The following is a 144,179-nucleotide window of genomic DNA, read 5'->3' on the forward strand; positions in this document are numbered from 1 at the left end:
AATATAGAGGACAGGGGGAGAAGTAATATGTACAAACTATTTACAGAATAAGTAATGTGTCCAGGTTGTGCGCGTGATTAGTTCATTTTAGAGGAATTAAATCACACACGCGCACAGCACTGTGTAGGTTACAACTGGAGTGGGGCGTCCAGTTATTAATCGTTCAAGGTAGAACTCGCGGAGCGTTCGGTCACTGCGTGTAACTACCTGACGGAGAACAGACGGGACGTCAAGCCCGTGTGTTCGAGGAATGCACAGAGGCTCACCAAAGTTCGCTCACGAGTGCGCGCACTGCCCTGCGGCCACAATAGCGTCTTGATGGAGTCTGGTAGTATGCCCTGCGCCCTATAGGCCGCGAGCATATCGCGACGAGCATCGGCGAACGCGGAGCAGCGAAGGAGCAGATGTTCTAGTGTTTCCACTGCACCGCATCCGTCACACACATCACTCGTCGCGATTCCGTGACGCACCCGTCGTTCCCCGGGCCACACGCAGCCAATGCGCGCGGCGGAGGATCATTGCAAGTTGCGACCGTGTAAGTGCACGACAGCCGGTGACACTGTCGATGCGCTCACCTCCCGCGATGCGTGGGTCGGGGTGTGCTGCTTTCGGAGATGGTCGTGAATGGCCGCACGCACGTCCTCCAGCGCAAGGGGCAGATCGCTGGCAGGTAGTTGGTGTGCAGCGGTCGCGAGGTCGTCAGCTTCTTCGTTGCCGGGCGATGCCGCAGTGACCGGGCACCCACTGTGCACGCACGGCACAACCTCTCTGCGCGAGGCGCTCGATGCGCGAGCGAATTTCTCGCACTAGTGGGGTACCGCGGCCGTTAGATTGCAGGCGGCTGAGGGCGGCGCGGGAGTCGCACAGCAGAGGCACTCCTGGGCGGCGGAGGGCCGAGGGTGAGCAGCAGGTCCAGCCCGAGCCGGATCCCCATCAACTCCGCCGTGGTGGAGGAGCCCAGGAAGGTTGCGTGTTGCTGGCTGTGCAGTCGCAGGGCGGGGATGGTGGCCGCCGCAGCAAGGGAGCAGCTGTCGCGGGCCACTGAGCCGTCGGTGTACACGAGGAGATGGTCCTGGAGCTCCTCGTGTATGACGGCTCTGGCCAGCTGCTGCACAGCGCAGAGGGGGTGTGCTCCGCTTTCCCGCGATGCCGACGATCTCTCACTGTACCTCCGAGGCAGCAGGCCAGGGCGCGCAGGGAGCCGTAGGGGGGTGGGCCTTGGGTCAATTGCTCATACTCGAGCAGCGCCGCGCCCATTCGTGAGCGCGGGTGCGAGCGCATACGCTGCAGCAGCGAGCCGCCGTCCGGTGCGCGGTGAAGCCGGGCGATGTGATTCAGTGCCCTGCGCGCTGCTTGGAGCTCAAGGGGCCACGCTCCTGCCTCGGCCAACGTTGCGGCGCACTGCGAGTTTTTGCAGTGACCAGCCGAACTAATTTATTCGCGCGCCGCCGCGGGTTCGAAACCCCATCGCGGCAATGTTTATTTTATTTCTGCAGGCATCTGGAAGACTTCAGGAAGACATCAGCTTTTCCAGGATTGCTAGTGAAGTATTGCTTTTGAACCAAAAAAAAAAGAAATAGACGGTTTAGCACGGCTAAGCGCGGAATATCGTGCAGTATAGCGACAGTTAAGGTGGGCACTTAAGGTCCTTATATGATAAAGGTCTTTACCATGAAGGCCTTTGCTCAACCTAAACGCCTTTACCCGAAAGGCATTTACCATGAAGGCCTTCACTCTAAAAGTATTGGGGTAAATACCTGTGTGAAGGCCTCCACCGAGGTTGCCCACAACTCGGTGGGCAGGAGGGCCGCTTTCCACAAAGGGGACTTCAGGGACATACGTACGTGTGTACAGCCTCTGCCAAAAGTTTATAGCCCAGGGGGTTTGCTTCTAAACCATGCACTGGGGCTCCTGTAGCATTTTTGAACGTCTATAGCCGTTCAAGGGGGTAGAACGAAAAACTTCTTGCCTTCAGGATATTTTCTTCACTATGGAAACATTACCAGCCCCACGGTGGGGCTCAGAAGCAAACCCCCTGGACTCTAAAATTTTGACAAAGGGGGCTACGTATGCCCTAAATCGAAAAATGCGCCTAGTATTGCTACCGCGCTAAAAGCCGCAGGACGGTTACGAGTGTGTAACGCGAATATTGAAACGTTAGCTGTGGTGTGACAGCAACGAAAGAAGCCGAGCCGGGGAACGCTTGTAGCCTTCCGTGTCCGGCGATGGGTTCGAAGCAACCACCTGTCTCGGCCGGACTCGGACGGTCTAGGTACCCGTCGCCTTCCACCCTCTATCCCTCTTCCCTCTCCCACTTCCCTCTCCCCTAAAAGTGCAGAGGGGGTTTTCTTCTCTCCACTTTGCCACCTGCCAACCGAGGCAGGTGGGAGGGAGGTGGTGCTGCGGACGCCGACGGTGGCGCGAAACTTGGGAATGAGCTGATTAGAGCTAACAGTGTAAAATCACCGAGTGCGAAGGTGAGAAACCACCCACGTGCACGTATACGGGATGCGTGTGGGGCAGAAGCGCTTTACAGGGTGCGTCATATGCGTGGCCCTTTCTTTTATTGCTGTTGTTCTTTCTCGCGTTTCCAGTTTTCTTCTGCAAGGAAATTCTGTAAGCGTGCGCGAACATTCTATATTTCCGAATAGCAAATCCTATATCCTTGGGCGAATCGAATAGTGCATGTTCAAAATTATTCTAAACGAATCGAATACGTTCTAAAGATTTCTAATACGTTTCGAATAATTATCGTGAAGTTAGAATAATGCACGCCGCAGTTTACTCCGACTGTACCAAAACCAGAGCACAACGCAGCATATGCGGCCGCGATCGGCCGGGGTGAACGAGATGAAGGAGGGTTCAGCGCCGCGACGTGATTCTGATTGGACATAACATGATTGGACCACGAGGCAGGACTCAAGCAGGTTCAGATAACTGCGTCAGTTGTAGCTGGCATCGAGGCACCCTATGTATAGCTCCGTACCTCAACGCCGCCGCTAGCGCTACGCCGTTTGGCACGATTATTCGTTTTGTACAAATATTCGCAAAAGTATAGCGAATGTTTGTAAAAAACATATTCGATTCGTTTTCTATTCGGTTTTGAAAAAAGTACCATTTACATACCTCTAAAATTCCGACGGTAGCAAGCAGCCCTCTTTTTTTTTTTTTTTGCAGCGATAGCTACATTACGGTGGCATTTCGAGGCTTCAGCGTGGCGGCGACGCCACGCTGTCACGTGGTTAGTCACGTGGTGCGGCGCAGCTGCCGGCGGCGCGGCGCCGTGGCTGATCACGTGGTTTGTCACGTGGTTGGTCACGTGACCAAGTTCCACTCGGCCAGCTGTAGCTATCGCGTCACTCCAGGTTTAACCAGGGCTAAACCACCGCCAATTTTTTATTTTTGTTTGCCCTGCACCATTCTGAAAGGAGCAACAGCAGGTGGATATACGCAGAAACAGCGCCAATGTGGGCCCGCTGATCAGTTTGCCGGTTCTAGAATTGCCCCGGTGCCCGTGTAATCGGAGTGCGCATGAAGTATAGGTCAAGGCACCTACGAACCACACGATATTGTAGGGTTCCCCGCTGCTTCTATGTGTGTAAGCATTTATCAAGCAATACAAGCATCGCACGGTCAGCTCGAAATTCTCGCACCGAAATAGCAAATTGAAGCTTAATTATAACTGCAATGCTCAATAATGTAGACGGTATTAAACCGTGACCCGAACGTAAAAACCACTGAAAGGGAGGGTGACGGAGTATCGAAAAAATAAATAAAACGATTGGGCCCCGCAAATGTTAGTAAATGAGGATGGTGCGCGGCGTGTTTTAAAGGGGAGGTCGAGGAAGAAAAATATCGGCCTACTATAGTTAACGACGTAGTTTTCGGCCACTGCATAATACGACACCAGTGCCGTGTAACTCTCCCCTCCACCGCTGTTGCTTTGAAACTGAATGGCCTCCCTTGCAGCCTTCCGGGGTTTCCCTCCTTCGTCTGAGTCGTGCAAGCTCTCATCATCATCATCAGGCTGACTACGCCCACTGCATGTCAAAGGCATCTCCCATATCTCTCCAATCTCCCCAGCTGCCATATCTCCAATCAGTTCCCACATCTTCCATACCTCTTCAACCCAATTAAACGCGGCGCAAAAACGCCACTTCACAGCGCAAGTGTTTTTCGAGGCGCGCAACAGCAGTTTTGTGAGGCGTATACCTGTCGGAATAATATCTTTAAAAATTAAACAGATGGAGAGTGAACACGTTTCGTTCCTGTGATCATGCAAAATTCTGGACGACATTTAAACGCGACAGTTGAGGAAGGGAACTAGTACCCACTACCGCTATTTGTTAACACAAAGAAATGCACCCTGACTTTAACAGCAGCAATGCGCGAAGGCGAACACATCGTTTTCGTGCAATCGTTCGGAGAGAAAGCATTTCCGAAGACAGGAAATATATCAAACGACGTGCGTTTCGTGCAAGCGACGAAACGCGCGCTGACTTGCGCTGGACACAGAATAACACAGACCCAGCGTATAATTTTGCAGTTATGCACAATAAAGTACAAGAAATAAAACAGGCATGCACAGACCTTTCCGCTGACGTGTGGAAGGATCTGTGTATCACGACAGAGTGAGTTGTTAAAAAAAAAAGAAGTATAAGCCCATTTGCGGACGTTCTGTGAAGCCTGCTCCTGTACAAGCAAAGCTCACTAGCATTAGATTTCTTCTCACCATGCGGTGGCAGGAAAAATAGCGGCTAGATTCTATAGTAGAAAAGCACTGCTGATCTGTCGGTGATTCACAAACAGCTTTTTGAGGCAAAAAAAAATGCGCTTTCTTGACCGATTCGTCGGTAGCGTTCTTATTTTTGTCATTATTATGTCGTATTCTTTGTAAAACCACAATGCTGCTAAAGTAGCTCGCGTTTTCAGCGTAGTGCTCCCTTATTATGGGCGGGATAGAGAAAGACGTGGATTTGCATTGGTCGCGACTGCGAGCTCGTTTTGTTTTCTTGCGTAACCTGCCGCTCTTTTTACCCGTGAACGTGCACCGACTCGACCCGCGGTCAGAGATTACGAATCGCTCCAAAGCGCACGCAGCGCGCTGGAAACGAGGGGAGCTCGCGTGTTTTTCCACCGCCTTGACTCCGGTGAGGACAAATGGGCCTCGTACTGACCGACGCCCACTTTGCGCGGTCCGGTCGCGGCCTGTAACTTGTCTGCACTTCCTTTCCCTGGTCGCACACACACAGCGCCGAGTCGGGCGCGGCCTTGTTTGCAGTGCAAAGCAAGAGGGAGAGCAGTCGCGGGCGCGGAAGGCCATCCGTGTCAGGTTTTTCCCCGCCATTCATGCAGAAGATCGTATCGCTCTGCGGTGTCGAGCTGCCGCGACGAACAAAAAAAAAACGCTGAATCATTCTTACTCTAGTTTAGATGCTGTTGTAGACAGATTTCCGGAAAATTCCTGCTGGCAACAAGAGAAAAATTTCAAGTCATGCCCCGCGAATTCTGGACGAAACAACTGACAGCAGGAATGCGCGCGCATTTCCTTTGATCGTGACTTCCTACTCCCTCAGCTGAGCTGGAGTGCCAGAGTGCTGCTGTGCGTTTCCTCCTCCCGACCTCCACGAAAGTAGACGCGGAGTGCATCCCTGCATAAATAAATACCTACATGTCTATTGCAAAGGGAGATCCCCTAGAAGCACTTGTATATATCGTTGAAGGTACCTTTTTCTTCATATTACGGAGAGAGAGGGAGACGGAGTGATTTACTTTATAGAAGAGCGGAGAGGTCACCCTGAAAGATAATTATCTGACCTGCTAGTCAGCACTGCGGAAGAGGAGAAGGAGAAGAGAGAGGGGTACGATGAGTGACGACGTGGACTGAGGAGAGATGGAAACATACACACAGGCACACGAGGAAAGCGCCTAATCACAACCGCGAGTCGAGACCCGTGGCGCGCCACGAACGTAGATGCGCCTCCGTTGCCCGGAGAGCTTAATCTCCATCTCTCGGGCCAAGCGCCCTGTGCAAGGTCCTCCGAGAGTGGCATCCAAATACGCCGAGGAAGCGGCCAAGGCCACTCTTTCGAGCGCACATACAGGGCTTTCCGTAAGTACCGCATGCTCCACATCTCTGTGGCAACGCAAGAAGAACAGCTCGCGTGTCCAATTAAGTGAATGCAAGTATGTTACGACTCTACTTCCATCCCACCGCTGGCTGTGCTAGTAAAGTGTCTCGCCAGGCAACGGGTATAGGAACACCGCCGCTCAGTGCCGATAGAGGAAGGAACGTGGGCCGCAGACGAGGAGTAGGAGAAGCAAGAGAAAAACTGTATTTACATATTTACAACATGAGTTACGAACAAAAACAAACAAATTAAAAGCTGAGAAGACAGCTCAGGGAACTGCTGCCCGATGAAAGAGTCTCTAAGTAGCCTCTCCCGTCGTCTTCCCGCCTTTTTCGTCCAATCAAAGGGACTTCGTCTTGGGCGCCGCCTTTGGGTGTAGTGAACGACGCTCATTGGCTCGCTTTCCCAGCTGGCCGAAGTCGGGCATTCATTAACGGCGCTCCTCTCTCCATCTTCTTCCTCGGCTGGGGCACACGGATAATTGTCCCGCAAGTGTCCTTTTCCCTGGTCACCTCCTCGCCGACAAGTGGGCGCGCAGTTAACCAAACGCAGCTGGCCTTCAGTTAATCAGGAGCAGACGGTGCTACAGGAAGCCTACCAGGGTGGTGCTGCTGCTTGGTCCAAGGGCCGCCCGAAGGCGAACACCTGACACTGCGGCATCCGCCCAGTCGACAAAAGAGCTAAGCGCGGATGAATGGCAGCAACTCGTCTCCATGCGTAGCGGCAGGCGTTGAGCGATGCCTCCCTGGCAGTGGTGCCTTGCCGTTGAGTCGTCCGTACTGCCTTTGGGATTGGCTTAATTGAAGACTGCTGTGGCGGGAGCACGCGGGGGGGGGGGGGGGGGGGGTAGAGTCATAACAGTACATATGCGTTAAAGCGACGCCCAGTCTTACTCTATAGATATGAAGGAGACTTTCGTGGCATCTCGGAATTCCTCGCGGAATGGAAAAGGTCATGGTCAGATCTAGCCTTTTGGGCCGCATGTGTCGTGTCTCTGGTTGACCCCAGCGTCTCGCTGACGCACTCCTAATAAAAACCGAAAGATGGCAGGTGACGTCTTGTCCAGGAAACGGCACTAATGATCGGAGGCCATTGTTGAGGCTTCTGCGTCAGCATTCTCGTTTCAGTGAAGCCGGCACAATTAAGTCCAGCTTTCTAAGCCGTCACGTCTAATTGTGAAGCAATTGTGGAACATTGCAAGAAACTGTTATGAACATGCTGATGGGAATGATCTAACCTTACAGTGCGTAGCAAATTTTTTTTTAGTTTGTCCTGCGCTCTCACTGAGTATAGTTCAGACTGCCGTAGAAAACCAATGGGGTGCTTGTTTTTACAGTAAATCTCAGGAAATTACGAGCGTCCCGAGGAGGGATCTGCTGATACATTGATTGATTTGGTTCAATCTCAAGATAGGCGAAAAAAATTGGGTTCATAAACAAATTCCCGTTCAATCAATATGTTTTCCCAGAATTTTTGGGTATGTCCCAGGACACAATGAAACACAGTACAATGGCCTTGTTCTTGAGAAGATGATTGGGGTTCAGCGACGTCCACGGCTAAATACCGGTAAGTGATTTGCCGTAAAAAGCTTTCCACCATTTGAGCGGACACTTAGAGTCAGAGAATGCACGCCATCCTTAATGTGACCCTCCGCAGGTGTGGCGAACCGCTTCTCGCAATGCCACAAGCTCAGCAGTGGTTTACGTAGTTTCGTGATAAAGACTGTATCGGCGAAACGTCTACTGAGCGTATGTTACAGCAGCCGCCGTTGATGCGTTTCGCGTCACAGATCAGTCGTTGTAAACGCGGATATAGTATCTATATTCTATCTCATAAGTTCCTTGCAGCACTATGGAAGCTAGAGGCTTTCTCAGCCAATCAGGGGAGTGCGTTAAACGTGTTCCTCCGAGTCTCCTCGTCCGCTTGTCGTCTGCTCGTGCCGTATGCAGATATGGTCAGAAAAAGAGTATAGACGCTGTCTACGTACCGAGCACTGAAGGAACATTCGGCAGTTTTAAAATAACGTATGCACGCTTAACGTACGCTACACGCGAGCATTTTGCGGGAAGTTACGCTGTTTTCCAGATATGCAAACGGAGACGCAATGATTACTAAAGCATAGATGCGCCAACTGGTTTTCGGAACGGAAACCACTTTTGTGGTTTCTTAGGCCTAGGAGCGGCCGAATCTGCACTCGATATTAAAAATAAAGCAACTTTATCTCTCATGGATTTTGCTGTAGCTGAGGTGAGACAAAGCGAAAGCCTGACGCCCCAATTGTTACCAGTTAACGTAGTTAAAAACCCATTAACGACGAATCTTCTCCGAAGCGAGATGTCCTGCTTTGAAGCGCGCCACCATGTTGGAAAAGGCATTTTATCGTGCGCAAGAGTCGCTAGCGCTAAACTCGGGAAATAGGGTACGTAACGGAAGTGTACGGCGTACGTTAAGGGCTCCCGAAAACGGGCTCATCCCCCTCCCACCACGAGCCCTATTAGAAATTTCTTTTTGAGCATGCACCGCTAAGATCACGCCCCCCTCCCTCCCACCTCCCCCCTCGTGCAAAAAATTGTATTGGGCCCCTCCCGAAAAAAATGTCTGGCCTGGGACGTAAGTATGTGCAGTTAAACTCATAGGATTTCATCGTCATTTTTTGCCTTCCTGGTCACAGCGGCTTTGGGAGCTGCGAAACACACATTTCGGCCGTTCGAGACAAGTGTTTTGCCCTCTTACAAGAGACCGAAATTCACCCAACACACTTCACGTGCACCTCGTCACGCGATCTGACAACACCGTAGCTGCGAGCGGGTGCCTACGGCTGCGCAGCCGATCCGTCTTCGAGCACGAAAAGTGTTCCAAGGATGCTGTGAAGAGAAGCGCACTTGCAGGGGAGCGGCACGCAGTTCGATGTATCAAATGCTCCGCCGGTCGCGTATTTAATATACGCGAATAACAATGCTATACTTTTGCATGTGATTTTCAAGGGGATGTTCTGACTGTTCGATATAAACAGTAATTCGATATGTCCGGCCTCGACTATACCTGTGACGGAAATGTCGGCTGTGCCCTAATGAAGAATATTAAAGAAAATAAGAGCAACAGTGCAACATTATGGCTGTATTCTGTCTTTAATAAAGAGCTTCTCTACCTCTTGAGCGTGTGGCTTGGACGCTCCGCACTCGAGAGCGGAGCGTTGGCCGCTGGGTCCGAGACCATGCTGCACACGCGCTGCATTTGCGGCGGCTGACAATAGCGGGTGCCATGCAGCCACCCTAGCATGGCCTCGAACCCAGCGAACAAAGCTCTGTGGCGCTGGCGACAGTCCAAGCCGCACGCTCGAACTTTCGTGACACATTTGCTGTTGGCATGGCGGCACGTTGTGCATCAACCATGAGGGAAACACAGAAATCCGGCTTCACTGCTGCACAAGTTCTGCTGTAAAGCGCACCTGTAGTGTTTGTGATGAAGACCACGAACCCGTTAAAGAGCATATTCGCCCAACACGTGAACAGACAACAAGGGTGAGGAGAGGAAGCACTCTGTATTGAAAAGTGTTGATTCTAGGCTGGCATTATAACTGGCGGGCTACCCAAGGTGAGGATGATTAGAATAAGTGGTACACATCCACAGAAATATGACGCGCGCACACACACATAGCATTTCCAGAGTACAAGAGCATTTGGAGCACGCTTTCTAGCAGGCGCAAAGTTAATCTGGTGCCGTATTCTATAACAATCCATTTGTTCGTTATCCATTTCGGATCCATTTGGTCCTCTGGTATTGGTCCCTGTGGTTTGGTGACGTAGCGGCGGCTTTCAAGAGCCTGCGGGAAGTGACCGGTGGTCCGCTGGCTGATTGGCGACCGGACCTCGCCGTTGGCTGCATATCGGCGCGAATGGGGATCCGCTACCTTGCGATTTGTGTGCTGGGTCGCTTTCTGTTTTCGTCTGATGATGTCGTGACGCTGACGTCAATTGAAATGAAATGAAATGGAAAGTAGATAACCATTTCAAGTGGATCCTTTTTAAAATACGGCCCCCGGGCCCGTATTTTCTAGCGATACATTTTTTTTTTTCCGTTCCATTTGATCCTCCGCCATTGGTATCTGCTCCCATTGTCGTAGGCTTTCAGAGCAGATGTACGCTGGCCGGGACAGAAACATGCCCGCGATGCCACCTGCTTACGCAAACGCTTCACGAGTCCATGTTGCACTGGCCGACCGAGTGACAGAGCACGACGACACGTTTGATACGCCTGTCGAGCTTTATCGCCGCTAGTTCAGATTCAGGAAAAAAACAAAACAAAAGTGGCCGTCGTGTGTGCAGCGAATTGGCGCAGTGTGGTCGGTATGACTTAGCCGGACTGTATGAGGCGGCACAAGGCTAAAGCAGCTGTCTGCGATTAGCCGTTCGCTTTCCTACCTGCTACTGCTCTCGTCACATTAACGTCACAACCAAATGAAATAGAAAATGTAATGAAATGTTACAGAATACGGCCCCTGCAGCAGCTTCCTCGTGCTTTATAGCAGGATCCCGATATTTAGCAACAAAGAAAAAAAACGAATTTCAAAAAGATGCCTCTCGACAGGAACTACAAAGCGGAGTGCCTCTCAGCACGCAATTAGAAAGAAGAGAAATTCAAAAGAACAGAGGGAAACTGACAAAGAAATGAAATGGGATAATAAAGATAACTTCAGCCCTACACACCAGTTAATGCGATTATTTTTCCTTCTTCACAACGTATGACGGTACTTGAAGTCAAGGCTTTTTTTTTTAAGCTCTACATCCTTCAATATAGCAATTACTGTACCATCCATGGCACGCCTATTACCTTTACTACCTCCCCTTTGCAGGCGATAGCAGCTCTAGATGGATGGCGAAGAGGCGGAAAAGGAATAAATGAACAGAGGGTTCATGCCGGCGGGCCCGAACGCCCTCAGCCCAACTGCGACGATATGGAGCGGGAGAGAGAAATGTGGCGCTTTGGTAGCATTTTACGTCATGCATGCAGGAGACTGCGTCACCCTCGCGCGGCACAGGGAGACGCGGGACGCTGCAGAGGCGCGTAACTGATACGAAAATAGCCTGAGGTATAGTGGCCGAAACACGGCGGCAAGAGTCCCCGAAAGGCCGAGTACACGGGAGCGAGCAACCGGAAACGAAACGCAGCAGCGGCAACGAGAGAGTGGCTGCGTTCCAATACTCCCAAGTAGACGGCTACTTAGACGTCTAGCCGGACAGCCGCCATCTTGGGACGCGTTCCATTTCTCGGCGAAGCAGTCTCATAAGACTGCTTCGCCGAAGTCCACATCGATGCAGGCTAACTTGCTGTCTAAAGATGGCGGAGCTGATGTACGCGGATGAGGGAGTCGTGCTCTTGCGGACGTCGGACTGTACACGGAGTATAGGAAAGGAAAAATGTGAGTCATTCCATTATGTTATTTGGTACGCAAACTAGTGGCTAATCAATCTTCGTGGACGTGCGATTCCTAGCAGTGAATCACGCAGGAGAAAATCGTGCAGTTGAGAGCTTTGCTACAGCAGCGGACGCTGTAGGTCTGTTTACGTGATCCGGACGATGCCGGATCTTAATTAGCACTTGATTTTAGAGAATACTCGTCGCTGTCGTTGGTTGCCTCGACGGGTGTTAAGACGGCTGGCGTGACGGTTAACAAATGTGTTCTTCTGTTGCTGTATTAGTTGCATCAACTCTTTCGCGTGCATTCTTTTTTATCTCTACACTCTCAGAACAAATACACCGGCATGTTGCGAATTGATTTTAGTCGTTGCAGGATTAAAGATCGCTGCTGTATTTAGGTCTCTCGCTGTCTCCGAGTGCCACGTAGGGCAGACAGCGGGTTTAATATCACGTATGTGTTTTCCTGTTGCAGTGTATATTAGCCGTCTCGCATTTCGCGCATATTGATTACAGTCTTTCGTATTCTTATGTTTACAGGACCGTCTGGACGAGCACGCTCGAGGAGCATGTACAGTTGAGCATCAATAATAAAAGAATAATCGCATATCTCTTTAGCGTCGTCTTCGGAGAGCGGTCCCGTCTGCTACAAGTAGACTGACCGATAGGCACATCCACCAGTCCGGTTTACGCGCAAATTCATTCCAGAAGAAATGTGTAAACTTGTTGAAAACACGCTTTTAATTATCTTTATTGCTCAGTTTGTGAAAAATAGTAGTACAACTGTTCATAAGCTTTAGTTACATTATTATGCCGCGAGGCGGCGTGAGCACTAGACAAGTTCCAATACATGGACATGTAGACTGCTTCCTAGACGTCACACTAGACGTCTTGTTAGACGTCTAGAGTATTGGAACGCAGCCAGTGTCCACAGGGAAAAATAAATGCTTTTTCTTCCTCTATCCCTCTCTCCGGTTTAATCAAGCAAGACTCCATGGTACAAATAAACCAGCAGCATGGCTATTGGAGGCGGCACTGTGCTAAGCGCGAATCAAGTGAGGAAACTTGAGCGATAGACAAAAAAAAAAAAAAAAACTCATGTTTGTAAACAAATGTGGCGCTGCAGTCGGCAGTGATGTGGGGTTTAGGTTGAAACGCAGCATGCCTACACTGCGCCGACCGGCGCTGCCTTCGAAACCAACTCACGCATGCCAATATTTCAAAGCGTGCGTGCTCCTTGTACTTGAAAACATTTTTTTCAATGCCCGGAGGGTAGTTCTGCTCTTTTTCAGCCTGTTCGACAGACGGAAGTACCGGGCGAAACGTTGCATCGCTCCCTTCTCCGCTCCTGATTGGCAGCAAGCAGAGGTGGGCATTTGACCTCGAAAATCTGGACCTCTTTCAACCTCAAAAAGAATTTGCCGACTTCACTCAACCTCAACCTCATCAGTTGAGGTTGAGGTCTCCTTAGACGCCCTCACCTCACTTTTCCTGAGGCCACTGCTGACATCACTCAACCTCACCTCAATCTCAAATTGTGAGGTTGAGGTCGGCTGCTCAACCTCAGAAAACAAACGAAAAAGAAAACAAAAAGCGATTAAGAAGTTTTTCAGTTAAAAACAATTCTGAGAATACTGTGAGACTGGAAAGCCAAAATGATGATGGTACTATTTAATAAGGTGTGTACAGACACTATTGATGTGCACGCAGTAGGAGATGCAATTGACAAACGCAGCCCTTCTACACCGTCTACCAGAAATTTGGTGGAGGGGGGAGGTATTCACGATCCGTTTCGCAGGCTTGAGGATAGTTACCGAATATAAAGAAACTGTCCGTGGATGTACTTTCCAATGCGACGGTTATGCATACGCATATCAGTATATTTCGATTTTCTGGCTCTATCTGGCATAGCGAGAATGCTCTTTTCAGTCCTCTGTATGTTGCCTTCGAACACACTTAACAAGCTGCGACTGTAGTGCACCAACAGAGGCACGTTGTGCTTATGTCTGTGTAGAAGCGAGCGGCTTCTTTAATTAATGCGAAAGCTCACTTTCAAGGCCATATCCGCAAAAAAGTGTCCGCAAGAAACGGCGCCATGCGACGTCACTAGCCGACGAATCACACGACGAGGGTGATGACCTCGCATAATAAATATAATGATAATTAATATAATTAGGTAACGCTGACTAATTAGTATTATTAGTGATTGCATCATGTTAGTGTGACGTCATACCAGGGCACGTGACAGCGATGTAATGTGCCATCAAACCTAGTCACGTGACGACGCTGTAATATGACATCACACCTACTCACGTGACAACGATGTAATTTCTCGTCATACCAGGCCCCCATCCAACCCCCTTCCACCTCCATTTCAAGATCCATATGGATCCCACATTACTACAGATGCGCGTACGACGCATTACTAAGAGTGCCCACAACCCGGCCCACATTAATGAGATTCGGATTGTCCAGCAGGTAAATGCGCCAGTTCTCATGTATATCATACTGCAAAGATCATGTAACGACACATGCCTTTGACTCTCGAGATGATGGTGATGATGATGATGCTAAAAGAAAGATAGCGTGTAGTGCCTGGTCGTCTGCAAGGCAGGCCGCCAACCTAACTGATCCCATACGAGAAAAAAAAAAAAGAATGATTAGAAACATACAAACAAAAATCGCAAACTAAAAACAAAAGCGAACAGAGCGCCCCATTAAACATCATAGAAGGTTTGAAACAGCAACTCAGCAGCACAGCGTGAGCACTGAATCAGTTCTATTCACACATCTTCATTAAAAAAAAAAAGGAAAAGGAATCAGCAGCTACCACATCACCATACATTCATTATAGTCTTGCATTTTTTTTTCGCCGCTGTAACATCGCTATGCTGGTACGTTCGCCTCGTGTTGCGGTGTTCTGGCATAATAAGCGAATTTCCGAGAAGGAACAAGGAACCGGAGACCAAAGAGAGGTTATTCGGATAAAAGAGCGAAATTATATTTGCACTTGCTTGCATTACGGAACGGTAATATACAGAATTAGTGTGAGATTCGAGAGGGAAATCACCGATCAAAAGCTTTGACGGTGTTATACAGGTTTTTCTGGCTTCGTGCTTTTTTGATGAAATCAGCAGGTGTCCATGTTAGGAACCACCTGAATCACATTCTCTCGCCTGTGCCGACTACTCCAGTTTCTGTTAAGTCAGCTTGTAATGTACAGCAGGATCCCCTTTATTCGACTGCAAGGCAAGATCCATGACGTCAGTTCCGGCAACGAGCATGAACACGAAGCAGTCTTGCTTGGGGCCATCCTCGCTGGAAGGAATTTATGGCGTGCTTGTTGGACTGAGCTTATTTGTGTGCGGCATCAAACTAAGCTACCGCGGGTCAACGCGAGTTCCGTGCTTTGCGCGCTCCATGGAGTTTGAGCCGACCGGCAGCAGCTACGGGTGCTATGCCAGCGGGGCAAGGGGGAGGGAGAGTGGCGTGCTGTGACAGTAACACTCCTTCCGGGAAGACCGTAGGAGTGCGTCTTCCTGTAGGCTCAGACTGAACGGACATTACGGCGCAGCACCGAAAGCTAAGAGGGAACTGTGGCATCCGGTTGTCCAAATAGGGGAAACCGAACGCCAAGCGTCATTGCATGAACACTGCGGTGATGCGCTGCAACTCCGCTTCGGAAGCGGCACTCGTCGGAGTAAGTCTGGCAACTGCAAAAGGTCTAGACCTCAAAATTTCGACCTCACTGAATGCCGACCTCACTCAACCTCAAACTCACGCGTGAGGTTGAGGTCTAATTTGCTGACCTCACTCACAAAATTTCGAGCCGTCGCCGACCTCACCTCAACCTCACCTCACGACGTGAGGTTGAGGTCATTTTGAGTCTGTGGTCGACCACATGAGGTCAAAACCTCATGAGGTTGCCCACCTCTGGCAGCAAGTAACAGCGCGGCTACGGCCGGCGAACACGTTGACTGATTAAATGAAACCGACGAAACACGAGGTATAGAGGGGAACTAATAGTTTGCTCTATATACTTTTGGCCCGATGCAGCATTCCCGATTGTTAAGTGAAAGGAATAGGACGACGCGCAGCTGTTTTTTCACATGACGAACCTTGCGATGTGCTTCCTGTTTTCTCCGAGCCACTTCACTCCGGACAGCGTGGGAAATACTGGACATTTGTCATACAGTCCCTTTGAATAGGGAAAATGCGATCTCTCTATCCTATAGAACTTTGCCGAACGCGCGAAGAACTTAAATGCTTCTTCTGTTGATGTAACAGACATTTGTGGCAGGAGTCGAAGTCATGCTTCATCGGTAATGTCCGCAAGAATGCACTGTTTTTGCTCTATTTGCTTTAGGAGAGTAGCACAAGAGCATAAGTAGACGTTTTCCGCGAGCTCTGAACGCAACTAACGTTCACCCTGCTGAGCTAAAGTCATTCTGCTTCTTATTTTAAAACTGTCAGTCGTGTGCTCGCATTCTGCTTGACCAGAGTGGCTTTTGGTGCGCTATTTGCTCTGTTCGCCAGGTACTGAAAGATTCGGCATGATGAAAGTTCAGATAATCTGGGAAATAGCACTGGGTGGCTTTGCCGCGATCCTAGCGTCGTTTAATCCCTTTCTAAGAGGGATGTTCAAAGAGATGCTCGGCACGTAGTCCGTGTGACTGGCATCTGAAAACGGACCCCTGAGTTTAACTGCTACGATACCACACGCACACGGAATATCGCGTCTGAACTTCCCATCCTGACAGCACGACAGAACGCGAACGAGTTGTAGGCGCTGACTTTTGCACTGTTCGCCGCGCGACCGAAGAGCCACCATGCGGATTAAGAGACGCGAACTGATCAGATTTCAATACAGAAATGAAATGCTAGCGGCAAAGCTGACCCGCCGCCGAACTTTTCCTGCTTCACTGCAGGTTGCCGTCACTTTTGCCCCCATCTGACCGCAATAAACTTGTGGAAAATTTTGCCCCTTCCTTTCTTCTGCCTTGAAGCTCAACCAACCGCACCAGAATATGTCGGCATGCTGCCCGCCTCTTGCCTACACGACGAAAGTCCCTCACTACTGACGCCAGCCCCGCCGCATCTCCGTGACGTCACGGCCTGACCCTTGTCTATATCAGCCGAGACGTGTCCGAACAACGTACAGGTATTGTCAATGTATACCCGCGAATGGGGTCGTGGTTATGCAATAACCCTACGAGTCGCGTGACTACGCCGCCAAAAGTTCTACAAAGTGGGCATATATGTACGACATTCAACAGTAGTTGATTACGAGCTTCTGAGAGCATTCTGTTTTGGTAAACGGCACGACAGCAAAATGGGATTGGATTTCGCCGTCATAAAGAAAGGTTACAAAAACTATATGGGAAATTACCTTCCCGTATCAATACGTCCGGTCTTATCTAAATATTTAGGAAAAGGCTATTTTAAAACGCGTGACAACTTTTTAAGAAAAAAATAAGTTGCTAGCTTACTTGCCATTCGGTTTCCGCAAAGGGTTTAGCACGGAACTTGCACTCTTAACACAAAAAAAAATACATTGGAAAAAGGGAAGCTCGTCTTGGGTCTTTTCGTCGACTTCTAAAAAGCTTTCGACACTATCAACCGCGCAGTATTGATTAGGAAGCAGGAATATTACGGCATTCGTGGAAAAACCGGGGCTCTCATGAAATGTTACCTAAAACATCGTACCCAAACTGTAGCCACAGACGATTCCTTGTCCGACCCACTTCATGTTTCCCATGGTGTGCCACAAGGCAGCATCCTGGGCCCCTTTCTTTTCAGTTGGCAAGTAAACGATGTGTGCAGTATTGCTCCATCTGCTGCATTTGGTAACTATGCTGATGATATGAGTATATTTTTTTTTACGGTAGAGTCAAGTGATCACTTCATAGGTGCAGAAAATACAGCACTGGTTAAACTGGATGAATGAACACAGAAAAATAGCCTGAGGATAAATGCTGAGAAAACAAAAGCGGTTTTGTTTCATACTAAAAACCAGAACATCCACACGCAAAATAAAATATTGCTACGGTCAACTGCAGTAGAGATTGTGGCTAGCTTTAAAACATTGGGCGTCATTTTTCAAAATACATTGTCGTTGGATGCCCACATAATTTTTGTTATGAAAAGTTATCCCAAATAGTAGGTATAGTTTCTCGTAATCGCCATGCATTGCCTCGCCATAATATGACGTTGATTTACTATAGTAATTTCTCTTCCAGACTTTACTGCTACTTGGTATGGACATCAACTACCAAATCTAATATAGACAGACCGCTCATCCTGAAAAAAAGTTTTCAAGAGCTGTTTAGAACGTTGCAATGCTCTGCAACACACGTGAATTATTCGCAAAGTACAACGTTGTTCCAGCCGCAAAATGTTACGACTACATCGGGGGCAAAAGGGCAGAATTAACAGAGCCTCCCCTCCAAGTTCCGACCCGTGCCACTCTTTGCGGGGGCGCCACCTGACAAAACACTTCTGGTGTCGAGACCAGCGCAGTGAGCGCGTTTCGACATTATCAGGTGGTGCCCCTATATACGGAGAGTCGCACGGGTCGGAACTTGGAGAGAGAGAGGGGGGGGGGGGGGGGGGGGGGGGTCTGTTACTTTTGCCCTCTATGTTACGTTGCAGGCGCGCCTACGTCGCATTTACTTCAACGGAGTAAGCCGGGGGTTACTGTTTCTCCACGCGAAGGACAAAAGGAAAAAAATACAACTCGAAAGAACCACGGCCCACTTGTCTGCGTCGTTGTTCTTCTGCCTATATTCGGACACGAGGCAGGTGGCGGACAGGAATTGGCGCCGCAATTGCAGGCGTCCTCCTCTTTCGTCCTTTCTCGCTCGACGCTCGGCGACGTGGCGACGTCGCGAAAGTTGGTCTGCGCATTTCTCCGTCTGCTGCGGAGACGAAAGCAGGGGCGCACGTAAACAGACAGGAGAGACGCGCGAGTCGGCGCGCTGCCTCCCACGGGCTCGCGGTTACCGCTGCGCTCTTCCCACCGGCGGAGGAGGGGGCCTGCACGGCGTCAGTCAGGCGCTGCGGACCCGAAATGCGAGCCCCCTTATCGGAGTCCGCTGCCGAGGAGGGAGGGGAGGGACGCTCCGTCCGTCAACAACCGAGAGGAGCGTGATCGATGGCGTAAATCGCGTGCTCCAGCCAGCCGTGCGGTGGCCACGTGGGAACTGGACACAGCTTTGTTTCCTGCGGTCTGTGAAGAGCGGAATTAAGGCGTAAGCAAGAGAGGGGAACTGGCTGCACCGTATCGCTCGCAACGCGATACGGTGTAAAGCTGGGGGCCGGAAAAGTGATACTCGTTCGCTCTTGAGCTGCGCTGGCCCTTGGGAACGGTGCTGGGAGACGCATTCACCACCACTGATGATGGCTTGGCCCCGCACAGGTTCTCGCTCGCTAAATCCGCGCAGTTTGGTCCAGCTAATGTCCGGCGCCTCGTCCACGAGGCCACTCACTCGCAAGAGGGCTCTGTGGATTGGCCGGGGTCTCGTGGTTGTCGTCACTGGCCAGTGCATGGGCTCCGACCTTTATTGCGTTGAACTGGATCGGATCCGGGCCCTGTCACCTTAAAACGGGCGGACACTAAATAGTCAAGTCCTAAACGCTGCGGCAGAATCTGTCCCGCCGTGTCGTCTACTAATCGGTGATGCTGGCGATGATTTGGCTTTTAATGCCTCGAGCAGCGTGGCCAAAGAACGCCTTGGCTAACCTGTTTGGTCTGCTAGGGGCGATGTCAATGACCCCAAGCACTTCAGCTTAGAGAATCCGATCACCGGGCAGGGAAAAGCTTCTACCCGTGTGAACCGGCGGGTATCATGCAGCACGGGGATCGAGCCTCGCACCTACTGCACCCGAGGCGGACGCTTGTGACTGATCGATAAGCGCTCCAAGGTTAACGAACTGTCGTTACTCGATCGACGCCTTTACTCCTTTGCCATGTTATCTGTCCGACACCTTTGGCGTCAGGGCTGATATAGCTGGCAAGCTATTGCGGCAGCCTGCACTTGTATTAAAACACGCTGCCAACAAGTGGCAAACAGGCAAATTAATGAATAAGAAGGGAGGGATCGTTACGGTTGATACGGCCTCGAGGTTTTCCAGCCGCCAATTCCAGCTAGACAAAGCTGTGGACGCTTTTAGTATGAGCGAGCGTGGGAAGGGTTCGTGCGAACTCTAGGAGACGTGAGTGAGTGCGGATTCTCATCGCCTGTCTGAGTATGTTCGTTTATGGTGCATGATGGCCCGAGCAGCATCATGTGCAGTTCTGCTAATATCCTTGAGCTCAACAGTTTGTCTGGTGGCCGGCTTCTCAGAGTATGGGATGTCCATTGCGGCTCACTGACCTTCCCGTAGACTCATGCGCACAGCCGAACCCAAGTGGGTCAGCCTAGCCGAGGCTTCAGCAGGCAGATCTTCTTTCTGTTCTTTGTTTTATTGCCTTACTTTTTTCCCAGAGCTGCCTGGCTGTCGAGAAGGAGTGCTACCGGTCTGCAGTCCCTTTAATCAAGAAGGACGGAATAAACAAATAATAACGTCGCGAGGGGGCGTGTGCAGCTGACGTTATACAACGCGCGAGTACGCGCTGAATCAGTGTTCGCACCATGTACGCGAAAAGACACTTTTCCCGCCGTTCTGCTGTGACACCGGCGTGTTATTTTCAGTTAATAACCGGCATATCTCGGCGCCCGAGCAGCCAGGTTTCTATTTCCGCCACTCGTTTTTACTTCGTTTTGGGAGGCTGCCAAACGGGGCACAGTGGAAGAGAAAGAGCGGGCAGGCGCTGTTCAGCGAGAGAAATTTTTACTCCTCTAGCTTTCACCTTTCCGCCAATTCCCGGCTGCAGGTGACACAATGCCGCCCCATCGACGTGCAGGCAAGCGAACGCGCCAGGAATGAAGAGCGCGCGGCCCAGCTCGAAGCAGCGCGCTCGGAGACAATCACACGAGCCGCGGATCCCGAAACGGTGGGGAGGAAATAAGCGACCGGCGCAGAAAACAGAGCAAAAACTAAAAAAAAAATAAAGGAGAGAAAGGACCCCCGAACCAGACGAGTTGACAGGGGCGCCCTCCTGCGCGCCCCCAGAGAGCGGTGCCGGGCGCGACGATCGAGGGAAGCGGGCCTGATTAGTTCTTTAATATCCGCGTGGACCGCTCCACCTGACAGAGCCTGTCCCGGATGCGCCTTTTGTCGCGCTGTTAGCCCCGCGGCTTGACCAAAATGGGCCCGTTAACTCTCGTGGCGCCGCGAGAAGCACTCGGCCATCGTTCCGGATTGACGGTGCCACTCCTGGCTCCGCCTTTTTGTCGCCGAGGTACCCGGTCTTCGCTCAGTTCGGCGCGTCGTCAGTTTTCGGTGTCTCTGCGTCGCTTGGTGTGAGAGCCGACTCAGCGGTACCCGTTGAAGGCGCGTTTCCGCCGAGCGCCGTGAGGGAAGACGCAGCCATGCGAATGACTCCGGGAAGGACGCGGCGTTAAGTGGCGCGGCCTCTGGCTTTCTTCGCGGTCGCCGCTGCTGCTTGTGTCGTTGCGAGAGGCACGGCCTTGGATCGGATTGCGCACCGTCGGTGGGTCAGCGGGTGCCGATAATGGCCGCCCCTGATGCCTGCCTATTTGCGTGCGCTCTCGCCACGGCGCCTTAGCGCTTCCTCGCCGAGGCTCCTCGGTCCCTTGGCGGGGGGTGGAAACGCGCCTGGAGTTCACTCCGCCTTTGCAGCAATCAGAGGCATCATCGGGCGCGTGCGTCGCGGCTCCGCTAAATGCTTCCTTCGATCTCAAGATACGGGGGGAGTAAACCGCTCTGACCGTGGCCAGGGCCAGCTCGACTTTGCTCCACTCTGGCTCTGTTCGCGTATGGTCCATAAATGCTCCGCAGATTAACTGCACGAACCTCAGTGCAGTGGTTCTGCCAAGAGGGCGAGGTGATTGGAATCTTAGACCCAGCTTTAACGACAAGAAAAGCGTAGGGTTGTGGCTTAATCAGAGTCACGAGTCCAGTGTACTTCCTCATTTGTCGACCTTCGCCAACTATTTTTTTTTTTACTCTGGTCTGCTGAGAAAGTTTTCGTGTTGGTATTACAGACCACAATGTCGCTTACACTAAGTTCTCAGTGCCAGCATTACGCGGCACTTTAGGATGAAACTACGTCAGTATTCAAGGCATGGACTTACGTGTGGTATGAACAGATATATATACAAAGCCCTCTCCGAGTCGCATACGCTGCCAGCGAGTGTCGGCAAGCTACATTTTGTAAATGTACTGAAAATCTCCACGAAATGTCCGCCTTAAGTGAGCGAAAAATAATTTTCTAGTTATTTCATTTCACAAATTGCGCTGTAAAGCAGCCTACTCTGCTGGTGATTGTATCACTGTACGATTTAAAAAAAAAAAAACATTGGAGGGCAAAAAAACACCGTTGCGCTCTCGTCAGACTGGCGCACAGATGAGCATACTGCTTCTTGTACGTGATGTACAGCAGAACTAAGAACATGAACTTGTTTTCTTTTCTTGTTTGTTCTAATGAATTTGTGTCATTTTCAGTATTGCATCCAGTATCGCAAGATCAGCAATTGGAATTACGAGGAACTAATTTAGATTGCTATGTAATACTCATGACTGTCAGCAGTTATTCCGTGGGTGCAAGCCTTTTGCTTCTGGACATTTTGTGCTCAGAGGTGCCATGCCGTCTTCGGGGACGAGAATTTTGCAGGAAACATGCTGTCATATTTAATCATACGCAGCACTTGCTACGTTAACGTGAACTTTAAAAGATTCTGAAGGTAAAAATTGCGTTTATTATGGCTCTGAAATCGGGACAGCGGTCAAGCAATAGAACCGCGAGGAAAAACGTCGGAAAATGATTTGGGCGCACTGCATCGGACCGATACAGACGACTATTGCGTACGATGTGTGTGGCGTCACCTGTCCTGTTACGTGCTTTCGCGGCGGCCCGGTGTTTCAAAATGTGCACCATTATGTGATGGTTGATGTTCCCTGAAATGCAGAGGGTACCGGTAGAATCATAGCAGTCGGAGTGTCAAGGCGTGCATCTTTGCGCTGGAGCCCTGCAGCGCAGCACTATGGCTTCCCATCTCGAAAAAAAAAAAACGTTGTCTAATTGTGTGAAGCCAGCGAGACTTGTGAAGCCAGCGAGACTTGGAGAAATGAAATAAATATGGCCGTGTGTCAATGCTCCGAAAGGAGTGCAAGGCACCTTCATGAACCGAGGCAAAACGGGTGGGGCTAACGCCCGGCGTTAGCCGGTTTATGTTCAGCGTTGCAAATGAGTACAGAGCCACGATGTCAGTCAACAAAAACAACATATTATCAGGAACATACACAGGCGAATCGTACGAAAACCTTTACATGCATTTAGGGACAACAAAGTGGAAAGTTACTACAGAGTACTTTGTACACGTATATACACTATTGACTTACACCCGTAGGTAACGTAAAAGCCACACTAGCGATTACAGCTACTTCAGTCAAATTTACACTCTATCGGGTCACATGCGGATTGCACATAGGCAATTACATTTACAGAAGACAAATGCGGTGAAAAAGCTCGAATTGAAGTGAGGTTGGAAACGGGCATACAGTTGTCCGACGAGCGCGGCGCCAGTCCACTCACAAAGACGATGGAGGAATAGCGGCTCTCGAAGGCGACGGTCCTTCCGGAGCCCTCGGGCGGTCGTCTTCGGGCTGCTGTGCGGCGGCGGCGGCTCGGGGCTCCGGGAGTGCTCGGCGGCGAGGAGCGCGCTGAAGCTGGGGGGACTGATTCGCCTTCTTGTAAAGCCATCGGTCGCCAACGGACGAGACACTCGCGGACGCTGGTTCACGCACGGAGACGGAGTCCAAAAAGCAAGTACCAACAAGCGCGCCAAGTAGTTGATACGCAGAGGAGAGATCACGCAGGCTCCGCATTTTCGATGCTCCGTGGTCGCCGTATTGAAGTTAGAGAAAGTAAGACACAACCCAAAAAAAAAGAGGCACGCACGCCAATAACTTCTGCCCTGGCGAGAAATGTTTACGAATACAAAAAAGGAGCTCAAGACTCTGGACCTGTGAGGGGTGACTTTGAGCTGGGAAAAAGTAAGACACAGACAAAACAAGCAGCACGTACGCCCCCGCTCGCGAACTGCGAGGGGCTATAGCCTAACTGGACGGAAATATAACAGGCGAAGACAACGCGCACGTACTCGTGCTCTTGCGTTGACCGACCCATGAAGAGGCATGCACGCTACGTGCACATACTACATCAACCAACCCGAGAAGCCTACATATATTTACTCACACGAGATGTTATACATGTATAAATGCTGCCACTTTTGGTGACACCGTGACTGCGCCGCGCCTGGGTTTTGAAGCCACGGTGGCGCGAACAGATCAGCTTCGCTGCCCGCGTCACGAGAGCACTATGCTATCGCCTTTTTTTCGACATGGTATTTATTACAGTGATGCAATGTTTTATGTGCATAAACTATGTATAAACATTAGGAAAACAGTGGCACATCAGCAAGATGCATTACACAATACCTAAGCAACCAAGCAACGAGAAAAGAGGCAGTGCAGAGCACTTGACTAATACACCATATTAGGACACACCTAAGCTAGAAAGCCCTACAAGAAAGGCAATGAAGAGCACAGCACCAAGAGTGAATGCTGCTGCTGTTCGCACGCTGTCTGGGCATCACGCTGTCTGGGTGTACAATCATTCTACTGAAGTGATATTTTGCCGAAACGACAGATTCACAACGTCGGTCCATCACATACATGTAAATTTCATGAATAAACATAGTTGAGAGTCAGCGCTGTGTGTGCCTTGTGTGTCCCTTCTTCGTCCGCGTCTTTTGCGCTCTTTAAAAGGAGCATCACATCATGCGTGTTTTCCAGAGGCTGTATAATGCAATTATAGAGACCATGTCTTAGGGTTCATCAACAAATGGCGGCAGTGAGATACCGCACAGAATGCGGGGTCAAATTAAGTTGTTGTTTTTTTTTCAATGTACGCTGCATGATGTCCCAAAAGAGTATTGCATGTCTGCAATTTCTGAAACAACGCACAATCGTTTCGGGTGCATCACAAGTGCAGCAATTTACCGTAGACACAAAAATTCCCCTTTTCTCTCACCAAGTTTTAACGGGTAATGTCTCAGTGTGTAGATTATAGAAAAATGTCTTTGTACACGGCGAGAGGGGATTTTAGGTACCCTCTTGAGTACGTCATGTCCCGGTAAACCAAAATACAGACAGCGGTACATGGGCGGAGGGAGGAGCATACAAATTAAACCCTTGTACAACCGTCAATAGGCTAAAGCTTGCAGTATCTACTTTGATTGGACCTCATCAAACATGTGACTTGAGAGGATGGTCAATCCAGTTTAGTCTACATGTAGCGCGAATGGTGTTGTAGTATTGCAGTGCTGAAGCTGGCACTGCTGCAAATTGGCGTGGCAAAGGCGTTCGATCGGATTTTTTTTCTCTTTTAAATCATGTAAATCGTGGTTCAATTCTTTCTACCGGGATACGCCTTTGTTACAAAAACTGCTTCACACGCATGATTGCAAATGGCTCTCTTTCACAACCAGTTCGCATTCAGTCCGCTGTGAAACAGGTTTACACATTGTCCCGCTCCTGTTCGCACTATACTTGGAGCCACTTTGCATAAGTGTTATAAACAGTAGGCCATCAGTACATAGTGGTAGTTCAACAGCGCAAACACACACGGACCAAGTAAGAGACGAGACACACAAACGAGCGCTGAGCTTACAACTGATTTTTTTATTATGAGGAAGCACGTCATATATACACACACGAAAAAACAGCGCACATGCGCAATGTCAACAAGACTCCTAGTGCTAGTACAAGGTAAAAACCGCTTTAAAAGCACGTGTGTATCTGCAGAACCGCTACCCACTATGTAGCATATTGATTTCTCGAGGTGATAATGTAACAGATGGCGTACTCACGCACCCTTTACTTTTTCTGGTAATATGCAACGCCTCAGCTACTTCTCTAGTGCGCTGGTTAGAATGAGCGAACGAGACATCAGTATCGTCAAAAAATGGCGTACATTTGCACGTGGAACAATGCTTAGCTAGGTTAGTTTCTTTTTTAAAGAATTAGTGTGCTCCATGAGCCGCACGTTAACGCAGCGGCCAATCTGGCCTATGTAGGTAAGGCCACAGGACTGAGGGATTTGATACGCTACGCCAGTCTTTCAGGGAACATATCTATTTTCATGATTTTTGTTGCAAGCATTTCTTCTGCGCCCTTGATGCTTTCTTTGAACTGCCGCCTCCACTCTTTCTAGCTTGTTAGGTGCAGGGAACAGAACCTTTACCCCATGCTTATTCCCAACTCTTTTAATCCGGTGCGACAGCGTGTGGACATATGGCATAACCAATACATTTCTTCTCCCTTCTTCCGAACCCTTTTCCAGCCCCGAGGTACTTTCAGGTACTATGCATTAACACCAACTAGCCCCATCTGCAGTTCTTCTACAGGCCATCAGTGGTTTTCATATTATGTCTCACGAACTGAAGGTATTACCTTATGCAGATGACGTCACTTTTTTCTTCACTGATAAGCCAAGCATAGATGAGGTTCTTCGTTTCACAGAAGACTTCTGTTCAGTGTTAGGAGCTCGGATTAATCGTTCTAAAAGTTGCAGTCTCTAGTTTGGCATGTGGGGAACGACAACTGCTGAATAGGCTGGTATGCAATGGACACGTAGGTCAGTTACATTGGTGACCCTCTGAGTGTCTATAAGCATAGTGCTCAGTACTGCAAAGACCGCGTGCGAAGTGTTCCGCACAATATGCAAGACTTTTGTCCTCCATGGTCTCTCGATTTTTGGCAGGGAGGCTGCATATAATCTGTTTCGCGCCAGCATATTTATCATGTACTCCAAATTATTCATTGCACAAGACTTTATATCCAGCGTTTTCACAAAGTTTTCGCTACTTCTGTGTGAGATTCATCTTTTGAATCGCCGAGGCGTGATAACCTTCTCCGGCCTGTAAGCGCTGGCGGCCTTGGTTTAGTCTGCCTCTATGGCAGTCGCGGTAATACAGGACGTACTATGTCCGCCGCTTTGGAAAGGGTTGCGCTGGTAAACATTCTCAAGGTAAGGTTACACTACACATAAATGCCTCCGAAAACAGAAGATTGGGCAGCTGTCGCCGTAACTCAGTTGGTAGAGCACCGGACGCGAAATTCGGAAAGCGTGGGCTCGGATCCCACCGGCGGTACGTTTTTCTCCTGCTTTCTCACCAATTATGTTTAAGAAAAATTGTTATACTATTGATCCCCAAGTAATTGTCACCATATTTTGAAGAAAAAAAAACATCCCCTCTGCACCTTGGTTTCGGTGACTGTTGGCTTCCATCGTGTATGTCATAACGAGCACCTCTTTTCCCTTGCCTTGTCTGCTTACTATTTCTGACAGATAGTTTCAAGTTTCACGTTTTTCGGGAACACTACACACCTAACAGCTCGTGCATTCTTTCAAGTCAGTTTCGTTCATGTTTTGTTTCTACTATGCTATGTACTATACTATGCTATGTTTGTACTATGCTATCGCCGCAACCACTCACACCTCGTGTCTAACTGCCACTCCCTCGCGCTTTGCATTGCATGCCGTAGTCTTGATCAACTTCCATCCGTGCGCTGTGGATCCAGAACACACCGCTATTGCAGTGCCCTCTTAAGGTGCGTTAAAAGGTCCCAAAATTTTATAGCGCTCTACCACTAAGGTCCCCAATCACCGATTTCACCGATATTTGCCTGAAGCTTGACCCTGAAATCGTTGCCCCGAACCGAAAGCGAAATGAAATGCGACATGCTAGCACACATACTTCGCATTTGACCAAGTAATCCAAATCAGCTGTAATTTTTTAACGGGCTCAAAAAGGCCCAAGCTTTCAGTCGGAACATCGTCAGCGCCTCATGAGCGTTGGCACCGGCAGCAGCGACTGTGCCCCCTTAAGAATCCTTGCAGGTAAGTGACGTGAGTCTCGAGCTGCATGTGCAAGAAGGCCCAGTGGGGCCCAGTGAGAATCTCGGCGCTGGCGGAATAAAAGCATATGTCAGCGATGACCTGTATACTGTGCACTGCTCGTTCCCTGTACTCGTACCAGTCGTCCACAGGCTGAGCTTAGGCTTGCAGCCTTCCGTCGGTTCCTTACAGAACCGAAAGGAAGTCCAGCGTTTTACACTGTCGATCGAAGGACCGTCGTCTTCTTCCAGCTTTGCTCAGTGGTGCCATGCTTGCAGCCGCTCTGCGTGCACAGCGAGAACCGCGCTCGGCCCGACGCGCACGGAGATATCTTTTGTGTCCGGCTGGAGAAGGAGACAGATACATCGCTATCGGCGTCGGCTCAAGTGCTCGTCGCGCGCTCATTTCCGAGGGAGCCCGCGGGCGGATCGATTGTTTTTAATTGTCCGCCCCCGTTTATCGGCGCCTGGGAACAGGCCGATAAGCGGCCTGCCCGCGTCCGACGCGCGCGCACTGACGTGCGTGGCGCGCGTGCACAGCCGCCGCGTATCGGCGGCTCGTGAGCCTGCCCCACGTTCCAGCAGCGCGAGAAGACGTGCGACTCGAGAGATAACCTGCGACTCGGATATGGTAAGCGTGTGCACCGGTGCCAGTGGGGAAGGTAGCGCGGTTTCGGCCCCTGCTCTGTGCTTCGGACTCCGAGAGGACCCGCAGCGCGACGACGATGAAGACCCGCCGACGACATCTAGACCGCGCAGCGTGGTCGTGCATTGGCGACCACGCCTCAGCGTAGGCTGCTGCAGGTAATCGGGCTTTCCGCGTGTCGGGACCAACGGTTTCTTTTGCCATCCGTCGTCTCCGTGAATGGTGGTGGTGGTTGTTGCTATGAAGTGGGGGAGGGGGATACTGGTCCCGACGTATTTTGGCCCTTAGGGCATGCCTCTTGGGGACCAGGGGAGAGGGGGAGGGGACGAAGGAGGAGGGGAGGGTCCGTGAATCTTCACGCACGGGTCCCCGGCATGCATGGGCCGACGCAGGCTTGGTGCGCGGAAGCGCGTCATTATAGAACACCTGTCACCGGCCGACCGGGCTGCTTTCTTGAAGCGCTGTCGTTGTATACGTGGTCACGTTAAAGCCTTTAGTCCTGAGACGGTGTCGTGAAGGTAAGCGGTGTTAGTCACTGCAGCGTCCTCGGTACAGCAACTCTTATTCTGAAAAGTGTTGCTGTATCGAGGACGACGCTATCGTGTGTCGAGATAGGATCGCGCTGGCGCCAGCAAATGCGTGCTCTCTGGTGCGTCCCTTGAAAGAAGGCACAACGCGCAGTAACGCAATCTCCAAGAACATGCGGCGCAGCGTGCGAACACTCGAGCTCCATAGAGCCGAGACCTTCGTCCACCCATTCGACGTGCCGGGTGTCCTTGAAACTGTTTCGAGCGAAAAGTCCGCTGGAAGGACGAATGCAAGATCGCAAGAGTGATAGACGGTTCTTTAGTTCATGTAATTGGGCCAATAAGCGATATCGGAAGGTTTAGTGATCATATCGCACATATCAAACACACATATATAAGTAGTTAAGAATGTAGTTTGTATACGAGAGATGATTCGCGTTAAGTCATGCAGCAAAAAAAACCTGAAACCCGCACAGGTACGCGACGCGTGCATTCCACGGCCCTTCTAATTACGCATACAGAGTTTCATACCTGTCAGTTCTAAACAAACTTCCTGTTTTTGTGATATCATTTTATTGCGCCTCTGCTTTCTTCATTTTGTACAATTCTGGTTACATTCGCCCCATTCGTGAAGCAAATTGACGATTTATCGGTCACTGCAAAAAAACTAGAGCTTACGCACGTGAAAAGTGGTAAAGAAAAAAGAAATTTGTGCAGCTTGGTTCATTTCTGGGAGTTTTAGAGAGTATTCTTGACCCGCCACGGCTTCACATGGGAATTGTGTATCCTGATGGCTGGCAGTGACATCAGAACCGCACTTTTACGTGCATAAAAATGCAAAAAAAGATGAGCTGAATTGAACTGCATGTGGATACTTTGCTATTGGCGCCCTGCCCCTCCTCCTCTTCTTCCTTCGTCCGGCAGGGATTTCAATTGAGCGGCGTTACGAGGCCCCGGATAAGCCCCCACACAAAAGAGAAGACGCACTGACCAGTTATCCCAGAGATAGGCGAGTTGTCAAAGGCTGATCAGTAAACGTTCCCCTTCAAACCTTTCGGTTCATTGCACTGGGTGAACAGACATGTCGTAGGAATATCTGCTTGAGGCGGAAGGCTCGGGCTGCTGATAATATACTCTTACTTGAAGTACAATGTTTAGGAGAATCCGGCAAGGTGGAAATTTGTAATAAGAGAGGAATTATTCATTAGCGCCCGCGCAAGTGCAGCGATGTGGCTGCAAAGGAAAGCTATACAGCTTACACAGGAACTTCGTATTAGAAGAAAAAGTCGTCCTGGTTCGGGGTTCGGATCAGTCCCTCTAACAACTGAGCTAATCGGGACAGCCAGCATAAGAAGCGAGAGCGAGTCGATAAACAACTCGAAGTGGGAAGAGGGAACAACTCGAAGTGGTTTGCATCGTTCCCACTTACAACTGCCCCGATGAGGCGGTGGTCCCGGGTTCGATGCCCTGGACCTGGAGAATTTTTTTTTTTCAACTGCTAAGTTTCTGTGGAAGCTCTATAGCTTTCGTCTGTAGCCGTATGGCTGCGCTTTGGCGGATGCCAATGAGTAGTTACTCCCTTAATATAAAATTATCTGCAATCGGGCATTACTTGTGAGCTTTAAGTGCGGGTGCATGAAACATGAATTAAAAAGCAGCTAGTGTGGAGCAGAGAAAAAGAGAACGCGCGTGAATGTTAACCGAGCTAAAATCAAGAAAGTGCGTACATGGACTTACCAGGAGCTTTCATGCGTAGAGCAGATCACCACCGGTGTTTGGTAAGAGGTAAGGAAGGAAGGAAGTTGTGGGTGACAGAGGCTCGGGTGGGGAGATGGCGATCGGGAATTCGCAGGAACAGAGCGCTAGGCTACTGCTGCAGGACAGGGTTAATGGTGGTCAGCGGGAGAAGCGGCTGTCTCGCACTGGGCGTGTCTTCATTGATGTCGATGATGACAAACGGCAGGAAAGATAGCGCTCCGTTGGATCGAAAAACCAAATTTAACTTTACTTCCGCATGGAACTTTAAATTCCATCTTTGGGATAATTATACACAAGAAAACAATTGCGAGTAAAAGTGGCGATTACACGCGTGGCGATGCGAATGATGAGCACTAGCTATGAAGGCTTGATTTCACGTTTCATTCCCATATTTATTCGCCGTTCTTGCCGCTCATGTTACGAAGTCCGTGCCTGCTCGGCCTTCGTACAAGTCTCCGTCCTTGGCGCATCCGAATTCTGGGAACGCCTGTACTTGGGAACTGATGAAAGGCATCAGCTAGGACAAGAGCTACGCCCTGGAGACGAGGTTTAGAAAGCCTTTGCACTCTAATAAAGTGTGCTCGCCACTCATGATTGAGTAGCAGTTACGTCAAAATAAGGTTATCGCATGTTGTTTGTACCTGTAGGTTTCAAACGCTTTCGTTCCCGAATACTGTTGGTTCGTGCCAGTGGCGTAGCCAGAAATTTTGTTCGGGGAGTGAGGGGGCCTCATGTTGCAGCGCGGTCTCCTCATAGAATTTGTGGAAGGATCAAACGCAACAATAATAACTGCATTGCCATTGACAATGCCATTGTGTATTAGATAACGCTACGTACTGTCTCGACAAGTGAAATATGTATTTTTCAAAATAAAAAATGTATTCGTCTGTCTTAAAAATCGTGGCAGACGTGATTACAAAACATAAAGCTGAGCAGGGGACGAGACACAGGAGAGAAGCAAGCAGGACGAGCTGTTCCTGTGTGCGTCTCTTCTGCGTCTTGTCCCCTGCTCAGTTTAATGTCTTGTAATCGTGGCATACCAACTATCCCCTTATCGTTCACTCGTGGCAGACATAACTGATACCATACCAATGCTTCCATGTTTTTGCGTATTTAATCAGTAAAGAAAATATCACACGAAGTCTAGAACTATATCAGTCCGGAACTATCAACATAGTGCATGCCGCTGATATGAAAAACGTAAAGGCCATGAAATTAGCAAGCAGAGGACAAATATTTTAACGAATGTTTGTCGTTCAAGAACCTCTACATTTTTGCACACATGCAATGGCCAGGGAAAAATCTCAATGACGCTGTCCTTCGTTCCAGTGTACTGCGCAGCAGCAGCTGTCCCCGGTCATGCATTGCGAGTAATTGCGCCGAAATTTTAGTCGCAACAGCGAGCCATCGGTAGGCCTTTGAAAGTTTGTGCCAGGATGGGGCCCCTTGCGTTGCATAACTCCAGGTGCATGGGCGCTGCCTCGAAATCCAACCCGAGCTAGCAATGTTCGCGCCAAAATGTCTTTTCTAGTCTGAAAACTGTGGGTGACAAAATACAGAATGACTTCCGGCGCCGGTACCTGTCTTGGTCAGCGGTGCGTGACAGTTCGAAAACATTTCGGTGGGGGGGGGGGGGGGGGGGGGGGGGGGGCTGAAGCTTTATGAGCCTCCCCCCCCCCCCCCCCCCCCCCCCCCCCCTGGCTACGCCCCTGGTTCGTGCCCGAGTTCGCGCTTCGAGCAACAGTTGCCGCACCTTTCCTGTCTTCATAGTTTCTATGCTCGCAACAATAAGCGCGACCGTGTGAGGCAAGGTGGAGGGTTTCGCGCCAGTTACCGCACCTTTCCTCTCGCCTTCTCCGCACTTGAGTCCCTGTAGAAGCAATGTATTCTATCGCGGCTCTCGTCTTTTTTGTCTTCCTACTTCATCTTCTTCGTAATATTCTTCCGAGACCACTTGGGTGACACTTTGCGCTATCTTCTTCCTCCAGTGCAGCTACCCCCCCCCCCCCCCGTCCCCACCCCCCAGACGCCGGAAAACGCGAATATTCGAGCATTAAATGCATTCCTGGATTAAAAATGGAAGTTTTCCCCTAATGGGGAAGTAAGATTAAGCCTTGAATGCTCAGGTGTCACTGGTGATCACACTTGGGTAGTGCGTAAAATGCTGACGGCAACAGCTGAGCAAACGAGCGTTAATTTATTGCGCGGCTTACTGTGCAGATTTACTACTCATCGGCTATGCGCCACATCAGCATCGCCCAACTGACCCGCAATGATGTCTCATGCCGTCACTGTATTTTCCGCTGCGGTGGTGTTCCGCTGAAAAGATGTTCGACCTTCACCTCCGTCGTATCTTTAATGATCGACCGAGAACGCCAGCTCTCTATACTCCTATTATCGGAGAATTACCCACGAGTTTAGTCCACAGATCCTACAGACGCATATCATGCTCACGAAAGCACAACGGGCAAAACTCTTATCTGTAGCGCCCGAACTGCGAGCTCCGTACTGTGTTGCCATGTCTAGCACTAGCGCCTTGTTCCTGACACTTGCATGTGAGCATGAGGGGAGTCACTTTGTCGGATTACTTATATAGCGCCTGTCTCCAACGAGGCGTTATCGCTATTTATCGCACATGCAGTACGAAGTGCGCAGATCGGGCGTTCTAGACGAGAGTTTTGCCCTCGGGTATTCCCTGCAAGATACCGGGCGCAGCCAGGAAACTGGAAACGCCTATAACGGTGACGGTCTCCATATTCTCTAAAGACGGCCTAACTCATCTCTGCCAGTCTCTGTAAACGAGCTGCGAACGAGGTGCCTTGTCGGCATAAGAGGCATACGCCACTTCCGCTATAGAGTCTCCTTTTGTCAATCTCCTCCCTTCAGCACTGATGGCGTGCCGGTGCAGGCACCGCGCTGGGCAACTTCGGTGCTGTGCATTGTGTGTGCCACTTCCAACGCTCAGCCACACACACACCATCTTCCTTTTACAGTGTGAGTAAACTTTATTGTAAAACAAAAACATAAGTAACGGCAATATTCCCATGTAAGCGCTCATCTCGGCTCAGCCGGCTGACTTGTCTTGAAAAGAGCGTTTCAGACCTTCATTCTCACCGGCTAAAACGAACCACTCGGTGGCGCTGCTCTGCCCATGTAGACGCCGCAGACTCAGTTCTCTGCGTGTTGGCTGTATCTGAACACAAGCAGAGTGTGTATACCCCTAATCGTCATTAGGTTTTGCTCAATGGCGCTACGGCAATTTCGTCCGCGTGATGCAGTTCGACAAGAAACATACCAAGCAAAGGCCATCGTTTCATGTTCACGTTCAGACTGTTCGATTTTTCGGTTAAAGTCGAAGATAAAGCCCTCGTTCGAATACCAGTAAACGAGCGTTCTTCTGCCAGCATACAGACCGTGCAGTTCGGCCGTCGTTCCCAAAGGAAAGGGAAGAATAAGGCGCCCCATGACTGCTCGACAAGTTTCTGTGCCGTCGGCCGATTGCCGCATACTCAGCGGGCGGAACACGACGGGCACCGCCACGCACGTCTCGTCGCCCAGAATTAACGCGGCGTAGCCGGGCGCGATTAGGAGTACGGCAGCGTCTTTCGGCAGCGGGTTCTCGCCGTGATTGATGAAGCGCCGGGGCGACCATCGTCGGCCGGTGGCAGCTTCGCCACTGTTTACCCTCGGAAGCCTAATGAAAAGCCCGGAATAGAACGCGCGGTCCCCAGAGAAGAGCACTATGTCCCATTATCGGCTCGCCCGGCACGGTAGCTCTGCGCGGCTGTCGATGCAGAGCGGTGAAAAATAAATAAATAAATAAATAGACGTAGAAACATGGGCTCGGCTGTGGAAACGGCCGCGTGCTTCGCGAGCTCCCGTGGACAGCGCTTTTTCTTCGCCCGACGCCCCGCATCGGCGCGCCGGCGGTGCGAGCCCGACCGCGACTCTCCGCCGACGGAGTCGTTAGCGCGCGCCAACGACAGAGGGGTGGCGGGAAAGCGGCACTGATTTGACAAATTTGAATAGCAAATTAGCGCCACTCCGTCTGTGAACGGAGCGCTTCTGCCGGCGTCGTTACAGGCCTCCGCGAGATGCACGCATACGCTCCACTGCGGCCGCTGCTCTAGACGTTCGCGCTGATTGGTTGTTCGCTTCGTTGAAATGGCATCTGATTCGCGGCGCGCGACTGCTGAGGTGATCGTTGCTTCATATCGCGCGCACCGCGCACTCGATCATTACGCCGTGTGTTTTGGGCTTTACACTCGGCTTGTGGAACGGCTGCCGGTGACGGGATTAGCCTGGCGTGCCGCTGGCCCTCCGAAGCGGGATCGGAGGCTGCGTCGGCGATACTGGTTAGTGAGGGCACCGCGCGTGTTGCGCGGCGGAATGTGTTAGCTCACGCTTTTAAAAAGAAATTACGGGGGGCACTTAAGACAACTTACGTACTTTGAATGCGAAAACATATTTTGTTTCCCTTTTATTTATATTATTTTTTCTACTCATTTCTAACGGCACACGTCTTCATTAGCATACAGTCGTAAGGCGACGCGTATACTAGGTTAACCTTTTGTTCGGCTACAAGAAATACTGCTTTGAAGAAAGAAAAGCGGTTTTGTGGCCTATGGGCTGCGTGCTCGGCTCGCAATCTGAAAGACCTTCGTTCGATACCCCGCGCCTTCCGAAGAAATTATAATTTTCTTTGATACCACGGTGACATGATCTGAAATTTCTCGTTACCACTTTCGCGGTCAACAACGCCGGTTTTTGTTGCTGATGAGCCATATAATGCTTTGGCATTTATAAAGCCCTGTTACGACACGGGCATGTTGTTTTCCCCTTTTATTTATTTATTGAGAAAAGGCAGGTGCAGTACGCACTTACCTGTCTCCGCCTTGACCGCGCCATGAGGGAATTCATGAAAGATGGACGAGAGAAAGAACTTCGCACGCATATTGTTTAACGCCTATCATCCTCGAATTCGGCCTGCAGCAAAATAATGTGAAACCGAGAAGCCCATTTCGAAGCCAGAGATGGTATATCCTCCTGCCACATGATGTGGTACGTTGAAGCGGGCGCTCTAAGTTGGGCACGGACACGCCCTTTTATTGCTCATACAAGACAAGCCATGTCGCACAGCCCGCACAGATGTCACAGCGACAGCTGGCTGGAGACTTCTCGCTCCGGACGTCTCGTTAGGTGTCCTCTCCTACGTTGCAGTCGTGTCCTGTGGCTGCTTGCGATGCCGCCATGATGCCTCTCTTGAGCCTCAGACACTGCGCAGGAAGTCAGCAGCTCTGACGACGCGGCGGCGACACCGGATGACAAGAGTCCTGTTGCTCACGTTGTTTCGCCTCAGTGCCACGGCGTGGCAGCACTGATACAGTGACTGGGAGGAAAGAAACTCGGCTGCAGTCGGATACAACTCAAGAACGAAGCGCTGAATGTCCCTCAAAGGAGCATTTGCTGCTCCGTTTAGAGATATCAAATTTTCTCTCCAAAGGACGAGAGAAGTGGGCATTCTAAGGGAGTGGTGACGCAAGGGAACGTGCTCGTTTAATTTGACCGGCGCTTTTACCGCCGCATAATAGCACGCTCTCAGAATGCTTGCTTCATCGTAAATTTATTTCTTCTCTATCTCTAGCTTAAGAGCAATAAGATTTCATACAAATCGTTTCCCGTTGACCTCTCGCTATGGTCGGACCATACGCGTAATCCGATGTTTGAGCGGCAGCATTCAGAAATCTGCGGTTCTTCAGAAGAAAACTTATAAGTGCACCAACTGTTACAAAAATTATAGCTTACGTAAAGCTGCAAAGGGGCCTAGTTGGTTTTTCATGCTTAACTTCGTGAGCGCGCTACTCATGGGAGCGATTAACACTGAACGTAAAAACCGCGCATAAAAACAAGGCACCCTGTCTATATGTGCGGTTTTTGCGTCCAGTGTTGTCCGCTCCCATGAGTAGCGCTCACTAATGAATTTAAATATTCTAGCTCACAATGGATGCGTAACGTCTAAACTGGGGTACACATGTGTCGTATGTGACCCCCATAAGAAAACAAAAAAGATATTACCCAGCTTGAAAGCGTTCGGAGAAAGGGAGATTTGTTTTGGCGGAGTGCAAGCGTCTGGATCGCCTTTCCAATTTAATGAAACTCACTCATATACCGACGTTAGAAGGCTGCAGAAAAATTACTTGCCTTATATTCCTCCACGACAGTCTTCCTGAAAAAAATTAAAAACTTAATCCCAAAATATGTGTGATGTTTTAGCGCGCGGACAACGCGACATTGTCGTGAATTAATTTTAAGTGGATCAGCGAGGGAAAGCAGAAGACAGGAGGCGCGCTGTTTCGCAATCGATGATTTTATTGACAGAACGAAAAAATTTGAGGGAACATTTAAGCACCGCCTTACGTATGTGACGCGACAGCGTTGATGAGTTAATGCCCATATATGCGGAATTGGTCGTTCTACGCTTTACATTCATAAATCTATGACAGTCCTCATACCCCTCCTGGCGCAGTGGTGCAGCGGTTAAGCGATGGGCCACTGCCCTGCGATGGCAGGTGCTGCCACCGGTGTGGCTTGCGAGGCCCAGGTTGTTATTCCCGAGCAACCTCTCGCGACCGGTCATTAATTTAATTTCCACCTGCCAGGGTGGCTAGTTTGCTCACCATCGGGTGGGTAGGTTGTGAAAACCCGACAAAGTCACGTGATCTATGTACCCACCTAGGTTGTTCCTCCGAGGGGTGGCCACCCGGCGCACCCTACAGCACCCTATTTTCCGCTCACAACGCCGACGACGACGCCGGATTTTCTGCACAACGGCAGCCTTAACGCTATCGAGTTAAAATTTACATACGCTCACAAAGGAGCACGTGATGAGTGCAAGGAGACAACAAAAAAAAAGGCACACCAAAGAAGTGAAAAAAACACAAACAGGCAAAAAGCGTTGAAGTCGTCGCCGCATGCTGTTCAGATATCGCATTACTGCTTGTGTTAGTGCGATAGGTGGTTTGCTGACGCAAATGATCTCGTATTTTACTACGTGGAAAGCTTCAATGGTTTCTCTTCCCACCTGACTTCGATGCCGGGACAGGATGGTCGTATGTTTGAACTGGGGCGAACACCCTTTACAACTCTTACAATGGGCTACCAGGTGGAAATAATCAGAATCTGATAGGGGATTTTTGTGTTCTTTTAGGCGCGGGTTAATGCAGTGCGCTGTCTGCATTATGTAAATTTTTTCACATGCCAAAGGCAGCTGATGTTGCACGAACCAGAACCCTTCCGCGCGGATGAGAGAACAGCGTTCACGCCTAGATGTCTCGTCACGATTTTTAAATTGTGCGCCAACCTATCATCACTATCTGCCATCCGACGCCAGTGGCGCATCTCGATCTTAACCGCTGCACCATTGCACTAGGAGTGGTATGACCGAGCACTCCCAGGTATCTATGAATGTCAAGCAGAGAAAGACCAATTCCGCGTGCATGGGCTTTAACCCATTAGCTACCGCGTCATACCCTTAAGGCGGGGCGCGGGCATCGGTGCGGCGGCGACTGCCTTCACGAAGTTAGCGCGCAGATCACAAGGGACGCGGCGGCGGATACGGGGAGCCGCGCAGACGGTGAATCGCCAGCTGCGTGGCATCGGGTTGCATCACGCCGCAGCGCGCGTCGATTACATTCACAAAGTGAGCGGGCGGTCTTACGCCTTCTTACACGTAAGAACTCTTAAGTGTCTCTGCCGACTTTTTTTAAATGTCGGACTGTATTAAACAAGCCAGACATCAAAATTCTCTAGCTTGTAATTTTCTTCTTGTGATTAACTTCTTATTTAGGTAACAAGAAAATCTTTAACAACGGACTACTTTTCCCTTCGCGGAGGAATTCTGTGCGGCGGTCCTGAATGTGGGCGGAGCTTCACTGCAGACTTAAGTTGTATCCGACATTGCTGCCACTGATGTAATTGTGCGAACCAGGTTGCTATTCCCGAGCAACCTCGCGCTTCTAATCAATAATTAAACCACCACCTGCCATTGTATGTGGAAGCCATCTTTTATGGGTATCACCGAGTGTCACCACGCGCGCGCGTACACACACACACACACACACACACACACACACACACACACACACACACACACACACACACACACACACACACACACACACACACACACACACACACACACACACACACACACACACACACACACACACACACACACGGATTTTCGCTTAGTGTGGCAAGTAAGGCTTCCGCCTTAAAAGGTAATTTCGTTTACTCTTGTGATTGGCCAGTGGGGCAATACAGAATGTCGCAGACTGACCCAGTGTTAAGAACTGCTTTTTTAATTTGTATCCTACTATAGCATATTACGTTGTCGTTTTAGTGCGAAAGCATTCCCAGCTGCATTATCAGCGAATGCCGTGGGATGGGTTAAGCCTCCTGGAGGGCCACGTATTTGACAATGGCCCTGAACATTGGGGACGTAATAATGGAATAATAGGCAATATGGCATGGACGCCTCGAAAGTTGACCTTGAAGTGACCTTGACCGAAATAGACGAAGATTGAATGGTAGGTTCCTGAGAGGTAGTAATGCCACGCCCCCAAAGTGACCCATGCCCAAATATCGCATCGACCACCCGAAATTTGCCTTTGGAATGACCTTGGCCGAATTTGTCTGCCGGTGTATCTGGGTGTTATCAGGTGGGAGACAGGTTTTACCTAGTCTCAAAATTGAATTAGCCCACCTCCAAAAATGGGGTTGGCCCACCCCAAAATTTGGGTGGCTCACCCCCGAAAATTTGAGCATTGAGTTGACCCGCGTTCGGAACCGATGTGGGGCACCCCCAAAATGGGCTTGGCCCACCCCCAAAATTTGGTTGGCCCACATTCGAAAATGTTAAAATTGAGTTCACCCACGTTCTGAACAAACCTGGGGCAACCCCAGAATGGGTTTGGCTCACTCCAGAAATTTGGGTGGATCACCGTGCTTTCGCACAATATTTCCTGCTTAGCAAAGCTAAATGCCAGCCACTTTTTTCCTACAGACATGCCTGTGCACCACCATGAATTTTTCGCAAGCAACTGATATTACTTTATCAGGATAGCCAGCCTCCAGTAACCTCTGTTCTTGCTTTTGATAGCTATGACCGATTTCTGTGTTCAAGACTTTTCCAAAGCCGCCCGGAGTGATGTCAGCATATACCGTTCTTAACGACTTTCCTTTTGCATTGATGCACTAAGAATGAATACAGCCGTACAACTTGTCATGAACATGTATTGGCCGCAATGTGCGCTGTTTTAAAGCGACAGCTTTACTAGCCTAGCGGCGCCGATTTCGCCGTGGGCTGCAGTTTGACCTCGAACGTCCTTGCTGTGTCGTTGCCATAGCAACGCCTCACGTGACTTGGCCGCGCCGCCGAGCCGAGTCTTCGCCGTTGCTGTGCCGGGCTCCACAGCCGCGGAGCGGCTGCTGCCTGACCACGTGATCTAACCGAGCAGACGCGGATTGTCGTCTGTAACGTTGAGTGCGCTCCGCACACTGGATAGGCAGCGCGCCCACCCTGCCACCCTGCCACCCTGGCAGGTGGAACTTGATGGTTGATCACGAGAGGTTGGTCACCGTGTGAACGCTGCTGCCTACTGCTGCAGTGGCGCGTGTCTGCCACAACGTTGTCAACGCTAATGCATTCAGGCCACATCTCTCTCTCACTACTGCCACGTACCTCAAAGCGCGATTGAGGCGTCCACTGACCCAGGGGAGCCAGATATGCGCCCTTCCTTTCCGCAAAATCGCCGGCGTCTAGAACGTTGTCAACGCCAACGCCAATGAACCCAAATGAACGTCGACAGCTTTCGCTTTGCATATCCCGGATTAGCTGAGATAATCCACATTCATTTTTTTTTTTCATGCATAGTATCGAATGGAATTCTTTGCCACCAAGCATTTCTATAGCTAAATATTGTGTTAGGAATATCAGTGTCATATTTGGCATCTTGATTTCCCGCAAGCAGAGCTGTTGCCTTGGCAAGGCGAAGAGTTTTGTTATGAAATTACATTGTTGTAGTCTGCTAGATGTATTTCAAGGGTCAGTAACTTTGTAAATGGATTTCAGAGTTATACTGCTCAATTTTATTTTTCCGAACTGTACTGTTTACTTTGTGTTCAGTTCTAGCGTTGCTTCCTTGTATTTTAAATATTTTACTCGCAGCCACTTCTCCTTGAGCTAGACCCGAAGAAACTACAAATAAATAAAATACGCCGAGCAGAGATGAATTGCGAAACAGTGTTGTGAAGCTGAAATTAGGCTGAGAGAAGGCAGGAAAGATCCCCCTAGACTGGAAGCCGAATGCTTGCTCAGCATGTGGTTTTGTGGCACTCAAGAGGAAACTTCATCTCGGAGTCTACCACATAAATAGATAGGGAAAAGGAAAAGGTTTCGTTCGGCCACAAGTTTGGATGGCACGTGTTGCGCTTAAAAGGAGAAGTTACGACAGACTGTCGGTTTGATGCTGAAATCCAATTATGCTCCCAATTTTTCAGTAATTTGTATAAAATTCTGAATATTTGCGAGTTTTAAAACATTTAAAGTTTTCTTCTTATCACTGTGCAGCTGCGCTCTGTGGATAGGTATCGATGTTCTGCTAGAGCACGTGTTGGCGCGTTTAAAGCGCTGTAACACTCTCTGCGCGTTTTGAATACACCTACAAGAGAGCTTATTCAGGATCATTTTGGCATCTGAAATGTAATTATGTACCATACCATTATTGCATGGCTGAGATGGCTGGGAAACTCACGCAGCTTGCCTTACTCATAGTGTAAATCAGGATGTCAATTAATTCCGCGTTAAACTCGGCTAAGATTAGTTTTAGCTTAGTATTATTCTGCACCTCCGTTACGCCTGAGGCCGTGATGCACTTTGTAGAGAGGTTTGCAAGGGTTGATGCTTCATACACTGCGATTCAACAGGCGCAGTGATCACACGGATACGTGCGAGAACTGAATATTCGGCATTTTATGGCCAATAAGGGTGTTGTGAAGAATCAAGGAGGTATTTTCTCCTTACGGGCCACTGAAGATTTCTGATTGGTTCTTATAAGCGCTGTTCAAGTGGAGCTCCGCTCATTGACATGTTACTTGCGACTGCATCGGAGCGCACACGTCTTCTGTTTGAAAAACGCAGCGTTTTTTTTCCCCGCTTTGGCAAACAGAACGGCTCGCCACTTGCGCATGCCTTCGTGGCGGATGATGCAGCGCCCTTTGCACTCCCCTTGTGTACAGGCGTGTACTCGCGACGATGCAGTGCGCCGCTACAATGTCGCATCATCGTCGCAGTAACGGAAACGCCCGCGCTATACCACTCGACGTCGCCACTTGTTTTGCTAGTTTTAGGTCTCCGCTGCCTCGGGCCTTTGTTTGTTGCGCGTGCCTTTCGTGTCGCGAGCTATGCTGCGATACGAGTCGACACGTCTTCTCTTCCCTTATATGGCAGGCTGCTTCCGATCGGGTACAATTCGAGTGCACAAGAGATCGGCGGAAACTGCAGCCGAGCTCGGTGTCCACTGGATTCCAGGTAGCTTCCTTCTGAGCGCGTGCTGCCACGAGCGAAGCGACGCGCTCCTCGTGTTCGAGAAAACAATGCAGCGCTAAAGAGACACCGGGGAATTGCTGCCGTTGCTGTCTTGGAACGCGGAGTTTCTGCGTAATACTCACAGGTAGCGCTCTCTGCCCAGAAGTTGCTTGTCTTGGGCGCATTTGCTCCGTCGAATCTCTATGTTGCGTTCACGGCAAAGATGTGAGCGAGACGCTAATGATAGGCATAAAAACTGCGACGCCCCGTGCAGCTTCAAGAGATTTAGAAGTACGGAAAGCTGAGCAAGTTGGTTACTCTTATCCATGGTAAAACAGCGCGGAAAAAACACAAGGACAGAACAAACACGACGACACGAGCGCTGACTTTCAACTGGTGATTTATTACGCACGTTTTTACATATACTATTCCCGCCAAACACTACACAGAACAAAAAATATTCAAGAAACACTGCGTCATCACTGAACACATTAAATCTACCTTGCTGCAAATACATGCTCCAAACAGGTGATTTCGTGGTTAGCCAATGATAATGAGGGCTTGCTAATGCATGCTGCACCCCCCTTGTCAATATGATATGCCTCCACTAGTTCCCTTACTATCTGATCTTTATGTTTGAAGATGACGGATGTCTGATGGAGCAATGGGGCGCACGTGTGCTTAGGTTGCCTGCAGTGCAGCGCCAAATTCGAACTGGCTGCCCTGTCCAAAGAATTGTAATACTCCCCCAGCCGTTCGTTAAGACATCGCCCAGTCTGGCCAACATACCACCCACCGCATGAAAGGGGGATCTTGTATACTACACCTTCGACGCACTCGACCCTCCTCTCTGCGTGTGCTGTGGTACAACCACCACCAATCGTCCTTCCTAGTAGGGACTCTCGCTTCCACTGCACAGCTCGGCAAATGTTGCTTAATTTTCTGCGAGACGAAAATACAACATCAACTAGAAATTTTCGCCCCACTTTCTTCAGACGGTGTGACAATGCATGGACATAAGGGATGACAGCAATCTTCCGGCGATTCGTGACCTCATCTTCCTGAGGAGCACGCTTATGCTCAGATTTGATTTTGGCCAACAGCCTTTCGCATAACCTTCCGATAGTTGCCTCAGGAAAACCAGCGTCCTTAAGCCTAGAAATCTGGCCTTGCACACCTTCCTCAATGATATGGTCACAAGACTTGTTGAGGGCGGCGCGAACACAAGACAGGGCGATGCTATCCTTTACCAGCTTAGAGTGCCCAGACTGGAAGCTGAGTAGGGGCTTGACGGAACGAGGCGAATACAGCCAGCAAACATGTCCGGGCTCAAGTGTCAGCTCCACATCCAAGAATTGTATCCTACCTTGGTTAACGGTCTCGTGGTGAAAGCAAGCCCTTGACCATTTCTGAAAAATGTGTTCACGACATCTTGCGTGCAAGTGTGGCTATAGGCGTTACCATATGTGGTCGACCATTGAGTCGCAACACTTGACCTTTGACCTTGACCTTCGCCTTTGACCTTTCGATTCGCAGGTAGAGGGCGGTAGAATAGGCCACAGCGTTCATTGGGCTCAGGATGGCAGGGTGGGCGCGCTGCCTATCCAGTGTGCGGAACGCACTAGACGTTACAGAGGACAAGCCGCGTCTACTTGCCCGATAAACAACAGCTTTCGCTCTCTGACCAAGTTAACCGGAGCTATTTTTTTTTACAGCGACAGCTATAGTATGCCTCAAATCTCAAGATCGTGGTCGCGTAGGTCAGCGTTATCGTCCACAGGGTGGTGTTGGGGGTGGGGGTGGGGGGACAACCTCCGGGGCGGTGAGCGTGCACATGGAACCTGAGGAGGCGTCTACGCCGAAAAAAGCGAGTTTGGCATGCGGCTACTTCGCGGCGCGCTCTCGCGTGTGCACGTCTGTAGTACGTGCGCGCGAGAATGCTGCGAGAGCGACGGTGCAAAGGCAAAGCCAGGAAGACCGAGAAGGGGGGAGAGAGGGCTCACTCGGGTGTGTACGTCTATGTGGACGCGCTGCACCTCCTCGCTTCGATGACGTGCGCGTGCTATGCGAGTGCCGGCAAGCGCTTTGATATGTGGCTGGGATGGTGGTGACGTGCGGCGACGCAGTTCCCATCACCATAGTTGCCCAGGCAAGATGAGTAAGCCGTAGCTTGCGAGGACAGCCGAGCTATAAACGTCCTTGAAAGCTATGCCGACGGGCACAGGAACATGAGAGAGTGCTGCATGTTCCCAAAATCCGCATGAAATTGATGCGGCGTTTGCGTCGAGGAAGAAGGCACAACGAGCTGTCACACGTGTGATGCCAGTTGTGTCTCCACAGTGTGCACTGCCATAAACAGCTGTCATTGTGGTGATCGGGCAACTAGTTAAATTTTTTTTCTTCTCATGAGACGGGTTGTTTGCACTCAAGGAACATATAACAAGAGCACCTGAAAACCTGCTTCCTATTACCTAATATGGCGCGCATTAGTTTCACGAGACGCGGTCAGAAAGACGAAAATGTGCCAATGTTCTGCGAACTACTTACTACTGATAGGTATGGCCACTATAAGCTTCAAAGTGGCATCCTCATCGTGGTGCATCGCTAACAGCTATTTTCTGAAAACGAACATTCTTCAGTCGCAGCTTCAAGGGGTGTATATAAAGCCGTGCGAGGCCTGACCTGCTGCGCGGGACACCTCACTAAGGTTAATGGCCATCGTGATTTCGGAAATTGAAAGAACTACACGAGTTTGCTACGTCACGCGAGCAAGTGCGTTGTCACGATTTAACACAAAAATTCACATCTGCAGCCGCATTGCAGCTGGCAGTGCGTGACCCTATCGGAGCCCCTTTTTTAATATAGATTTGACGAAAACACCTTTATTTACTTCATTTTAGGAATATGAAGAAAACTTGATTAACCTTAAAGGGAAGCTGAAGCACTGTTCGAAAAAAATGAGTTCTCTACGTAATTATATACCTTTTTGTCCGCTGAAAAAGAATACCTCATTTAAAGAGAGCGGAAATAAGCACAAAAAGCTGTTTTTTTAGAAGAAAACTCGCTCCATCGCCTCAGGGCGCCGAGCGAACGCCGCACTTGCCAGCGATTGGCCGGGACCGTCGTGACGTCATCCACGGGGATCTCAGGCCGGCACCGGCGGCCTTGCTGCGTAGCGCGTTGCTTCAGCGGGCTTTGAAGGACTACGTTCTGGAAATTATGAATAATTCAATCAGTGTTGAACAGTTTGGACTTTCGCCATACATGTTCGAGCCATCAGCAGCTTCAGAAAACGGCGGAACCAACGACGCCGCTGAGTGCGCCGGCAGCGAAAGTCAAGTCCCGACATTTTCACGTGTTGGAAATCTCGGCTGGTTGGATGGATGGATGACAGCTTTTATTTCCACCGGAAATGGAGACCCCTTACTACTCACCGGCCCCGGCACGCAGGTCTGGAGGGCGGGGGCCGGAGCCTTCGTGTGTAAAGGCTAACAAAGATTTTCTCTCTTCGCGGCTTCGCCAGGCGGATTGGCTTGTTTCTGCCGAGCGGGTTCTTCGCTGCGCAGCAGGGCTTCCCAGCTTTCTCTGATATCAATATCTTCGTCGACTCCGGAGTAGTCAGCGCATTCCCATATTCTTTGGTTTCCGGTAACCGTGGTATCGCCGGACTGTCGGAACCTGGACGAGCGCGTGCTAACCTATTCCGAAATCGTTGAGAACTACAGACTAAACAAAAAATTTGCACCACCGCCTGATAAGAACCTAATACAGAAGTGACCGCATGGCGGCGCCTGCAAGCCGGAAATTTCGTTAACCCAATATAGGTCTTTCACGTCGTACTAGGGTAACACGAAAACCAAATCACGACTGGTACGTATGTTTTGCGTAGGTGCAGGCACGTGCTTATCTTTTGTGTAGGTGCATGTGCAAGTGACAATAAAGAAAATTCAATTGCACCGAAACATTGCTGTGTACCGCTGCTGCATAAGAGCCTGGCCACCAACTTCTTGTAACGCCTGTAAACATGATCTAATTCAGATCACCTGCAAGCTTACACGAGTCACGCGAGGTGAAGCATTCGTTTGTTCATTTATTTATAGTTACTTGCCTAATTACTCCCGAAGGCCTTTTAGAACTACAAAAGAATGCCAAACTGGATGAGTTGTAGTGGGTTCACTGCTGTACTGCAGCGCGATGAGACGAGGCTCCGGGGGGAAGCTCCCGTGTGCGCTTTCCTTCTGTCGCATGTTCGGGCTACTGTTCAACCATGACTCTTCTGCACTTACCCCCGTACGTTGTTGTCTCTTTTTTTTTCGCATGCTGAACACGCTTTTGAACAATAATTATGACTGCGTTCCGGAGCTCGCAGTGCTGCTCATCAAAACTAGCGTGCTGCGAGATATAGTTGCTGCTGTTGCGTATCGAGATAACCAGCAGAATTACTTGTGGATGACATACATGCATGCGTACCGCGGCTCGACAACACTGCCGTTCTGACTCAAGAACAAATTTGCACGAATTGTGGCGCTATTGTCGATCGCCAGCCGTGACCAAGCGTTCAAGAATCCAAATGTTTGCAATGTTAAGGTATATTAGGTTGATATAATAGGTTTTTGTTCAATTAGGTGCAGCTGCATGTGCTCCGCGCTGATGAAAGATGAAGAGAATTGCTTGTGCTGACACGAGGTGCAAGCAATAAGGAAAAAGCCAAAAGGCACACAGTGCGTAACGAGCTCAAAAGAGTTTAAGACTGTGTGCCTCAAAGACAGTGCTGGAAGTGGCCTTAGCTCAGCATGGATGTCAACCAGCTGGAAAAGGCAAAGAGTTCACAAACAGGTAAGAAAGTAATATAGCGAAAAGAGAAATATTGATGCACATATTTTGTGCAGGCAGCTTCGGCATGCTGCGTGCCACCAGATTGTCTGGTTAACGTGGTAGAGGCTTGGGGAGAACAACCGACGGATTCTACCACGCTGTGTGCTGAGCGCTGTTCGAAAGAAGTACCATGCCAAAACTGGTTAATATACAGGCTTGAAGCATTACAGGGAACGCCCGAACGAGAGAAAGTAAACGCCACTGGCAGAAGATTACGTTGATCTGTGGTTCGCCAAAACGCGGGCCGCAGCGAAGCAAGCGCAGCCGGACGGCCGGCCGACTCTCCGTGAATGGCGCCACTTCCGCCAGTTCTCCGTCTCTGCCGTCCCCCCACCCGGCGCTTCCGGAAGCGACAAGGGCGTGCCGGCGGCGGGTTTTTAAGAAGCGATTGCAGCTCTGTTCGCGGATGGAATCGGGAAACAATTTACACACATGATTTTCTAGGTCCTTTCTCGACCACAGCGTTTCATGCGATTTGAAAACCTTTTCAGCTTCCCTTTAAAGTTTCCTGAGCCTTGCTTTCTGGTACGGTAGTGTGGTGAGTTGGGCGAGTCGGTAAATGATTGCAGAAAGAAAACAAGACGGAGCGTCGTCCCGTGTTCCTGTTCTGTGTTTCCGTCTTTTGCGCTGGTTTTCTTTCTGCTTTCTGGTAATAGTCACAGCTAGCCCTGTTCACCTTCTCTCCTCAACAAGTGTTTCGTAGCGAGAGCGGTTCGTGTGACACTCGCCACCGACCGCGGCGTCTGGGCGCGCTGAAAACTACGTCATTGTCAGGTGACTTCACCGGCGGTACACAGCTGCGGCGCCTCAAGGTCGGTAAGCGAAAGAGAGAAAACCACCTGATCTCTCGATCACTAAATGCTTCCGTTTGGCAGCGTGCCACGTTTCTGTACACGTCGTCCGATGGTGCGGCAAGGCATCCCCGCGCTCATGCCATAGCGCGTTAGGGACGAGGGAGACGGCAACACCAACTTTTTGTGACGTTGTATAAAGCGACACACACCCCGTTACTGTCGAGGTCAGCATGATTTTCTCGGACTGCCCTATGAGGACCACGCCGTGGGCGTCCACATGTGCCGTCGCATTGGGAGCAAGGAGCCGTACTTTCTGGGGTGCTTGGTATCTGCCATGCTTCGATTGCTAACACACAATGCGAACCCCGTTCGGTGCACTGCAGCGATCCCAATAACATTGGTTACCACCGTCACCAAGAAATAAATACGCGATGTCCACTTTTAATGGCGTTTATTTTCAGTCATTTCTCGTGGATGTATGGATGATTGTTCTTGAGTGTCGTTCTCGATGCTTCGTCTTCCCGATACACGGTCTCCTAGCCCGCTATAGAGAGAACGAGTGGTGTTCACCGGAAGGGAATCCAGCCTTATTCCGGCAGACGTAGAGAGACGGGAGAGAAGGGGCCGTGCTTCTCTGTGATAACCGGTAATGCAGGCTTTTAAAATAAAAATAAAGGAACAACAAAAGCACTGCTATCTGCGCCCGTGGCGGTGTGAGTCCGGACTTTGGGCGGCTGTGCCGTCCTGCCCATAGTGCGGCCAACAGTGGACGAAGGCCCCGAATAAAGGGAGAATTCAAGAGCGTGCCTTTATGTAATTCCTTTTCATGCTCTTTTGGTTGTTTTAAGAATCTCACGGAAGAGAGGAAAAAAGAATTTGGAGGAAATGGGAGAAGAATCCCAATCGAAGGAGCGAATGGGAGCGTCTTCAGTAATGCATGCTTTGGGAACACCTACGCACCCCAGCGACACTTAGCGGCCAGCCGGAAAGAAGAAATTTTTCTATTTACTCTATCATAACCAATTGGGAATAGACAAAAGTTCATACATTCTGCCAGCTAACCGCCGATCTACGCGCTCATATCACACCAAAAAAGTCCTGGATTTTTCGTGCAGGACGGACGCATTTAAAAATTCCTATTTTCCGCGCACTATTTGCGATTGGAATGCATTATCCGCCGACACAGTTGACTGCCCAACGGTTTCCTCATTCCTCTGCGCACTTGCGCGTAAGTCCTGAGTGACATGTGGCTCCCCCTCATCAAAATGACACTCATGTTGTAAATACTATCTTGTGTTTTTGTTTTTGTTCTGATTTATCATTCAGCGTCCTGTATCTTGTTTGCTGATTTTGCTGTTTCTGAATTTGTTGATTTGTGTTGTCCACTCCTGCCTAAGGCCTGATAATAAGGCTGGCAGTACCTGTAAAATAAATAAATAAATAAGTGAACCCAGAGGGGCTTGGGCAAAATGGCGCATGCTGGCAAGGACTTTCGGCGCGGGCGGTGTATGAAAGGAAAAGAAGTGTACGCAGGGAGCCCCTGAGCGAATTAGTGCAACGGACGCGAACAGGTCGCGTCCGGTCAGCGTCTTCTCTGCCCGCCGACCCATGGCATAAGCGCCGTACGTCTTCTGTTCTCGGGCGCCTTAGTCTGGAAACATGCAGAGGCGGATGATTGCACTGCTCAGCTGCATGGTGACTCTGCGCGTGGTGATGCCCTCTGCATCTCTCTCTCTCTATTTCAGCCGACAACAGGCAGCGTGGCTGGCGCAACTGCGACCACCTCCCGAGTAGCACGGGGCGCGGAATTTTCCCGGACAAGGTCTATAAGCGCATGTGTAAAGCCAAAGATCGGCCGACGACTGCCTCAACTGCCGCCTGACCGATCACTGATGTTCACGCTTGTGGGACCTTTGGGCTTTCTCAGCGGTCTCTGCGTGCTGTTTGAGGGGGGTGGGAGAAGAACCAGAAGCGAAATTGTATGCAATTTTCTAAAGGCGTCACTACGTACACTTGTTCAAAGAAAGCGGGCGTGTGGCAGTTTAATTCGCGCAAGTGTCGTTCTTTCTGTTCGAGTATACCGTTGGCTAATAAGTAATTTCGTAGTGCCAATCGGCACTACGAGACAGCAGCTGGGGAATAAATCCTTGATCGATTCATAATTGGGACTGCCCACATGAGGACAGGGCAGGTGGGCAAAAGTATAGTTGCGCAGAGTGTAATAGGTCTCCGACAGCTCTCCGCTGGATTGCTGACGTATGGTGAAGTGAAATAAAAGAAAACTTCCCTCTGCCTGCCGTGACACCAAATTATGACGCATTATGACGCAAGGCGCTGCAATAAGTACGCAGTTCTCGGAAGAAGATAAAACAGAGCTGAACCGCGATTTGTCCCTTGCATTCGCTGGAAAAGAAGGCAGTGTCTCTGAATGAGTTGCTGGCCACACGGAGTAATGAGACTCGGAGCGAAGCCTCTCGCGCATAAGTAAAAGGAGTGCTCAGTCGCACGCCAAAGAGCTGAACCTAATTTGGTTTTAGCGTGAAGAGGGCTTCCGCAATTGCGCATGCGCGGCGCAACGCGACACTATAGCGTGCTGGCGAGTGCATCTGGCTCAGACAACGCGAAAGCGAAGCCCGAAAGGTGCCGAGAAAGCACGAACGGCTGAGCGGCGCGTGAAAGCCGAGCACTTCCGGTAAACGCGATACGGCGTGATGAGGGCGCGCTTCTGACCACTGACGACGCAGATATGCTAATCGACCGCATTCTTACGGGCTGGTATTCTTCTGTTTTATTTCCCTAGGCGGAAGCGAAACAGCGGTCGCTAAATAAACAAACATGCGACGGCCACATTTCTGCAAGGGCTGCAGCGTTGCCTTCGAGTAAGACTCGCCCCTTCAACGGGGATAGAGCGCTCCACTGAGCTCTTTACACGCTTGCAAGAGGGTTAAGAACACTTTACGTTTGAGCGCAACTCAAGAGGATGCGATAAAGGGATGCTACGAGACAGCGTCGTGCGAAGGCTATTGCTTAGCAAGTGCTCACCTGAATAATAACGGCTCTAGTTCAACGCGAAGTTGGCTTCGTATTTCCCACTGCTACCACTGCTACCTGACGAAAGTGCTCCACATGTCACGAAACATTGCTGAAGAACGTACTTTACCCGCACTCACATAAGCTCACCCACAAAAGTGGGGCAGAGAGCCGAGGACCAAGGCGGGTTTCGCAAGCACTATCAGTACGTTCTCACGCAACAGGTATTGCGCGCTTGCGATAGGCGCCTCATGCTGCTTGAGCGTTTTCATAACCTAACGAAGTCATAGTCGTCCTCACGCGTCACGAGTGGGGGGGGGGGGGAGTCACTGACGCTAATAAGGTAGTCGCTTTCAAGTGCCGCTATACATGCTCTGTGAAATTTAGGTATGCAGAGTAGTATAGAAGCTACAGCCACGCAAAATTGAATGCTCGGTCGACGCCAATACCTCGCTCCATTAGTTTCCGTGTAAAAGTGCCCAATGGCGCTTCCTTGCCGTATGTTGCCGGCTGTGGCCTTCTTTGCAGGGCCTCCACTGTTTCTACAAGCGCGGCAACTAATATCCAGATTGCTGCTGCGTATGTATTAATCATTGTGGGCATCCAAGCGCCTCACCGGTGTCTTGAAGATATTCGTAATTTTTCTTACGCACTTGGCGGCCCTTTAAAATGCGCGGTAGGAAGAAAAATGGCCATCGCGCTAAAGTAGCGAAATTTAAATTGTTTTGCTATTAAAATTCCTCAGAAGCATCGAGTTTTATTTTTCAGAGTTCGACAGGCGTGATCCAGGGTGCTGCACCTACCCAGCCCCTTTGAACTCCTCACACGTAACCGAGCACAAGTCATGCGTTGTGGAATTATCGCTTTTTTTTTTCTTTTGGCTCCCCGTTATTACTTCCAGTTCGGTAGGTTAAAATGCACGCTCTTCGCATACCTGGCGAGAAGACTGTTCCTCCGTGCATGAGATCTAAGTCTCAAGCTCAGGTTGCCCCTACTGTTATTGCAAAACCCGGAAAACTTTCACGGCTTTCGACAACAGGCGGGCTGGCTGCAAAAACTATGTTATCTTCAAAAATCTTTTCCACTTCTGTCATCCCCTCCTTCGTGAGCTGGTGTGTGCGTTTTTTCTGTACGCTTTAAGCCTTGCAGAGGTCAAACACATGTCCTGAAAGCGCTTTTATTTCTCTCTCCTTTCACGGTATTCTTTGTTCCTTTAGTCATTTCTTTGACGGTGGCTTCAGCCCTTGAAAAGAGAACGTTGGTTACGGCGAGAGACTCTTATACAGAGCATGGCGTAATTATCGCGTTATATTGCAAGGTTGTGTGAATGAGCCATAGTCTTCCATTCGCCATATATCTACAAGCCTTTTATACTTTTACTTGCAGTTCCTTTTTAGATGCTGGTAAACTATTTCACGCCTTCTTACTAAAGCATGCGCCTCCCCCACTGATCTCCAATTAGTTCTTTCCTCGACAGCCGCAGCCACTATATCCCAGCAGCCTTCGTAACCTCATCGCCCCGCCTGAAAAGTTGATGGCATCTGAGCTGAAGCAAAGGAGGAAATTGACCTGAATGAGAACAGGCGAGGAATAGATAACTTGTGGCCTGTTGCGGGAACAGTGGAATGAAAAAAGAAACTTAGCTGGGGGCGGCAGCTAGTCAGCTATAGGGATACGAGTTTAAGGAATTTGGAGGGTATATGGTGGCCATGACCAGCGCAGGAGCGAGCTAAATGAAGATCGGCAGTAGAGGCCTCGGCCCTGCAGTGGACGTTGTTAGGCCGACTATGATGACCACCGGCTCTCCAGACGCAACGTGTAGTGACCATCAGCAGGACGATAGATATACCTCCCACTTGTCACAAACTTGTCTTGCGTACTGAGCAGCTTTGCGAATCAGGTCAATGCTGAGGCTGTCCTTACGTCAGACGCAACGTCAGCGCACAGCGCGAAGGGCCGCATGATAGCACACTGTGACCGGAAACAAAATGCGTATATCTGAAGGAAGGAGATAGTGATGCACGAGCGTGGAAAGCGACCAGGGAAAGAGAGGAGACCTGGCCGTCCCAACCTTCTCGACCTGTGCCAACACTTCAGTATACAGCGCCTTTGATGCGCGCGTTTGGTTGCAGGCTCATTCAATGATCTCGATGAGGGCACCACACAATCAGCTTATCGGTTGAGTGCAGATAAGCGAGCGAGGCATAAATGGGGCGCTCTCGAATGTTGAGCGATGTTACGAAAACCGTCGGATTTGTGCAAGAAGAGCACCGACTTCGCTGAAGGAACCCTCGCGTGTCTGCGAGTAACGGTAAGTCCAGCGAATCAACGCCGTGCCCTGCAGCGGGCTGCTTCGATTACTCACTTCATTTTGTGGCCGAACTCACTTGTCGAGCTCAAATATTTCCTTCAGTGACACTGACACCGGCTGATGTAGGCCGTGTTAAAGGGAACAGCCGGAAGGATAAGATTGCAAGAGACGTCGGGTTCACGACTGTTCTTACTTGGAGGACATGTTCTATTATCTTTTTGCTTGGGTTTTAACTAATGTGTGCATGACATATGCTGTATAACATGAAGAAAACCATGCCGCTAAGCGATAAACGATATATAGTTCGCGCACAACGTTTCCTGTATATCATTTCTGTGTGTGTATCGTTTGTTCGTTTTGTGCATCAGTAGAGCTTGCCTCATATCTTCAAGATGTACAATCAACCAGCCACATCTGTAATTCTATATACCTAGGTTGCTCACCGTGCTGCTTTACTGGCTAGCACAGCGCACGGTACTTTTGGTGCAGCGCGACCTCTGGGACAGAAGTCGGAGAGGCTGCTTCCTTTTTATAAGTCAACTGCCGACATGAAGCGGTTCCTCGCATTTAGACTGGTACAAGTAAACCTTCGACCGTCAGGCAAAACGTCCCATCGTCTAAACGTTGCCTAGCTGTCAGAGGCTGCCCCTCGGCCCTTGTTAATTGCGTTTTGCGTTAGCGTATTAGCGACGTAGTTGCAGTCAGCCGAAGGAAAAACTGCATCAACACATTACCGTTTCTGGGGAAACGAATGATTTCCTGAACAGGCTGGCAGCTTTTAATGGCAGAGTCGCTACAGCATTCTTCCCACGTAGTACCGTCTAGCAAAATGGGCTGTTTTCTCACGTTTGCCCCATGTGCCAGAACTGTCATGCACCTGAAGCCGCGTACAACGCAATGTTCACGTCCGTCGTAGCCAAGGGCATGAGGTGGCTGGCACAGCGCAGCTTTGACGTGTGGATCGCCTGTTCAGCATCCGGCGTCAAGGTGAAATGTCTGTCTGCGAGGCTTGTCGCGAAAGCCGTTACGTACCTTCTTTGCCAAAAGTCACCGGGAGACAGGGCCCGCTTCTCAGCCGCCGTATAGTGGAGCCCTTTCGGTAGCCCCACACACCAACAGGTCTCGAGAGGTGAAGACAGGGTTCTCCTTACCTGACACAGATTTGGAGATTAAGGGGTGCCGCAAGTGCTTTGCTACACGCATGAGAAACATGCCTCCACGGCTTGGTTACTTTTGGCAAAGGCGGTACACGTCCAACGGAACCGTCGTTTCGCTGAAGCGCTTCGCCAGCCGACGCCGGCGGTGCATCCAGCGATACAAACACTGCGTCTCTTGCCGTTCACTTGTCTCTTTTTGAACATCTGGATGTTGCTGCTGAGGAGCCATTTCTGCCTCGCTGGTCTACTCCTCCAAAGTTCATCGGAGGAGTAGAGCTTTTGAAGCTTATGCCGTGCTTAAGGATGAAGCGGCTTGTGTCAGTGTTCACCAAACAGTAGAACCACAGCAAATAAGAGACGGAGAAGAAATGTTGAAAACGAGCACCTTGTTGTCGACGTCTCATCTATGGCTCTTTTCTGCAGCTCCGTTGTTTTGTGAACGATGGGCCAACAAGTGTAAGTTTCTACTTAGTAGCACACTTTCATCAGCACTGTTTGCCAATCTGAACGTAAGTTTAGTGTTCATGCGAAAAGTGTGTTTAACAGCAGAGCCCCCGAATTTATTCGCGCGGAAAACAATGCTGATTGGGATTCAGTGATTTAGAGAAACCCCACTAGGTGGAATGAGTGTCAAAACGCCGCCAGAAATATACACCGCCGACCTGGTATGATGGTGATGAGCAGCGCATCATGGATTTTTCTCTTACTACGGAGATTTGAGAAAGGTTTACAGCTTTCCTTTTATAGCCCTTTAGCTACTTTCATGTAGAGGCTAACGGCAATTTGCAAACCGCAGCGGTGGCCCAGTGGTTTGAGCATCTTCTTTACATGCAGGAGGTGTGGGGTTCGAGCCCCAGTACCGCCGGTTACCCACCGGTTTCCAATATGTACGAGCCTTCCCCTAGCTTGGTGATCTGCTTCTCTAGGGTGAAATTCTTGGAAAATTGTTCTTTGACCCCACTTGGCGTGGACGAAGCCATTTTGTACCATGACGCTCTTTGGCCAAAGCTGCGCGCTATTAAAATCAAATCATGATCATAACCGTGATTACTACGTAAGTTCAGATGATATGCTCTGAAAACCAGTTCATTTGGCCAGCGTTCGTTTGCGCAAGGCCCGTTATTCTATTCATTTGTGCGCTTTTTAGGCGTTCTTCCTTCTTCAGTTATTTTACTCATTTGGCAACGCGCCCCGTTTCCCTGGCAAATGTACCTTTCGCAATATTTTTTGTGTTTTGTCTCACATTTACTGCGAATTTCTTGTAAAAATTGTTTCTCCGTTTTTCGCAGATTCAGATAAATGTGCGGCGCCTATTAGCCATTCATTTAAGAGTATCAGTGACCTGCGAACTGTCAATATGCCCATTCTCACCATCAACTGCCTTTTTTCTTGCTTCCTTTCTTTTTCAGTCTCGAATTTTTTTTCAAGCACCCAGTTTTTGTTGTTGTAGTTGCCTTAGTGACAGTGCACCCCTTCGTTTGTCTTTCTCTTCGTTCTTGGCCACTTATGCTACTGAGCAAGACAAAAAAAAGTGCCAGTTGCCAGTCAGCGCTTATGTTGTCCTTCACGGTCTCTGTTTAAAATTTTTAGATGACGAAACAGAACTTGTTGCATGCATATGAGTGAATTTCCACTTAAAGTTTTTTTCTCAAGGCTGCAATTCGCGAACCGAGAAAACAACGCTCTGAGGAATAGATTACATGAACAAAAATCCTGTTAAAAAAGAAATGACATACGATTAATATGCACGCTTGGCGCCTCGTTTGCCTAGCATATCTCTTATTCTTCAAGGCGCTGCCAGATTCACTGTTGCAATGAATAGGCTAAGCACACTCAGATGCGTCCATAATTACTGCAATAGCTAAAGGACAACTAGGCAAGTTAGAAGAAACAGACAAAAAAAAAACTGCTTGGGAGACCCGATGCAAGTGTCGTGCCCTGGTCCGGCACAATAACAAACAAATGATGGAAACGCAGGCCGCACAGTGGTGCCGCCAAAGAAAACGAAGACGGGGAAAGTCATGGCGCCGGCGTCCGATCCACGCCTTAGAGATATGTAGCTCTATACTCGAGGGCGCCGGCTACTGACCTGCATGGCGGTGCGTAGTGCCCGTGCGGACAAGGCCGCTGGTGCGATTCCTCCGGGCGCAAACCGTGTGCATGTCTCGAAGAGGTGGCTCTGAGCGGCTGCTCTGTTGGGCGTGCAGGCGGTGCCACGGCAGCCGAGCGAGCAGGCGCGCCCGGCCGCCCAGGAGACGCGCCTCTGGGCGTCGCCAGCGGGATGACCAGTGTCTGATGGTAGCGCCCAGCACCTTGCTCATGGTCCTGGGCGCGGCGGCGGCTGCCGCGGTGGCCGCCACTGTGGACGGCGTGCTGGTGCTGGGCCGCGATGGACGCTGGAGTACGGACGAGCCCGTGTCCGTGGGCAAGAAGACATCGCTGTTGCTGCTGGGCTCGGGCCTGGCCCGCGAGCCGGTCAGCTTCACATCACGCGACGCAGAACGCGGCAGCACCTGCAAGCAGGAAGGTGCGATGCCGCGATCGTCCATGGACGGCAACGGCTCCACCACGGTCGTGCTGCCGTGGCAGGGCCGCTGGTTCTTCTGTCTGCGAAACGGCAACAACTGGGTCCATCAAGGCCGCGCTGTCAGCCTGACTGCGTAAGTAGGCCTCCGCCTCTGGGCCGCGGGCGCCGTTGGTCCAAGCGCGGCTTCGCAGCGCAGGTGACCCGAACGTAGCCGTGGTGTCGGGTGTACGCGGTGGCGGCGAGATGGTGTCCACCAGCAAGGGCGGATACGCAGTGCTGCCCGTGGACGAGGAGGTGTTGCTGCTGCTGCTGGGCACCCACTTTTCCGAGCTCACGCGTATCACGCTCACCACCGAGAGGTCCATCCGTGGAGTTCTGTGCCGCGAGCAGGTGCTCATCGAAACCCGGGGGCTGCAGCCGCTGCACGGCGGCCTGGGCGCAAGGGTCACCGTCAGGCTGCCCCACGCGGGGCTGTACTATGTGTGCGTGTCGCTTGCCGGCCGCTGGGTGCACCAGGGCGCCGACCCGTTAGTCACGCTCGAGGGCGAGTCTACGATTGTCCCCTTCTGGTTCAACCTGCTGCTCGTCGGAACGCTGCTAGTCTGGTCGGGCCTCTTCAGCGGGCTCACGCTCGGCCTAATGGCGCTCGACAAAACCGAACTCAAGGTGATCGAGTCGTGCGGCACGCCCGAGGAACGCGACTACGCGCGCAAAATTCTGCCGCTGCGGCGCCGCGGCAACTACCTCCTTTGCTCGCTGGTGCTGGGAAACGTGTGCGTCAACAGCAGCTTCACCATACTGCTAGACGAGATGCTGAGCTCGGGGCCCGTCGCCGTGCTTCTGTCCACCCTGGGCATTGTGATGCTGGGAGAGATTATTCCGCAGGCCATCTGCTCCAGATACGGGCTCGCCATAGGAGCGAGGACCATCTTGATAACCAAATTGTTTATGATAATCACCTTCCCTCTCTCGTGGCCCATCTCGAAACTTCTAGACAGTGTGCTCGGGGAAGAAATCGGCAATGTTTTCGACCGTGAGAAACTCACTGAATACCTTCGTATCACCAAGGACTACGCGCAGCTCGAGAACGAAGAACTCAACATCATATTTGGCGCCCTCGAGCTGACCAAGAAGACTGCTGCCGACATCATGACACGCATCGAGGACGTCTATATGCTGCCGTACGACGCGGTGCTTGACTTCGAGACCATGAGCGAAATCGTCAAACGCGGTTACACCCGCATCCCCGTCTACGACGGCAGCAAGCAGAACATCGTGTCGCTGCTGAACACGAAGGACCTGACGTTCGTGGACCCCGACGACGCCATTCCGCTGGCGACCGTGTGCACATTCTACAAGCACCCGCTCAGCTTTGTGTTCGAAGACGAGACTCTCGACTCGCTGCTGCGCGAGTTCAAGAAGGGCCACTCCCACATGGCCTTTGTGCGCCAGGTGGTGCAGGCCGAGGACCGCGATCCCGCCTACCACGTGACGGGCCTGGTGACGCTGGAGGACGTCATCGAGGAGATCATCCAATCCGAGATCATCGACGAGACCGACGTCCTGAGTGAGTTAGAATGACCGCTTTTATTGCTTTTGAGGATTGAATGCACAAGCCTGGATAGGCTTAACATTTTTTTTTTGGTCGAGGTCGACACCCCCTACGTGAATGCATATGCACAGGAATAAATGTGCGATGTTATCTTTTTCAGCGTAATCTGACCATTGCCATTGTCTCTTCAAACGCCTTAGCCAGACCTGCTCGGTAGTAAATCTAGCACAGTTACAGCCGAGCGTTAGCAAATATCTGCGTTGCGGACGAAGGTTTCAGTGACGAGATCATTGCAACACGGCTGACCGCCGGCTATTGTTTCTCCGCAGTGGACAACCGGCGCAAGCAGCGGCGCAAGGACGCCCAGCTGTTGCAGGACTTCAGCGACTTCCTCAAGATCGGCAGCGGCCAGCAAGGGAAGAACGTCGTCTCGGCCCAGCTGGCCTTCGCCACCTACCAGTTCCTGAGCACGGGCGTGCGCGCCTTCACCTCCGAGTTCGTGACGCCCGCCGTGCTGCGCCGCCTGATGGCGCAGAACATCTTCTTCTCGCTCAAGCCGTCCACCGGCAAGAACATCTTCGACGCGGGCAAGCCGTGCGACTTCTTCACCGTCATCCTCGAAGGGCGCGTGCGCGTCACCGTGGGCAAGGAGAGCCTGGTGTTCGAGGCGGGGCCTTTCTCCTACTTCGGCCTGCCCGCGCTCGAGAGAGGCAGCTTCGTGCCCGACTACACCGTCACGCCGCTCTCGTGCGTGGTTTTCATGAAGATCGGCCACAGCGTGTACATGGCCGCACTGCGAGCGTCGCGCTTGGGCAGGCCGGAAGAACCGCCGGCCGAAGTGGCCGTGCAAGAGACCGCCGTGCTGTCTAACGGCGCCAAGCAGACGCCCGTGACTTCGACAGAGCTCAAAACAGCCGGGTGGTCCGGGCCGGCCAAGGCGTGAGCCGAGCCCCCTTTATTAAATATTTGCTTCAGCGCTGCTGCTGCTGCTGTTGCTGCTGCTGCTGCTGCTGCTGCTGCTGCTGCTGCTCCGGGGAGTCGTCCTCATTGGCGTAGCTCATGTACCGTATATCCGAAGAGCCGCTGCGTAGAAGCAGCGACTGGTTCTCCTGCCGGCCCGGCGGGTTCTTCAGCACGAACATCACCGGCGAGTACACGAAGCACACCGTGGCCGTCATGTACAGCAGCCTGCGGAGAAAAAAACCGCTCACCGTCGGCTCGCCGGGCCGTGCGACAAAAAAAGTGCTCTTACGCTCGGAATCCCAGGGTCTTCACGACGCTGCTGCTGATGATGGGCCCTGCGAAGAGAAGAGTCTTTAGAACTTAGAGGCATGCGAAACATGAAGCGACATGTGAAGTCGTCTGTTTTAGTTTTGACGGACGAGCAATACGCCTGGTATTTGCTGCCGAGATAGGTCCGTTCCAAGGCTCATGTCCTCGCTTTTTTCTAAACAGCAAGCTTGTAGGAAAAGGGGCGCCTCTCCTTCGATACAGCAGCGATCGGCTGGACTTCCCGGCATACAGCACAGTCTCGTAGACGCAGCCATGACCACAAGAACAGTCCTTTCACTTCAGAGTTACCCACAAAATCGCCCAAGAAAATTGTCCGCCGCCAATGACAAACCCTAACGACGATGCCTCGAAAGCTGGAAGAAACTACTGCTGATTGGGTTAGCGGTATAAATTTTAGCGCGCTGATTTTAAATTAGTCGGTAACAAGTTGTGCCTTTTGCGACCAAGATACATTCTGACGCTGTCAAAGCGGAGCCATACGTAGTGTGTGCACTTGGCAGAAGAAAAAAAAATTGGCCTCGCAAACGCACGCCTGCGAAGACAACTCGCTTGGAGGTGTGTTGCATTGAGACCACAGCCGCCACTTTTGATTCCTCCCATAACTGGCGTCACCGTGCGATCAAACCACCAAGAAAACGTGAATTGATGTTTACAACGGACTATCGCAAAATACTCCCTGTATACTGGCATACCCCAATGCTAAACGTATAGCACTGCAGCGACGCACCGTGGACCGAGCTACTATTGTTTGCGTGGTTCCATGTTGCGTTTTTTAGGTAAGCAAGAAATGAAAGGACCGTGACTGCTTGAAGTTATTTAAGTTTACTTTGTGCGCGCCATCTCCAAAGACGTGTAGTAGTATTTTTTCCTGTAAATCTGCTTTTCGTTAATGCGCAATATACCTGTTTTCTTACGTTTTTACGTCGGGTTATATGCCTGCCATTGCTATTTGCTGGTCTCTGTATCTGCCGCTTTCCTTTATATTATTGAAAATAAAGCGATTTGTCTTCGCATCATTTGTTCCGTGACGTCACGTCGCCCAACGATGAATGAGTGTGGAGGGAGCCAATGCGCGTTCGCCTTCATGTACCGGCAGCTTTTCGACACTTCTCCGCAGACATGAAGCGCTTGTTAGCACAAGACAGGTAGATATGCCGGAAGACGTCATACAACGCGGAGTATGCTTGACGTTGCTTGGTGTTATCCCACACGTTAAAACCTGACGTTGCTTCAAGTTACAAATATGCGTGACGTAGTCTTGATTTTTAGGCTATTTTGCTCTTCAGACTCGGTCTGTCCAAGCAAGAATAGTTTATAACGCTATCGCTTAAATGCAATGCAATTTGAAACCACGTACGCATGCATAGTGACGTTCAAAACAGTCTCATTAGCAGTGCGCTAAACACAAGGAACACAAGTGCACTCCACGCTGTCAACGCCTGCTCGCGCGTCGTGGACGAGTCTCAGCTGCTGTGCAGGCTTCAGACAAGCGCATGCTATCACACCGCAGCCGTCTTGCAGTCGTGGCGAGATGCTTCGCTTAGCCTCAGATTCGCATGCGCGGCCGGACCCAGGCAGCCACTTTTGGCTGCCCGTCCCTTTCCTGCAAAAAGGTGGCGAGTTCGCATGCGCTTGCCGGGATCGGAATGGTGGACCGGACACACAATGCGGCTTGTCTGGTCGTGGCCATCATGCTCTAAAAACGTACCTTCATAATAGGACGCGACAAAGTTGCGAGGGCGCAGCGCTGAATGCGTGGCAGTACCTTCCGCATCGAGTTTTGCTTTCGGCGGTATGGGGATGGACTGTTCCAGAATCACTGAGGCAATATTCCTTTGCTTGTCTCTCGAAAATGGCGTTTTCTTTCAAGTTATGCGCCGCCACCAGTTTCGGAGAAATAAAAAGCCCCTATGAAATGGCTACGAACAACTGTATATTAAACGATATGCTACATGCAATATTGTGCCGCAATCGGGTTCAACGTTGGTAGATACTGAAGTTCGTAGAATCAGTGCGCTAGTCACCTGGCTCGCCAAAAAGCGCCCGTGCTGACTTTCCGTCGGAGGAGAATAATGGAGTGCGATATTTCCTTCATTTTTTTTTACAGCGTAGCTGTGCGTACCGCATTGGGGGAAGCCATGTCGTCGTCGGCATCGTCTGCGCACGCCTCACCCTATGACTGTATGCTGCACCCGGCTACTCCAATACTGCCAACGGCGCACCCCAATTCCCCACCCTCACACGTCACCCCTGGCTGCGCCTGTCGCGCCGGGCGCCCGCTTTATATGGATGAATGAGCAACCGCGTGTGGCCTTGCGTGGTGGTCGCATGCATACCCTGTACTTCTAAACACTAAAAAAAAAATCCGCTAGGCATCACAATTTCAGACAACCCCAGATTACACTGAAATTCGCATCTCCAGAAACGTCCAGTAAATTCTTTTTTTTTTTCACCAAATTCGTCGTATGTAGTAGTATTTCGTTTAATTAATCGCCTAACCATCATCCTAAATATGTAGGCATGAAAAACTTGCTCACAGAATAGGCAGCGTGCCCATGCACTGTCATACACATGCACCTCATTTCTATCACTGCTTTGGTACTCCTAATCTCTGATGTGCGCACCATATACAGTCTTCACCCGCCGCGGTTGCTCAGTGGCTTTGGTGTTCAACTGCTAATCCCGAGATCGTTGGAGAGTATCCCGGCCACAGTGGCGACGCCACACAGCGCACTTAGAAGAACCCCAGGTGGCTTAAATTAATCCGGAGCCCTCTACTACGGCGTCCCCTATAGCCTATGTGTCGCTTCGGGGCATTAAACCCCAGTTACGCCACAATTTACTTTTTTTTTTGCCGCAGAGTGTTCCTCTCCTGCACTACGGATATGCCGACAAACCGTCATTAGTCACATAAACCATATCTGCTTCTTTTAGAAGCAGATGACAACGAAGTGACTACACACCTTCCCTCAGACACTTCCGTTTTCCTTCTTGTTTACTTCTTCCTTCCTTAGCATTCATTTTATTTTCGTCCAGGAAGTATTTACCTGAAAAACTCTCTGTGCCCCCCCCATTCTTGGCCAATCCCCCTATGTGGGCATGTGCCATTGTATGAGGGTAACAACAACAACACCTCCGCTTCACGATAAGCTGCGGTTAGGGCCGTACTTGTGTACACGTGCACCTACATCCTCCGCGATGCGTGCTTATTTCCAGAAGATGAGACTGCACATCCTAGCTTCTTTCAAAAACCCCTACAGTCCGCAATGTCAAGATGGCTCAGTGGTTCGCACAGCAGATCGTCTCTTTAGTCTGGCAAACATCTGAGACACTGAGCGGAATTGAGTTTTAGAGCTCAGCTCTCAGGGCGGCCGTTCCTGCGTTCCGCGTAGTCGGCGTAGCACGACACCTGCCAGTCGTGGCAGGCAGTAGCAGATCGAAGCGCCACCTGCCGCGGCGAAAGTGGAGGAATGGACAACTGGAAGGCGGCTGGCACGGGAAGATTCCGGAGGGTGACTAGCAGCCTAACACGCAACCTGCAAGAGTTGGCAGGTGGCGTGTGAAGTGCTGCGCTCAAATTTCGCAATATATCCACCATGGTATAATCGGCTGTCAATTTTTTTTTATTCCATGCATTTGCTTCCATCACAATGCTGCTGTGAAATCGCACACGGCTAGCGCCAAGATGGTTTATGGTTTATGGTGTATGGGGGGTTTAACGTCCCAAAGCGACTCATGATATGAGGGACGCCGTAGTGAAGGGCTCCGGAAATTTCAACCACCTGGGGTTTTTTAACGTGCACTGACATCGCACAGTACACGGGTCTCTAGAATTTTGCCTCCATCGAAATTCGACCGCCGCGGCCGGGATCGAACCCGCGTCTTTCGGGCCAGCAGTCGAGCGCCGTAACCATTGAGCCACCGCGGCGGCCGGCTAGCGCCAAGAGGCATTTCATCCTCGAAAACACTTCATTTCCAATCTCGACGCTGAAAGTAGTGTTAAGCACCAAACGGCACTGGTGCACATGCTCGCACACGCCCGACACCGAACATTTTCCTCACATGCACTCACCGGTGAATTCACTCGTTTCGCCGTCGTCATCATGATTATCATTGTTTTCTCGACGAGACTTCATCCCATGATCAATTTCATTTAGCCTTCGCTGTTCCTGCGCTTCGCCTTTGTCCATATTTAATAATTCCAGTCTCTGAGGGCTTCTCTCCCTGTCCCCACCACTGCATCAGTATACAGGCATACCTCTCGATATGCTTAAGCCGCCTCGTGGAATGCACATGCTTACCCCGTAAGAATTTCTCGCTTTCCACCAGGCACTAGAACTCCCAGCGATCAGTTTATGTCATCAGTTGCGTGCTCTAACAGCGCGCTGTGGAGCACCGCAACTTCCGCTCAGCTCTTCTGGAGAAACGTAGGGCATCGAGCTCGGCGTCCAACTGAACTAAAGAGCGCGCGAAAATAAAAGTAGCTGATTGGCCGGTTATCACACCGTGCTTCGGAACGGGATTATGACCGAGTATCGCTATCCGCGCATCGCATGCTGCAAGTTGAACAAGGCGGAATGCCTCCGTTACAGCAGAAAAGGCGAAACTAGGGTAGAGAAAACAAAAGGCGCCGTGGATAAGTCCTGTCTACAGCCGAATGAGGGAGGGGAGGCATCCTTCCACTCAGCTTGGCTGACGCAATAGCGAGGCGGAAATTTGCTGCCGGAGAGAACAAGAGTCGGGAACAAAGCCGGGATGCTGTCCAGAAAGATGGCACGTGCGCTGACACGATACGCATGCGCGAAAGCGTACTACGGTGATGCCAAGAGGAAAAAGTAAGTAAAGGCTGTAAACGATCAACATCATGCACAGCGAGAGGAGACGAGAATCACAGCCACGTCTTTCCTCTTTTAACGTTTACTCTCTCTCTTGTCTATACTGTGGGAAAGTAATGCAGCAGCTCATGTCATCACTAATTGACACCTTTGCTGCGCCAGCGTGCGACTATTATGAACTACGTGAAAGGACCCTGCCCAGTCAACCAAGAGGAGCAAGCGGCGTGTACTGTTTCGTTCACAGCGAGTGCAGTTTCCAAGATGGGATCCGCCGCGAACCCTCACGACGCTCGTAAAAAATTCGCAGCGCCCCTGGTGGGCACTGAGCATGGAGTGTTTTTTTTTTTTCCCCTCCATGGCGCTTAGCCTAGGGGTGGGGCGCGCGCTCACTTTCCGCCGCCAAATACGCGCAGCTCTCCACTCGCCGTCGGGTGATCCGTGTGCTGTGAGATTTCACTACTTAAAGATCGTCAGGTGGTCGAAACTATTCCGGAGCCCTCCACTACAACACCTCTTTCCCTTTTTTTTCTTTTTCGCTCCCTCCCTCATCCCTTTCCTCACGGCGCGGTCGAGGTGTTCACAGAGATGTGAGACGGTTACTGAAGCCTTTCTTTTCGTGAGAATAAATTTGCATTCTTATTTCTTCAGGTGACCATCGCGTGCACGGAGGCCATGCCTCGCGCCTTGTGCGCCCTTCGCTTCGAAACGGCTCTGGGATGCTCTGTTTGCACCAGTGTAAGGGTTAGAGAAAGAGAGAGAGGGCAACTTTATTTTAAGAAAGATTGGGGTAACGAAAAGGGCCAGTCCTCCCATCTCCATGGTGGGCCTCTTCCTAGGCCGGACGCCAGGTGGCCGACCGGCGACGCTATCCGGCGGTATAGGGGTTGAATTTTCGGTTCGTATTTTTGGAAAATTCGGCGGACTTTTTCCGGCGTTTATTTCTGATGCAAAATTTTCGGCGAATATTATTTTCTACGAGTTATTTTTATGGTTGGTTTCAGTGATCTACTGCGGTATTTTTGCGTGTTCAAAAGTCAGTTGGAGTTTATTTTGTCGTTTTTGTGAGCACAAATAGTCGATTTACCATAATTTCTGCACGAAATGCCCAACTTAGAGTTGTGCTTGTCAAAGCGATATCTCCATTTCTAAAAAAAGTAAGGCAAATTCAAGGATGAAGACAGAAGACGAAAACGCTAGTGCAAGTTTACTAGTAAAACTTCAGTTGTATGTAATTGTTCTTGTTAGGAGCATTCGTTAAAGGACGTGACTATAAAGTACACAATGACTCTAAAAGCAATATTGCGACTTCAAAAACGTTTGCCGCGAGCACGCATAACGTGCACAATTCTTTTTTTTCTTCCTTCTGTACGCGAATGACAGAACAATAAGGCAAACGTACATAAGGTTAACGTAGGTAACGTTACACTTGAATGCAATGAACACATTCAAGATTTTTGAGCCCAGAATGCTCGGACCGTCTTAAGTTCACAAAACCCAAAGCCCAACAGCGTATCAAATTATTCGCTCGTTTAACTTTTTCATTTGCTCACTCAACGGATATAAACCAACCGGGCTGAGAAGTTATACAAGCACATTTGATTTCGTCGGTTTCTTAACTTTGTTCTTGCGAAGACATCCCGGACAAAAGGCTGCCCAACATTGCTCCTTGGAAGAGTGAGAAGCGTCCTCATTTCTCCAAACGGGTGATGCGAACGACACAGATGTATTTCGGTGGCTAACATGATGTGCGTGCCGGCGAAGTGTGACCGATAACCTAATTACGTGGGGCTAGAAACTGCGCCAAGGTAAGGGCGGTTACCGTCACAGCATGTCCTACCCTAGCATCATTCAGGAAGGACCTACTTTTGCGGTGAAGCGACATTTTTTGCATGAGAACAAAAATTGCCAAATGCGTAAGAGAACTTTGACAAAAGGATGCTTGAAGGCAGAAGTGAAACTATTTGAGGGGCGAAGATGCTAAGTATACGTACCCAAAATGACAAGGTTTTCGGAAGACTGGTTTGCCGACACGGAGCTTGGCCTACTCCTCTTACAGTTTCGGCAAACATTCGTGCCATTAAAGGCGCGCAGAGTTGGCTTATCTCGTGAAGGTCTCTGCACGAGCGTGCTAAAGATGGGCTTTCTTTTCACTGGTATACTCAGCCGCTTTGATTACTTTCGTTTCTGCGACCAATAAATTATTCTAGGCTTTGTCATATACGACTAAAAAAAAAGAAAGGATGAATACTGATCACAGTGTTATCATCATGAAGCATTGTACGTGAATAGAAGGCGTTATGCACCTATTGCGAATGCTGAGCGATTGTTCGCACCCATTAAAGCCAGGTGACAAATCGCCCGTGGAATAAATCAAAGACACAGCAAAAATAAGAGACGATCAAACATATACTCTTCGCAGTGAAGGCAATTATCACGACGGAAATTCAAATCGCAGCAGAATATGTGATATTACTTTCACGCCACCGTTTCTCTTTGGTGCAATAAATACCGTTGCCAAAGAGCACCCGGTAATGTCCGGCATAGCACGTACTATCCGGACTGAAAATCTGAAAAGTTTCGAGCTCGCTCGCAGATTCGACACTGAACAAATTCCTCGCACTGCTAAAGAAAGGGTTTTCCTACAATATTTGTTTAAGCAAAGCCAATGTGCCATCTGTCATACATGCGGGAAGCCTGCTGGAAGATGAGCCTTTGTAACCCCTAACCCTAATGGCAAAATTTCTGTACTCCTACTGCTGCATTTGCAGGCGATGGAACAGTTTTGAACTTTCACATTGGTTAATTGTTTGCGCCTGAGTATTAGGACGCAGTTTTAGCGTTCTTAGGCACTTCAAAATTTTCGTAATTAGCTAATTTTAATTATGTTGTAATCTTATTTAGATAAGTATTGCTACCAGTTCTTGTTTTTTTTAATTTCTGCAACGTAGGAACCACTAACGGTGAAATACTGGAAGTTCGCGACTTCTCTGTCACGTTTTCGTTGCTTGGACATTGCGGGGTGAAACAGGCTGGGCGAAAAACTGCAGCTCCAACAGCGACAGTCATTTGTTGCACACTAATAGCCGCGCAACACTGAGTAGCGCTCGTACACGCTCGCCACAACTAGGATGTGGCACATAATGAGCCGAAGACTCCTTTCCCAAACTAGGGACAGTAGCCTGCACAAAATTACCTACGCGGTGGCCGTGTTGGTAATTTTAGAAGGCTTATTGCGTGTGAACCTTTTTTTACTTGCTGCTTTAGGGATTTGTACTTCCCTGGGGTTTGCTGTGCATCGAGTAGCTCAGGAATAAAAAATGACGACGAAAACAACGTAGTAGTCGGGCGTTAGCCAAATCCTTCCATATTCAACGTTTTCAGACGCTTCTCCCCATTTCTTGGGAAAAACTTAATTTCTTCCCCTAATTAGTCTCTGTAGGCTGGAGGGAAGCCAATTAGTTTTGCGACGCGAGATGCGAACTGTTGTTTTTCTACTGCCACGTACAAAATTTGGCACAAAGTGTCACACCGTTTCGAAACTGCAACGTAGAAAATCCATGCGGAATTTCTGAAGTATACACTGGAGAGATCGTGCGCGCACATAATTTTTTATTTTTTTTGCAAAGACTCAGGTGACAATGGAAACCCAGAATAAAATAATATTAATACGGATAATAAAATCTTCCTACGTGACTACGTTGGAGGGTGCGCTGCCAAGCTCACCGCTTTCAGAAACAATAGTGACGGGGCACACCTTGCTGAGAACTGTAGGGCTTGCACTAAATGTGAACAACGTTTCTGTGACGTGAGGATTCTGGGCCCAAGTAAACCACAAACAGCTTGCGACACCATGGAAGCCTATTAAATAAAAAAATGCGGCAGCAAACTGTGTGAGCAACATTTCAGTTGTCTTGCATCACTCCGAAATGAACTTTCTTTCGCGCTCTTTTAGCTAAGCCAGGCAGCACATTTCTGAATGTCTTTGACGCATGCGCCTGTGCAAGCGGGCGCGTATAGCATAATCTGTGTGTTTCGCCTCCCAATACAGAGTTGTTAGTAGAATCGCACGTATGCGCTAAGGCTACGAATGTAGCAGCACATTACAGACTAACACACGACGGTTAACACTTTTTCGAAACACTGCTTAAAACGTTCAATAGCTAACAAAAAAAGAAAAACACCCCAGTCGCGATTTTAAGGTCACTAAATTCGCATGAAAGAAATCGATCATCCGCTTGGTGTAGCACACTCAGAAAAAGCTGCGAGATGGATTTGTATACGTAATTGTGTGCAAAGCGTCTTAGAGGGTTAGTGACAAGTACTCACAGGAAGAGGGTGGTCTCGCTGCTGTGCCTCAGGCCCCACAGGCTATCTTATCTTTTCCCATGTTCGCCTCAAGAACGGTGCCACCGCCTCAACGTCACGGGCGTGCAAACGAAGACCTTGCGCCTTATCACGTAATGACCTCTTTGCTCTCACTAGTTTTTTTTTCTCTTAATCATCCTTTTAATTCTGCAGCTGGCCAAAGGCAATAATAGCGGCCATGTCGCCATTTTTATGAGCAGCTGTCGTGAGCGATAGGCGGAAGAAAAAACTGCCCCTTTCGAGGAATCCGTTCAAAATGCCTAACCACTCATCTCTGTTATAAATCTAGAGCATTTTGACCCCGCAACGATGTCGCTTTATTTGGGCCAAAAATAGTTGTTGGTACAATACTGTGAAATAATGCCTGTAAAATTATGTTAACAAGAAGAAGGCTTGTGTACGAAATTCATCTTACAGGAACGTGCTTAGGACGCAGTGTTTATGGCTCTGAGCCGAGACTCAGCTCAGGACCAAGCCCCCATTGGCTTTACTGGCATTGCCTGTGGCTATTTTGAGCAGTTCAAGAATAATTGATTAGGTTAGTTTGAAGTGAGTATGGTTGTATTTTTCTAGACAGCCAAGAAGAACGCTCTTCCACTTTCGCTCCAGCAACATGCTCGAGTTCTAGCTTTAAGCTTTTGCTCATGTTAAAGCCGCCGCCGTGCATCAGTGGTTATGGCGCTCGGCTGCTGACCCGAAAGACGCGGGTTAGATCCCGGCCGCAGCGGTCGAATTTCGATTGAGGGAAAATTCTAGAGTCCCGTGTGCTGTGCGATGTCAGTGCACGTTAAAGAACCCCAGGTGGTCAAATTTTCCGGAGCCCTTCACTACGGCGTCCTTCATAGTCTGCGTCGCTTGAAGGCTTTAAACCAAACCTATTTGCTCATGTTTCATAGGACACCCCGCACAAAATTTTTGGCTGGTAAACTCATACTGCCAGTTTGAGATAGTGGTGAGCATATTTTCAACTGGCTCCATAAATATCCATTGTTGAAATTTTATCTTCTCTGGGAACGAAATCTCAGTCGCGACCCAAAAGCACTGTTTCATGAGTCATGACTTCATGCAGCTACATCGCACTACTTTAACAAAAGAAACTCGTGACGTCAATGCCGAAAGGACTCAGAGATCACTGTTTGGAAGTGAATTGCGGTTTGGCTGTGCATTACGAGTACTCACCTATGGGGCAGAAACGTGGAGGGCAACGAAAAGGGTTCAACTTAAACTGAGGACCACGCAGCGAGCTATGGAAAGGAAAATGGTAGGTGTAATGTTAAGAGAACGAAAGCGGGCAGAGTGGGTGAGGGAACAAACGCGGGTTAAAGACATCCTAGTCGAAATCAAGAGGAAGACATGGGCTTGGGGAGGGCATGTAATGCCAAGGGAAAATAACCTATGGTCCTTAATGGTAACGGAGTGGATTCCAAGAGATGGCAAGCGTACCAGGGGGCGGCAGAAAGTTGGGTGGGCGGATGAGAGTAGGAAGTTTGCAGGCATAGGGTGGGCACAGCTGGCAAAGGACAGAGTTTATTGGAGAGACATGGGAGAGGCGTTTGCCCTGCACTGAGCGTATTCAGGCTGATGGTGATGATTGTTGTGATGACGATAGCCCTGTGCATCCACTCTTCAAATGCTTTCGCTATGGTTTGATCGTCTCACGACGTTCACTCAGAAATCAAAGCCAACAAAAATTGTCGACGCTTTTTAAAAAGTGCAGGTTAATGGGCAGGAATTTGTTATTTTTGCATCCAAAAGCTGAGTCGTCGAGCAAGTTTTGTGCCGATAAGTACAGATCTTGCTTTGAATCGGTCATTCATTTCCAAGGCGCATCGCTGGCGACCGCGAAGCGCGCCGATGCGGCTTAAAATATCCAAACAGAACCGAAATCAAACATAAAATTCCGGCGCTTTGTGCACTTTGTTCAGGCGCTTCTAGCGAGCGAGCTGCTCACTGCACACACGGCTTCGTAGCAATAAGTGCTTCGTTATTTATGTTTTTTTGGTCAACACTAAAGGACGTGCGTCCGTTAGCGTCTTCAGCGCCCGTTAGCGGGGGCTTCTCTTCACGGAAACAAGTTCACTGGAGCATTTGGTAGCGGATGGCCGAAGGCTCCGAATCAAAGAGAACGAAGGGAAAACAATCGAAGGCGATTAGGCCCATCTGTTTCTCCTGTGAGACTCTCTACGTGACTGTTCAAACGATGTCTCTCTCTTTCTTTACGTTTTTAAAATAAACACAGCGGAAAACAACTCTAGAAGACAATCGATTATGCGAGCATAACAACACGGCAAGGACGAGAGGAGGGGGGGGGGGGGGGGGGGGGGGCGATGCGGCGGAGCACGCTCAGATGCGAGTGGGTGCTCCGTGGATCCCGGCGGAGCTGCGCAACGAGCAGCAGCGGAGGAGCTCCTTGTTACAGTCCGATGCCGATGCTCCTTCCCCTACAGGCGGCGCCGTGACGCGTGCGGGTTTCCACGGGCGATGTCACGTCCGTCCACTCGTTCGGCGGTCTCTGCTGCCGACAGCGAAGCGTCTGCGCCTCTCAGCAGCTTTGTTACCGTCTGCGCGGGCGCTGCCGGCCGTCTCGTTTTACGGCGGAAGCCGTTATGCGGCGCCTTGCTGAGAAGAATGCGCCGCGCAGCGATGTCTGACTGGAAAGCTGGCCTGCAGTTGGTGGCCTTTGTGTAGAGGCGGTGTTGGATTTTGAGATAAGCAAAGAAAGTTAGCTGGGGCGTTAAAGTGCACACAACGAGCGCTTTCTCGGCCTCATGCCCTCCCGTATAAGTGGTCTTGGCCTCCGTCGAAGTCTTCCCGGCATGAAGGACAAAGGTTGTCAAGCTTGCGTCGTTCTTGTTATTTTTTCTTCTCTTGGCTCATGACCGTTGCAACTTTCGCTGCATGCTGCTCTCAGGAATAAAGCGTATTGTTTCTAAATCTGGATGCGACACAAGGGCACGTACACGGTCAGTGCGAATACATATGCCAAAAAGGGTGACACTACGGACAATTTATGAGCTGCCTACGAATGCATCTGAATATGCAGGGTGTGGGCGTAAAATATAGAGATGGTGGCTAAGCGCGTGCCCTCCACGGGTCGTATTCAGCCAGTGATCGAATAGGATGAAACATAGAACGAAAAAAAAAAAAGGGGGGGGGGGGGACGAGATCTAGACAGCGATATCGCTGCCCAACCAACGCAAGAACGCCTCTGCTTTCGCCCAAATGCCGCCAAAGGAACGTCACGTAAAGACGCGACGCTAGTTGAACAGGCTACACTAGCTATGTTCGAAAGCTACAAATGTCCGCTATGTTCAGCACGTATGCGCCAAAATATGCAAACAACGCAAAAGATCTCAGACATCTCAATGTATGTGTAGTGGGTGAGTTTTCCTCGACAAAGGGCGTCGCTAACAACAGCTGGTGCTCAGACACCCAAGATGAGAATGAAAAGAGCTGTAGAAACGGAGTACCGTATAATATCTTGCGAGATAACCAGCCCCCCCAAAATGTAGAACGATTCGAGAGTAAGTGGGATGCGGGCCAGTAGAGCAGACTGTGTGCATGCACGCATTGTCATGTTTAAGATCACTCCCACCCAATCGTGTCCTTGGTTGTCGTTCTTACAGCTTTCTTTTAATAATCCTGTTGGGTAACACTGCAGCAGTAACCGTCCTTGATTTCTTTTTGCCTCCCAGGATAGTCACCACCATTTTTTTGCTGATACTTTGAGTGAGTGAGTGAGTGAGTGAGTGAGTGAGTGAGTGAGTGAGTGAGTGAGTGAGTGAGTGAGTGAGTGAGTGAGTGAGTGAGTGAGTGAGTGAGTGAGTGAGTGAGTGAGTGAGTGAGTGAGTGAGCGAGCGAACGAGCGAGCGAGTGAAACTGTGGCCTCGTCCTTTTTGTTTTTGATCGTAACCGGGAAGGATACATGATGTTATCTGACGCTCATTCACTGAATCACGCAATAATTCTAGTAAATCCCGTGTAACGATGTCAAAACTTGTCTAAATTAGTCGCTGTTGAATCTTACCTACATTTTGCTTTTCCGCCATTCCATACGGATGAGCTTTACCTCATTCGTCAAAACGTGAGGCACCCATAGAGATGAAACTTTCCTGACTTGAAGATTACCGTGCAGGAATTTCGACACTGCCGTCGAAAGAGTATGCAGTGCCGTTCACTGTCCTCAAATGTTACGCAAATGCTCCCGTGTCTATTTTTTCCCTCGCATATGTGACGTTTGTTTCAACACGACTGTCGGAAGCTCTCCCCTTTCCTTGTCTTTCATTGTTGAAGCCTCTCTGAGTTCTTGAGATGATCAAAAATTTGTCGCGCGGCAAGGTCCCTGACAGCCCGTCGAAAACGCTCAAGACTCACACTTGCGTAAACCCCTTTCAGAAGGATACAAAATCATTGCGCGGAAGTGGTTTCTCTTAAGCTACATTGTAGACGGTGACTGCGTGCCAAGCAGGAGGTAAGAAACGCGGTCCTGCCAGAAATGTTAGCGACAAGCCGGGCCAGTTGAAACTCATTGCACAAGAAACAAAGTGAGCAGCTCTTGATTGTATCTCCTTCAGCGAAACGAAGACTCTTAATGTAGCCTGCCCCAAGATTTCCTTAGCAGCCCCTGTGCACGTAACATTCCCCGAAAAATCTTTACCGCGGGTCGCCATAGTGATTGCGTGTCTTGCGCGTGCGAGTTGGCAAGCATGAAATGAGTGGACGCGCGAGCTCTCAACACGCGTTTGCAATACCTAATCCAAAGGGTCATTGATATGTAAACAGTGCTAATTTGTACGGGAGCCAAAACTCGAAATTTTAACTGCTTCTCCTGTACAGCCTCCGGTGAATCATCAGGTCTTAATTCCTTGCAGTACGCAATGGACGCGGGACGAAGTAGCCCGGGCGGTTTGACTCGTCGCTGTGGCTCAGTTGGCTTTGGCGTTCGGCTGCTGAGCTCAAGGTCCCGGGATCGAATCCCCGCTGCGCAGGCCGCATGCATTTCGATAGGGGCGAAATGTAAACACCCCTGTGTTCGGCGTGATGTAAGCGCACGTTGATGCGTTCTGGGTAATTTGAAATCAATCTGGAGCCCTACGGCGTTTCTTAAAGGCCACTTGCAGCTTTGGGACGTTTAGCCCCATGCACCGCCATAGACGCACATTAAGCAATTTGCTCCAGCACCCAATAGAACTACAGAAAACAGATGAGACTGAAATGGGCTGACTGCACAAATATGATAAACACAATAAACGGGTGGAGTGTTATACGGGGAAAATACGCAACTAAATCCAAGAACACATCAATCTGCAAATCACGCAAGCACAGCAAAGGGCAGATAGAATGCCAATGATCCTTCCACCGACGGTGCAGTGTGCCGACACCTTGCAAGAGGGCGCACTGAAAGAGAGGAACAGCGCAAAGGACGAATGACCATGTAAAGAAAGAGACAGACAGGTGCTGTCCTTCGCTGTTTCTCGTTTTCAGTGTGCATTACCAACTCGCCCACTAGGCTATATGACTAGGGCACAGGTGGGATATCGGCCATCGAGCACTTGCATTGTGGTGTGGAACAATGACAAGAAATTAGAATGCCACCATAGCTGCTTACAAATCTGCGCTCACTGCAGCACACGTTTACTGCTGGACGGCACTCAAAAACTACGCGATGTTTTCATATTTTCAATCAAGTTAATTCGTCGAGCAGTATTTCCGTCGTGCAATAATGCTGTTTGTGGGAAGTCGCAGTGAATCAAGATGTGAAGCGAACCTGTATCTAAACAATACGTTTCAAGGATTTCAAATATGCACACTACATCGAGAACACTGCTTATAAGGAGAAGAAAAAAAAGTAAGTCTATATCATATACTTTCCGCACTACGCCTGACTACGGTTCTGCTGCATGCGAGTTGACTGGTTGCGACTCGTAAGTTGTTTGGATAACGACGCCCATGTCACAATAAACAAGGTGTCCATTTGTAAAGTAATGTGTGTACCGTAGGGCGACACCGCAGAAAGCATAACTACGCCATCGCTATATACTCAGTCAGCCCAATCACGGCCCACGCAAACTAGGGACCTTACGTTTGACGCCAAGAACTCAACCGGTGTGCCGCGAAATACGAATTTGCTTATTGAAATGCGAGTTCCTCAGTGAAAAAAATTACGCAGCTTTTCGCACAGAACCAATGAGGTGTCAGTTGGAGTGGTACAGCTAGTCGATCGCACTAAAGACATGAAATTCAAGTTGAGTTTATAAGGCCTCGTGAAAAGATTATATAGAAGATGTTCGTCGAAATAAAGACGAGAATAAGATCGTCAAGCGCAAGCGCAACCTTAGCCGTGGTTTCTGCGCGCACTCAGTAATAGCAGCATCGCAAAACCTCCTTAAGTACGGCAACGGTTATCTCTCGTGCTCGCACTTGAACACGTCTGAGTCCGGCAGGCGTGCTTCTTTCGCAAATGTGAGAACAAACTGTACAAGGACAAGCCGTTCGAGGCATGACATGCGTTGTTCTCAGATAAGTGGCCTTGCGCAGCGCTTTGAGCGGCAAAGGTAGGTCTATTTGAACCTATGGGACCTTCCTAGTTGGCTGCAAATCATTCTGCGGCATTTACACAGGCAAAGTAAGCAAGCAGAATCACTCTCTTCCTTTACTACACATTGATAGCCAGTATAGTGCCTGCTGCCTTCTTCTCTGGTAGCTCAGGCCTAACTTCCTTAGGCCTCGAGGAGAGTAATGTTGTGAGAAGTTAATGAACTTTTTAGAGTTTCTCACTACAAAGCGCTCTAGTACTCCCATCGCTTAATTCCATAATTAAACGTCTATGCTCGCTCGTCTGTTTATTTCCACACGTTGGTGCAAGTAAATTCCAACAGTGACTCCGAGCAGAATAGCAGAGGACACACGACGTATGCACTAAGCAAAGCGCTACTACTGCAAGCCCCCTGAACCGTGGCAAATAATGACAAGGGCTTTTTGTTCCACTGCGGTGTGAGCACTGCGGTACGGCCACTGCGGTGTGAGCAAGGCTACGTGACCGTAGCTGAAGCAACAATGGTTTCGTCCCGCATTATGAAATGGTAAATGAATACAAGTGATCTACGCTCGCAGGATTAGCCTACGAAATAAACAGCATATTTTGAATTCGGCATTCGGTGACACGCAGCGGTTATCCCGACTTTGTTTTAACTTTTATCTGTTCAGGCAGCGCAAACTGCAGGCAGAGCTGCAGTTTGAAGTCCAAAGCGTTGCAGAAAATAATACTTTATGGAAAATACCTCGCCGACTTCACTCACAGTTCGACAAGATCGCACTTTCTGAACACTTCAACATACTCTTGGGTAACACCTTAGCGCATAGTCCTCTGTGTCTCACTTGTGAACATTTTCATGCTGCGCTAAGTTTGGTTTGGTTTATGGGGATTTAACGTCCCAAAGTAACTGAGGCTATGAGGGACGCTGTAGTGAAGGTCTCCGGAAATTTCGACCACCTGGGCTTTTTTAACGTGCACTGACATCGCACAGTACACGGGCCTCTCGAATTTCGCCTCCATCGAAATTCGACCGCCGCGGCCGGGATCGAACCCGCGTCTTTCGGGCCGGCAGCCGAGCACCATAACCGCTCAGCCACCGCGGCGGCTGTTGCGCTAAGTTGCTACCTAAGATAATGAAGCACCAACTAGCGCAGCAGAACGTTTTGCTTGACTACTGCATACTTAATAACGCTATGGAGACCAGGGAGGAAAAGCGGATCGTAGTCATATACATTAGCAACAGTACGTCATGAAGAGTAAAGGGCAGATCGATTTTATCGTCATTTGTAGGAGATACTAAAAGAACATGTTTCACCCTAATAAAAAAAAAACATGCTTGATAGTTTGCGGCTGCCTACGTAGTTCTTGCCATAAATGGTTGAAACATTTCTTTCTATTCCACCCAGAAGATTTTTATTGGGTGATATAAACTGTACATCAATGAATGTACAGAAAAAGGTCCCAGAGCACGATGACTGTATGGGGGACCTCCTATAGGTAGATATAAGAATTCAAATGCAATAAAAATAAACAATAACAGCTGTTCACAGTAGAAGGACAGAAAAATCAGTATGAACAGAAATGAGGAAAGCAAGACCCGAATAACGCGCGTTATAAAGTATCATCGAAAAATTCCGGTAAGACCATAAAATATGAATGTAGTTAACGCTTAAAATACTTAAAGATGCGGAACGTTTAATGTCAGTAGGAATGTGGTTTCAAACTAACAATGCAGAAAAAAGGTTTGTCTGTCATAATTAGTATACGCTGTTGGGAACAAGTAGTTGTCCTTCGTGGCAAATCTTGTTAAATTGTTGTTAATGAGCTCGCAAGTCTCAAACAAATTGATTGGAAAAAGGCTCTTGACAGCGTTAAAAAGAACGATTAAAAGTTTGATATGTGATGGTCATGAAAAAGTCAAATTGTGCTGCTGCGTTGTGGCATAAATGTTATAATACGGATGTCTTGATTTTGTAAATGTTTTAATGGAGCTATGTGAGCTTCATAAGTGTTTCCCCATAAAGATATGCAATGTGGCTATGAATGAAAGCAAAATAGAGGGAACGTAATGTTTCTGGAGAGAAATAGTACCGCGCTTTTACTAATACACGGACGCCGTATGCACTTTTTTTTTTAAGTGCTCTATATGTTTTGTGAACTTCAAATGGGAATCGACGACAACCCCAAGAAATATACAATGGTTGACAGCTTTTATGGGATTACTAGAAATGTTAATTACAGAATTTGTGGCACAACCTTATGACCTGAAGTGAAGACGATTGATGTAAGTTGTTTTGGAGGTATTCATACATAGGCAGTTACGACGACACCACAGAATAACAATACTAATATCAATGCTAAATTTCGTAGTTAAGGAATTTAATGATCTATCAGTAGTTAGAACGGTGGTATCGTGCGCGTAAAGAAAGTCCTGTGAGTAAGTGAGGAAGTCGGGCAAGTCATTAATGTAAACCAAGAATAAAAACGCTCCCAGCACAGAACCTTGAGGGACGCCTCTACGGTCAAAAGATCCGAAAGCACGTTAGAGATACAAACCGCTTGCTCTCTCTCAGATAAGTAGGTTCTAATAAGGGTTAATTCCGGACCTACGATGCCCATTCCCTCAAGCACAGTTAAGTCAACAAATATTACGCCAGGAAAGCTTCCCTTATCAACAGCGGTCTTAATTTTGTCACTAAAAGACGACAGAGTAAGGTTAGTAGAAAACCCTGGTCGGAATCCTAATTTATGTGATAAAACGTTAAATATGAAAAGTGCCTAGTAAGGCGTGATTCAAAGCACTTTTCAACTAACTTGCTAAAGAATGGTAGTATGGATATAGGACGATAGTCGGAAATGAAACTTCGATCTCCGTTCCTCAAAATAGGTATAATTTTGACTTTCTGTAATGAGACCAGAAATACGCCAGGTTTAAAAATCAACTTGATGATTAAACAAAATGGCTCTGCAATGAGATGAGCGATTCATTTCATGTGAATTGGACGGATACAATCAAGACCTGGGCTGGTACGTTTTAATTCTGGTTAGTACTTCGTAAGGGGTTACAGGAAAGAGAAAAAACGACCGGGGGCTTCGCGGATATGACTGGTCGAACATGACAGCGCGATCTGATGTACCGATCACGAAATTACGGTCAAGCACGTTTGTTATGTCCAAAGGTCGATCGCAAATAAAACCACTGCATGATTGCACATGAATGATTGGTAGATCTTGCGAACTGTTCAAAAATGAGTTGACAAGTTTCCACTTTTGCTTGATGTTGTTACCAGCTTCATTCAGTGTGGAATCACAGTACTTTCTTTTAGCCTCTTTTAATAATTTATTCAGAGTATTGCAGTGAATAGTGTAGCTTGTCTTAAGTCGAGCATTGAAAGGGCGTTGTTTAGTTGTAGGATTTTACAGATGAAGCTTTTGTATGCAACTGAAAAAAGAATGTTCTGGGATCTGCAGGTATTTTCCTCCTAATTTTTTGAACCCGCTTTTTTTTCCTTCGCCTCTAGTGCGTATAGTGGCCCATATGCAAAGCTGAAGGAACATATGGAGTCTACTAAATGTCTATTTGAACATTGAGCATCGCATAAAACAAATATCTAAAGAAAATTGGACCAAGAGACAAGGAATTTGCATTTTAAGACAGCTTGTCTTAAAGAGAACCAACATATTAAAGTAATAAAGTAATAAAGGAAAGCATAAAGTCAGGCCGAGATTACAAACGTCAGACGTAAATATAGGTTCGTAAGAATGCGTCGTGTTGATATCTGATTCTCACTATTTGTAATCGCCGAATGAAATGGTTTTACATGTTCCCCAAATACTAAAGGTAAGTGCAGGACTCTCTGCCATACTGGTTGCCGAAAATGTATTGTTTCGAGTGATTTTACATTCACTGTCAAATTCTATACGCAGTTACTGTAAACCGTACTGACTTATTTTACGAAACAGACCGTGCAGAGACCTGCGTAGTCAAGATTGGTGCTACGTTTCCTGCCTGAGCTCAGGCGGTGCTCTGCTACGTTTGGGATCACCTGTTCAAGATTCTTGCGAACTATTCCCATAAAGTGATTACGATCTTGAGGATGATGGGCTTTTATGGCGCAAGGGCAGCTTTGGTTAAAGAATGCCATGGCACAATCTATTTTTGTCTACTCAAGGTAGGGTCAAAGACCCATTTCCCAACTATTTTACCCCGATAAGCCGAGCACCAGGCCAGGGCGAAGCTTCAACCCATTGCAACACAGATGGATATAACCGGCGGCACTGCAGATCGAAACCCGCACCTCCAGCATGCGAGGCGGATGCTGAAACAATTAAGTCAGCGCTACGCTTTATTACGATCTTATTATCGATGTCTTCTACTTTGCCGGATTGCCGATTTTGGGTATTAGCATCGTATTTGCGCGCCAAAACTTCTGTGGGTAAAAGCTTGTTTAGAAACAGCTTTGCGAGCACCTTCCAAAGCAGAAACGATTTGATGTTTAAACGTCTCATTAAGGGTCACGATAAACCCTTAGGACCCTGAGGACCTAAGGATCGTAGGTGCCAAGATAAAGATGATGGACAGTTTTTTTTTTTTTGCAGTTTTTGCCGCGCAAATTTCTTCTGCTAGTTTCCCCCAGAGGTCGCAGTCGTCTATGGGCAATAAAGCTAGGAATACTACTTCAAATGTGGTAGGTCGCCAGTAAATCGCCTTCTATGGTTTGAACACTGTGCGCACTCTAATATGCTTTTTTTTCCACAGGGTTTTCATATAGTATTCCCAGACATGTCGTAGCGTGTTTAAGTCCACCACGCTTACTCTCACTCTTCTCAACACGAAAACAATTTTTGAATAAAGAATTCAGCCTGGGACAGGGTGTCACTCGTTCGATGAGTGCCCGGCACTCTCTCGGTTTTTAGAAGAACTCAGGATTGGGCGAGTTGGTGGTGATCCATCGTATTAAAAACCAGCGCTAAAAAACACAGAGGACGAGACGAGACACACGGAAGCGCCTTCTGTGTGTCTCGTCTCGTCCTGTGTCTGTGTTTTTTAGCGCTGGTTTTTAATTAAATTGGTTTTTAGAGTGTGCACAATTCAGGCATCGAAGAATAGCCGCGATTGCGCGTTACGCACACCTGAAGGAAAACTACACGCAGGCAATTATTTCTTCGCCCTGCGGAGCGGAGGAGACTGTCGCTACTTTCTCATCGCCTGCGGCTGAACATACTTCATGGCACCCTGAGACTACAAGCTGCGAAGTTTTTTTCGTATTTCTTGCCTGGTACCAGAAATCTAATACGGTTCTTACCGGGCAGCCATTGAAAGAGCATCGTATTCAATAATCACTGTGGGGGGGACTCCGTGGCCTTTTTTTCGCTCAGCACTATTTCGCGGGTTTCTCCTCCGGCCGATGCGGCCAAATCTTGAAGGAGTAAAAATGCGAAAACGACCGCACACAGAGATTTCCCTAGCTAGTAGAAAACTGTTCCAAGCCCTCCACCCCAGCCTGCAAAAGAGCATTGATTTTTTTTTAAACATTTAGACAAATTCGATACTCTTTCCTGTTAATGCTTATTTTTGATATCGATCTTACAAGCTTCCTTGGTCAGACACTAACACGCCGCTTTTGTTTTTCGTCACGCTACGAGCATGAATTTACAGAAGTGATGGCGGACAGAATTAAGCTCCGCGAGAAAGAAGTGGTAGGGGCTTAATTAACGAAGTTAAACCGAGTAGACGCGCGAAAGCATGTGTTCATTCCTCCATTGTAGTGGACGCGTAAGCTCTCCCTTAAGGGTATGAAGCGGTAGTTTTATTTGGTTAATGCCCATATATGCACAATTGGCCACTCTCTACTCAACCGATCCCGGCCGCGGTGGTCGAATTTCGATGGAGGCGAAATTCTAGAGGCCCGTGTGCTGTGCGATGTCAGTACACATTAAAGAACCCCAGGTGGTCGAAATTTCCGGAGCTCTTCACTATGGCGTCTCTCATAGCCTGAATCGCTTTGGGACGTTAAATCCCCATAACCCATAAACCATAAACCAAACTCTCTACTCAACATTCACAGATCGCGACGAGTCCTTATACCACTACCAGCGCAGTTGCGCAGCGATTAAGCGATTAAGCAGCGTGAGTTTGCAGCTCTTTTGTACATGATTGTACACGCACGCGCGCGCAGCAGCGTGGTGAAAAATTAGCGTGGCCTAGCGGATACAATGCAAAGCTTTCCAATGTTGAGTGAGGCCTGGCCTTTCCTTTCACAACATACACAGCGACACTCGGAACTCCCAGAACGAGGCGAAGATAAGGACACCCACCCACCGTGTGTCGCACTAAGCGCCTCCACGCAGCCCTGGAATATAAAGCCTTCAGTTAGCTAACACGTCGACTATTTTGGCCAGTGATAGTGCGATGTCCTGCCAGAGTTACGCTGAGCCCGCGTGTAAGGGAGAGGCTGCGCCCGCATGAAGTCGCGCAACAGGTTGACAGAGGCATTAATCGTATCGCGTCACCTGTCGTCACACACATGTCCTACGGAGTCATTTTCATTTGAAAACAGAAACCGGAGAACAGAAGCCTTAGGCTGAATAACGGAAGTGAGCAAACAAAACGAAAATATCCCCACATCTTGCACCGGGATCCAGGCAGCAAAATGGGAGAAAGGTTTTAAAAAGGACAGCTTTGACGACCATCATAAATGTTAGCAAATTTTCTACGCTGTAAGGCTAATCTAAATAACTTTTTCAAATAAAGCAGTTGAAAGTAAGCACTTGTTGTGTCTCGTCAGTCTGTTCAACGTCCTATGTCGTTCCATCAAAGTTGGCGCTTCCATTGCAAAAATGCTATACCAAATAGCGACAAATTCACAAGAGACATGAAAACTTACAAAAGAAAATTTAGTGCCGAGAGAGTGTGGCACGCGGTCACATCAACAATTGTAGACGCCTTTCTGCTGTGTTATGCAGCTGGTTGTGCATTTTTAACGAAGACTCTCTAGAAATTTCATCTTCTGTGCAACGTCTGCAAAGCATTTACTGGACCTACTGGCCTCCAAGAATGTCGCCATGCAACTGCACTGCGGTGAAGAAACGTAGTTGTACAAAACCATTGTCGCATAAAGTATTCTTCGAAATCCACTTGTCCTTCAGAAACAGTTAGCCTTTAAAACACACGACTGGCTTCGCGTAAAAGAATATAATCACATGGACAGCAGACGTTTTGAGAGATATAGTTCTTGATACTTTTTAGCGAAGTTGGTGCCAATAAAACAAATACCAAATTTCAGTTTTCGAAGTTACATGCGGCACCTGGGGACCGAAACATCAACTAATGGCTTGCTTAACAGTCATCCTCATGAACGGCATGTTAAATTCCCTCTTCAGGAGAAGCATCCATTACATTCGTACCGACACGTTTGCTTTGTCGCAGTATAGAATGTAAAAAATGTGGTGAAGTGTAGTTGCTTCAAAATGGCCCTTTAATGTAAATATAGTATAATCTCGATAAACAGAAGTCGGTTATATGGAACCGACGCTTAAATGGAACAAACGCCTCGCAGTTGGTTGGTTTTGTATTAAGGCAATGTAAAAAAAAAATCTTGTTAATCGGAACAAAAAATTTCCGACCACCGTATAAACGGAACCGAAAATAGGCTCGCAACCGCAACTTGACGTGAACGCGCAGCCCCATCGCGGTACGCATCACTGCCCTCCCCCCCCCCCCCCCCTTTTTTTTCTGATTTCCGTCTTCGGACGTTTCCGGTTTTCTCGTACACTATAACCGCATCGCTTGCTTTCTGTCACGATGTGCTTGCAGTTGTATTCAGCTAGGCTTAAGCCTTACATCCGCTATTGAGCGTCGTCTGCGACATTTCGTCGCGAAGTCAGCATCCGATGGCAGCGCAGAAGCGACCTCACAATGCCCTTACGTTAGAAAGGAAGGTGGAGATAATCAACGACTTCGAGAGTGGTCGCTTCACAAAAACAGCGCTAGCGACGCACTACGCTGTCCCCAAGAGCAGCCTCACGACGATACTTCAGGGCAAGGATAAGCTGCGGCAGGCTTTCGGGACGTCACGCTTTGGCCCTCAAAGAAAACGACTGCGGGTGGCCAACCACGAAGATCTGGAGAAATGCCTGGTGGTTTGGCTGCGGAGAGCCCGCAGTGAAAACATTGCGATCAGCGGGCCACTCATTCACGCGCAAGCAGAAGAATTTGTTCTGCAGCTCTGCATCGAAGGTTTCTCGTGCAGCGAAGGGTGGTTGACGAGATTTAAATATCGGAATAGCATAGTGTGTCGTGCCGTTTCAGGGGAGGCTGCCGCTGCAGACACGACAGCATGCGGGGACTGGCGAGCAAGACGGCTCCCCAAAATTCTGCAGAAGTGAGCAGCCTGTCTAGTATGGGTGGTGCCATCCAAAGAAAACGGTTGCGAGGGCTAAAACAAGCAAACATAAAGCCCTTTTTCACAAGCCAATAAATTGCAGTTGCCACTGATTTCCACGGAGTAAGTGGACTATTGACATTTTTTTTAAATTTCAGTAGTGCTATGAAAAAAAAAGTTCACTGCTTACTGCTTTTGTGCAATAAAGTTTGTGCCCATAGTGTACCGTTCTTGTATGTATGTATGTATGTATGTATGTATGTATGTATGTATGTATGTATGTATGTATGTATGTATGTATGTATGTATGTATGTATGTATGTATGTATGTATGTATGTATGTATGTATGTATGTATGTATGTATGTATGTATGTATGTATGTATGTATGTATGTATGTATGTATGTATGTATGTATGTATGTATGTATGTATGTATGTATGTATGTATGTTCTCTTTATTATCTAGATTTTGCATTTGAGATCCGCTTCCGCGGAGACTGCCAACTGCGCGCACACCTGCCTCGTCGGAACCAAGCAGCGCGGAACGGATTGCGAAATCCTGAACCTTCTCTCTCTAAACGAAACTCCTGATAAACGGAACATATTTTCCCGGTCCCTAGAGGTTCCGTTTAACGAGAGTCCACACCTAGGTTCTAAAGCATGTCACACAAATACGATTTTTAGTTCAGGGCTACATACCGACCTTTACCCCCAGTTTAAATTACTACACTTTGAAATTAGCCAGATAAAAACATGAAGGTGCTTCAGCGGGAAAAAAAACATCAAGCATAGCTTATCCAGTGTTAATCGGGATGTTCTTTTGCACACATCGTGAGCGCGAGAGTGCGAAATCCTGGATAACGTTTTTCGCTTCAGATGACACAAAATCTAGATTGTAAAAGACGGTGAGCCGTGCTGTAGGATAGCCACTACCGCTGAAAGCGAACAGAACAATACTCTCGCGTTCTGTGCGACAAGATTTGTGCCAGTAAAGCACTTATCTTCATTACTAACCCCGAAAGTCATATCCACCTTATCACTTCGTGAAGACGCGCCTAATTATCAAATGGCGACTGACGTATCTCAAGCAGTCAGCGTACAAATAGACTACCAGCCCCTTGTCTGCCCCGAAAGGTGCCACTGTGGAGCGTTAGACCGAGTGGGCGCACTCTTACATGATCGGAAAGCCCCGCACAGTCTACTCGCCGTGCCATCAAGAGCTTGATGGGACAAGCCATTGCTGGCAGCGGGAGCCGGAGGGTGCCCTCCATCCACAGCGTGAATGGGGCGCACCTGTGGCATCGACGAGGTACTCACCGAGAACGAAACCGACGCAGAAGGCAGTATCTCCAATGGCGTACACGCTGCCGTACACGGACGCATGCCGTATGTCCACGAGGTAGCCCAGCATGGGCATCATCGAGGAATCAACCATGCCGATGGCGAATCCAATTCCAGCGTTGGGGGCAATCAGGTGGTTCACGTTCTTCGCCATAGGGATCTGCAAACGACAGGATGTCTCAGGGGAGCGCGGTCGCAACGCCGGTGCGCGGCCACTTACGCAAACGAGGCAGACGGCGATGATGAAGAGCCCCATCATGGATGAGAGCCAGCGTCCCATCTTGTGGCCCATGGGACCGAAGAGGTTTGTGCCGATCAGGTAGGAGATGCTGGCCGGCAGGAAGACGGCGCCTTGCTGCCAGCGGGGTGCCTGCATGGTGTCCATCAACCAGAGGGGCAGCGAGGGCTCTAGCACGGCGATGCCCATGTTGGCGAAGGTGATGGCGCCTGCCGCCGCCAGGATATACGGGTCCTGGGCGAGCGCCTTCAGGGAGGCGCCCTGCTCGATGTCAAGCCGCATCCGGGGCCTCAGTACCACCAGCTGCAAAACTGAAACAAGCGAACGTGGGGAAGAACCGGCAGAAAGCAAGCGAGACAACAGCTTCGAGGCACCTGAACGGGCAAAATCCCACACCGCTGTTTAGTAGTCCAGGAGAGACGCTCTAATGGGCCTAATCGCTCGCCTCTACGATATAGAGGTCATATCTGCTGTCTGGGATTGTGCCAGTTCAAGGGACCAGCTCTAAGCTCTCGTCACTTACGGCCGTCCAGCAACGCGATGGCAGCTAGCACGAGGAACGGCGCGCTCTTGCTGACGAACTCATACATGACTCCCCCGAATGGCGGACCGATCATGACACCCAGGGCGAGGCCGCCCATGGCGATAGCCATAGCGTTGCCTCGCTCCCGGTCGTCCGGATACTTTTCTGCCAGCATGCCCATGCCGGCCACGCTGGTGCATGCCGAGCCCACGCCTTGGAGAGTGCGCGCGAAGAACAGCGTGCCGTAGTTGGTTCCAGCCGCGAAAACTGCGCGAAGACAGGGGTCAGCGCGGGACGCTGGGAGCCGCGTGCGACTCACCGAGCGTCGAGACGAACATGATGAGGAATCCGGCGAACATGGGCAGTGAGTAGCCCACGCGGTTGGTCAGAGGTCCAACGACCGGATTGACAAGCGCCTGGACGACCGGCTTGGAGGCAAACATGACGCCCACCTCGACGTTCTCGTTGCTGAGCAGGTCGTGACGCGTCTTCATCTCCTGCGGGCTGAGCGTGGTGGCCGTGGTTCCTGGCTCTGGCGTGGGGGGCGTCGGCGGCACCAGGGTGCGGCCGGGCACTTCCCAGTCGTTGGTGTCAGTTGTTCCGTGCAGTAGGAGCGCTGGTCCGCCATCGGCGGCGCTGTCGTTCTTGTCCGCGGGCCGGTGCAGTTCGTACAGGAAGTTGGGGATGATGGGCACTGCGGGGAGGCGCATCGATCGGCGGGCTCGAATCGATAGGGCGTGCCCCCCACACACTCACCGACGGTGGTGAGCAGCATGTTGTCAAGCAGCAGGGCCACGGCCACGATGAGCAGCACGAGCCGCCTCGAGTCCCGCCAGCCGCGAACTACGTCCAGCAGGTGCATGCCGATCGATCAGGCCCGCCGAGCTCGCAACAGGTGCGCCGCAACAGGTGCGCGCGCTCACGCTGGCCTGCCCCACGGGACGCTGTCGACGACTGAGCCCCGCGGGGCCCCACGGACCCGGGCCCTACGGCGCCGAGGAGGGCGACATCTGCCGGCGCCGGCCCCCTCCAATCGAACGCCGCCGCCGGCCCCCCTGCGGCCTCGGGCCCCGGGCTGCCGCCCTCCTGGCAAGCACGCGGCGGAAGACACTCGGCATGCACGGACACCCGCTCACTGAACCAGCGGGGACAGGCCACGGCAAAGCCCCGAAGATGCACGAGGTCTCATTCGCTGCTCAGCCACAGAGGTTGGGCCAATCGATTGGAGGTACTCCGGTCATGGAGCCCTTTCCCATAGCATGCAAAGTGGTTTCCTTCGCACGCCCGCTCGATTGACATCGAAAGCCGGCCTGAGATGTTTCAGCCTGAACCTTAGGTGACGCCCCCGGCAAAAAGCATTGCTCGAAGATGGATGAGTGCGACGCTGGAAGAGAGAGTTTCGCCTCAGAGAACGGAAAGGCTAAGTAACAGCGTCATTCGAAAATATCTGCGATTATTCTTTCGTTTTTTTTTTAATTTCCGAAAAATGAGAACATCCCACCACCCAAGTTCTTAAAACTTTTCACCCGTGCGCAAAAGTTTTGCCAGAAAAGTAGAGCGGTATAATTTTGAATTTTATACACCATGAGGCAGAGGACAGACAGGAGACGATATTCTAGGCTTTAGCGCACTCTTAATGTGCGTGTGCGCTGTCAGCTACAACCGCAGTATCCTTTTCGGTTGCTTTCACTAATCGATAAATGAGAGCAAGAAGAGATACCGCAGGTGGGCAAAACACAAGCGACCTATTTCCACAGAACCCCTTTTCCCCCCTCATTGCCTTCCAAAGAGCCTCAGTAGGCCGAAGCGAGGGAGGACGCGCAACCTATAAGGTGCTATAGTTAGCCTCATCGTTTATCTACTTAGTTCAAGCAGCATAATGGAAAAAGCGAATTCAACTACAAAATGCGAAACACTGCCTCAGGACTAAGATCTCCAAAAGTTTTTTTTTTTTGCGCTTAAACTTCACTCTGTGTACCGCTCTGCTTTCGCACGACACAAGCGCCGGCGTTGGCGCAGCCGCCTGTGCGTTCTCGATCACACAAACGTGGTCTGGCCGCTAAAGTGGTGCGAGCTAGTGAAATGAGTGTTACGAAAACTCGGCTCTTGAGTGTTTTGAATTCCCACTATGAAGTTACTAAGGAGAGAGTTCGCGTTTTAATATATGTAAACAGATGGGGGTGCCCAAACCTACAGTCATTGATGAAGCCACGGAGGTACCATACGCTCAACAAATGTTTAATAAAAGGAAAACCCGTAAAGAGATGACAGCGCCAGATGCCCACTCGCGGTATTACAGGACGTGCTACGTCCACCGCTATGGACGAGGGTGGGACGTTCTACGTCACACTCGCGGTTTCACAGGACGTGCTACGTCCACCGCTACGGACGAGGGTGGCGCTGGTGACCACTCTCAAGGTTCGCTTACACGCAAGACATAAATAGCCACGAAAGCAACAGATCGGACAGCCGTCGCCGTAGCTCAGTTAGTAAGAGCACCGGACGCGATATTCGGAGGTCGTGGGTTCGGATCCCACCGGCGGCATGGTTGTTTTTTCTGCTGCTTTATTAGCAATTTTCTTTAAGCAAATTGATTGGCACTACAAATTAAAAAAATATAGAAACATTCCCCTCTGCACCTTGGTTTCGGTGACTGTTGGCTCCACACACACACACACACCACACACACACACACACACACACACACACACACACACATATATATATATATATATATATATATATATATATATATATATATATATATATATATATATATATATATATATCACACACACACACACACACACACACACACACACACACATATATATATATATCACAGCAGTCAGTTGACGGCCAGAGGGCGCCTTGCACCAATATACTGACTATTATAATAGAAAAAATGCACGTAGTAATTGAGTGAAGAGGCAGCAACCCATTTCTCTACTTCATGTAGAACAATACTTACGTTTCCTTATTCGCCAAAAGAAGCGGCAGTGTTCGCGCTCATCAGCCGCCATCGCAGAGCCTAGGCGCTAACTTGCGACTCCAGGCCCCCGTCAGCGGCGATCGGTGCCGTGACGCGCACCGCCGCGATCGAGTCTCGAACGATCCTTGCAGTAATAACTGTGAGCTATGGTATGAATGCGCGTAGCAATGGTCGCAGGTTTCACCGTTCCAGACAAGCCCTGCGGCAAATACTTCCGAGGAAAGAAGTTTTCACGAAGTACGAAGCTCGACTTTTCATCCTTTTTTTTTGTAGCACTGAACAGAACTTCCTGGCGCAGATACTCGATAATTAAAAATGAATTACTGGTTGTATCAACGCATACATCTTAGCTTAGCTGCGGGCAACTACATAGTGACCCAGCTCGGGCCTGATCTCCTCGAAAAATTTAAAACAAGGAGAGAAAGCGACATCTCGAGTACCCCGCACTTGATTCAACGCTTGCGATAGTTTTGCACATCTCTTATTTCCTTCCAGAAGCTGCATTTGAGGCTTAAGAAAACGCCCTCAGTATTTTATGCCTGCTTGGGCTTTTTTCCTGAATTCAAGCAAAAAATGCGTCCCAAGAGGGCGTTTCAATTTCCTGCGTTATATAACACCACTGTTGGCGGTAGTGACCTTAGCAATGACTTTGTTAAAACATCCTGACGGCTTGACTGAGCATGGTCGATACGCTGGCGTAGCCGACGGTTTGGGCCGGACAGCGAGCGTGCTTAAGTGAAGGAGCCAGAAATGGCACGTGGCTTTATTATGCCATACGCGATAGTCCATGCCAGCACCGTTGGCATGGAGTTTTTCAATTTCTTCCCGTGTTTAACGAATATTAACATCTCTGCCACGGCCAAGCAGTACTTTGTGTCTGATAAAGGTGATTCTACAAAAGCACTGCCATTATCAATATCCACTTTAGGGTATACTTATCTGAATGATTTTAGTCGATTGGGTTTATGGTATCCGGATGTCACAAAGAACGCAAGGACAGCAGACGAGGGCAGGCACACTTCGCGTGCGCGCGTGCGTGTGAGTGTGCTTGGACATTCGCACAAATTAATAGCTGAGGCAGATTCATTAGGACTTCGTGGAATCCTTTGTGCTGTCGTATTAACGCTTAGGCGGCCACGTTTATTCGACGCCCTTATGGCTCGTCTGCAGTCGGGTGTTCATTTGTTGATATCGCGTCTGCAGCCATATCAGCTCACGAGGCGCGATGCGGTGCGGTAGAGAGGAGTTGCGTGAAATGAAATTCCACAGCCCGAATCGATAAGCAGGTCAAAAGGACCAGGCACAGCGCAGCAGCCTTGCTCTTGCGTCATTCAGTGCGCGGGTACGGAAAGACTGAGCTGGGCACACCTACCAAGGCCCAGCTCTATTTTCGTCGCCCTCAGTAACCTTCACGTCAGCTATAGTGCACCGCGTTAAAGGGACGCTGAGGGATACAGTATCCAATTTTTGTTTTTGGTAAAATTTGTTGTTTGGCTCCTGTTGGTTGTGTTTATATATGTTCGGAAACAAAAGATGAATTTTTTATTGAAATAATAAATTTGAAAATGAACCTTCTTTATTTTTTCGCCACTCGATTCAAACTTCCGACGTTAGTAACGAAACAGACTCCGTGATCGTTGCTGAAATAAACGGTGGTTTAGCATAGCCTCAGAGATGCGCATCCCCTGTACTGGCGTCATCGCTGTATGCTTGCGATAAATGCCGGTGGTAGTTATACCTGTATCTCATATCTCGGTCTTTGCTAGCTGACAAAAGCTCCGTTTTCAGGGAAAGCGACCTCTCTTTCATTAGATCGCGGTAATCCATCGATACATATGCGACCAACATGAATTTATCCTCAGTGTCCCTTTAACGTTTCCTCCGCATTAGTGGTTCTCCTTGAAGCTATCTCCACTTGATTTATTTCGATGCTGCGGACCGCTCCGAGTAATTAGGCGAATGAAAGTTGTTGCATTGCCCCGTAAGCCTATTTTAAATGAAACGTTCAGCCCCGGAGTATTGCCTGCAAGTCGAGCCATACCCAACCATTTTTGGACAAAAACATTTTTCAACCGGAAGGTGTTTATGAATGCAATTTTTTCATATATTGTAAGATTTCACTATAACAATCAATATATCCGCATATCTCCCGTGAGAAAGTTTGCGTTTTTTTTTGCTATTCACGTTTATGCAATCGTCAAGAACGTTCACCATTGGTTTTCTATGGCAGTGTTAACTGCTCGTTGCAAGCGGTGGAAAAACTTTGAAAGATAAATTTTACTACGCCCAAGAAGAATGGACCATTACATTCAATATTTCCATACCAGTAGCTTATAAAATTCCAAAATTCAAAATTTCTGTCCAGGAATTCTAGGCATTTCTACCGGAAACATTAGTCCTTCTTTGGTATCAGAGGTGTACGAACGCACCATCCTTGAGCTTTTCTTTTTCCTCATCTTATTCTTGTTTGTAATGCGCTGCAATTTAGGATCAGCCTTTACATCACAGTCCTCAGCTTTAGTGCTTCATGGCTCAAATGTTCGCTTTGCACCATTTGTCAGCACTTAAGCCAAGCTTTACCTCCCTCCGGTTTAGTATCGCCGTTTGGTTACTGAGTTTTCTACCAAGGCACCGAAATATTGCTTACAAAAAAAATTACCCTCTTTGCTTTGCATTTGAGCTCAAGCGCCAAACGAGGAAATTTCAGCAGGAGAGATCATTTCTACATCCAGGCCGGTTCCTGCTCGAGAGCCCGGGATGCTGATCTAGTTGGTGTTGCATTTCTTTAGAAGACGAACGAGAGCATACACACATAAGAAGCGTTCACTTTCAACTGTTCCTTCATTGACATCCAGACATGTCTATATTATGCACCTTTCTTCATGTCGTCGTCCACTAAAATGTCGACGCTGAGTGGCTGCTCTCAGAAATGTGGTTTCTTTAAAAGTCAGTGCTTTTTTTATAATGCGTTTTAGGCTGCGTTTTTATGGAGGCAAAACGCTAAGGCGCCCGTGTGCTGTGCGATGTCAGGGCACGTAAAAGATCCCCAGGTGGTCGAAATTATTCCGGAACCCTCCACTACGGCACCTCTCTCTTCTTTTCTTCTTTCACTCCCTCCTTTATTCCTCCCCTTACGGCGCGGTTTAGGTGTCCAACGATATATGAGACAGATACTGCGCCATTTTCTTTCCCCAAAAACCAATTATTATTATTATTATTATTATTATTATTATTATTATTATTATTATTATTATTATTATTATTATTATTATTATTATTATTATTATTATTATTATTATTATTATTATAAGTCAGTGAAATGGAAGATGAGCGAACACAGGTGACAGGATGGGCCGGCTTTTCTAACCAGATCGGCTTTAATGATTTCCCTGACATTCTGGCTCTTATGCTTTGCTGCCACTTTGCACTTGGAACACAACTAAAAACCTGACAGGAAAACAAGAACTAGACAAAAAAAAACTGGCCCGCTTCGCCACTGTTTACAGCAGCCATGGCGAGGCGGGGCAGGCGGCCGAGAGGTTTTTGAAAATATAAAAACGCAGAAATACGAGCATGGACAGGTAGTTACACGCAGTGACCGAACGCTCCGCGAGTTCTACCTTGAACGATTAATAACTGGACGCCCCACTCCAGTTGTAGCCAACACAGTGCTGTGCGCGTTTTAATTCCTCCAACATGAACTAATCACGCGCGCAACCTCTACATATTTATTATTGTGTAAATTGTTTTGTGTAGCTTACATCTTCCCCTATCCTCTCCTCCTGTTCCCTCACTTCTTTCATTTCATTTCTCCATTCTGCCTGCTATCCTTTATTTCCGCGGCCCCAGCTCAGGTGCTTCAGTATCGATGGCAGATGCCGAGACTAGCAAGAATCTTTTCCTTTTTTTGCTATTATTTTAATAAAAACCACTACCACCACCACGTAGTGAGGGAACGGGACAAGCGCTCGTCCCGCTCCCTCGCTATGTCCGTGTTCGTATTTTTTTCGTGCTCTTACATATTTCCAAAATCTACACCAACAAGCCCAGCCACAAGTACTTCCCACGTTAAAGAATCCCAGGTGGTCGAAATCATTCCGGAGCCCTCCACTACGGCACCCCTTTCTTTCAACCTTCTTTTTGTTCCATCATGTGCCCTTCCCTCACGGCGCGGTTTCAGTGTGCACTGAGCAGTGAGACAGTTACGGCGCTTTTTCCTTTCCTCAAAAAACCCTCCAATTTTTTTTACACAGTTGTAAAGCTAAAGTAGTCGGAGCCTCCCTATTTAGCGAGAAATTGTCAATAAAGAAACCATGAAAAACCCCAATTTTTCGTCGAAGAAGTCCAAGAAATGGACTGCGAAAAATAATATCGCCCCTTTCCCCAACGTCGCCTTCAAGAGAGAGAGAGAAAAGCTCTTAAAATTGAAAAGCAGAATTTAGCCAGCGTTAAAATCCGCTTACTTGACATCTTATGTAATCACTCCCTCAAGTGCCTCTAACACACGGCTGGTATTAGGACCTTTAGCCTGCCATAGTAGCAGAGACGCGCCATGAACTTTTTATTTGATTATTTAGGCGTCATTGGTCTTCTAGATAAACTCTACTCCCTTCGCTCAGCATTCTCACTGCGCATCCTCTATGCAGTGAACTTTGTCCTCCTATTTTCTACACCTCACTCATTCTACATTCTCCACACTGGTCCTTTTCAGCTTTTCGGCGATGACCCCATATCATCCGATTGATATAAAACTGAAGGGAATCAATTTGGGAGTTTTTTTTTTCTTTTCAGTGACATAACGGGTGTCAAGTACCTGCCATGTATATGGGTTGCAAAACATGCGCTCAGATTCAGCGGCCAGATTTTGGGTGGTACAGAGAGAGAAATTGCAGATATATTCCCTGAGCCCCCGCACAGCGATGGCTGCAAACGTCATATTTCCTCTTTCTTCTCATGGGGAAAGGGGGTAACGTATTGAAAGCTTTTTACGCTGAGCTTCGCGGTAACCGAAAGAAAACCCTGCGACCGATGCAATCGCTTGACGATTGCCTAGACCCCCCCATTGCAGACAAGCGGTGCTGCAAGCGAACTGAACAGCAATCTCCCCTCTCCACGATTTCCCTTCGCCTCGCGCAACACTGGATCCCGGTCGGGTCTGGCCATATTGTGCTGGCCGACTGAGCACTTCGTGGCGCGTTAACATCGGCTCATTTGGCACGGGCGGCGATTACTGCCCCATCGATCCATGGTCGCTGCGAACCCTGCGTGAGAACGCGATGATAACCGAGGATCGTAAGAAGAGTGCGAGAAGGGAAACTGTTTAAGGGGGACAGAGCTTTCACTGAACGCACCTTTCCACACCTGAACGCACGGCTACTGTTCTTGGGAAACTGGCTTCCTCTAAATGCAAGCTGATGTCACGCACACAAATTTCGACTTTTGAGGTGTCCTAATTGGGGTGTTCATTTCGGGGACGGATAAAAAAATCAGAGGTCCATCTCTGAGGCGCACCAGGGCTTCAAACTGGGACTTGTAGGGCTTTCATAAACTTCTTTTCTCTCGATTCGTCCCAACTAGAGCTGAATTGAAAATTGGTTTTTTAACATTGGTTTTTGAGGAAAAGAAATGGTGCAGTAATTGTCTCGCACATCGCGGTTGACACCCGAACCCCGCCGTAAGGGAAGGGAGGAAGGTGGGAGTTAAAGAAGGAAGAAAGAGGTGCCGTAGTGGAGGACTCCGGAATAATTCCGACCACCTGGGAATCTTCAACGTCACTGACATCACACGGCACACGGGCGCCTATGCGTTTGAAAATTTAAAATTGGTTGTTGGGGACCCGCCGCGGTGGCGCAGTGGTTAGGGCACTCGGCTACTGATACGGAGTTCCCGGGTTCGAACCCGACCGCGGCGGCTGCGTTTTTATGGAGGCAAAGCGCTAAGGCGCCCGTGTGCTGTGCGATGTCAGTGCACGTTGAAGATCCCCAGGTGGTCGAAATTATTCCGAAGCCCTCCATTATGGCACCTCTTTCTTCCTTTCTTTCACTTCCTCCTTTATTCCTTCAATTACGGCACGGTTCAGGTGTCCGCCGATATGTGAGACATATACTACGCCATTTCCTTTGCTCAAAAACCAACTTTCATTTTCTTTGTTGGGGAAAGGAAATGGCGCAGTATCTGGCTCACATCTCGGCGGACACATGAACCGCGCCGTAAGGGAAGGGATAAAGGAGGGACTGAGAGAAGAAAGGAAGAAAGAGGTGCCGTAGTGGAGGGCTCCGGAATAATTTCGACCACCTGGGGATCTTTAACATGCACCGCCATCGCAAAGCACAGGAACGCCTTGGCGTTTCACCTCCATCGAAACGCGGCCGCCGCGGTCGGTTCGAACCCGGGAACTCCGGATCAGTAGCCGAGCGCCCTTCTACTGAGCCATCGCGGCGGGCAGAGCTGAGCACACAAACACCGATTTGTTGCGACACTGCCTGAACAAAAAACAAACAAGCAAAAAGTCAGTGGTTTATAGCTCGGCGATTCGAAGCTGGCTTAAAGTCTTATATAATGCCTCCGCAAGAAGTACAGAACGCCTCCTCCGTTCATTCAGTGCAGGCGAGAGGGGCATTCCGTCTTGCATGCTGCACACACTCCACATCGCCACACGGCTGTGTGAAGCAGCTCAGATCGCCGTGCTTCTGAGCAACCGAAAACGCACGTCACCGTTCCGCTGCAAGCCAAGTGCCCTTTCCACGGAACTGTAGCTGTGCCACGGAACTGTGTCACTGACGCATGGGTCATAGTTGGAATTTTGCGCTCGAAAAGTGTCCGTAGGCAGCGCTTACTATAGTGCCGCCATGACAGCGTCTCTTATTGCCCGCAAGTAAAAGCCACAACAGAGCAGCCCCCATTCTTTCTCCAGTCGCATGATACTATTACCAAAACCAGGAAAATCCCCGCTCGACCTGTCATCATATACGCCAATAGCTTTGGCCAGTTGTGTGGGAAAAGTCATAGAAAGAATGCTTCTGGTGCGTCTTAAGTGGTACCTTGAGCACAATAACGTGCATCCTAATGCCATGGCGGGTTTCCGACGGGGTCGCTCCTCTATAGACAACGTCATTGATCTCGTATCCACAGTACAACAACAGAAACGCCAGAAGCGCATGTGCGCGGCACTTTTTCTTGACATCAAAGGTGCATATGATAACGTGAGACACATGAGGCCATCCTTGATGCGCTAGAGGCTGTTGGAATCGGTGGACGGATGTATAGGTGGATCCAAAGCTATCCGACCAAAAGGACATTTTTTATTATCTGTAAAGATGGCTCCACACCCGTGCATTACACCTATCGGGGCGTGCCCCAGGGCGGAGTGCTCAGTCCTACTTTGTTTAATCTAACACGTATAAGACTCCAGAAGTACCTACCTAATACCGTCCATATCTCTATGTATGCCGTTGACATCTGCATCTGGGCCTCCTCTGTGACGCGTCTCCAGGTGCGAGAAAGACTTCAGAGGGCAGCAACCATAACTTCCTCTCATCTCCGAGAGCAAGGTCTGAGCGCGTCAGCCGAGAAGTGCACTATAGTGGCATTCACGCGCAAAAGTATGACTCGTTATCCGCTAACTATTGACGGCCATGTCATTGCCTATCGTGCATCTCATCGTTGGTTAGGAATTGGTTATAGATCGGAATTTATCATGGAGCCCGCATTGCAGCATTGTAAAGAAAAACTAATCTCTATCACACACCTGCTCAGATTTCTTGTCGGCAAATCATGGGGATTGTCAATTCTATCAATGCTGCAACTCTACAGAGCACTCTTTTTTGGGATTTTTGCGGTATAGTGCACCAGTGCTTTCCAGCACATGCAAGACAAATTTGCGTGCCCTGCAAGCTATACAAGGTCAGGCACTTCGCACATGTCTGGGTCTCCCTCGCAGCGCTTCAACAGTTGCTACCATTGCAATCGCCCAGGACTACCCACTCTCGACGTATATACCCCTTGAAACCCTGCGGATCCACATACGGCATCTAACAAGGATTCCACAGCACCACCTTGTGTCAGTGGCGAATCAAAGACCACACGCAGCGTTTTCAAAGGTTATAGCAGCCCACTAGTCGTCCATCCCATCGCAGTTCACCCCGGCAGTACGGCCTTCCTCTGCGCTGTGGTATCTGCGGGAGCCATGCGTGCGCCTTACAATTCTGGGCATAACGAAAAAATCGAACTTATCGACACCGGCCATTAAACAGTTGACACTCTGCCTACTCCACGCCGCATATAGTGACCGCACTCATGTGTATGCAGATGGTTCGGTCTCAGGTACAAGTTCAACCTACGTCGTGGTCATTCCTGCGAGACAGACCAGTATTATTCAGCAAACTTCGCATCGGACAACCTCCACCGGGTCAGAATTGGCCGCTCTTCGTGCGGCTGTGCAGTACATCGGTGCACAAACACCCCACAAATGGGCTGTGTTCTGTGACTCAAAAGCAGCCTTACAGTGTCTTAATTTTGCTTTACGTCATTGCGATCACGATCAACTCGTAGCTGAACTAAGACATCTCCAACACCAGGCGCAGGAAGAGGGTCATGACATCGTCTTCCAGTGGATACCGGGACACTCTGGCATAGTTGGAAACGACGCAGCTGACGTTGCAGCTCGAGCGGCTCACGGCAGTGCCAACATTGTCCAGATACCGTTGACAAGAGTCGACGCAGCAAGACATCTGCGAATTCTTAGCCAAAGAGAGCTTTTAGCGTCATGGTCCTCTACTAGCAACTCCACATGCCGTCTGCGCCGCCTAGACCCCGTACTCCGACTCAGTCCTCCGTCCGGCCTCTCCCGCTGCGATGCTACGCTGTGGTGTCGCCTGTGGCTGGGAGTGGCATTCACAAATGCCTACTCCCACTTAATCGCAATGGCAGACTCTCCTGCGTGTGAGATGTGTGGGTGCGCCGAAACTATAGAACACCTTCTTTGTATAATAATTGGTTTTTTTGGGGGAAAGGAAATGGCGCAGTATCTGTCTCATATATCTTTGGACACCTGAACCGCGCCGTAAGGGAAGGAATAAAGGAGGGAGTGAAAGTAGCTGTCCTCGGTTTCAGCGTGAGCGTGCACTCCTGGCTGCAACACTCCGCCGTTTAGATCCTCGGCCCCTTACTGAAGCCAAGATTCTGGGTCCTTGGAGTAAGCCTTCATCGCAGAGGACAGCTTTGAAGGCACTTTTAAAGTTCTCGAAGGACTCAGGACTGAGTGTAAGATTGTGAATAATCAGTGTGTGCCCTGTGTACCCTACAAGTAACGGCCAACGGACACGTGTAAATGTGATCATATCCCTTTGTTCTCTCCCTTTTCTATCTCTCCCTCCGTTCCCCTTTCCACGTGTAGGGTAGCATACCGGGCGCTGCCTAGTTAACCTCCCTGCCTTTCTGTCTTTCTCTCTCGCTCTGTCCACAAGATAACGCCGCAGAAGGCAACAAGAGCGCCATTTACTGCTTGCCAGACGCCCTCAACTAAAAGAATGCACAGCGTTTGCCACGATTCTTTAGCGGGCACAGCCCCTACCTCTGTGAAAATGAAAATAAAATTCGTTTTGGAGGAAAGGAAAGCCGCAGTAACTGTCTCACTTCTCGGTGGACACCTCAACCGCACGGTGATGAAGGGACGAGGAAGGGAGTCAAATAAGGTAGAGAGAGAGAGGCGCAGTAGTGGAGGGCTCAGGATAAATATCGACCACCGGGGGATCTTTAACATACACTGATATTGCACAGTGCGCGGGCATGTAGAATTTCTCCGCCATCGAAATGCGGAAACCCTGTCGATCTTTGGCATAGCACGAGTGTTCGGCACACCATACTCGCGAGAACTTTCTGCGGGACTGCAGCAAAAGCTACAAGCGCGAGGCGACACTTTCCGCCCTCAAGCAGCGGCCCCGCTTCGATGGAGGCGAAATGCAAAAGACGCCCGTGTGCTGTGCGATGGCAGGACACGTTGAAGATCCCCAGGTGGTCTAAATTATTCCGGAGCCCTCCACTACGGCACCTCTTTCTTCTTTTCTTCTCTCAGTCTCTCCTTTATCCCTTCCCTTACGGTGCGGTTCAGGTGTCCGAGATGTGAGCCAGATACTGTGCAATTTCTTTTCCCCAACAACCAATTTTCAATTTTCAAACGCAAAGGCGCCCGTGTACCGTGCGATGTGAGTGCACATTAAAGATCATTAAAGATCATGTCATTAAAGATCCCCAGGTGGTCGAAATTATTCCTGAGCCCTCCTGACTAATCGCAAGGCCTTTCTTCGGATTGAGGACGAGGAATATGGTCCTTACATGACGGGAACACACGGTACCCCTCAGGGAGCGGTGTTATCACCGCTCCTGTTCAACATAGCTATGATGCGCCTCCCAAGCGAACTGGACCGGGTGGAAGGCATTCAACATGGGTTATATGCAGATGACATAACAATCTGAACCACCGAGGGGAGCCTTGGGGACATGGAGGACCACCTTCAGCAGGCCGCTTCCATAGTCGATGAGTATGCTATTGACTGTGGGCTCCAATGTGCTCTAGAAAAATCAGAGCTTTGCATGTCAGAGCTAACCCAAAGGATAGGACAGCAATACACATCTCTCTGTCAGGAGATCCCATTAAAGAGGTGGAGGAGCTCCGGATTCTGGGCCTGTTCATTCACCACAGACTCAGACCGGACTCCACTATTGCAAAACTCAGGAGAGTAGGCGAACAGGTAGGGCTAATGATCCACCGCGTTTCCAACGAGCGGGGTGGTCTGCGGGGCAGGGACGTGCTTCGGCTCGTTTATGTCTTCGTGAATAGCCGGATCCTCTACGCCGCGCCACACCTTCGCACTACTAAGCAAGACGACACGCGAATATGCGCCATCATCAGCAAGGCAACTACGCGAGCCCTGGATCTTCCTTAGGCTACCTCTGATGCCAAACTCAAGGCATTGGGGGTGCTAAACTCTTACCTGGAGCTGCGGGAGTCCCACTTCGTGAACCAATACACGAGGCTCATGCAGACGGCCCCCAGGCACGCCTGCTAAACCGCTTACACATCCAACACGATTGCACTCCAGAGTGCAACACGATTGAACTCCACATGTTCTGGGTCTCCCCGCTCCCCCGTAAAATGGCAGGAACTATATGAAAGGAAGGATAGGTAAATGTGCAAGACAGGTCCTAGCACAAATGGCTCCAAAAAAGGACCAGGCGAGGCATGTTATATCATGGGTACGCGGACATGCGGAAGTATGGGGCAACCTCAGGGCCGATGAGACCGCTCGAGCTTACACGAACCGAGCCTCTCATCCACTCAGCCCAGAGGGGGTCTCAGAAAACGTAATGTCCACCTTCTCAGAAATTACCAATTACTATAGGGGGTAAGGAAAAGATATCCGGAACCGCACTCTAGCCTGACTCAAGAAGAGGCGGTCATACAGAGGAGGCTTCAAACAGAAACCCTAACTAATCTTTTCGTATTAAATAAGATGTATCCAACGTAGTACAGGGACACGTGTCACAAATGCGGAGGCAGACCCACAGTGTACCACACAACGTGGTAGTGCAAGGACAATTATAGTTTCCATAATCAGAAAGAACCGTGTCGGGAGCAGTGGGAGGAAGCGCTTTCCAGCCACAATCCAGCCTTCCAACGAAGGCTGGTACAACATGCTGTGAAAGCTGCCAGATCCAATGGGGCCCTGGAATAGGGGCTCCACCCGCTGAAGAGGGCGAGGACATCGCAAGATGAAGAGGACCTCTGAGCTCTGAAGAGTATAGAAACTAGAGCAATAAAGTTTATCCTATCCTATCCCGATCCGGTGTATACTATGTAGACGTAGCAGGGCCATCGCCCACGGGATTTTACACGGCCGCTGTCATTCACCAGGAAATGCACGTTTACGGACTCTCCTTCCGAGCCCAGAATTCAATGCGAGCCGAGGAAGTAGCGAAGTAACGATAGCGCTTGCTGCCGCCCACGCCAATACGAGAATCATCATCAAGGACTCCCGAAAAGCATGTGGTCATTACTTGGCAGGGGAGATGCACCGTCGCGGTCATACACGAGGGAAAGCAGGTGGATGGACTCTCGGTGAAAACTAGTAAAGTTGCGTTAGCCGAGGAAGTGGCGATAGCGCTGGCAGCCGCTCACTCCGACGCCACGCAGATAATTTCTGATTCCAACACGCCTGTCGAAATTTTATAAGAGGAAGAATAGCGCCGCTTGGCCTGCAGAATTTTAGCAAACGCGAAACATAGCTCACTGCAGGGAACAAAACAATTGGTATGGGTGCCCGGACACCAGGGAATAGAAGGGAACGAGGCTGCTCGCACAGCCGCCCGAGCGTCTCTCCCCCGGAGTTCCGCTGAATTCCCAGACTCTGTCGGGACTCCTGTACCGAATCCGCTTACCACATATGCGGACATTGCAGCATATCTACGCCTCAGTAGGCAGTCGTTCCCGGAGCCCTCCAAGGGCCAGGATAGAACTGAGGAACGACACCTCTGAAGGCTGCAAACGAGGTCGTTTCTATGCCCTGCGATTCTAAAACCCATAGACGCAACTTTTCTGGCGTACTCTAAATTTTGTTACATGTGGGCAGACGCATATCATATGGTATGGGCCTGCCAGAAAAATCCGCAAATAAAGAGAGTAATTCGGCCAACGAAAGAAGGCTGGGAGGCGACCTTGTCCGGCTGCTTGGACCTGGATTCCCAGAGGGCTCTGGTTCAAAGAGCGCGGGCAGCGGCCGCCGCCAATGGTGTCCCAGAGTGAGGACTACCACTCAGGCAAGGGAGCGGTGAAACCCTCCACTCTCCTCTAAAATCCGCCCCAGTGCATCCAATAAAGTTTTGCCACCACCACCACCCCTTAGCCGCTTGTATTATAAGACGGACTGCCACTGATCCAGCACCGAAAAGAATCATTTGGGCTCCTGGCCACCAGGGCTTACGAGGTAATGAGGCTGCTGACGCGGCTGCCCGAGCGCTCCCTCACCGGGCTCCTCATCCCAGCTCTTCTGGCTCGGAGACAAACCAGCCGCTGCTGTGGTTCAGGGAAATCATAGCACATTATAACGACAACCACCGCCTTCTTACCGGCCCTTGCAAAGGGGCTGAGTAAGACGGAGGAGCGAACTTTAAGGCGCCTGCAGACAGGTACTCTACTCTGTCCTGCAATTATCAAACATTACGATTCTAACACGGATGGTCGATGCCCGCACTGTGGGGACACCTGTGATATAATCCAAATGGTGTGGGCATGTACTCAAAATCCCCCCCTTCCCCTTCCCCTACACCTACGCTCGTAGCGTCCACATCAGTCGCACCGACAGCTGCCCACGAGCAAAGAGAGTTATTCAACAGGCTCTGTGCCTAGGTATCCCCGGCGCTCCCTCTTCATTACTACGATGTCTTGACTTAAAGCAGAGTGTCTTGTAAGCCGTTCAGTCATGCGCGGAAGGGAAGTAGCTGAGAATTTTTGAAGAACGGATACGGGTAAATATAACCAGTTATACACAGAACTGGCACCCGTCGTCCGCATTTTTTTCTAAGCTTAGGCAAGCAAAACCAACGTCGTGCTGTATCAGACTAGCCGTAGGCCCGAATACTGGCCAGAAAATTGCTTGATTTAGGCCAAACTGGGGCTAAGCTATATCTTTTTTTCTCTGCCGAATCATTGCCTCTTCACTCTTCTGTCAATACGTATGCAATCCCGTATGTTTCACATCGCTCACGAGCGATTCCTGTTACTCGAAGGTCCTTACGGTACCTCATTAATTGGCTCGCCTTACATGCTTAGCGTCATGTCTACTTGTGAATGTCAATGCTTCGGGTAGCCTTGGCATGTGTACATATGTAAATAAAATTTTTTCCTAAACATTCATAGGCGAGTAATGTTCAAATGTTAATTACCCGGCTTTCTATGAGTGACCTAGAGAGAGAACAGTACCTTGTGTTGCCGCGTTGCGGCCAGGCCAAGGTTCTCGAGCTTTCTTGTTTAGGTGTCCTTCGGCTGGCACACGCCTCGCCATGGTAAGCCAGCCTCCAACAAAGGTATTTGATGTCGCCGACCCTCAGGGGGCTCCCGCCGAATTCATCAACATGCCTCGATTCGAAATTCAACTCCGAGTATCCCTGTAGGCTTGTTTTGCGTTTCCGAAACCAATCTCCACTCGAACTGCCTCTCGAGTGAAGGAAAAAAATTAGCAGCAGTTTAACTACTGCTGAACCTGCATGGTTAGAGAGCGAAAGCTGGGGTGTATCAGGCAACTAGACGCGGCTTGGCGTCTGTAACGTTCAGTGCGTTTCCCACACTGGATGGGCAGCGAGTTCACCCTACCACTCTGGCAGTTAAATTAATGATTGATCGCGAGAGGTTGCTCACCCAATGAACGCTGCGGCCTACTGCTGCAGTGCCGCGTGTCTGCCGCAACGTTGTCAGCGCTAATGCATGTAGCCCACACCTCTTGGCCACGTACCTCAAAGCGCGATTGAGGAGTCCACAGAGCCAGGGAGCCAGTTAAGCGCCCTTCCTTTCCTCAAAATCATCATAGAACGTTGTAAACGCCAATGACCGCAATGAACGCCGACGGCCTGTAGCTTCAGTGGCGCGTTTCTGCCACAACGTTGTCAGGTGAACTAATTGAATGTCCGGACAATGGAAGACAGGTTTAGCATCCCGGAACTGTGGAGACGTGCCCTCCACGTGCGGCCTCTTCCAGCAAACATGTCACACGAAGACCATAATGGTCGGCGCCTGGCACGAGCGGAAGCGCTAGCCCGATATTATGGCAACAAAACAGGTGTCTACTACGTGGACGCCTCCGGCCCTCACCACGGGGGATGGTACACGGCCGCGGTAGTTCACAACAGCAACACAGTTAACGGCCTAACTTTCAGAGCCCGCAGTGTAACACAAGCAGAAGAGGTCGCGATTGCTCTCGCGGCCTCACATTCCAATTCAAAATACATAATCACCGGCTCGCGAGGGGCCTGTCGGAACGTCGAACAAGGCTGCACTCCCTTCCTAGCCTATCGAATATACCAAAATTGCATACGGGATACGGACCCCGCACACCGTTACCTCATATGGGCCCCTGCTCATCAGGGGTTGGCAGGAAACGAGGCAGCAGACGCAGCCGCCCGCGCGCTCTCTCACCGGGCTGTTTTCTCCTCCCCATCCGATCAGGAACCCGATTTTAATCCGGTCTATACATTCAAAGATATTACAACATATTATCAAAATTGTCATCGCCTTTACCCTAGTCCATGTAAAGGCCTGAAGAAGGCGGATGAGCGGCTCCTTCTCCGCCTTCTCACCAATACATTGCTGTGCCCGGCAGCGCTAAAACATTTTGAGCCCTCCTTTAGTGGCAGCTGCCCACACTGTAGTGCAGTGTCCTCTGACACCTATCACATGGTTTGGGCCTGCCCCTCCAACCCTGCTATTCCCCCCATCCCCAACCCAACCAGGGAGGACTGGGAGGCGACCCTGCTCGGCTGCCACGACTTACAGGCCCCACAAGCCTTAGTCGGGCGCGCCCGGGCGGCGGCAACCGCCACTGGGGTCCCATACTAGGGACCTCCACCTAGTGCTTGTACGGATCGGTCCCTTACGGGCTGATCCAAACATACCTCCTATTCATCCGTAATAAATGTTTTCACCACCACCACCACCACCCCGTAGAGTATGTTACGGGTCCAATTGGACTTATTTTTGGAAATGTGGCGGAGAGTTTGAAGGATGCTTCACTCGCGCCACCGGTTGGCCCGGTATTGCACTGCCTCCGGGATCGGCCTGGGTCTTTATACCGCGCGTCTTTACTATCCTGTTTTTCTATCCCATCTTTGAATTCTCCTACTATCTGCACGTGGTAGCGATTGTGGCTCGGCTTGAGCCAGTGGGCAGGCCTGTGCACTTTCCTTTTCTTTCTTCCTGGCAACAACTTCTCACGTTGTCAATGCCAACGCACGTCGCACACATCTGTCACTACCGCCACGTAGCTTAAAGCGCTCTGAGGTGTCCACTGCCTCAGGGGGCCAGTTTCAGCGCAGCTTCAAACACCACGCGCTGAAGGTCGCTGAAGGTCAAATGTGCGCGGTCGGCGAGACTCGCGGAATATGCCGTAGTAAAGCTCGAGGTTTTCGTCGACAATCTCGAGGTAGCACCGACGGCATAAGCCCATTCGACCCGGAATTTCGGGCAAGTTATCGCTCTGCAAACATTACCGTGGCTAGCCTCCTGGCATGCGTGCTTACCGCTGACGCCGAGAACGGATAATCGTGGTCAGGTCGCCGCCTCCGACGTTGAAGCTGTTCATCGCACCAAGCTTATACGGCGCGGGCAAATTTCCAGTCGTCACCGGCAACCTGAGCAACGTTTCACGCGGCCCACCGTGTGCCGAGTTGCAGAGCGTGGCGCTCTTCACTCGCCTTCTGAGGTTTATGCAGACTGCGGTGCATTTGTAGGGAACGACGTATTGCATAGCGGAAGCTGCAGGATCCGGAGGCGCAGTTGTGAAGTGCAAATATCTACGCTCTACGCATCCGTGGCGTGCCCGGGTGCGTGCGCCTTCAGACGTTAACCCGGCGTTGCCGAGGAAGCGAATTATTTCGCTCGTACCTCCGAACGGATGGATATTCGCGATCGGCGGATGGGCACGGCTTTTCAAGCGCGTTTACAATTACGGCTCTCAGCTAGCTTCCAACTGGCAAACGGTGTTCGCTACTGGGGAGTCCATTTCCCTACTTCGGGATAATGCGTTGCAAAACGCTGCCTCGAATCTGGCGACTTTTCACCACTCTTCTATGCAGGATAAATTTGACACAAATCCCAAATTGCAGCGTTTTCGCAACATTCCCAAACGCATACGCTAGGGTCACCTTACCTACGTAGACACTACGTAACCGGTGGCAAATGTTGCCAGACGCGCAAGCGTTTCAAGCCATTTTCAATTGCTAATTTGGCCATGCAGCTTGCAAAAGATGTTTTACTGGGCGGTATACGCCGAGGTTCTTTTTGAAGGTTCTTCAGACGGCACAACGGGACAAAATAAACGTGTAATAGACACTGACATGCCGTTTTATGGCCTACCTTTCATCTTAATGTCGTCCCCAAACGCCATTCACACTTCCTCGAGTTTGCCCCGCCGCGGTGGCTCAGTGGTTAGGGCGCTCGGCTACTGATCCGGAGTTCCCGGGTTCGAACCAGACCGCGGCGGCTGCGTTTCGATGGAGCCGAAACGCTAAGGCGCTCGTGTACTGTGCGATGTCGGTGCACGTTAAAGATCCCTAGGTGGTCGAAATTATTCCGGAGCCCTCCACTACTGCACCTCTTTCTTCATTTCTTCTTTCACTCCCTCCTTTATCCCTTCCCTTATGGCGCGGTTCAGGTGTCCACCGATATGCGAGACAGATGCTGCGCCATTCCTTTCCCGAAAAAACCAATTATTATTATTAAATTTCACTTCCTCGAGGGTCGTGGGTTGTGGGAAGGTTTCTTGAGGAGCTCCTCGCTGTAGTCTAAGCGGATGGGTCATCCCATCCGTCGCTGTTGGACAACGAAGTTATTTCAGTCAATCAATCCTCGCCGGAGTAAATGCCGAGTGGCGTTCTTCAATCCCTACCGACCCTTGAGTGAAGCAGGGGTTGTTTCGTCCACTCCACGGGGCGGGAGAGGAGCCGCGGAGCGTCGTGTCGAGGCGCGTTTGTAAATTCGGCGGTTAGTCCGGAGGATGTCACCAACGCGACAGCTTCCGGCGTTGTATAGGAGTACCCTTCACCGTCAGCAAGAAACAAGCCTGCATCGTTCCCGTCAGGTCGAAAATGAGCAAGGTACTGTTTTGTTGTTGACCGCCCGTGTGCCGAGCGACGCCCTTGGCAAAGCTCTCTCCCCGCATGGCAAGTTCGCACATAAGCCGCAGTCTCAAGGGGTCGCGCTCTGCGCGCTCGAAGGGACTCTCTACGCGCGAACCGAAACGAAGCCTGAGTCTTCCGTACCCAACTATCTGAAGGTTGCTGACCACCGCGTCACATATGACTACAAATACATAACGCATGTGCCGGCGCCGTGGGTCGACTCCGCACTGAAGAGGACAGTGTGTGGCTCTGTTCTGCACCCGGTGTGGTGTCTGCGGCACCCGAGCCAAGGATGCGGGCGCCCGTGTCGCGGTTGTTGGGACCCATACGCTACCATGGCTCGTTCCATCAATCCATCGTCTATGGAGGTAGCGAACAGGCTTGCACCCCTGCACGGCGGAGCGTCTGCTGTCGATATGACCAAGGAGCCCGGCTCTTCCGCCGTCGATGGTGACTGCGGGGCTACCCGTCGTCTGTTCCGGGCGGCCCTTGTGCTGCAGCAAAATAGCGTGGAGAAACCGATGCCTGTTGCTGGTAGGCAGCCTGCTGCGCCAAGCGTGATGACGGACGGAGTGCCCGCTAAAACGTTCATTGTCTTACCAAGCGTCCCTGCTCCTGAGCCTTCAGCGTCTCCGGCCAGCACTGTCACGTTGGGTGCTGTGGAGGCTGCGACGCCCACGGAGCCCAGCATCATGGCTGCGGAACCCAGCGCTTCGCTCTTCATCGGCGACGCATGCGTTTCGGGGGAGTGTGGTGACGACGACAGCTGGTCGTCTTGTGCTTCTTCGCACAGCCTCAGGATTGACGAGGCTGACATCCCGACTGAGCAGGTGGTGAAGTCGTCTCCAGGCATCGTGTCTCTGCCATGACCGTCCTCTTATTCACCCAGGATTAGCGACAGCAATTCCATCGCGGTGTACTCAGACATTCCTGATGCGGAGATGGTCGCTTCAAGTTCGAGCTGAAAGTGGCTACATGCGTCGACTACGGGCTCGGATTCTTCTGCTGGTCGGCCCTGGAGGCACTGTGCGTCTTCAGCTCCGACCCTCCGCGAAAAGTGAGGCTGCTTTGCATCATTCGCTGAACGCTTTGTATACTGCCTAATCATCACGCCCCCCCCCCTCTTTTTAAATCCAAAATTCATTGGCATTTTTACATTTGATGCTTATTATGGTTTCCGCAGAAGAAACCAATTTTCATCGTCTAAACGATATGTTGGAAGTTAGCGCCGGTTTAACATGGATGCGTTTTTTTTCGTGGAAAAAAAAGATTGAAATTGGATTTTGGGGAAAGGAAATTGCGCAGTATCTGTCGCACATCTCGGCGGACGCCTGAACCGCGCCGTAAGGGAAGCGATAAAGGAGGGACCGAGAGAAGAAAGGAAGAAACAGGTGCCGTATGGGAGGGCTCCGGAATTATTTCGACCACCTGGGGATCTTTAATGTGCACCGACATCGCACAGCACACGGGTGCCTTTGCGTTTCGCCAGCACGCATTCGAGCGGCAGTGAGGTTCTTGTTTTGAACCGTTTGCTCTTGTGTTACCACCATGTGCCGCACGACGCATTCGGATGTGTGCTGGCATTCTACTTCGGATCATTCGTATCTATGCGCCTGCGAATTCGAATTTGGTCCATGCTTTCTTTAAATATCTGGATGCGTACCAATGGCGAACCGACGTTTCGAAGAACATGCCAACCGAGTTCACCGATACACCGCCGCCGACTACCTCCCTTGAATGAGGACTCGCCAGTCTGCGTTTATACAAGACGCGCCTGCTCACTTGCTGTACGAGTTTTCAGGTATACCAGAGTGCGTTCAGAGTGTGTTCAATGTGTGTTAGATTTCGCGAGGCTCCTTCGCGGCGGATTCGCTCGAAAGGAACCCCGCTCACACGTTCACGAATTTACTTTCCATAGCAGTTTGGCGGTAGGGGCAGAGAACACGTTCGGCCCCTTAAAATTGCTGCACATGTTTATCTTTTCGGATGTCGCATTATTATGAGAGGAGATTTCAACTGCGGTGCTCGATACGGTCGCTGCTGTGCAGGGTCCCGGCAGGGGCAAGCGAATCTGGAACGCGCGCGAGCTGTGCCGCCTTGTGCTCAGAGGCGCTTATAAGTTCCTGTATGTAGCAGTCTGTGCTTGAACGCCGGTACGAGGGAAGAGTTTCGCAGGCCTTGCGAACTTCGATGGTTGGCGCCATGCCCGGCGACTGGGATACCACACACCTCTCTACGCACCTTCAATATATTATCCATACCCATTCCTCTAACCCCCTTGAGTAGAAATTGAAAATTGGTTTTTGAGGAAAGGAAATGGCGCAGTAACTGCCTCACTTATCTTGATGGACGCCCGAACCACGCCGTGAGGGAAGGGATGAAGGAGAGAGTGAAAGAAGAAAGGAAGAAAGAGGTGCCGTAGTGGAGGGCTCCGGAATAATTTCGGGAACCTTTTGCGTTTCGCCTCCATCGCAATGCGGCCGCCGCGATCGCTTTCGAACCCGGGTACACTGGATCAGTAGCCGAGCGCACTAACCACTGAGTCAACGCGGTGAGTTTGAAATTTTTTCAAATGCTTTGAGAAGATCGGGAGCATTGACTCTGCTCCATAATTTCCTAAACCATTACGATCTCCCTTCTTATAAGGGACTGTTGCTATAGCTGTTTAGATTTTTGTTTCAGGAAACATATCACTACATATTTACCTGCAGGAATAGGTGCAATAATTCCTGCATTATATTTCACAGGTCTTACATGAATGTCATCAAGGTCACAGGTTTAGCTGCTATTAAGGTTGTGAATGACAGATACTATTCTGTAGGAACCGGTTTGAAAAATATTGTATTATTATTGAGGTTTTAATGCATTCACTAGGATCATTTTAGGGGTTTGTAGTGTTTAGGGTCGCAAAAATTCTTAAAAACACCTTCCAGCTCTCTTCCTGATGTTACATTATGAGCGGGCTAAAGTTCCGTGGAGCACCATGCGGTCTGCCCTGCCTCATTATTTAATTGATTTTTGCCCACAACAAATCATACCTCCCGTTTTTAACTTAAGTCAAGGCAGAGTAGTATACCTGGCAAGCGATTCGTAGCTTTCTTGTTAATATCGGTATTTTTTAACTTAAGTACTGAGATGATCTATTGAACGCGCGTTTAAAAGTTTTTGTACAGCTTGTCTTTCATTTTTATTTCTTGGCATGACTCGGCTGTTATCCAAGGTTTGCGTGTTCCACGCTCCCATCCGCACACCGTTAAGAGAAAATAAGAATGGCATAGTTGTTAAACATTTTGAGAAATTCATTGTAAGTCTCATTAGTGTCATCTGTATTGCCAGTTTTATCTCACTTAGTTTGTGATATTGCGTCTCGAAAGGAATTAGGCGTTGAATCAGTTATACATCGTATCACGCAGACAACGCATCACATGTTATTATTTTGTTTCCGGACTTTTACGGGGACAGTTGGGGCATGCGTAATTGATAACCTGGAGATAAAAACGCAGAGAGCATTACTTGATGTGAAAATGAACACAGCAGAAACTCCTAGCAAAAACCGCTGCTTTCGGCAAGTTCTAGAAAAACCCTTGTCTTTGTACGGATGCATGCCGAGCGGCCGAATGTAGTCTGGGTCTACTGTTTGCATTGAGCGAAGCCAGTGGTGGAGGGTGCACCGTCCACACCTCCGGAGGCTTGCGTTTCTTATTTGTTTTCTAATTCTTACTTTATTCTTCCAGCTGATGTTTCATGTTCCCTGTTTCAGTTTATTTTTTATGATTGCCCACTTTTGTGTGCACGCGTGTTAAAAGATTACTTAACTAAACGCAGTTCGCATTACGTAAAGTGTTATCCACCTCATTTCCGTTGCGGACCGAGCAATCTTCTTCTTCTTCTTCCTCTTCTTCTTCTTCTTCTTCTTCTTCTTCTTCTTCTTCTTCTTCTTCTTCTTCTTCTTCTTCTCCTCCTCCTCCTCCTCCTCCTCCTTCTTCTTCTTCTTCTTCGTCGCCTTCTTCTTCTTCGTCTCCTTCTTGTTCTTCTTCTTCTTCTTCTTCTTCTTCTTCTTCTCCTCCTCCTTCGTCTTCTTCTTTTTCTTCTAACACCAATGCTTTTCGTTATCTTGTTTTCGTCTTCCTTGTGATTATTTTCTTTTTTCTTTCTTTAAACACAGCTTTTATTCCTTCTTATTATATTATTTTTTAAAGGTATCATCTACTTTACATCCAACACGTCAGACCAAGTGGCGGAAATGTGTAAATGTTTGGGGTCTCGTCACCAAAGACGGCCTGTGTAATAGGTTGAGACACTGGCCGTACATGCCACCCTCATAATTGAAAGCAGGTTTTTTCTCTGTAGACCACGAGCTCCTGCCTCAGCTGTTACATTTACCGTTTCGGAATGCCGGTCTTTTGCTCCAAACTGACTTTGTGACAACTGTGAACAGAGAGGTTCAGGAAATCTGGCTGCACAAGCCAAGTAACCTGAGTTCCCGAATCAGAAAAACACGCACGCGCTTTTACCGCTGCCGTACCAATAACAAGATGGCGGCCCGTGACTTATTAAACGCAACACCTACATTGGCCTCTAGTAAGGGGAGTAGCACCGTTGGCGTCTCACAGTAATCTTGCTTCGGTGCGATGGGGAACAGTTTACTACAGGAGCGACCGGACTACCATCAGCCACTGTGTCACCCTCGGTCGACGTTTCTTCAATGTGCACAAATGACAGCGGCGTGGTCGGGTCACTCGGCACACACGACAATTCCTGCTGTCCATGTCCCTCGTTGCACTAGTTGGCTGTGGTAGAGGCATTCCTACCATCGTTGTGGCAGTGTTTTTCTTACTAGAATTGATTATCGTGTCGGTGCCACAACAGAAGCATGAATCCAACTTGTACCACGACGGATGTTACTTACACAACCCGGCTCCAACAGCGTACGCTGCCGGTGTACTCTGTCTGCACACAGTTTCGGCTTCAACTGCTTCAGCAGCGCTGAAGACTCAAGGTTGGGACAAAGCAGTAATGTTCTGAAGATTCTACCAGTCAGAAGTTTGCAAGGCGCCCTGCCAGTAACTGCGCCTGGAGTTGACTGTTTTGAAAAACACGCTGTGCTCTTCCATTCGATGCTGGATGCTAAGGTGGGGCAAGCAAGCGGCATGCAGTCGTGCCTCGATAACGTGGACACTTTGTTTCCCGAGTAAAACTGTCCATAAAGAATCGTCCGGAATAACGAAAGCTGAGAAAAACCCATTGCTTACTTACCTATTACCTAAAACCTATTAACTACCAGGCACACTTTTCCTGTAATCATTAAAATGTCTCCCTCTCTCTCTCTCTCCTCCCGCGCAAGTATTCTCTTTCGCCTAGGTTATGCCTGCATGCCCATATATGCGGAATTGGTCATTCTCTACTTTACATTCATAGATCACGGGGAGTCCTCAATGCCATTACTGGCGCAGTGGTGCAGCGGTTAAGCAATGCGCCAATGCCCCGGCAGGTGGATGTTCCAAACACAGTCACCGGTAGGGATCGTGAGACTCAGGTTTATCTCCCCGAGCGACCTGGGAACCAATCATTAGCTGCCACCTGCCACGGCGGGCAGGCTGTGATGACATCTCAGGGCCACGTGATAAGCTTTTCTCGGCACGGCGACGGCCCAAGGGTTGGCGCTGAACGGCACCCTGAACGCTATCGCGTTAAAATATTGCTATGTAACACTTAGTGTTTAGGGCTTATCCATTTGCGTAGCCGTGTGCAGTGGAGTGGAAATTATAACATTTTGCAATGTCCAAGTCCATTATCCTGACCGCCATTGTCTTATAACACGCAGTCAAGTTTCAAGCTCCTATAGAGGCGCGGGAGACATGGTGTGATGACATCTTTCCTTCTGCGACTGTCCGCAGGCAGGGGCATATTGGTTTACATTCTTTTTCTGGCTGCCCCACCATACTTTTTGTCCGCGTCGCATGACACACCAGTACATATCTGTCTGTACCCACTGACACAGTCGGCTGACAGCGGCCGATAGTGGCTTTCAGAGTAGCATTGGCTGCACTACTGCAAAGAGAGTTTCCTTCAGAGCCACTTGTGCAATACGAGAAATGGGAAGGCGTGTCGACTAGGCGCCTTTGCACAATAAAGCATGAAACCTAACTACTCATCCTGACAACTTTTATTCTATAACACGTATGCGTGGCCTCAGCGATGATCTGGCAGTTCACAATACGTTCTCTTGCACAATAGGAGGGACGCTTTTACGATAGTACCGAGAGAATAATAGAAATTTCTGAGGCTCAGTGCGGAGTGAGTGAAAAAAAAAACTATGTGATTTAGGTCTTGCCCGACGCAGCGAAATTCGGCAGGAGTCGGAATCGCTTTCAAACTTGCCCTCTTTGATGAACAACAACCATGAGTGTGTTTCCTCTTTATCAACTGCCGAGTTGCTGCTGCGGCGGATATCGCGAGAGTGTGGCGCCACCCGTACTGAGCCCCGTGCATGTCCTTGCAGTTTTAGAAAGCTCGCAGATCCCGGAGGAGAGGGGAGAAGTAAGGCAGTTGCCGCGACTGCCTCGCGAAATGTATTGCTCGCGAGATACTGAGCTCGTCTACAGTATACACGAAAGCCGATGGCGTTTTTATACCCATGAAGTCATTCGCACACAAACGATGGCACGCGCCAGCGTGTAACTATACACGTGGTAACAGCTACCAGCGGCGCTGAAATATCGGTGACGAGGCCTAGACTAACCCTGGCCTCGCTATTATGACGTTGTCCGTTGGGGAAAGGTTGCACAGGCTTTTTTTGTTTCGTTCATGTTTCGTAAGTTATACCAGACAACGCAAGTAACAGCGCAGCAAAAGCCTACAGTTGAGCTGCAACGAGGGAAAGTGCGCATTCGTCTCAGCCGTGGTACTGCAGCCGGAAGCGAGGGTTGCGAGTGCGAGGAAGCAATGGTGGCCAGCGCTCGGGCCAGCCGTACGAACTTGCGCCTTGTCAGCCGTCGAGCGCTATCGCGACGGTGCCCTGCATTGCAGTGCGCTCCTATTTGTGGAATGACCGTTTCGTTCGAGGAAACGAATTATTATTGGATCTTTACTCACCAAATCTGCACCCCGCCGATATGAGGCGCTGCTTTTGTGGGCTCCGAACAAATTTCGACTTCGTTTATTTTTTTTTCAACTCACACCGACATCTCACTGAATGCGACACGCTGGCTCATTAAGAAGGAAAGCGCCAGAGCCCACGTGCAACATGGTGCTTTGCATTTCACGTGATCAAACAACAGTTTCGCTTGCTTCCTATACGTGCGCATGCGGTTTTTGTGCACAAGCTTTTCATCAGAGAAATGGAGATGGACGACACTCAATCCCACTCCGATAATTTTTTTAACCTGCAAATAATAATTTTAAAAAATGCCCACGCGCCTTCTTTTTTTCCGCCTCCTTCACCCACCAGCAACGTGTCGTTGGAAAGCTGAACGCGGAACCCGCACCGTGGCCCCATGTCCCCTCGCCACTGCAGCTGGTAGGTAGCGCAGACTTCGCCACATGCTCGCAGAACGATATAAATAACTCGTGTTGCGCTGTCGACGACCCTTTCACAGCAGGCATTCTCGTGACGTCACAGGCGCCATATTGTGATACAGCGCGCAGCTTTAGCGGTGCGGGCCGGAGAGGGTGGCGGCAACCCGATTAGACACGCCGCGCTGCCTTGCTCCATTTCGTCATCGCTGGTTAGCCTCGGAGCGTCACGTGAACCGAACCACCGCATGCTTTATTGGGTTCTTTATTAAATTTTTGTTTTAATTGAAACGCTTATGAGCAACGTTTACCGACGGCACCACTACGTCGTTCGCTTTACTAGTTTGTGCTCCCGAAAGACAGCTTTGGCGCCCTTTAGCCTTTAGTCGCCCTTGGACGCCCAATACATCTTCAGCGACTCCAAAACGGCTCTGTCCAACTTTGCCAGGGGCAGGATTCACGCCCCTGCCTGGCAATTGTTGAACACCCCTACCCAAAATTTACCGCGCAGGGTAGAGCTTCAGTGGGTGCCGGCTCACTCTGGGAACCCTGGATGCCGATAAATTGGCCCGAGGTCTGATTTGCCGGGCTCAGGACAGTCTCGATCCAGGATTCTCGAGGGAGCGGGCGCACACCTTTGCGGAGCTCACGCAAATACCCCGTTTGGACCGTCGGACTTACCCTCCTCCCCACCCCTCTCTTACGCACTCCCAACAGATCCTCTTCAGACGCCTCCAGACCCGCTGTCTGTCATCCCCTCAGCTTTTATCCCACTATTGCGGCACATCCCCTGCATGCTCCCTATGCGGTGACCCCCACGCCACACTCTCCCATATCCTTTTCGGCTGCCCTGCTGACCCTCCCCCGCGGGGAAAGCACGCCATCTCGATCTGGGAGGACTGGGAGGCCCTGCTCATGTCTGCAGACCCGACATCGCAGCTTGCTGCAGTGACTCGGGCTGCCGACGTCATGTCCCGACATGACTTACTTGATGCAGTGCGGGACCGCGCGGTGGCCCATGGACCCAGCAGGGAATAAAACTCACTTGCAAAATAGTTTTTCTGTCTGTCTGTGTTGCGATATAAACCACTGAATTCCATTCTAGAAATACTTCCTTAATATAGAGAGAAAGCTTCCTTAATATATTTGTCAAACGAGCCCCTCATTTCATTTGCCTAGTGTGCTAATATATATATATATATATATATATATATATATATATATATATATATATATATATATATATATATATATATATATATATATATATATATATATATATATATATATATATATATATATATATATATATATATATATATATATATATATATATGTTACGAACGTAGGTTGCGTTGGCTCCGCAGAATAAAGATTTAAGAGAAGTGGGCACTTCTACAAAGACACTTTTATTTATCAACGTTTCGACCGCGGTGCGGTCTTCTTCAGGACAGTCCTGAAGAAGACCGCACCGCGGTCGAAACGTTGATAAATAAAAGTGTCTTTGTAGAAGTGCCCACTTCTCTTAAATATATATATATATATATTTATGAAGGGGGCCAACAGTCACCGAAACCAAGGTGCATAGGGGAACGTTAATTTTTTTTTTATGTGTTATGCTTATGAGTGGGATAATAATACTTAGATTAATAAATTGTTTAATGAAAATTACTTATAAAGCAGCAGAAAAAACAACCATGCCGCCGGTGGGATCCGAACCCACGACCTCCGAATATCGCGTCCGGTGCTCTTACCAACTGAGCTACGGCGACGGCTGTCCAATCTGCTGCTCTCGTGGGTATTTATGTTTACTAGGTGTAAGCGAGCCTTGAGAGTGTTCACCAGCGCCACCCTCGACCATAGCGGCGGACGTAGCACGTCCTGTAATACCGCGAGCGTGACGTAGAACGTCAACTAACGGTGAGGGCGGAAACTGTGCGAGAGCCCTCTTATGCTACCTATGGCATCAAGACTGCCAGAACCGAGACCCTCGTTAAGCTATTGGCAGACAAATTAAAGGAAATGAGGGGCCCGTTTGACAAATTTATGAAGGGGGCCAACAGTCACCGAAACCAAGGTGCATAGGGGAACGTTAATTTTTTCTTTTTTTAATGTGTTATGCTTATGAGTGGGATAATAATACTTAGATTAATAAATTGTTTAATGAAAATTACTTATAAAGCAGCAGAAAAAACAACCATGCCGCCGGTGGGATCCGAACCCACGACCTCCGAATATCGCGTCCGGTGCTCTTACCAACTGAGCTACGGCGACGGCTGTCCAATCTGCTGCTCTCGTGGGTATTTATGTTTACTAGGTGTAAGCGAGCCTTGAGAGTGTTCACCAGCGCCACCCTCGACCATAGCGGCGGACGTAGCACGTCCTGTAATACCGCGAGCGTGACGTAGAACGTTAACTAACGGTGAGGGCGGAAACTGTGCGAGAGCCCTCTTATGCTACCTATGGCATCAAGACTGCCAGAACCGAGACCCTCGTTAAGCTATTGGCAGACAAATTAAAGGAAATGAGGGGCCCGTTTGACAAATTTATGAAGGGGGCCAACAGTCACCGAAACCAAGGTGCATAGGGGAACGTTAATTTTTTTTTAATGTGTTATGCTTATGAGTGGGATAATAATACTTAGATTAATAAATTGTTTAATGAAAATTACTTATAAAGCAGCAGAAAAAACAACCATGCCGCCGGTGGGATATATATATATATATATATATATATTGTTACGTGCTTTGCACGCACGGGGGTTTATTCAAAGAGGGGACCGGTCGAAGCAGGATGGAAGCAGGAAGCCTAGCAGCGTCCTTCAGCTCTCTCTTTTTCTTCCTCTTTCTCCGCGGGTCAGTCCTTCATCTTCTGCTTCTTCCGTCGAGGTTCTGTGGAAGCACGTTACATTTCCCTCCTCGCAGACGATGCCCGTCGGGCGAGTTAAACAGACCGTCTGGGATGGAATCGCTTGAGGCGGGCTACATGCACCACCTGAGATTGGCGTGACCGTCGACCACTAGCAGTTAGTCGTGCTATAACGTAATTAACGTCACTTATGCACTCCAACACAACAAATGGTCCAGTGTAGTGGGATAGCAGTTTCTGACACAGACCACGCTTGCGTAGAGGGGTCCACAACCACACAATGTCACCAGGAACATAAGAAACTTCTTGGTGTTGGACGTCGTAGCGGTTCTTGGAACGCTCTTGCGAAGATAAAATTCGAACGCGGGCAAGCTGGCGAGCTTCTTCAGCTCTGCAAAGTGTGGTCGCAAGAGAAGGTTCATCGTGGATGAAAAATGGTAGCATGGTGTCAAGGCCGCAGCGAGGCGAGCGAGCATAGAGCAGGTAAAAGGGGCTGTAGCCAGTTGTCTCATGTTGCGCGGTGTTGTACGCATGAGTGATGAACGGGAGTACGCCATCCCAGTCCTTATGATCTGCAGCGACGTACATGGCAAGCATGGTGGTGAGCGTACGATTAGTGCGTTCTACCACACCGTTCGTTTGGGGATGATATGGCGTGGAGTGGCGAAAACTGCAGCTGCTGAGGCGGAGAAGTTCTTCAACAACGTCCGCTGTAAATTGACGTCCACGGTCGCTAATGAGAACTGCAGGAGGGCCGTGCCGAAGAATGACGAATCGAAGTAAGAAGTTAGATACTTCAGACGCAGTAGCAACTGGTATCGCGGCTGTCTCACAATAACGGGTTAAGTGGTCTACGCACACAAGAATCCATCGATTTCCTTTAGAGGATCGTGGGAAAGGTCCAAGGAGGTCAATGCCAACTTGCTCAAACGGGGCTGTTGGAGGTGTGATTGGCCGCAATTTGCCCGGTGGACTTGAAGTCGGCAGCTTAAAGCGCTGGCATTGCACACAGCTGGCTACATAGTGCTGGATGGTTGAACGCATGTTAGGCCAGTAAAATCGTTGTTGTGTGCGGTGGAGTGTGCGTGTCACTCCCAAGTGCCCAGACGTGGCGTCGTCGTGCATCATTTCAAGAACTGTGATGCGTAGGCTTTCGGGTACGACAAGAAGCATGCGTGCTCCTCCAGAAGCGAAATTCTTCTTATAAAGCAAACCGTCGCGAATGCAAAAAGTATTCTTTACAGAATCTTGAGCGGCATCAAACAAAGAGGTTAATGTTTGGTCCTTGCGTTGCTCAGTTCGAAAAACTTGAAGATCGGGGAAGGCTTGTGAAAGTGACGACAAGTATTCATCAAAGTTGTCTGCGTCGTCCTCAGTCGTTAGAAGCGGCAAACGGGAAAGACAATCGGCATCTGAGTGTTTACGGCCGCTTTTATGCACAACAGTGAAATTAAATTCTTGTAGGCGCAAAGCCCATCGAGCAAGCCGGCCACAGGGGTCACGAAGACTCACTAACCAGCAAAGCGAGTGGTGGTCGGTCACGACGGTGAAAGCATTCCCGTACAGATAGGAGCGGAAGCGCTGTACAGCGAAAACAACGGCGAGACATTCTTGCTCAGTAACCGTGTAATTTCTTTCGCTCTTACTCAACGAACGGCTGGCATATGCTACCACGTGCTGATCGTGACCATGGCGTTGTATAAGTACAGCGCCGATACCGATACCACTTGCATCAGTGTGCACTTCAATTGGTGCAGATGGGCAGAAGTGGCGTAGGATGGGGCCCGAGGTCAAAAGAAATTTCAGATGCCGGAAAGCTGCGTCACATTCGCTGGTCCAATTGAACGGTGCATCTTTATGCAGCAAACACGTGAGTGGGTAAGCGATGTCCGCAAACCTAGCTATAAAGCGTCGAAAGTACGAACAGAGCCCTAAAAAACTCTGCAGCTCTTTCACTGATTGAGGCACCGTAAAACTTTTGACAGCTTCAATTTTCTTTGGATCTGGTCGAACACCTTCTTTATCAACTAAATGACCAAGAACAATTGTTTCACGGTTCCCAAAATGACATTTCTTGGAATTGAGGATAAGGCCAGCTCGTTCCATGCAATCAAGCACAATATCCAGACGGCGGTTGTGCTCACTAAACGTTTTGCCAAAAATTACAACGTCGTCCAGATAACATAAACAAATTTGCCACTTGAGGCCACGCAGGATTGTATCCATGAACCGCTCGAATGTTGCAGGTGCATTACATAATCCGAAAGGCATAACGTTGAACTCGTAAAGTCCGTCTGGTGTAATGAATGCCGTTTTTTCCCTATCTGCAGCGTGCACGGGGATTTGCCAGTAGCCGGATCTCAAATCAATAGAAGAAAAGTATGAAGCGGAGTGCAGACAATCAATTGCGTCATCTATACGTGGAAGCGGGTAGACGTCCTTCTTCGTGGCCGTATTTAAGCGACGGTAGTCAACACAGAACCTCCATGTGCCATCTTTTTTCTTAACAAGGATAACTGGAGCCGCCCAAGGACTGGAGGATTCTCGAATTATGCCTCGCTTTAGCATCTCTTGAACTTGGTCATCTATTAACTTACGTTCAGTGGCTGAGACTCGATAGGGCTTCTGGCGTATAGGAGGTGCGGAGCCGGTGTTGATCGTGTGATGAATACGACTGGTAGGCGGTGGTGTTGAATCGTCTTTGGCAAAGTCGAACACGAACACGTGTTTCAGAAGGAGTTCCACTAGAGTGCGACGCTCGGTTGGGGAAAGAGCCTGATTAATCATAGCCTTAACTTGGGTCTCCATATCTCTTTTCACGTGCTGCTCACTGACAGAGTTGGTTAACGCCGCGACGAAACCTGACACACCTTCCTCGAAACGGGCGAGTTTGAGGCCCCGGGGCAACACAGCTGGCTCTTCAGAGTGGTTCACTGTCCACAGCTCGGTACGGCCTCTCACCACGGGAACGACGCAACGAGGCACGACGATACTCTTCTTAGAGCAGGCGAGTGTCGTAGGCTCTACCACAGCTTCAAAAGATTCGCACTGATTGTGAATAGAGGAAACCCGCACGAATGCTGCAGAGAAAGCTGGTACAATAGTATCTTCTTCCACCGCAAATGCTCCAAAATCCGGTGTCGAGTTATCCACAAGAGCTGAAAGTAACGAAGAATTCAAAGCAACTTCTCCCGTACGACAGTCTAAAGTTGCACCACACTCTTGCAGAAAATCAATCCCAAGAATCACATCATGCGTTGACCGTGGTAGCACTGCGAATTCTGTTCTAAACGTTAGACCACCAATAACAACATCCGAAGCACACACACCAAGTGGAACCAAAGGTTCACCACCGACACCACGGAATAACGCTGCACGGTCACCACTAAACATCACTTTCCTACCTAAACGATTCTTAAACCTCAAACTCATAACGGATACGGTAGCACCAGTGTCCACAAGAGCCATTGTTTTCACACCATCAATAAACACTTCCAGTTTGTTCTTCAACATAAACACGGGCAGAGGTAGATTGGACGTCATCGACTCGCCGGCGGCCTCACCTCCATCGGCCGCGCCTCCTAGTTTCCCGGAGGCGGAGGGGATGCACGACGTCGAGGAGAAGGTGACCGCCGTTGGCGCTGAGGTGGCGGCGTCACACTGCGGTCAGATGCGGGTGATGAACTCCGCAAATTGCTCGGACGGTACGGGTCCCAAGCGGACGTTGGGGTCTCTGCTGCGCGGTGTGCAGTTGCCCGTAAGTATTCGCCGGGGGTTGGCAGTCTTGAGAAGTTGGGAAACGACGGCGGCAATATCTAGCGATATGCCCTGCAATGCCACACCGGTAGCACAAAGGTTGAGAGCGCCAGCGACCGCCATAAGAGTCCTGGCGAACAAAGTCGCGACGTTGGCTGAAGCCAGGATCTCGCTGCTGACGAACCACGTCTTCTGGGTAGGTGGGCCTCCTTTCTGTCGGCTGGTGGCGATAACGTTGGGCAATGTTCCGATCGTCCATGGGCAAAGTGCCGTTGGGTGGAGCCCACGGAGTCGACAGGGCGGCAACATCTTCCTCCGGTGCAGAACTGTGCCGCAGATATTGTGTGTGGCAGAAGGTATCCCGGGATCTGGACAATTCCTCGCGCACAATCTCTCGAATCATATCAGCCATAGAATTTGGAGGACTGGCTTCAACACTGGCTATAGAGGTGACATTGGCCAATCTTCCGAATTTAGGGGTGATTCGACGCAGCTTAAGAGCTTCAAATGTTCTGCAATGTTCTATAACGTCAGCGGTGGTGCTCAGGCTCTCTTTGCTAATCAGGAAATTGTAAACATCTTCCGCAATTCCTTTTAGAAGGTGGCCGACTTTGTCTTCTTCAAGCATTCTGGAGTTAACTAGCTTGCATAACTTTAAGATGGCTTCGATGTATGCCGTGCAAGTTTCTCCGGGTACTTGCGCGCGGTGAAGCAATGTCTGTTCCGCACGCTTCTTCTTTGCCGATTCATCCCCAAAATTTTTCTTTATCTCGGTCGTAAAGGTAGCCCATGAACTCAGTGTATCCTCATGATTGTCGAACCAGTCAAGGGCAGTGGCGGCAAGGAAAAACACAACGTTAGCCAGTTTAGTAGCAGCGTTCCATCGATTGTATTTGCTCACCCGCTCGTAGTGTTTCAGCCACTCGTCAACGTCCTCTTCAGGTTTTCCAAAAAATGTGCGGGGCTCTCGATAATGTGGCCAGTTGTTCGCTGTGGATAGCCCGGGTTGCTCAGCATTGTCGTCTCCAGGCATGTCCGATGGCAGTGGTGGGAAGCCTGCGAGTCTACGGCTCCTTCGGTAGATGGAATGCTCCGTGGTCGATACCCGGCACCTCTCACCAACCTGTTACGTGCTTTGCACGCACGGGGGTTTATTCAAAGAGGGGACCGGTCGAAGCAGGATGGAAGCAGGAAGCCTAGCAGCGTCCTTCAGCTCTCTCTTTTTCTTCCTCTTTCTCCGCGGGTCAGTCCTTCATCTTCTGCTTCTTCCGTCGAGGTTCTGTGGAAGCACGTTACATTTATATATATATATATATATATATATATATATATATATATATATATATATATATATATATATATATATATATATATATATATATATATATATATATATATATATATATATATATATATATATATATAAGCACGCGCCGCATGAAAATTCAGCGCAACTATAGGACACTCCGACTCTCGGGATTGGCCACGTGAACTGAAGACAAAGAACGCTGAGGAGAAGCAAACCAGGACAGATGCAGAACCAGCCACCCTCGTTTTGGGTCATCTTACAAGAGAAGCGCAAGTGCACTAGCTCAGTAAGAAAAAAGCAGCACTCCTGCGAACAACTTCTGAACCTTTTTTGTGCGTGCAGGAAATTCGCAGGCGCTTGTTCAGAATGTTCTTAAAGGCGGGCACAGAAAAAGTCTCAATTTTTCGATCAATGTAATTCAATGGGAAAGAAACATTCTACGGAATGCTTCTTGCCTGTTAATCGCTTTCGAAAACGGGTCTCATGAAACTAACCACCTCCACGTCGTTTTCACGAGTACCCCCCACGAACGCAGAAATATGTTTTAGCTTTAAAAATCTACGGTTCAGAAAACCGTGCTAGGCTTCGCAAAGGTTCTTCGCGTGATAAATGATTCCAGAGAAATATATATATAATAAAAATAAACAAAGTTCGAGCTGAGAGCTCCCCGGCGTCACCGGCGCTGAGCGATCGCGGCTCTCTCGGTATAAATGTGCTGAGGCGTTCGCTGCCGCGCGGGCCGTGATGGATTCCGGTGCAGGGTTCGCTTCCGTGGCGTGAAGAACGAAAGGAACGGCGTCCGCGCTGAGCTGAGAGAGAAAAGATGTGAAAATAAAAGAAAGAGAAAGAAATGTTTTCCGCGTCGTGCCTTTGAAGTCGGTGGAAGAAAGCGCCGTAACCGGCGGCTGCGATGTTTTCAAACATTATATACAACACGCATATATGCGTTAATTTTCATGGCCTAATTTTCAGCACTGCCACATCGCGAACCGGCGGCGTGATGCCGGCCTTTTAGCGCAGCCTCCCTCCTCAAAAATGAAAGCGCAGTCCATCGTCAGCTCAGTTGGCACACAGCTCATGTTGAAAAAAAAAATAGCGGTGGTTTAGCTTTGGTTAAACCTGGAGTGACGCGATAGCTACAGCTGGCGGAGTGGAACTTGGTCACGTGACCAACCACGTGACGAGCCACGTGATCAGCCGCGCCGCCGGCAGCAGCTCCGCACCACGTGACCAACCACGTGACAGCGTGGCGGCGCAGCCACAGGGTGGCGGCGCCGCCACGCTGTAATGCAGCTAATGCTACAAATACCGTAATGCAGCTATCGCTACAAAAAGTGAGTTGAAATAATCTTCCAGCGCCACATACACCCGTCCTATCCTCCATCACCAACAGTACTTTTAACGAAAGGCCCTGCCGCCTTGTTGACAGCCGGTAAGACTGCGCACAAAACCCATTCCTTAGCGTCTTTTGAAATCAGTTTGCCGAAGCTCACAGAAATGCACGCCGGCGTCTGTCTCACTGGTGCCTCGGCGACCGAGGAAAGCGGACAGATCATTTCGATTTTAGAGAGCGCTTCATGAAGCACAAAGCCCAATTAACGTGACGATATACAAAAGCCAAAGTTTGGTTTGGATAGAGAAAGAACCGGGAGATGGAAGCGTTGGTAGCGAGTACGAATGTTTCGGTTCCTCTCAAGTATTTTATGCGATAGCTTAAGAGCCTCATTGGGACGAAAAGCCGGCGGCGTCACACACTTGCCACCTGCCAAGGCTGGTGCACGGAACAGCCGGCTGCGACCTCCAACGCTCGGCAGGTGGCAAAATCAAATCAAATCGATCAAAGACTTTATGTTCCTTTCAACTAAAAAAGAAGCTCACCCCAACTATCAACAACGATTAACCGTCACAATGGTATGCTGACGCATTGTCGCACCTAACGGTAATTAGTTTTTCCTTGTGTGGCCCATGCTCGACCATCTGGCTGTCTCTACAAAGGCGCCTTCGTTGAAAGACCCACACAAAATAACTGCAGGTCCACCCCACAAGACAGCGCTGACTCGGCAGCCATCGCTCAGGGGACTAACAGTGTCGCAGGAGCGGTCCCATCTTCACGCAAACAAAAAGATATCATTTCCCCACCTAATAAGGTGGCTCGGCAACGATGCAGGTGTCATATGTAAGAAAATAGGAGGGAAGCGTAAATGACCGTGAGAGGAAAATAAGTTGGTCTACTTGATTACGTTTCTAGAGACTCGTTGCAGAGGCACATCGAAATAGGTTTATTCGCTGCAAACTCCATTTCTCCAGACGTTTCCTTCCGCAGCTGCCCGTCCCTCGCATACCTATTCAAGCCTTGCCTTCCATCGATACGTTCTGAACGGTTCGCCCTTGGACCACTCCCGTACATTCTCTGGGTCGTGTCACCGTGTTAACGACAGGTACAATAGCCGCTGTTTTAATTTATGATGGGCTAATGAAACAGAACAGGTCAACGATCATTCTTTACGTTAAAATAAAACCTCCGAAAATGAACGTGCACCTAGATCCGCCGTCAAACGCAAAAATGGAAGGCGACTCTGTCTAAAAAAATTAATTTCTTTAAATCTAAAGCGTAATGGTCGAGGTTTATTGGTGCACTGCGTAAATCGCACAGCCACAATTCATCTGCATATATATTTTAAGAATTGATGAAATGAGGGCGATTAAATTAAATGTTTTTGCTAATAGTGCCTTACATTTACTTTTTACAGCATCTAGCTGTACCTTTGAGTACCATAATTGATGCCAAGATTAAACCGCTGGCGCGCCGTATGTGACTGCACGCAGAGCACGTCAGGTGACGACCTGCCATAGGTAAGTGCAAATAAAAAAGAACAGGTGAACTTTAGCGAGCGTAACTGTATCCTCCGTATAATTACAGAGCCTAGCAGAACGAAATTTTGGGGAAGTTTGTGCATCCTAGCAGTTTGCGAAGCCAGAGCAAATGAAAAAAGCTTCCCTTCTATTCTCGAACCCGCCACGGTGTCTCAGCGCATATGGTGTTCGGCTGCCGAGCCCGAGGTCACGTGATCGAATCCCGGCCGCGACGGCCGCATTTCGATGGGGGCAAAATTCGAAAAACGCCCATGTGCTGCGCGATGTGAATGGAGGTGGAAACTGATGCGGAGCCCTGCGCTACTTACAGCGTCCCTCGTAGGTGGCACGCGCAGCTCCGGGACGGCGTCACATAGCATACCTTCTATACTTGTCTTAGCGCGAGCCAAATTACCTTCGCACTCGTAAAACTGTCAAATTAACGATGTCTGCGCACTGGGGACCGCATCCTTCAGTCGCGATACGACTACATGACCTCCCAAGGACACATTACCTTCATACCGCCCTCCTCGCATGCATGGACCAGACGCCGGTGCAGCCCATCTCAATGACGGTGTTTTCGCAAAGCTGCGTCGATTAGCACCCCAGTTTCGCGTAGCAGCGCCACAACTGCAAGGAATGGGCGAGCCGCGGTAATAATTGATGGATTTTCACGCGCTGAAGCAACGCGGTGCGCTACGAGGTCTATTGGAGGGCTCCGCGCTGGTATCGACCACCTATAGGGTTCTTTAAAGGGCCCTGAAAATTCGGCGCGCGAGCGCTCTTGCGTTTCGCCTTCATCGAAGTGTGGCCGCTGAGGCCGAAATCAAGCCTATACGACGTCGTGCTCCGAAGCGCGACGTCGCAGCACGACTGAGCGGGCGGGCCGTCGCGTTACGCATCGTTCGGGAGGAGGGTGCAGGCGTCTGGACGCCTCAGGGTTCGGTTTCATTCAGTTGGCCTCGCAATGGACGCACACCTGCGGGAATATGTCCCGCTCGCTGTCCGGGCGACGGGGGTTCGCGACCGCGAGGACTGCCGCTGCTAGGATCATATTTTTTCCACCGACATCGATCCTTTAACCATTCGACGTATGGACGTTCAAGTGTAACCCTTCGGTCTAGACGAACTCTGTTTGGTTTCGAATGGCACGGCAATTTAACGACGACTGCCCTCGTGTGTTCCCGTATATGGTCAGGCCAAATGAAAGTCTCATTCGAAGATGGGTCATGTAGTGCTTGAAAGGTAGCATAAGAGTTTCAAAAAGAAACGAGGAGGAACAGGTGGAAACACAGCCGAAAAAAGGACAAAGGACGAGTAATGGACAGCAATTGGAGTGTTTACTTAAAAAAGCATCCATCCCAGCAAGCCAAGTAACACGTTAGCGGAGGACGAGAAAGCGGTTGTCGTCCATCAGTCGTCCTGCGTTCTTTCATTCGTGCTTCCGTCTGCTTCTCTTTCTGAAACACACTGTTTCGGAAGAGCAACACAATGCCCACTATTTTATACAGTCCTGTGCCTTAGACCACCTGCGGGATTTTCCTTTCGGCGTCTTTTTTTTGGTTTCACTTTTTTAAGCTGGCGCTACAGAAGGCCGATGTTTGGAGCGATGATCATTTCCGCGCGTTCCGCGGCTCCAAAGTCAATGAACCCGTTGTATGAATCGCAGCGCGTCTGACGGAACGACACTCGATCGTTACGACAAGCGCGAAGACGGTCGTTCACAAGAGCCTTGGCTTGTCGAGTGTCAGTCACGGCTGACTGAGCGGAAAGTGATGGAACTGAACAAGTTTGGGGAAGTCTCCTTCGTGGACACGTGTGAGAATCGTTGAGGTATGAGAACGCTCGTCGACATCTTTGCGGGTCCCCGTGGACATGCGTACCCTCACACACAGCACGCGACCTGCAAAAAAAAAAATGAAATAAATCTCGCCGCTCAATCTCGGGGCTCGCCGAGGGCTCTGTACAGACTAAAAACATAAAATACTTTGTCTCCTATAGGCAGAATTGAACCCGCCAAGGACAGTCGTAACCACGGGTGTGGATCCGACCTGTGCCCCTATGCGCCTTATAGAGCCCTAGTGCGCACTTTGCAACACTCTTCTTGGCCCACACCTGCGTTCATCCTAATCGCTTGCACGCTTAGCGGCTTCTACCCTGTGATAAATAAAAAATTGGCGGTGGTTTAGCTCTGGTTAAACCTGGAGTGACGCGATAGCTACAGCTGGCCGAGTGGAACTTGCTGAGTTGAATTGCAAAGTGCCTACGGCAGCTGCTCCGCACCATGTGACCAACCACGTGACAGCGTGGCGGCGCTGCCACGCTGAAGGCTTGAATTGCTACCGTAATGTAGCTATCACCCATCCTGACCCATGCTCTTGCAGAAGCAGAGTAAAAGACGTTCGCTATAGGCCATCTTCAAAAACAAAAAGAAACGAAGCACGCGATCAAGCATTGTGAAGCCACTAACCACTGTGCATCTGTCACCTGGCCCTGCGGCTTTAGCTCAAAGCTCACTGAACGCCAGACCCTCATCGCCGCTCGGAGAAGGGATCGTGACCTCACCGCTCAATGGCTTAGACAGCGCTACTCGGCTGCCGTTTCGGTGTCTGAAGTCGACAAGCAAGAGATCGTTAACAGGCTTCCGATGCACCAACCGCGGGTGCGCGGCACTGTGCTGTTGTTGTTGTTAGCCTATCAAAGATGGCACATACCCACACTGGGGTATCAGCCAGGAATCGGGTGACAGTTCACCTGTATTCAGATAATTAAAATGAAAAGCACGCGGGAAAGCAACACCGGAGGATTCTTCCTCCCCCGCCGCGGTGGCTCAGTGGTTAGGGCGCTAGAATACTGATCCGGAGTTCCCGGGTTCGAACCCGACCGCGGCGGCTGCGTTTTTATGGAGGAAAAACGCTAAGGCGCCCGTGTGCTGTGCGATGTCAGTGCACGTTAAAGATCCTTAGGTGGTCGAAATTATTCCGGAGCCCTCCACTACGGCACCTCTCTCTTCCTTTCTTGTTTCACTCCCTCATTTACCCTTCCCTTACGGCGCGGTTCAAGTGTCCAACGATATATGAGACAGAGACTGCGCCATTTCTTTCCCCCCAAAAAAACAATTCGAATTTGATTCTTCCTCATGAACAGAAAAGGGATGAAAGTTTTCAATCTCCTCTATCTTTTCGTTCTCTTCCAACTTCTCCCTGTGCAGGCCACCAGCCAACCTCCTGCCGTCTTTTCTTTAGCGAAGGCATAAAAGAAGCATAAAACGTATCATCTGCCATATTCCTCTCTCCATTTCCAAATGGCGGGTGTGCTTTACCAAACAGAAAACCAAGATGACCCAGGCCAAACAAGAAAATTGTTACCACGGGTAGTAATGATGCCGACCATTCTCCCAAAACCGTGCATGCGCATGGGACGCCAGAAATAAGCCAAGGATGTGAAATAACAGCAGGGCGATAGCCTCCTCTGCGTTTTCACAGGTCCTTCAAGTGCCTGTACTGCAACCCTGGAGCGGGAACAAATTGGAGAGCAAAGGGGCGAAAATACATTCTACCGTTCAATTTTGTTTCAATTTTTCTCGGACCGAAATGAATTCATTCCTCCACGCACTAGGCCTAATCAATTATATATTCTTTGCACTGCACTCCAGAAATCGGCAGCAATCCCGGCGTTGCTGACGGCAGCTGCTGGAGTAGCCACCATATATATGCTTGCACACCGGCAATGCGGCGGCGCGGCGTAAGCCCGGTGCCCCGATAGCGTCAATTTGCCGAGCTATAGGCAAGGCGCATGATATATAGTTGGACATGTCTCAATTCGCAGAAGCATGGCTTCGTTCAGTTTCTTCCCCTGGACTGTACTCGGCGTTGTTCTTGGGGGACTACACTGTTACCTAACGTGCTAACGCCGTTTACTCTAGGCTAGGCTGGCGGAGCGTCTAATAAGTAGGCTCCTTTTATTCTCACCAAGTGCAGTTCTCAGTCGCGTTGGTTGGAAAACTCCTTGTCTAGGTTGATTAAAGGCGTTTATTAAAGCCGCGCCGTGAGGGAAGTGATGAAGTGGTATAAAGGGAGAGAGAGAAAGAAGCGCAGGCACATAGCACGCAGGGTTTATGGCGTGGGCGGGTTCATCCAACGTGTGCTCGGGACCGTCGTGTCGCAACTCACGATACCTCTGCCCAATGCAGATGCGAAATAATTTTAATCGGCCCTGTAGGCCGATTAAAAAGAGATTCGAACCCGACCGCGGCGGCTACGTTTTTATGGAGGCGAAACGCTAAGGCGCCCGTGTGCTGTGCGATGTCAGTGCACGTTAAAGATCCCCAGGTGGTCGAAATTATTCCGGAGCCTTCCACTACTGCACCTCTTTGTTCCTTTCTTCTTTCACTCCCTCCTTTACCCTTCCCTTACGGCGCGGTTCAGATGTCCGCGGATATATGAGACAGATACTGCGCCATTTCCTTTCCCCAAAAAAACGATTATTATTATTATTATTATTATTATTATTATTATTATTATTATTATTATTATTATTATTATTATTATTATTATTATTATTATTATTATTATTAGTGATTATACTCTGAAGCCGCATCAAACATGATTTCCGCGATTAAGCCTAATCTTCTCATGAGCAACACCAGAAAGATTATCTTAAGGAATGTTGTGCTTATTGTCATTATTGCTGTTGCTTTGTTGCCGTCAATAGTGCTATGATTGCTGGGGCTGTTGTTGTTGCAGCGTACGCTGACACGGCTTCCGTTTACCGTCGGCGGGACACCTTCACTTGCAGAAGCGCGAGTATGTTTATATTCGATTAGACCGCGACGCATTTGTCCTTCGGCCCCTTCATTTTCCTTCCTTCGACGCTTAAGCGCGTAGCCCGAATACCTTCAAACAACTTGCGATCAGCGCTTTCACCCGGGTTCCTTCCAGGACGACTCATCCGCTTTGACCGCTTCCTGATATCTCGCTCGCTCCCTGCCACGCGCAGAGATAAAGCGGCCTCTTTAATTGTTGTTTGCTCAACCTTCGGGCATCAAGCCCTCGCTAATGAATGTGCACACAATTCCGCACCATCCTGATTGCGGTTGTCGTGTTTATGCCGAAACCCACAATCAGCAAGGATGACCAAAAGAGTGTCCTCTGAGACCCGTGGACATGCACAAAAAACAATATTTTTCTTTTTTAATTCAGTTGGAAAACTGGAGCCTACAACAACGCGCGATTTTTTTATATGGTAGCGCACCATTCATTGTCTGTTTTCATGCGTTTGCGCTCCGGCGCTTTTTTTCTGGGATATGATTACAAATCAACCTGTCGAGCAGCGCGAAATATTTGACGAGAGAAGAAACGCACATGGCACACAGGCGCTGTGTGTCGTCTGTGTTTCTGTGCGTTTTGTGGGCTGTTCTTTTGCGCTGACTTACAAGATGTGCATTTTCCATATGCCCAACTGCCTGCCTTATATAACCATGAGTTAAACGTCCTGCTCACATTTAAGGGATATAAAATCTGTTAATTCCAAGTGGATCCAAATGAAAATTACTCCGAGGTGTCCGTACTGATAACCCTTCACTGATGGTATATTATCTGAGAAGCAATTAATGCCAGGGAAAGAAATGATGGTGGATTTGCGTAGTTAGGCCAAATGCGATTTAGGTGCACAAGCAGTTCGGTTTTCACTTCGATTTCAATGTTCAGATCCAGAGTTCACGGATGGTAGTCGTTCGGATAGCAATGATGGGTTAATATCCACATATGCGGAATTGGCCATTCTCTCCAATTCATAGATCCCTTGGAGTCTTCCTACCATTCCTGGTGCAGCGGTCAACTTAAAATGCGCCACTGCTCTTCTATGGCAGGTGCTGCCATAGATGGGACTTGGGTTGCGAAAATCAGCATAAAACTGGGATTTTAGATGCGAGCCTCTGCGCGGTATTATTCATATGCAGGGAAAGAGGAAAAGGCCTAAGACAAAACCCTGCGGCACGCAGTTCGCGACAGAAGAATAATCACACTTGTACCCTTTTATACAAACACTCTAAACCCGGACTTCATAATTAGTCCAGTCGATGGCACCTTCTGGTAGACTGTAAGTAATTCGTAGATATAATAGCGTGCATAAGGAAATTTGTCAAGCTTTCTTGGAGCCCAGGAAAATTCGTCTAACCTGTACAATGCCATCAATATAATAAAAATGATTATGCGGCAGTTACAAAAATAAAGTAGAGCGAGATATGTTCGGAAACCATGTTGTACCTGCGTGATACGTTAACTGCAGTCGGGCTACTTGGCAAGGAGCTATATTGTTCATTCCATCAGTTTTGCAAGGCAAAACTACGTAAGCACATTTTTATTCCTTAGACTAACAAGTACTTCACAAGTTCGCAAAAAAAAACATCAAATAACTGTTTATACAGCATTTAGCAAGCTTGCAAAATGTATGAATAAATACTGCCCCCCCCCTCCCCCTCCAGAGCTTGTAATACGTCGCTGTAAGTTACGCGTATGGGAGGTGTAATGCCTTGAAAGCTTTGCGTGAGGTCATTCATTAGTGTGGGCGTTTCAAAGCAGATCTAAAAACGACATCGCACTTCCCGCAGCGGCTTCTAGACGACAGTTGGAAGAGGCTGGAGAGTGCAGAGTGGGAATAACGACTGAAGCAGGACTGGTTTTAGGACTTACAAGTTTTCAATTTCCAGATTTTCTACTTATCATTTTTGAAGTTTCAGACCAAAAGAAGCAAAATATTTATCCTTAGACAGCCTCTTACCAATGACACACGGCCTTTTTGTTAAAAGCATTTGACGTTCGCCTGTGTCAGAGAAATGTATCTTCCTCGGGCGACTGCGCCCTAACGTATACATGAAATTATACCGAGACGAGTGCAACAACTTATGCCTCAAATAATAATAATAATAATAATAATAATAATAATAATAATGATAATAATAATAATAATAATAATAATAATAATAATAATAATAATAATAATAATAATAATAATAATAATAATAATAATAATAATAATAATAATAATAATAAATTTTGGGGGAAATGAAATGGCGCAGTAATCGTCTCACATATCTCGGTAGACATCCGAACCGTGCCGCAAGGGAAGGGAGGAAGGTGGGACTGAAAGAAGAAAGGAAGAAAGTGGTGCCGTAGTGGAGGGCTCCGGAATAATTTCGACCACCTGGGGATCTTTAACGTACACTGACATCGTACAGCACACGGGCGCCTTCGTTTTGAGGGGGAGGGCTGCACGTGCGAAAAGCAGTTATACTACTAACGAACCACGTTGCCCTTGTCTAAAGCAGATCCATTCACAAAATGATAAAAGGCTATTCGCTACTTTTTAACTCCCGAAAGCTCGATGATAGCGCGGATTAGCCCCCGATAAAGCGTTTCCTGCGTGGCACTGACTGCCCGCGTGTTAAGGTCGCCTCCACTAATTGTGTATTGATTGCTCAGGGAAGCCAGGTGGACCGGTAGTGATTTGAAATCATCAGAGTTCGGAACAGCCTGCGAAGGACAGAGAGAACCAACAGTGAACGGCCGTGCATTGCATAAATGGGCACAAAGCCGAAGTGACTCACTGCAATCAACAGAGGCTTGAAAAACAGTGCAACGCAAACACGTGTTGGTGGGCACGAAAACACTCCCACCATGTGCGATTCTGAGTTTTGAAAAGGGTATCATATGAAGCCGTGACTCGGTGCCGATTGCCACGCGTGGTTTTTCAGGGGACACTATAGGGAGGCAAAATCGTCAACTTTATTTTCATGCAGTGGTCAGAACCTGACGAACCCGAGCGTCCGAAAGTATAAGGTGAACGTTATGGCAGAATACATGCCGCCTTTGCTATAAACTACATTCAATGTCATTCAACAACCTGGTCATGGTCAGCAGAATGCATTGTTGGGAAAGTTGGTTCATATCGAGTACAGCCACATGGGTTGCCATACGGCTACGTACACAAGAGAGGAAATCCCCGACCTCGTGCCGTCTTGCCTCTCTTGTCAGCGTCCCTTATGCGCAACCCATCTGGTTGTACCGGTCGTGGTCAAGGTCGTGAAAAAAAATATTGGTTCGCTATTATACCATATAGTATAGAAGCTTAAAAGGAAGGTCAGTGGAGCCCTTTCCTCGATGTTACAGTCAGCTTCACCTCAAAGCTGCGTGCCCTGGTAATGGCGCAACAGAACGTGGCGCTGCCATGATTAGGGCAGCGTGCGAAGCCAACTTAACTAATCATAAAATGGGTCTGTTTATTCTTGATGGTTTCAAAGCTTCGAGTGTCAGTTTCTACCCTTTAGCTTCGGTCCAGATGTCAGCATTAGCGCTGCTTGTCCTCATAACTAAAAAAACTAGAATTAGCGATTGATTATTAGATCAGAAATATCGACCTGGACAATGAGAACTATCGATGCATTTAAAGAAAACTGACTTTTGCAATTGGAGCTTAAAGAAGGGCTTCCGTTTTTTTTTTTTCCTCACCCCAGCTTCATGTTGAGCAGTCGGGCAGGGCAACTATCGAATTGCTTCCCCTAAGCCTGTTCCTTGAACCTTGAATCATTGTTTCCAATCCAACAACGTGCGCCTTAACATAGCAGTAAGTGGCGCTGCCGAGCACTGCGAGGTTCATTCTACTTCATCATATAAACGCTGTATCCTTCTGGAACACGGACTTTATGCACTCAGGAAGCCCTACACGCTAAACAATTCCTCACCCTTTAGGGTGTAAATCAGCTGTCCCCAGAAGAACACCCTTTTCCAATTGTTCGGTGCTAAAAAAGTGTGCAGAGATCAGCACCTTTATGGAAGGCTGCACTTAATGATACTTTAGAGGATATAATGGTTGCACCCTCATTAAAGGTTACTATTTTTTCATAATACCTTTACGAATGCATGTTGGAAGAGTGCTCCACATTGATCCACCCATGAAGCAAAAGCCTTGGAAAGATGCGCGCCCTCCAAACTTTCTTGCTGTGCACCCTTCCTGAAGGGTGCTGATCTCTGCACCCTTTTTAGCACCCAAAAGGGTGTTCGTCTGGGGACAGCTGATTTGCACCCTTAAGGCTGAGAATTTGTTTAGTGTGTACTAAGACGTAGTCATCGTAGTTGTTCTTTTATTGATTGCTGCTCTTGGAGAAATCTAGGCAGGCGAGTCCTGTAATCAGGTGCCACTTAAGAATGAAGTTCCAAATGCCCTCAAAGGAGCCCCTCCAGCCAATGGCGTCGACCCGCTTGACCCATTCTCCTTCTCTTCCCATTGACCAGTCCCCTTGGACCTACCAGTGTGAAATCGCAGGGGGTGGCAAATGAATGGGGAATAAGCATGGCTCAGTCGTATCAACCGCGGCGTCATGAAATCGGTCGACGCCATTGGCTAGAAAGCCTCCCTTGAGGAGCGTCTGCCGCTCCGTCCTTGAGTTGTATCCTACTATAGCCGTTTCATAGTCTCATCAGTAGTTTTGTTGTCAGCGCCGGGAGGACTGTGCAAGTCAGCTATCCAACACTTAATTGTCCATGCAGAATAAGGACCAGGATTTCCCTCAATATTATCGCAAAGCAACAATGAAATCCGAGAAACGCTGCGTCAGGCGTGACAAGTCGCAGTAAGTGGCTTCTTTACAACACAGATGAGTTCATCGCGGCACGACACCGCACTAAATCAACAAGCAGCTGGCACTTGAGTAACACACCTGAACGAAAAACTTGTGGATGTAAGTCCACGGCCGTCTCGACGTGTCCTACATCCTTACTGCTCGTCCCTAAGACATGATCGACGTCTGCGGACAGTTAGCACTCCTCAACAAATGCCATTGGCTACCACTACCTGCCCCCGGTATTTGTTTCCAAACAGACTGCTCATCAAACCGAACAGCATCGCAGGTACACGCGGATGCTCCAAACGCGTTCACGTGTGAATATTAGCTTGTACATGTATACGCATATTTACCAAGCTCCCACAAAGAATGTGTGTGCTGCGTGCTTTCGGATGCAGTCAGAGCATGTCAACAGTGGAGTGATCGAATAGGAAAGGCTTCAGCCTCAAACGCTGTATGGGTCAGGGTTCGATCCTTTCGTCACAGCGCTCGAAACAGGACGCTGAGATAGGGTTCACTGACACTTCATTCGGAAGGCGACGCGCAGCTGGAACCCTGCCAGGACGCGACAGAGATGGGACGCGTCAGTGACGTCTCGGAAATACGGCAGAAAGACATACCAGCGGCGTGTCCTTCAAACAAATGAAGCCTGTTTCGCTTTTCGTTTACAAGCTTCCAAAAGTCCCGAGTTTCACAACTCTCTTGCACAAACAACGGCAGGGTTGAGCCGGTTGTGGGGTCGGCGTCTTCTAGCTCGACATCAGGCGGAGCAGTAGGGTTGGTCATGGCAGTACTATGAGTTGGCCGGCGGCAGAGGCGCTGTCGGCATAGCCACCACTGCGGGGCCGCCATGTCACAGCTTCGTGGAGAGCCAGTGTAGAAGCTTGGGCGAGTTGGTGATAGATCGTTCTTAAAACAGCAATAACAAGACACGGATGCAGAGAAGAGACGTACATACGAACGCTGTTTTACTTAAGTCCCTTTTCTCTGCGTCCGTGTCTTGTTCGCGCTGTTTTAAGAATGTTCGTGAAGAGGCCTGGAACGTGGGGCTCCGTGCGGCATCGCTTGACACAACTTTTATCAAGCAACGCGTTTCTTGCTTTTCCAGCTAATCTTGTGGCCTTTTGTTTAAATATCCTTAAAGAAAGAAGCACCCGACGCGCACCTTACAAACCCCGATCGCAAAACGCATTCGGAGCTTTAGCGCGAGATGGAAGCCAGGCACTCCAGGAGGGGATGGAAGGGGCGGGATGAAGGCAGCGGACAGGGCGGCAGGAAAGGAGACGAGACCGTGTTCTAAATTTGCACAGGGAGCAGGGAAGTTGGAATAGAAGGGGTGACAGGACAGGGCAGTCCTTTTAAGGCTCCGTTCGGAGATGTCACCCTTACAGGGCCATAGCACAGCAAACAAGTGTCTCTTGCTGTGCAGTATAGGTCAGGCTAGCAAAAGAATCGGACAGCAGAAAATTAACGGCGAGATCGGTGCCTTGCGGTTTCCAGGGAGGTGTTTTGCGAACCCTCCCAGGGGATAAATTTTCCAACACGTTTGTAACGACGAATGAATAGTAGCTTCATCAGTATAATTCGAAAAGCAAAGAGAAAAGCAGAAACTGCAATAGTAAATACCCTCTCCCTAAAGGGACCTACAGGCCCACGCTATACCTAAATGTAGCCCCGGTTCGACACATTGTTGTTACGCAGCATTCTGATTGGACAGATCGCAGACCTGGATGGCGTTCTTTGGTCAGATGGCGTTCTTTGGGTTCTTTGGTGGCGGCAGCAAGTTTTCGACTGCAGCACACTACGCTGACGATGGACGACAACTACACTTTGAGAAACCTCGCCGACACAGCAATGGGCGCGAGAAAGCGAGCGGCAGTCACAACCTCTAGAAGCGGGTTAGAGCACGGGAAGCCTCAGGGGCCGACGACCGCTGGGGTCATGGCCGCAGGGACCTGTACTCCGCCAGCGGACGGCTGGCGAGACGGCACAGCGCGTGTCACATGTCCAACTTTCTCGGACAAAATTTTTGAATATTGGTAAATTGTAAGGTACTGTTACGGAAATGTTGAAGGCTGCAATGTATCGCGCAAAATTTTTCTTTTAAAGTTTTTCCATTGCTCGCATCGAGCAGTTAAGGAGGAGGAGGAGGAGGAGGAGGAGATAGACTCTAATGAAACAGGAGAGCTCAGTCTAGTTGTTGGCTTGGCATGCTAGCCCAGGCAAGCAGTTAAGACTGTCATATAAAACCAATGGGGAACACTTTTGACGATAGCAAAAACGCTAATAGCAAAACAATGCAAGCCTGGGGATGGGAGATCTGCGAATATATTGATTGCTACAGGGAAATCTTGCTTATGAAAAAATTGTGTTCATAAACTCGTCTTCGTTCAAAAATGCTTTTGGCCAGAATTCTTGGATATGTCAGCAGATCCAAGCCGCTCACAAAGTTTATGCGCGATCGCCCCGGCACGTTCATTCCCGGCAGGCGTCATCGGCACGGTTGTCAACGCCGAGACACAGACCCTTTAATGCGATTCGTGCACAACTGTGTACATAGAGAACTTGAAGCTTTTTCTAAGAGTGTGCTATACCTGGCACTGATTCATTTGTTTCGAGCGAACTTAGTATCCTTGATATCGCCAATATGGTTCTTTTTTTTTTTTGTGCCAACTAGCGAACGCAGTAATTGATATTTCTTAAAACAGCGAGCACGGTATAGCATGCCCTCCGCCATTTTCATGCAGATGATTTTGCCATCAGTACCGAAATTAATGTTCTTTATGAATGTCCAGTGTCCAGGGCATATTTCAAATAGCAAGCGGTTCCACGCCACCCCCCACCCCCCTCACTGATTAATTCACAAATCTTGCTATTTCAATATTGGAGTTTCCAACTATTTCGACACACTTTAAGAAGTTTTGAACATACGGGTAAAAAATCAACTTTGAGTGCTTAATGCTAGAAAACTGACGACTTGGCTTTCCTGGGGCCTGGATGCACTACTTAGAGAAGGGGGGGGGGGGGGGGTAGTTGTTTTGATTCTAAATGACGATCGGCGCCTGAAAAGGATAACATAATTATAAAGCGAAAAAACAAGCCGTAGAAGTAAAAAATGAGAAGTACAACAAGAATTATCAATAAGCTATACAAACAACATAATTACTGATACGCATTAGTACACACGTAGCAGGTAAGCGGCAAAAGCACCAAACATCCTATCGGCAAACGGGACAGAAGAGCAAGTAAGAAGATTAGCAAATAGTGCGAAAAATAAACAGAGAGTTGGCAACACAGCTTTACATCACGCGGTCAAAAGTTTGGCGACTTAATTACCGCGAAACTAGCTGATTGTATGCCGCAATTCGTTCGTATAGTCGGGGTAGTGGTAGGTTGTGACAAGACGAAAATCTGCTTCGGTTGAGAAATGGAACCTGCCAAAGATGAACATGTTCAAGAAGGATGCTGTCATGAAAGACATGGTGAGCAAGCACGGCGGCATTTTATTGAATTATTTCTCGTAATGGCATAATATTACAACTTCTAAGTGAAAGATCACTTTTCGCACACATCCTGATGCAAGCCGTCACAATGAACGCTATGCTAGAGCACGATACTGACGCGAGTGCGCACAATCTAACTTGATCGTACCGTCGACCTCCATAAGCTCAACCACACTGTACACCCACGGCACGCTCGACCAGTTGCCCACAATGGCGGTCATCGCTCATCAGCTCTGTATGTTCCATGTAATCACTTTTTCTGAGCCGAAAAAAAAAATTCGTATCACATGAGATGCTCTGTTCCACGGCAGGAGATACCCTGCCACCTCAGAAAATGAATGAACTCCACAATTATGGGGGCAGCCGAAGCACTAGCAGCAGGACCATGCATATATCTACTGTTTCGAATATACAAGCAGGGGAAGGAGGGGAGGGGGGGGGGGGGAATCGCTGGATAAATTTTTCCAGTGGCTCAAAAGGGTGGGGAGTGGGGTGTGTGTGCGGGGTGTGTGTGCGGGGGGGGGGGGGGGCAGACTTAAATTCTTGGGCAGGGCGTTCGACGCTGTAAGCCGAAGTCGCAGGTGACGTCTTGTCCTGTCTTCGCCTGCACTCGGTGCTCATCCTTATCAGCGACCGTGTGATCTCGTTGAGCCGCCAGAATAAGCGGTCGCTTCGACGAGACCGTTAAGCCAAGCGTCCGGCAGTCACCGACACTTATTATTTACGACTCGCTTTTAAACGCGCACAAAAAAAGAGCAGGAACAATTACACTTGGTGTTTTCAAAAGGCGAACCACAATTAGTTCTTTTTGTTCAAATGATGAGCCGATAGTCGTTACTGAAAGAGTCATTGCTGTTTCACGGATTAGTACTACCACAAGAAATTACGTTGTTAGCGCAACATGGCTGCCGACTGCATAATGTGTATTTCATGCAATTTGGGCGTCCGCTAACTAACCTAGGCGAAGAAAGAACGTTAAAAGCCTCTATCAGGCACACGGCTCTATGCTCTCGATTTTGTCATGACCCAAGCGCCTGTCAGCAGCAGTTGCCAGTAGAGCAATGGATAAATCGCAGTGCCGCCTGGACATTGCAAGGTGCCTGTAATGAATTCTGGTTCACAGTGCTTTGACAACCAGGGGACGTAGGCATAATATATATTTTGGGACATGGTCTGCCCACAAAGCAATCTAAATCATTTGACAACAACCACATTGAAAAAAATGAAAGAAACATTCAGATAACTTATAAACGTAGGCAGGCAACTGTGAATGAATGCCTAACCAAGAACGTGAGCAAAAATTCCCCAAGTTGTCTGAATGACGTAAAATTTCTAGTATACAAGTTTCACTATAAATATACACTCGAAGCGCTTCAGAAACGATCACTGATAATAGCACCTGTGTCAGAAAGTTTTCGCGTGATCACTGTATAACGATGACAGTGTGCTGGCATAAAGGACGGCGTCGGAATCGACGAGTAATTTTCACGGGAAGGGAAAAAAAATGCAGGAGACAAGCAACCCTTGCGCTCATGCCAATTGTTGTTTTTTTTCATTTCACTCTCGAACACATGCACGCACGCACGCACGCAAGCAAGCAAACTCACTCAATCTCATTCACTCACTCGCTCTCACTCACTCGCTCACTCACTCACTCACTGACTGCTGATAATTATCTTTGCATCTTTTAAAATTCCCGCGCCATCTGCAAAAAGGCACGTGAGCATCACGTGAGCCTAGACGTGAAAACAGTGATCGGGCTTATGTAGCGAAACGAGTGGTTCTCTGGTGCATGTGGTGCTTTTGAAAAGTTCGTAATTATCTCCAGCTGCATTCCGCGTCCGTGTGTGACTGGGATACGGCGTACCAGCCCTCTATTTGCGTGCTCAAAGCCCCGGAAAACATGGTTGGCCCGTTTAATGCCTCCGGACAATCGAGGCAAAGTAATATCAAGCCCTAGCCGCTTAAGATGGAAGAAGAGGACCTGAAAGAACGGCAGGAGAATGAGATGAAGGTACTGCAGTCAATGTTTCCTAACGACGTGAAAGACCTGCGGAAGCAAGACAAGTGGAAAACGTGGCGCCCGCCGGAGCTTTTGCTCACTCTGAGGCCCCAGCAGAGCATGACACCTTTCCAAGCGCATGTGCAAGTGGACCTTCACGTCAGGTGCAGTAGCCAGTACCCGAATGATGTGCCGTATGTAGACGTCTGCAACCAAAAGGGACTCTCGAAACAAGCCCTTGTGGAACTTCGAAATGAGTTGCTAGAGTTGACAAAGCGGCTTGTAGGGGAGGTCATGGTTCTCGAGCTCGCCCAGCACGTCCAGTGGTTTCTTCGGCAGCACAACACACCCGAACGTGGCTCTTTTTACGACGAAATGCTCAAAAACAGAGAAAAGCAAGAGGCGGAGAAAGCGCGTGAGCAGCAGCAACAGTTGAACCAACAGCGGCTGGAAGAGGAAAAGCAGAGGCAGGCGTTTGAGCTCGAGATCATGCGGCATCAGCAGGAAATGAAGGTAGAGGCGAGGCGGCGGCGCACGGATTCGAAAATTGCCGAGGGGAAAGAGCGCAACTGCTGCGCCCGCAAACCTGAGCTGCTCAATTTCTCTTCCAAGACTGGAGAGCGCGCGATACAAAAGTGCAGCTGCCTTGGTCACAGCGAACGTGGACACAGCACATTTGGCGGCTTCGACTCCGCCACAGGAGAACTTGTGTGTATTGTACAGTGGACGCTGAAAACAGCCTATCATGTGGCGACTGTTGAGCAGGAACTACAAACGCTCATGAAACTAAAGCACACAAACCTAGTCCACTACTTAGGTAGCTTGTATGTTCCTGAAAAACGAGCCTTTTACATACTACAAGAATTTGTAAAAGGCTGCCCACTGAGTTCCTTTATAGCTCAAGGCATTCCACTTGATGTGGCACTCTTGCGGAACTATACTACTGGCATCCTTCAGGCGCTGCAATTTCTCCACTCCAACTCAGTTGTGCATAAAGATCTGAGAGAGTCTAGTATTTTTGTTGACTGTTCTGGTGTTGTAAAAGTGGCGGACTTCAGCATTCCTAAGAAAATTGTAGATTTGTGCCTGCCTCCAAGCTATGATTCAGGGCCCACCAGCAAATCTAAAAAGAAGAATGACATTTTGCAGCTTGGAAAAGTGCTTCTATCTTTGCTTCGTGGAGAGCATGCAGCTAGTACAGATATACCAAGCAATTTGTCCCTAGATGCTCGAGATTTCCTTGAACGCTGCTTGGCTGCGCAAGAACAGGACCGCTGGTCATGTGAACAACTTTTAAGTCATCCTTTTCTCGTGGAAAGAGGCCCTAGCTTAGAAGACGAGCCACTTGATGACGAGGGACCGGATGAGTCTGGCACTTGCCCACTGAGCTCTGCAGGTCACTCGCGCCTCCAGGGCGAATTTGAAGTGCTTCGGTGGTTGGGAAGAGGTGGTTTTGGCGATGTCTTTAAAGTGCGAAACAAACTTGACCGTTGTGTGTATGCCATCAAGCGCATTCAACTCAATCCATCCAGCAAAGTGCTCAATCGAAAAATATTAAGAGAAGTCAAACTGCTGTCAAGGCTTAACCACGAGAATGTTGTGCGCTATTACAACTCTTGGATTGAAGTCACAACACAGGAGCAAGTGCCTGAAACACTGGCATCCTCTGGTGTGAGCACAGAGTCGCCTAAAGGCACCTCACTTGGCTGGAGCTTGCCAGATGTCAATGCTGACGATTCAAGTTCATCCGACAATATGTTTGGTTGTGCTTTTGGTGAGTCTTCGTCAAGTGACAATGTCGTCTTTGAAGGTAGTGGAAAAGAGGAATCTGAGGTGTCGGAAGAGCCAGCAGCTGTAGCGCACGCACGACAATTTATGTTCATCCAGATGGAATTTTGTGAAAAGAGCACATTGCGCACAGTTATTGACAGTGGCCTTCATAGGGAGCCAAGCAGAATGTGGCGCCTCTTTAGAGAAGTCATAGAGGGGTTGGCACATATTCATCAGCAAGGCATGATACATCGCGACCTCAAGCCTGTCAATATCTTTCTTGACTCGGGTGATCACGTGAAAATTGGAGACTTTGGACTGGCAACCACAGCCTTGCTATCAAGAGTTGAAACATCTGAGGCACCGGAGCACATTGATCAGCCCACATCTGGCAGCTTAACAGGGCGCGTGGGTACAACACTGTACACAGCGCCCGAGCTTTTTGTGTCCACTGGAGGCCGTGTTGTGTACAGCCAGAAAGTAGACATTTACAGCCTAGGCATTATCCTCTTTGAAATGTGCTGGCCTGCTCTTAGCACTGCCATGGAACGGGTTAAACTCTTGGCAAACCTGAGGCTTCCCAGCATCACTCTTCCAACTGAGGCCTGTGACCTCCTCAGCAGCCAGCAAGTGAGCCTAATACGTTGGCTGTTGCAGCATGATCCATCGCAGAGACCCAGCGCGGCAGAACTACTTGCTTCACCTCAGCTACCCCCACCACACTTGCAGGAAGCTCAAGTGACTGAGGTGCTCAATCACACTGTCTCCAACCCACAAAGTAAAGCCTACAAGCATCTGGTCAATGCCCTGTTCCAGCAGGAGCCTACTGTCGTTCAAGACTATGCCTATGATGTCGACATGCGCAAGGGTAATCCATTGCCTCAGTCAGCGTTACTTTTCCGGCATGTGAAGATGTCTTTGGAGCGTGTCCTTGTGAGGCACGGTGGTATGCCCGTAGTTATTCCAACGATGCTTCCAAAATGCCCAGGCAGTGAGGATGATGACAACAAGGTTCACTTCATGGACCATGGAGGATTGATAGTGGCGCTTCCACACAACATGAGGGTTCCATTTGCTCGTTACATAGCGAGACGAAGTGATGCAGTGTCGCTGCGACGTTACGCGATTGAAAAAGTGTATCGTTCACGGAAAGTGTTCGGATGCCACCCAAGGGAACTGCATGAGTGTGCATTTGACATCATTTGCTCCAACCATCAAAGTGCCTTAACTCACTGTGCAGAACTGCTTCACATAGGAAGTGAGGTAGTGGCCGAGTTTCCCCAGCTGCAAGCCCGGGGCTATAGCATACGTATAGGTCACACAGGCCTTTTGCAATCACTCTTGTTGCATTGTGGAGTATCTGAGAACAAATGGTCACAAGTACTTACGTCCTTGCGTACGGTGCAGTCTTCATCCAAAGCACAGCTTCAGCAGGGACTTGATGCAGCAAATCTCGGGGATCAGGCTGTGGCGCTCCTTACCCAGTTTTATGAAGTTGAAGACAATTTCGCAAAAGTGTCTTCTATGTACCGTTTTGTGGTACGGCAGAAGGGTCCTGCAGCTGCACTTGCCAGACAGGCTCTGCATGACCTTGAGGCAGTGCTACAGTCATCCTCTGCCCTGGCATTCCAGCTACCAGTGACAATTGTGCCTTGTCTTGTTTGCGATGAGCGCATGTATTCAGGCATTGTTTTTGAAATTGCCTGCCAGTCACACAGGAAAACACGCCATCAAGGTCGGGATTTGTTGGCAGTGGGAGGTCGTTATGATAAACTGGTGGCTTCCTTTGCTGTGGCTGGTGCAAAACGGGACTTGGCTGCTGCGGGAATCAGCTTTTCTGTTGAGAAAATCGTACAAGCATTGGCAGAAGATGGCGAGACGCCATCCTTGGTGGAATGTGTTCTTGGTAACATTGGTGACATGTCCATTGCAATGAGAGAGCAACAGCTTGCACTTTTAGTGCGATTGTGGAACATGGATGTTCCAGCAGTCGTAGCACCTCAAGATGGTATTGAAGAGGCCGCATACTTTTGTAAGGAAAATTTTGTCCCACATCTTGCCTTGCTAAAGGAACTTGAACCTGGTTATCTCAGACTGCGTAGTCTTGAGAAGGACCGCTTCACTGAAAAAAGGCTTTCAGTGTCTGAATTGTGTGAGTTTTTTGACAAAGCTCCTCAAGCCGAGTCACCAAAACCGGAATTTAATTCTAGTGGGCCCACTGTGCGAATTGTGTTTAGTGTTGTTGAAAAATTGTCCAC

General features: G+C 49.3%; 3 protein-coding genes across 5 annotated transcripts in view; 2 read left to right on the plus strand and 1 right to left on the minus strand.

The window, feature by feature from the left end:
* Positions 1-28,068: 28,068 nt before the first annotated feature.
* LOC144113017 (unextended protein-like) lies at positions 28,069-60,642 on the plus strand. Of its 3 annotated transcripts, none has more exons than XM_077645892.1 (4): positions 28,069-28,376; positions 56,465-56,917; positions 56,976-58,351; positions 58,666-60,642. In XM_077645892.1, exons 1-4 carry the CDS (start codon positions 28,201-28,203, stop codon positions 59,277-59,279), a joined length of 2,619 nt encoding a protein of 872 aa, XP_077502018.1. In that variant the 5' UTR covers positions 28,069-28,200; the 3' UTR covers positions 59,280-60,642. The 3 variants fall into 3 exon arrangements, with proteins under 3 accessions (XP_077502018.1, XP_077502017.1, XP_077502019.1); XM_077645891.1 differs by having other exon boundaries at positions 28,075-28,203; positions 58,666-60,129; XM_077645893.1 differs by lacking the exon at positions 28,069-28,376 and having other exon boundaries at positions 56,778-56,917; positions 56,981-58,351; positions 58,666-59,411.
* Positions 59,308-86,814, minus strand: Vmat (Vesicular monoamine transporter). Its single transcript, XM_077645894.1, has 7 exons — positions 86,608-86,814; positions 86,171-86,545; positions 85,852-86,118; positions 85,311-85,639; positions 85,067-85,250; positions 59,589-59,634; positions 59,308-59,524 (listed from the first exon to the last, which is right to left on the minus strand). Exons 1-7 carry the CDS (start codon positions 86,711-86,713, stop codon positions 59,308-59,310), a joined length of 1,524 nt encoding a protein of 507 aa, XP_077502020.1. The 5' UTR covers positions 86,714-86,814.
* A 53,304-nt stretch (positions 86,815-140,118) lies between these two features.
* The window catches only part of Gcn2 (eukaryotic translation initiation factor 2 alpha kinase Gcn2), a 4,616-nt gene continuing 555 nt past the window's right edge, over positions 140,119-144,179 (plus strand). Inside the window, exon 1 of the mRNA XM_077645895.1 lies at positions 140,119-144,179. This exon is cut by the window's right edge and continues 555 nt beyond it. Coding sequence (XP_077502021.1) covers positions 140,119-144,179 — 4,061 coding nt within the window.

The sequence above is a fragment of the Amblyomma americanum genome, chromosome 1 (assembly GCF_052857255.1).
Source record: "Amblyomma americanum isolate KBUSLIRL-KWMA chromosome 1, ASM5285725v1, whole genome shotgun sequence".
NCBI lineage: Eukaryota > Metazoa > Arthropoda > Arachnida > Ixodida > Ixodidae > Amblyomma > Amblyomma americanum.

Coding starts and splice junctions, on each gene's coding strand:
- LOC144113017 (XM_077645892.1), top strand. CDS start 28,201: ATGGTAAGCGTGTGCACCGGTGCCAGTGGGGAAGGTAGCGCGGTTTCG. Junction 28,377..56,464: donor CTCAGCGTAGGCTGCTGCAG/GTAATCGGGCTT, acceptor TTGGGCGTGCAG/GCGGTGCCACGGCAGCCGAG. Junction 56,918..56,975: donor CGCGCTGTCAGCCTGACTGC/GTAAGTAGGCCT, acceptor GCGGCTTCGCAG/CGCAGGTGACCCGAACGTAG.
- Vmat (XM_077645894.1), bottom strand. CDS start 86,713: ATGCACCTGCTGGACGTAGTTCGCGGCTGGCGGGACTCGAGGCGGCTC. Junction 85,640..85,851: donor CATCGCGTTGCTGGACGGCC/GTAAGTGACGAG, acceptor CGCTTGTTTCAG/TTTTGCAGCTGGTGGTACTG. Junction 59,525..59,588: donor AAGACCCTGGGATTCCGAGC/GTAAGAGCACTT, acceptor TTTTCTCCGCAG/GCTGCTGTACATGACGGCCA.